This window comes from Borostomias antarcticus (genome assembly GCF_949987555.1).
Source record: "Borostomias antarcticus genome assembly, chromosome: 17".
Taxonomy (NCBI): Eukaryota; Metazoa; Chordata; class Actinopteri; order Stomiiformes; family Stomiidae; genus Borostomias; species Borostomias antarcticus.
In genome coordinates this window covers 15328715-15472110 of record NC_140250.1, presented here as the reverse complement: position 1 = coordinate 15472110, position 143396 = coordinate 15328715, and the positions used below count along the sequence as shown (strand labels likewise).

The 143396-nt window shown below is 45.6% G+C and overlaps 10 protein-coding genes across 11 annotated transcripts; 9 read left to right on the top strand and 1 right to left on the bottom strand.

Moving 5' to 3' along the window:
- Positions 1-17551: 17551 nt before the first annotated feature.
- Positions 17552-19281, bottom strand: LOC311320102 (uncharacterized protein). Of its 2 annotated transcripts, XM_084451764.1 has the most exons (6): positions 19221-19281; positions 18791-19091; positions 18463-18677; positions 18211-18370; positions 18028-18122; positions 17552-17925 (listed from the first exon to the last, which is right to left on the bottom strand). In XM_084451764.1, the coding sequence occupies exons 2-6, from the start codon at positions 18849-18851 to the stop codon at positions 17782-17784; spliced, it is 675 nt and encodes a 224-aa protein (XP_084307890.1). In that variant the 5' UTR covers positions 18852-19091; positions 19221-19281; the 3' UTR covers positions 17552-17781. The 2 variants fall into 2 exon arrangements, with proteins under 2 accessions (XP_084307890.1, XP_084307889.1); XM_084451763.1 differs by having other exon boundaries at positions 18791-19265.
- Positions 19282-23499: 4218 nt separating this feature from the next.
- LOC311320515 (collagen alpha-3(VI) chain-like) lies at positions 23500-123428 on the top strand (the record flags this gene model as incomplete). The annotated part of the gene is made up of 44 exons (XM_084452280.1): positions 23500-23584; positions 24352-25008; positions 26650-27249; positions 27759-28352; positions 28591-29220; positions 30327-30917; positions 99115-99723; positions 99812-100435; positions 100630-101226; positions 101408-102016; positions 102186-102520; positions 102612-102690; positions 102882-103027; positions 103117-103209; positions 103701-103754; positions 103909-103980; positions 104076-104102; positions 104313-104357; positions 104609-104662; positions 104752-104814; positions 105134-105199; positions 105606-105659; positions 105834-105869; positions 106250-106312; positions 106550-106612; positions 107198-107260; positions 108397-108459; positions 109150-109200; positions 109390-109425; positions 109636-109698; positions 110196-110258; positions 110663-110695; positions 110815-110851; positions 111664-111675; positions 111875-112371; positions 112646-112748; positions 113186-113887; positions 114053-114149; positions 114234-114289; positions 115340-115606; positions 115731-115814; positions 118721-118777; positions 121015-121200; positions 122661-123428. The coding sequence occupies 44 exons, from the start codon at positions 23500-23502 to the stop codon at positions 122699-122701; spliced, it is 9357 nt and encodes a 3118-aa protein (XP_084308406.1). The 3' UTR covers positions 122702-123428.
- LOC311319891 (collagen alpha-3(VI) chain-like) lies at positions 34501-45315 on the top strand (the record flags this gene model as incomplete). Its single annotated transcript, XM_084451521.1, has 12 exons — positions 34501-34738; positions 35180-35425; positions 36026-36153; positions 37674-37764; positions 38408-39007; positions 39294-39893; positions 40208-40807; positions 41094-41693; positions 42009-42608; positions 42895-43494; positions 43810-44409; positions 44696-45315. 12 exons carry the CDS (start codon positions 34501-34503, stop codon positions 45313-45315), a joined length of 5523 nt encoding a protein of 1840 aa, XP_084307647.1.
- LOC311319890 (collagen alpha-3(VI) chain-like) lies at positions 45335-47116 on the top strand (the record flags this gene model as incomplete). Its single annotated transcript, XM_084451520.1, has 3 exons — positions 45335-45359; positions 45611-46210; positions 46497-47116. The coding sequence occupies 3 exons, from the start codon at positions 45335-45337 to the stop codon at positions 47114-47116; spliced, it is 1245 nt and encodes a 414-aa protein (XP_084307646.1).
- Positions 47136-51929, top strand: LOC311319889 (collagen alpha-3(VI) chain-like; the record flags this gene model as incomplete). The annotated part of the gene is made up of 7 exons (XM_084451519.1): positions 47136-47160; positions 47412-48011; positions 48298-48897; positions 49213-49812; positions 50099-50698; positions 51014-51585; positions 51900-51929. The coding sequence occupies 7 exons, from the start codon at positions 47136-47138 to the stop codon at positions 51927-51929; spliced, it is 3027 nt and encodes a 1008-aa protein (XP_084307645.1).
- LOC311319888 (collagen alpha-3(VI) chain-like) lies at positions 64257-66743 on the top strand (the record flags this gene model as incomplete). Its single annotated transcript, XM_084451518.1, has 4 exons — positions 64257-64776; positions 64928-65527; positions 65829-66400; positions 66714-66743. 4 exons carry the CDS (start codon positions 64257-64259, stop codon positions 66741-66743), a joined length of 1722 nt encoding a protein of 573 aa, XP_084307644.1.
- LOC311319887 (collagen alpha-3(VI) chain-like) lies at positions 66791-79417 on the top strand (the record flags this gene model as incomplete). Its single annotated transcript, XM_084451517.1, has 16 exons — positions 66791-67310; positions 67464-68063; positions 68367-68966; positions 69252-69848; positions 70000-70599; positions 70901-71500; positions 71786-72382; positions 72534-73133; positions 73435-74034; positions 74320-74916; positions 75068-75667; positions 75969-76568; positions 76854-77450; positions 77602-78201; positions 78503-79074; positions 79388-79417. The coding sequence occupies 16 exons, from the start codon at positions 66791-66793 to the stop codon at positions 79415-79417; spliced, it is 8910 nt and encodes a 2969-aa protein (XP_084307643.1).
- Positions 79465-84485, top strand: LOC311319886 (collagen alpha-3(VI) chain-like; the record flags this gene model as incomplete). Its single annotated transcript, XM_084451516.1, has 7 exons — positions 79465-79984; positions 80136-80735; positions 81037-81636; positions 81922-82518; positions 82670-83269; positions 83571-84142; positions 84456-84485. 7 exons carry the CDS (start codon positions 79465-79467, stop codon positions 84483-84485), a joined length of 3519 nt encoding a protein of 1172 aa, XP_084307642.1.
- LOC311319885 (collagen alpha-3(VI) chain-like) lies at positions 84533-90300 on the top strand (the record flags this gene model as incomplete). The annotated part of the gene is made up of 8 exons (XM_084451515.1): positions 84533-85052; positions 85204-85803; positions 86105-86704; positions 86989-87585; positions 87737-88336; positions 88638-89237; positions 89523-90100; positions 90271-90300. The coding sequence occupies 8 exons, from the start codon at positions 84533-84535 to the stop codon at positions 90298-90300; spliced, it is 4125 nt and encodes a 1374-aa protein (XP_084307641.1).
- On the top strand, positions 93605-98518 carry LOC311319884 (collagen alpha-3(VI) chain-like; the record flags this gene model as incomplete). The annotated part of the gene is made up of 5 exons (XM_084451514.1): positions 93605-93608; positions 93711-94310; positions 94596-95174; positions 97828-98079; positions 98469-98518. The coding sequence occupies 5 exons, from the start codon at positions 93605-93607 to the stop codon at positions 98516-98518; spliced, it is 1485 nt and encodes a 494-aa protein (XP_084307640.1).
- Positions 123429-143396: the final 19968 nt, after the last annotated feature.

The following is a 143396-nucleotide window of genomic DNA, read 5'->3' as shown; positions in this document are numbered from 1 at the left end:
GAGAGCGAGGTAGAGAGAATCCTGCCCCAGGTTTGTGACATCATCCTCACCACTGCTCCACTCCAGACCAAGCAAGGCTGAGCGTCTGGTTCTCATTTAAGACTCTTTTCTTTCTCTTTTTTTTCCCCTTCCCCTCTTCCTATCGTTTTTTTCCCTCTCAGGAGAAAGTGGGAGGAGGAGGAGGAGAAGTGTGGCAGCGCTCCAGGATTCGGGGAGTTGGTCGGTCTCAGCCCTACAGTCTGAGCCACAGCTCTTTTGGTGAGCAACCGGGAGGGTGTCTTGCTTTCTGTGCTTCAGTAGCGTTCCCCCTTCACTCCGACTCTCTCCTTCTCTGTCTTCCTCTGCACCATCTCTCCCAGCCCCTCCATCTCCTCACCCCCAGCCCCGCCGCGCTCCTCTGCCTTCCCTCGGGAGGAGCAGGAGACGCCAGCAGCACTTGAGGGGAAGCACCAGGAGGATAATGACCTAAAGGCCTTCTTTTGCTACATTTTTGCTTTTTCAACCAAACTTTGTGGAATACAACTTTTTCAGCTCAGGGTAAGTGGTGAACCCACTTGGAATGTTTCAAATGGTAGTTTTAGAGTTACTGGTGTGGTTTTGACACGTTTTCATAATTAGATCAAGCTTCAATAACTAATTTAACACAGCAATTGTTTTCTTTGACTTTAACTTTGTATGAGGACATTATGTTCCCCATAGCAAGACTTCCCATTTCAACATGCGAGTCTGTGATTGTGTGCCATAATCATGGTTTTTCTGTTTCATCAGAAACATAGTCTTCTGACATGTTCAGTTTTCACTCATGTATGTGGGACCAGCGTGTGTGTGACAGCAGGGCGAGGTCTATACTTAGAGGGTGAGAGGGGAGGAAGGGTTGGGGGGGTGAGGGTTAGGGGGGTGAGCCGCAGCGGTCAGAGATGCTGCGCGCCAGAGCGAGGGAACTGGAGGGAAATGCAGACTTGTGCGCGCTCTTGCTTTCCACACCAAATAATTGCCTTTTGATCTTTAAGGAAATGCCATCATATCAGATGGCGCCACTCCTGTGTCGTCAGTTTCCTATGTATCTATTTGTATTTTTTGCATCAGGCCGAAGTTGTGAACATAGAAGGCCCTGCACTCCAAAGAGCAGGGCAGACATGCTCTCCTCAGCAGATGTGGATGGAGCGTGACATCCACCAGATGTCTCAATCCCACTGGGATAGACATAAGAGATATTTAGACGATGTTAACTAAACACCTATTTTGCATTCAGTCAAACAAAAACATTAATTAAACAGCTTGCCCTCCAGAAAGCTGCAGAATAAGGTGTACCGGATGTACTTTGAATAGGTTTTTTCAGTCCATCTGTTTGTAATTATACTGTTAAAAAATAAATAAATAATAATTTAAGCAAAGGAACATGCAACATGAATGTTGGCATTGGGAAACCTGCAGAGTCAAGCTGATCCAGCATCCAAAGTTCTGTCCTCACAGCCGAGGACAGAGCACCACAGGCTGAGCAGAGGTGGAGTGGGGAGGTGTTTCCAGCACAGAAACAGCTTTTAACCACACCCTCTGGAGCGAATGCGAGGGTGGAAAGTGTGAAGAGAGAGAGAGAGAGAGAGAGAGAGAGAGAGGGAGAGAAAAGAGCGTTTTCCACACTAGCGTCCAGATGGACCAGGCTGGACCCGGGGGGGAGTTTGGACCTGAGACTGGGAGAAAACCAGGTGTCGGCCATTAATCTTTAGCCTCACCTCCAACCTTGTCCAACTGGAGACGGTGGAATTCCACTCTGCCATCATTTGTCATGTTTTATGGTATGCAGGGCGAAATTATCAGAAACTACAGTGATTGTACTCATCTGTGTCAACACACTATTGAAATTGTTAATTAATAGTGGACATTGATAGTCAGAAAAGGCTTCCTTACATTGTGGGCTACTTTGCCCACAGCGCTTTCATGGTCTTGACATGACCATCCCAATGATGGCAGTGGTGCAAGATGCAAAATATGTAAGCAAGAATTATCTCCTTCAAATTCGATACTTCTGTATCTTTCAAAATAGAAATGATATACTGAAATTACTGTACCCCCCCCCAGCCAAGCTGTTCGGAAGCTCTCAACCGGAGTCACATTGGCAGAGAAACACCAGGAAAATTCTCAAGTGAAGGAGTTGCCAGCGCTTTATTGCTCCTCTGTGTTCTCCAGAAACTCTGTTTTTCCATAGAAGAGCACATGTGACATTTTGTACTGTAAGTTTGGAGTTGTTTTGTAAATGCATTGCAACTTTGGGAGCTGTTGTCAATTGTGAATAAGGCAAGACTCCATCATGTGTCGTCTATCACAGTGCCTCCGAGGCCACAGGCCCGTCTGGCTCCATAGGGAATGTGCCCTGCAGATGAGAGGACGATGGATAGTCCAGTTAAAAGAGGACGGTGAGGCAGGCCAGGTTTACACAGCTGGTCTGTGTCAGCCTGTCTGACACCTAGCAGACGTGTGTCCCAGCACATCAGCCTGGCTGCAGGTGACTGCTATTGGTCAAAATAGTCATATGACTGAGAAGTTGCTACCATTTGACACCTAAGTAAAGTGAAAAGTATAAGTCAATAAGAAAACGCTGAATATAATTGATGGCAGGACTTACCTTTTATGAAAGAGAGGGGGATCTGTTAATTGTCAGTTGGGGGGAGTTCTTAAATGTCACGTTTGGTGACTAAGATTCACTATTATGTAAACTGTAATGATGAATTAGCCTACTGCACAAGTGCTGCTAAGTAGCTCAAATGTATTTATCATTCACCATGTATAATTGAGTAGCTGTGCTGGTTGCCTCATTTGTGTTCAATATTATTCTCTCAGGAACAAGGTACCTAAGGTGGGTAAGTTTGAGGTCGCTGCCATCAATCATATTCAGTGATTGACTTATACTTTTCACTTTACTTTGGTGTAAATACTGTACCTTCTCAGTCATATGACTATTTTTGACCAATAGCAGTGACCAGGGGGAGGGGTCACCTGTGGCCAGCCTGATGCGCTCGGACACAGATCTGCGTGTGTCAGACAGTGTGACACAGACCATCTGTCTAAACCTGGCCTGCCTCAACTCTTTTAATTTGACCATTCATCCTCCTCTCATCTGCCGTGCATACGGTATGTCTCTGGTACCAGATGGGCCTGTAACCTAGGAGGCCCCGTGGTAGACTACACATGATGGAGTCTTACTGATAAGCACAATTGACGGTAACTTTGTCCTTATTTGTTTGGATTCGTATTGAAAAATGGCCTTAATTATTTGATCAGGTTCCATAAGTGTCATTGTCTGCTAAGATTTTGGGACTTAGGACTACAGTACATCTCATGAGAGAGATATAGTTGGATCTGTCAGTTGTCCGTTCGGCTGTTGATTGTACTACTGTAAGTGTGTGGTGTGCATATTAGATTAAAACTTTGATGATTGGTGTGTGTAATGACAACTTGATTTGTGTTCAGAACTTCTGGTTTGTGGTTTAGTGTTGGAGCAAGAGAGTGGGTCTGTATGGCTTGTATTAGTACAGTTACTGTTTGGCTATAGGCAGGGCTTAAATGTTAGTCACTGAGATGAGACTTGGTCTGTATTTCATCTGGCTCATAGTGTGTGTGTGTGTGTGTGTGTGTGTGTGTGTGTGTGTGTGTGTGTGTGTGTGTGTGTGTGCGCGTGCGTGTGCATGTGTGTGTGGGGTCTTTGCCAGAGAGTGACTAGAATGTGAGGTCCACAAGTAATGGAACTCCTTCATAAGCAGTGAGCCACACCTTAGCCACCGTGCAAAGTACTGTAGATTCACTGTCTACGAAACAGGTAACAGTCCATTGTAAATACTTGCCTCACTTTCAAACGAGCACAGCTCTGTATTCACACCACAGTAATGTTGGGAGGGCTCACAGACAGAATAAAGGCTATGTTGAAGCAGTGTTTAGGTGACTGGATGACCAGGAGTTGCAGGTGATTTCAGGCTAGGCACAGTATTGAACAGATGTCGATGCGTTCATGCATTGTCATAGAGCTCGATCATTTCAACTAGCAAAAGGACTAATGACATCAAACCTTTATTGAGCAGGTTCTTTCATAACTGTATAGTGTAGGTACAGTATATGAACTGATCATCTTTCCGGTGTACCATCATCAACCGTCATTCACTTTTGGGGAGTTACTGTGATTGTCAGGTGTGAGAGGGCAGTGTTTTACTGTTTTCAGCGTGTCTCTTGTCTGTAAAACCTGCAGTAATCAGGGCTCATCATAGTTGTCTTTGTCCATTAAAAGGTTCTATTGCGGTATTGGTTGATGGACCAAACACATCCCCCACACAATTTATAGCAACTGGATCAAATCACAAGTTAATTTGAGGAATCTCTTAAACAGGAGTGTATTCACACATTGGTTTGTGTATGAGCTTCAAGACAATGGAGAAAACTTAATGTTGTTTTCACTACACCCACTCTATATTTTTTTTATATTTAACTTGCTGAGATGCCCTCATTCTGGCTTGTGTTGGCACTGTAAGAGCGTAGCCTAGACTGAGCATTTGCCCTGTTTTTCCTCTGTGGCGAAGAGTGAAGTAGTGATGACATGATGACATGTTGGTCAGCCTGGTGGCATCTAGTGAGGATTGGTTTTCGAGTGACCCTTAAATGACATAGGCTACACATGTCTGGATTATCCAGAGATGGCAATTGCATTCAGTGTGTGGACTGGAGGTGTATAGGAGATTAGAGGAGCAGGCCTACATGCTTTGTGATTTTAACTGAATAGGTGGCATAGACAGCACCTGCATGCTGTGCATTGGACTGAAACTGGTTGGGCCCATTTGTAGCATGCAATATATAGTAATCACTGTTAAATCCCTAAGCAGCATGACCACTATGGATGGGTTTGGAGGAAATCAGTATATATTTATCTGCAGCCTATTTGAACATTGATATTGCACTTTTTGTGACACAAATACTGTCAGCTTATATTATCTTATCCAAAGTTGAATAGTCTCCACCACTTCCCTTCACAGCGAGGAGCATTCTTCTTGTCTCTGTTCAGTGCATGTGTCCATTCGGTGTCCAAACACTGAAGATAAATGCACAGTTTTTGATGTGACTACTGTACCACTTGTGACTGCTAGGCTACGTTCTTGTGTGCACAGTGGGGTCTGGATAAACAGAAAGCTAAGCACAGTATACACAAGTCACCCAGGCTTTACTCAACGCTGGCACTGTTGCATTTAATACGACGCCAGGCTGGTGTTTATGCTCCATTATTGCCGGGTATTGTGGGTGGCTTCAATTCAAACGCTGTTGAGCGAGGCTTTTCCATCTCTGTGAAAGAGTCTTTTAGCCTCTTTCTCTCCAGGGCCAGAATTTAACTTCATTTAAATAGGATTTAGCAGGATATTTGGTGGGATCTGATGGAAACTGGATCCAGACCCAGATTGGGAACTGGCTGCATTGGGGTTTCAGTGTCTGTTGTAGGGCCAGATTTACTGCCATTTGTACTTTTTTGACATTTATACTGTAATGACTTAGTGCAACTTGATCCCACTTCATAAAATCACATTGGAAGTCTTTGATTTCCTTCTCTCTCGGGTCAGCTGTGTACATTTTAATTCATCCACTTTCCAGCAATGATTCAGAAATCTTAATTAACTGTTTTAATACCAGTTTGAATAAACAGCCCAGCTTCAGTTCTCCTTGTGAAGAGTACAGAGTTATGACCTTATGTAGACATGAGAGAGCAGGAGCACGTTTACAGCCTATGTCCCTAGTACAGTACAACACTGATGTACCACTGGCCACCACAAGGGGGCACTGAGACTCATGTGTTTGAGTGCAGATCAGTAAAAGGTTAGAATGACCCTCCATCTTTCAACATGGAACTCCTGAAAGTTCCCTGAACATGTTTCAAATGTACTCAAGGACCCTATTGGAAAGTAGCCATCCTCCTTACTTTGTATTAAAATGATTAGGCCTAATATATTTGTCCTTTGTGACTCTTATCCTCTTCACACTCAAATGTTTCTTACCGTTAGTTGTGGAGAGAACTGCCATTCAAACTGTGTCTTGGCTAAAGGGGCAGCCAGCATTCTGTATGAAAGCACTAGCAGCTGGTAAAAATGAGCCCCCCCTGGGACTCAGCCGCTGGGCATTGGCCTTGTTAGCTCACCATCATTAGGTTAATGGGAAACTTTCCCAGCCATTGGCCATGTAAGACTGCCCAAGCGGTTTTAATGTTTTGAATCCCTCTTTTTAGTTAGTTGATAATGTTTATTTGTTGCTGCAAAAATTCCACCTAATTTCAGAAAAACACTGTTGCCAGTATTTCAAAAAAAAAAAGGATTTTTTTTTTTAAGAGAGTTCATTTACAGTCAAAGGGGGGGTGATACTGGGTATTGTAGGACACAAAACCACCAAGTCAGAATACAGGTATGTTAGCCTATGTCCGTAATACGACTATAGAATTATAACTCAATTCTTGAGGTCAGGATAGCTCATGGATGTGCTTTGGAGTGTAGCCCTCATGTAAGTGACTCTGCTGGCCTACTTTTTAAGACAGCATCAATGTGGAGACTAATTGGTCTATAACAAGAGCTCTGTCAGTCTGGTGCTAAACCTGGGACTCTCTGGGGGATCCATTGTCTGGCCAGTAACTCAGCTTTATAGCTTGCTAGTGATACTTCACTTGAATTTTGATGGTGTGTGCATGTGTGTGAGAGAGAGAGTTTGAGTTGCTCATCTATATTCTAAGTGGTGTGTATGACCATTGAAGACAATTTCATACAGGTAGGTAGCCTCTGAGAGTATCAGGATTAAGATCCTGAGATTAGCTATTTTGGCCTCTGCAAGTGATGGACACTGGACACTTTTTCCTAGGTACTTTTTTTTTTATATATATATTTTATTTTTTATTAAATCAACACTAGAGCATGTGACCTTTTTCAATACTTTTCCATGGACATTGCTTAAGGACACAATAAGGGAAAAGCTGACTAAAACAGAAAACCCCACTGTGAAACTGGGTCCAACACCCATCTAAACAATATTTAGAAAATGGAAAATCCACCCTTTGCTAACAGTATATAATTGCTAATGCAGACTGGCTGTTTTAACAGGTGGTTTTCATTCCACCTCTATAAAATGAAGAAGAAAGGCTACTATACCATTCTTTCTCAGCATCGGCCATCATGTTACTGTTGGACAGAAAGAGATTCAAGACTCCTTTATTTGTTTGATCCATTATACCAGTATAAGGGAGTCAAATTCTTATGTTCTAGCTCCTCAGCCTTGCAGTAATAACAAATTAATAATACGATATTAATATAGTAATAAAAATAGTAATAAAAGCAGTACAAAACGAAACAATAGATAAATATGGTGTGTGTAAAGTGTATGGTGTGTGAAAGTGCAAATGTGCATTGTTTGCATGTTGATGTGGTGTGTATGCACAGTCTGAGTGTGCCTGTGTGTGTATGTGAGTGTGCATGTGAGTGTGTGTGTGTGTGTGTGTGTCCCTGGGTCCAGAGTGGGCGGTAGCATGCTACACATGAGGTCTTTAAAGGATTAACATGGTAATTCAATATAACACTTTCCAGATATCTTTAGGCAACAACAAAACAAATGTGTTGAACTATTTCAGAATTCATCCATAAAAATTATTTTAAAATATGTTTTTATAGGTCTGAATCTGCCACTCAAAAAGTTCACTCACTCAAAACTGGGCGTGATTCATCACAACTGATTGACAGTTCTCTGAGCAAATGACCAACTGGAATCATTATGATTGACAGGCGTGTGCCCCGTTACCATAGCTACCACCGCTCCGAGCTAAACAACACAAGAGCTAGATCGCGCAACAGCCAGATCAATAGCCATTTTTCTAGCTGCTAACCAGGGGCATTTACAAAGTCCTTAATATTATATTAACCCCCAAACATTATAAAGATACATGCTACCTAACAGGCCGTATCCTCGAATTTGCATTAGGCCAATTTGGGAAAAGTACGATAAAGGTATAACGACGGCACGTCTCCCCCACGACACAGAGGAAAAGCACCCTGCAGCCGGCCACGCAAGCTTGGAGGCTTGGGCTATAGACCGGCTCACACGCTTGCGTTTGATGCGTCAACTTTGACGGATGCCATTCACTTTCAATGGCCGCAGCCGAATGGCATTCTGGTTCCGTTGTTGTCCCGGTGCGTTGCGTTGCCTGCGTTGCTAGCGTCGAAAGTTAAAACATTTTCAACTTTCAGATGCGTTGCCGGAGCTGCCGACCAATCAGATGTCTTGACGGAGAAAGACGTCATCGCAAGGCGGGATTTCACATTTTTCGATACCAAGATGGAGGACAATCGCTGTTTGAATTGTTTGTTTTCAGGATAGGATGTACCCAATACCTGCGGGCACCACGTTCACGTTGCCTCAACCACAATGCATAAACGATCGCCACACGTTCGACCAGATTAGCATCCATGACGGCACTAAACGAAAAGCCGGGTGGGTTTTCAAAATAGTTCGCGCTAGCAGGTTCGGAGAATATACTCGGCTGTTGCGAGCGCAGTTTTGGACAATGTGATTGGTTGTTGTTGCGTGCGGCAGACACGCCTTCCGCCATCCGTCAAAGTTGACGCATCAAACGCAAGCGTGTGAGTCCCTAGTTCTATTTCGTGGAGCTCCGCCCCACAGGGCTAGCTCCTATTGGCTAGCGAAACCCAGCTAGCTACATTGACTGAAGAAAAAAACATACACGCACCTGTGTCCAACCAGGTCCGGTGCACCACTGTATAAGCGGGCTACGCCCGCACATCTGCTCCTTCGAAATTTTCAGCTCGCATTGCTACTGGAGAAGATAAGAAGATGTCTACTCAGCGGACCCAAGCGGAACTGGCGGCGTCCCTAGATGACCCCCTGCCGGTGCCGATGGATCCGCCGGATCGTTTCTGTGTCTGCGGCTCCCGCTACAGCGACGTGGGACACCACCTCTGCTTCCGCTGTCTGGGGCCGCAGCACGCCAGAGCGGGTCTGGCTCCGTCCCCCGCCTGCGAGATCTGCGCCCTCCTGGACCCCATGGAGAGGATGCTCCGGGCGCATTTCTTCGCTCCGCCGCCGCTGGAGACTGAAGGTCTGGTCCAGCTGGTCGGCGAGGACATCGGCGCGCCCCCGCAACAACCGGCGGCCCCGATTACCTCCCTCGCGCCTACGGATGATGAGGAAGAGCTCTCCGAGGCAGACGAGGTTCTCTCTGCGTCGGAAGCCACTACGGCTAGTGGCGCCTCCTTCCCGGGGCGGGGTTCATTCGATCGCGACCTGCCCCGGCTGCTGGAGAGAGCCGCGCATCACCTCGGTATCTCCGTCCCGGAGGTTGCTGCGACTACGGGGCTCCCACTGTGGAGCTCCGTCTGCTACGGGCGTCCCTCTCAGCCTGCTCCTCGTCTCCTGCCGGCTATGCCTGACCTGGAGGCGTTCGTCGAGGCTGAATGGGAGCGGCCGTTGGCCATCAGAGGTCCGCTTCGCCAGTTCAGCAGAGCTACGAGGGTAACCGGCTGGACTGACGTAGCAGCTATCGGCTCTCCTCCTCTGGAACCCGACATTGCAGCGGTCCTGGTGCCTGGTTCCTCCGCCTGGGGCTCGGCCAGGAAGCCTCTCATGCCGGACGTCAAGGACAAGACAACCCTGTCCTTGGCCGACAAAGGTTTTTCTCTGGCCGCGCAGGCCGTGGCTGCCTCCTCCTCCATTGCTATGCTGGCCATTTACATCGGCCAGCTAGCTACGGAGCAAACCCCCCCCTCTATGGATGAAGACAGGAGAGCGGAGATGTCCGAAGCCGCCGGAGCCGTTGCTCAGCTTGTGAGAATCTCCGCCTCCTGTCTGGGTGGAGTGATGGCCACGTCGGTGGTGCAGCAGCGCCACCTATGGCTCTCCCTGACTCGTCTGCGCGAGGAAAACAAGAGTGTCCTCCTCAACTCACCGGTCAGTAGGGAGGGGTTGTTTGGGGCGGCTGTGTCTAACATCCTGGAGCAGTGTCGCAGCCAGGAGCAGGACCGGCTCCTCCTCGCTCGCCACCTCGCTGCTCCGGGGGAGCGCAGTGTGCCGGCACGTCCGCGTGCTCCGGCTGATGCTGCCGCGACTGGGAGCAAGCGCCGGCGGACACACAAGGCTAAACAACCTGCCACGGGGTCCCGCCCCGCTACGGCCCATGGACCGGTTCGCCCGGGCTCCTGGACTGCGCACGCGGCTCCTCCCCCGCGACCTCCCCCTGCCTACCCCGCCCAGGGTGCCGGGACCGGTCCGGCGTCTTCAAGCGCGCCCACCGCTCCGCCTCCGGCTTGGGGTAGGAAGAGGCGCACCTATTGACGGTGCGTGGAGATGCGTGACTGTGTTGTGCCCACACCACGCTCTGTTAAGAGCGGCGGTGAGCAAGTTTCCCTGCTCAATAAAGCAAACACGATGCAACGTTATCAAGCTGGTTGTAATGTGCAGTCCGCATCTCCTCCCTTTTCAACTACTGTAATGTTCTCGGCTAGAGCCGCTGGGTCTTCTGTGAAAGAGTCAGAATTGACCACGGCAGGTCTCGCCGCAGCTGGTAGACCGGCTCGAGCCGCGGAGTCTTTTCCTGCTAAAGCAGACGTGACTCACGCGGGGCTCGCCGGCTCAGCTGATGTGATGTATTCGGCTAGAGCCACCGGGTCTTCCGTGAAAAAGTCGGAATTGACCATGGCAGGTCTCGCCGCAGCTGGTAAACCGACTCGAGCCGCGGAGTCTTTTCCTGCAAAGAGAGCAGACGTGACGTGCGCAGCTCTCGCCGGTTCAGCGAATGTAATATATTCGGCTAGAGCCGCCGGGTCCTCTGTGAGAAAGTCAGATTTGACCACGGCAGGTCTCGCCGCCCCTGTTCTAAACAGACCGTTTGGGTTTTTAACAGAGGGGAGGTGTGCGCCCAGGCCAAGTGCTATGGCTGTACTGCCCTGTTCGGAGTTTTCTCGGGACCGACCGCTGGCGGGGTTTAGCGGCGAAAAAGATGCGCTAGACCCCCAGACGGCGTTCGTTCATTCGGGCCGAGCTTTCGAGCCTCTCCCTGTGTGTTCGACAGGTAGAGAGTTTTCACGCTCACCGGTCAGTGAGAATACTTCCGTGTTTACTGCCTCGGCTGGCTATTTAACACTGCCCGCCTCTCATGTCCCGTCTAGTCGGTCTGCGAAAGACGGCACCTTGACAGATCATGCAAATGAGAAGGCGGGGCTTCCCGCATTGCAACACTCCGCCGTTTTCTCTCAATGGGATGAGCACCGGCGGCTTGTTAGCAATGCGGACGGTGTCGGCTCACTTCCTCTTTTTGTGAATGAAGTGCTTCTTGACAGGAATGCCATTCATCCTCGCGCTGTTCAGGGACATGGAACTTCCAATGGGGATTTTTCATCTCCCTTTCGAGGGTGGCCCGCCTTGGGCCAGGACAGCAGAGTTTCTCAGCTGTCCGGTGGCGGTCAGGGCCAAATTGAACTATGGCAGGTTCCTCGATCTGTTCCCGCGATCTCCGGCACAACCTCTTTCCAACCGCTTCACAGTCTGGCAGGAGAGATGTCTCCTGGACAGCTGGTTGCAGCGTGTTCTACGGGAAGGGTATCTCATTCAGTTTTGTTGCCCCCCACCGCCCTTCACGGGCGTAGTGGAGACAGTGATACCGCGTCCCGCTCAGGCTGCCGCTCTGTCAGCAGAGATTGCAGAACTGATGGCGAAGGGAGCGGTAACTGTGGTCCCGTTAGGCCAGAGGGACGAGGGATTTTATTCCCGCTACTTCCTCGTGCCAAAGAAGACGGGGGGCGTGAGGCCGATTTTGGACCTCCGCCTTTTCAACAAAACGGTGGCGAATCTGAAGTTCCATATGCTTACGGTGCGACAAATGCTGGAGGCATTCCTTCCCGGCGATTTTTGCACCAGCATAGACCTCAAGGACGCTTACTTCCACATACCGATAGCTCATCGGCATCGGAAGTTTTTGCGTTTCGCCTACCTGGGTGTGGCGTACGAATATACCAGACTCCCGTTTGGATATGCGCTCGCCCCCAGAACCTTCTCCAATTGTGTGGAGGCGGCGTTGAGGCCACTGCGCCGGCAGGGCATCAGGATCCTGGCATACCTGGACGACCTGCTGGTACTGGCTCCGTCGCCTTTGTTGGCTCTGATGCATACCGCCACGGTGGTGCGACATCTCACCGACCTGGGGTTTGCAATCAACTGGGAGAAGAGTGCTCTGTGGCCGGCCCGTCAGATTGTTTACCTAGGTATCAATCTGGACACGAGCGCCATGAGAGCACGGCTATCCGATTCAAGGAGGGAAACACTGGAGAAGAGTCTCAGTGTTTGCCGTCCTTCTCGAAAGATCGCAGTTCTGTCGATCATGCGCCTTCTGGGTCTCATGGCAGCCGCCCATGTGGTAGTGTCACTGGGCCTTCTTCACATGAGGTGCGTGCAGAGATGGTTCGCGCGGCTTCGTCTGGACCCTGTGAGGCACAGACGGCGCCTTGTGCGGATGCCGGGGTCGTTGTCAGCAGACCTCGACTATTGGAGGGACCGGCGCGTAATAGCGCACGGTGTTCCAATAGGCAGGGTGTCGGCTCACGTCGCTGTCTTCACAGACGCGTCTCTAAGCGGCTGGGGTGGTACATGTCTGTCCCAGGCCGTAGGTGGTTTGTGGGCCGTCGGAGAACGGCGCCACATCAACCTCCTGGAGTTGGAGACGGTGCTACTGGCATTGCGCCACTTTGTACACCTGGTACAGGGGCGCGATGTGCTGGTGCGGTCAGACAACCAGACCACAGTAGCTTACATCAACCGACAAGGGGGAGTCCGCTCGCCAGCGCTTCACCGTCTGGCGGTAACGCTGTGGCGATGGGCTCATGTCAATCTCCGGTCACTGACAGCGCGGCACATTGCCGGCCGTCTGAACGTCGGGGCGGACCTGATGTCTCGGGGCGGGCCTCACCCGGACGAGTGGAGCCTACATCCTCAGATAGTGGCTCAGCTCTGGACCCGGTTCGGCAGAGCAGGGGTGGATCTCTTTGCTTCGAGAGAGAACGCGAAGTGTCCCCTCTGGTTCTCTCTGAGACAGCAGGACCAGCCTCCGCTGGGCGTGGATGCGTTCGCGCATGCCCCCTGGCCGGGGGCGCTGCTGTATGCTTTCCCGCCGATGGGGCTGATTTTACCATTGTTGGCCAGGGTGCGGTCAGAGGGTGCATCAGTGATACTGATAGCGCCGGACCGCCACTGGGCGAGATGGTATGCAGAAGTGATGGCCATGACTACTGTAGAACCGTGGCACATCCCTCATTGGCCGAACGCTCTGTCCCAGGCGGAGGGCTCAATTTGCGCACCTCCAGTCTTGGGACGGCCGCTGGTGGCCTGGCTCTTGAACGGCGGAGATTGTCTGATAGGGGACTCTCTCCGGCCGTGATCTGTACAATTCAGAGCGCGCGCGCGGCTTCCACTGCCTTGGTTTACTCTGGCAAATGGGCTGCTTTTGCGCGTTGGTGTGAGGAAAGGGACTTCGCTCCCGAGTCATGCTCGGTCGAGGCGATTTTGGAATTCCTTCAGCACCTGATGGATCATGGTGGCGGTTTGGCAGCATCCACTATCAAGGTGTATGCGTGTGCTATTTCCGCATGCCATGAGGGGTTCGCCAAAACTACGGTTTTCGGGCATCCCCTGGTTAAACGCTTCCTGGCCGGCACGCGCCGTCTTCGCCCTGTGCGTAAGGCTGCGGCGCCGCCTTGGGATTTGCTCTTGGTTCTGGATGCGCTATGTAAAGCGCCGTTCGAACCAATGGAGCGGATATCTCTCAAGTGGCTATCGATTAAGACCGCGCTGCTCCTTGCTCTGACGTCGGGCAAGCGGGTCAGTGATCTGAGGGCGTTGACAGTTTTTCTCATCACGGGTGATGGGAGCAAAGCTGTGTTGCGCACGGATCCATCTTTCGTTCCGAAGGTGGTCCGGGGCGCCTATAGGGCACGGGATTTGGAGCTGGGAGCCTTCTATCCTCCGCCTCATGCGAGCGAGGAAGAGGCCCGCCTGCATTTGTTGTGTCCTGTGCGTGCGTTGACGTGTTACGTCCAGCGCACGGCTGCGGTCCGCACCACCCCCCAGTTGTTGGTTTGCCACGGCCCAGGGAAGGTGGGTTCTCCGTTGTCGAAACAGCGTCTCTCCCATTGGATCTGTGAGGGCATCGCCCAGTCTTACGTGACTGCGGGTCGTCCTCTGCCTGGTGCTGTTCGGGCACACTCCACAAGGGGTGTGGCCACGTCAGTTGCCCTGTTCAATGGTGTGTCAGTGGAGGACATCTGTGCGGCGGCGACTTGGTCGTCCCCGTCTCCTTTTGTCCGTTATTACCTTTTATCCATGTCCTCTGTCTCTGTGGCGTCATCTGTGCTAAACACAGCCGCCGGTGCGAGCCAGCGTTAGACAGGATTTTTCATGTAGGTGTTCGGCTCGAGTCGCCGGGTCTTCTGTGAAAGAGTCAGAATTGACCATGGCAAGTCTCGCCGCTACTGGAGAACCGGTTTGAGCCGCGGGGTCTTTTCCTGCTAGGAAAGCAGACGTGACTCACTCAGGTCTCACCGGTTCAGCTAAGGTAGGAGCAGGCCCGTCTAGTGACGTTCCGTTCCTGTTTATGTGTGAGGCTGGGACGGGCTTGTTACGGAGTAACCGCTTTGGTCCAGCTCTCGCCCCACGTACCTCTCCTTGCCCTCGGCTGTGATAGACTGAGTGTGGCGGGGTGGGGCCAGTGCTTGGGTCGGATCAACTGTTAGTATGGTCTCGCCTTGGAGCCCTGGCTTGTGTCCTGACTGGTTCCCTTACTGGGGCCAGCAAGAGTGTATGGTGCGGTCGTGTAGCTCCGCTTATGCCAATAGGAGCTAGCCCTGTGGGGCGGAGCTCCACGAAATAGAACGATGGTTACGTATTGTAACCCTAGTTCTATGAGTGGAGCGGAGCCCCACAGGGAACAGACTTGCTGACCCCGCAGTCTGCTCGCTGAAAATTTCGGTTAGGAGCAGATGTGCGGGCGTAGCCCGCTTATACAGTGGTGCACCGGACCTGGTTGGACACAGGTGCGTGTATGTTTTTTTCTTCAGTCAATGTAGCTAGCTGGGTTTCGCTAGCCAATAGGAGCTAGCCCTGTGGGGCTCCGCTCCACTCATAGAACTAGGGTTACAATACGTAACCATCGCTTTCAGCCAGCTACGAACAGTAGCTATAGACCTAGTTAGTCAAATAATTGCAACTGTGGGTCTTACCAGAAGACAGATCATTTGCGCTGTGAAACCGACATAAAATCCGCATTGTTCACCAGTCTAACGTTATTTATCTTAGTAGGTGTCCAACAAAGCCAGTTGAACACTGAAACGTGTTCTGGGAACATCTGTCAGTTGTGGTGATATAAAGGAATTGAGTGGAATACCACTGCAATAACTGATTATTAGTCAGATCAATTAAATCATTATAGCTTGTTTCATATACAAAGGCAACACAATGTGCGCTTTACAGAAAGGGGGAGAGGATGTAGCCTACATGTAGCCTACTTATCCTACCCCGAATTATGTGGGAGACTGCATGCGTTTGGAGAGATAGCGGGCCGTGCACCACGACTCCGTGAGCGCAGCGGTCAAGGGGGATAGCCTACTCCGGAGTCTGGAGGTCATGCAGTCAATAGATCTCGTTTTGAATGTTATTGTAATGCCCTCTGGTTCTAATAGAATATATCTACTGGAGCTGTTTAATCCCAAAATGCGCAATGCTTCCTGAAGTTGGGTCGGATCGAGGTGCTGGGATGATCAACATTATGTGGAGCAGATGCCACAGTGATGATAAGGCTTACACAACTTTCAGAATGTTTTGCAGAATTACAATTATTTGGAGTTGTAAATTATGAAAGGAACATAATAACTTGACTTAATATCTTCACCTCCACCCACCCTGAAATGTAGTCATAATTTTAGCACATACAAGACCTTAGGACAAACGATTCAGTACACAGGTGTGTTTGATCAAGTTAAGATCTCAATGTGAGAATAAATAAATGACAAAAACCCGCACGGGTGCTGTAGGACTACGTCTTTATTTTCCGAGGTAATTGTTGCGCATACAACATGACATTAAATTAAGACATAGGCTACTTTCTCATAAAACAGGGCGGTGTTGTAACATTTATAATATCATTAGGTGACATTGGCTGCAACCTGTCCTCCAGGACCTGCACACCTCCAGAGCCCTGAAGCGCGGGACCTTGACCTCCCGAGTCCCAGTATTGGAAATGTAGTGATCGGCTACAAGAAAAGGGGACAAATTATAAAAGCGATTAGTAATAGCATCGATATTTTGCATATGCAAAACAGCATAAATTACAACAATAGGCTATTTATCAGTAAGTCTAAATTATATCGAATTAAGTTTGAGCGAGAGATAATCGGGAGATTCTTGTGGAGACAAACTGACTTATATCCACCTTTGACTTCGTAACTTTGCCTATTGTATTGGCCTATACAACAAAGCACGCTCACAACAGTTATGGTAGGCTATCGCTTCGGAAACCTTACAGCACAGTTTGCACCTGGTGCAAGTAGATTTGATGCCAGGGAAGAGTACAGCATGGTGCGCTGTGTTTCTGCCAGGGAAGAGTACAGTATGGGGCGCTGTGTTTCTGCCAGGGAAGAGTACAGTATGGTGCCAGGGAAGAGTACAGTATGGTGCCAGGGAAGAGTACAGTATGGGGCGCTGTGTTTCTGCCAGGGAAGAGTACAGTATGGTGCCAGGGAAGAGTACAGTATGGTGCACTGTGTTTCTGCCATTGCACTGGAGGGCTAACGTTACCAAAAGCAAATGCATTGAGAGCTAACGTTAGCATGCTAGGATAATTAACACAGCTAGATGACATTCCAAACATTAGGCTAGCTAACATCAACATGCTGGATAAAGACAGATAGCTAGCTGGATCAGACAGCTTTTTAAAAACTGTTGCCAATTACAGCTAACGGTTATGGTTCGTTTATCTACCATTAGCTAGGTTGGCTACCCTACTAACACACGCAGGTTGCGCGAACGTTCGACATACGGCCGCTATAGGTGACGATTCGTGTGCGCCGCGTGCGGAAATTACGCGGCCATTTACGGAAACGCGAGATCTGCCGTTTCGTAGACGCTACGTAAGAACGACACGTCATTCCGAAGTTGCGGCCGCGTGCAAAGAACGCACGTGATCACGTGGGCAGGAACCTCCGTCATAAACTCACCTGGCTGACACTAGATTTACAGGTATTTATATGACTTGGTCTGCACGTCTTTTTCGCACGGTGCAAATATGGTCACTTACTGACCACTGGCTATATTTAGCATTTGCAGTACCACTGGCTATATTTAGCATTTACCAGTACAAAAACGAATTAATGCTATATGGGGATATAGCAGCAAGCATTATGATACAAACCAATATAAGACTGAACAGTTTAGAACATTTTATTACACAAAGTACATTACAAATTAAAAGTATACATATTTACAAGGATGAGGTTTACGGTCTGTCACATTACGCATAGCCAGAAAAGCAAAAAAAAGCATGTACAAGCTCTGGCTAGCAACCCATTATCTGACAATTGCAAAAGTTCTAAAAACAAAAATGAAACAGTGCGCATTCTGTGGCAGGCAGACCGGGAACAGACCGTTGTATCCCACACAAAAAAGGTTAAAATTTACAAAAACTATTTACAAAAAAGGCATCCATCCTGGCAGGCTGGAAAAGCAGGTTTAGGGAGACGGGCTGGGGGTCCCACATCTGAATCGAGGGTCTGGGCAGAAGAGGTCATCCTCATCTGAATACTCCACTGTGGTCAGGGCTGGAGCTGCGGTCAGGGGCTGGGCTGGGGAGGTCAGCTGGGCTGGAGCAGATGCCTAAGGACATAATGAAATGGCTGTAAAAGCAAGTCGCATACGTTCATTGGAAGCGTGCCATGTCACTGGATACGAGAAAATTAACTGCCTGACATCACATACCTTTTTGCATCGAGCAGGGGCATGTTTCAGCATCTCCTGCAGCTGGGCAGACACCTCCGTCACAGTGGTGCTTGGCTTACAGGCCATAACTGCACCTTTTAACCAAAAAGGGAATGGTTTCAATGCACATGGCATGAAGCAAAGACAATGTATTATTTTGCGAAAATATGAACAATCCCTTACGTAATATGACATTGTAGAGGGTCATATTCTTCAGTGGCTTCTTCCCCCTCTTCCCATGGACGCTGTAGACACACCACACTCTGTGTATGGCAATGGCTGACAGCACCCGCCGGACCACATCTGGCAGATCTTTGCCGCCAATGGAACTCAGATATCGTGTCTGCAAAACATAAAGACAATCATTTACTTTTACATTTCCTTAACACTTCTCTGCAAAAATAAGGAACAAAGTTCTGCCCTGAAGTTACTCACCATCTTCCTTTGATGATCCTTGTCCTTCAGCTGCTCCTCCAAGACCAGCAGCTCCTCCTCCGTTTTAGCAGGGTGCAGGTCATCCAGTACTGCTCCCCGATAGCTGTCTGCAGACTCGCCGGACAGTCTCTGCTCCAGCCTCATCATTGTCTGTGCCATCTCCCTCAGACTCTGCATGACGCTGGAGAACTGCTGACACATCATCCTCTGGAAGTCTGGATATTAAACACAGATGTGGCTATAAGTAATTGTACGGTCCCATAATGGATATTCAGCTCAAAGTACATCCCTACATGCAGCATGAAGTAGTTCACAAAATTCAGCATACCAGCATCTGCAGAGCTTGATGGCAACCCTGCTGGAGCTGTTGGTCTCACAGGCGATGGCATCAGAGAACTACCTGAAAACCAGAGGATAAAGGGATGAGCAGGAAACTATGGTGCTGGCGGCGTAGTGATTCTGGCATAAGGGGAAGAATCAACTCGACATGAGACATGTCAGACCCTAACACCCCGGTCTGGCCGGGGTGCTAATCGCTGATGCATGCTGCTCGTGCCTGGACGTCTGAAGGGCTGAAGGGCCTGGGCTCACAGCGCCTTGGCTCAAAGGACCCGGGCGATGAACATCTACTGCCGAGTAGTGAGATGTGAGATGAGCGAATTAGTGAACTGAGTACATGAGTCTTCCGAAAGTCCTGAGTTAACTGTAAGTGTGCAAATATGCATAGACATTTCACCAACACAAACATGCATGGATACCTGCATTGATAACTGGCAGAGCAGGCCTTCCGGCTCTGGCACCTGGCATAGCTGGTCTGGTCTGAGTTCTGCCGACCGGCTGCCTGGGCACTGGAACATATAGTAGAGGTAAATTAGCTCAGATTAGTCAACTCAAGTAGTACTCTTTTGGGACTGTTGAATGCACTTTATTATATTACCTTCGTCACTGGAGTCATAGCGCGTGTTGCGCTGTCTCTTCCTTGTGTCTTGGGAGTTAATCCATTGATGACTGCTGCTCAAACACCTTCGCCAAGGCACTGGCTACTTCATAATGCTCTGTGTGTTCCTCAGCAGAGACAGAGGTTGTCATGGCTCCTCTTGATGTGCTTGTGGAGGTAGATCTGGGAGGTATAGGAGAATGGGCACTCAGAGCAGGAGAACACCCAAGTCTTGCACAACTGTAACATCACAGCTAGGAGAGCGAATGAGAGAGACCATTAAAAAGGATTATCTCACCTGTAGTACAAGTTCAAATATAGAGTGATTATACGTCATTGTAAATGAGAGCTTACTCTCAATTGATTCACGAGGTTAAATAAAGATTGAATGAATATGTAGCTAGTGGGGGGTTACAACCACAAAACTGTGGAGAGAGAATGAGACACTTGGTTCTCTCCTCTACTGGTGTTCATGGCCATGGCCACACACCTGGAATACTCCAACCCTGATTTAAAGGCATAAAAGTGGGGAACACATTCTTGAGACGGTTCCTAAAACTGGAGGGAAAAAAAACGGGAAAATGATCTTCCCTCTCCTCATCACTCACTTCTGCATGGGGCTGAGCTCTACCCTGTCAGCAGTGGAAATACATGGGATAGCGGCTCAGCACACAGGAGAACTGCACAGAGAGGAAGGAGGAGAGAGAAAACCAACAACAAAAAAGGCAAGAAGGGTTAATAACTGAGCGAATCTTGCAAGTTTGCACTACAGGGAAGCAATTGCTCAATTTCCCTGATATTGTGGCGTCACTGGCGTCAGTGATGCGTCTTATGAATCTCACATGTCTACCGCTAACTCAATATCAATATTCCCATTTGTTTATCCCGTCTATGGAAACTTATGTGCATTTGTACTTACGTGTGCCTGCCTATATTGATGATCAGGTGTTTCTCCACCTAAGGGCTGGCCAGACAGAACCATCAGAGACCATTGGGCTGAGCTGAGGAGAGAGCGACATGTTAGACTGTATGTGTGCATATGTATATGGTGCTCTTCTGTTAATACTCATGAGGGCATTCAACTGAACAAGACTCACAGAGCCTGTGGTGCTGTCCCAGGACTGCCCCTGGCCACGCCTGTCCCCGTCTTAGCGCCTCTTCCTGCCCCGCTCACCTGCTTCTTGCTCAGTTCAAACAAGAACTGGGAGGTTGGCAACTGAGAGCATGGGAGGGGAGAGAGAGAGAGAGAAAGTGGGTGGGTGACCCTCTCGTTGGCTGACATGCACACTCCACAGGACCACGTGCCAAAAGCCAAGATGTCTGCTATAACAAATCCTGCTAGCTAGCCTAGCTCCGTTGTTGGGGCTTCTAGTATTCTTTTAACGTTAAAATCTGAAAAAGAATGCCTAAAAACAAACACATACTAACGGTGTCGTGGGTTAATGCGAAATCAATGAGTAAGCTAATTATCACATTTTATTCCAAGCGATGAAACAGTACGAACGTGCAGGAGCTCACGCGAGCCTGCTAACCATTGCCCGTAATTAGGAAACAATGGCCCACGACAACACTTCACAAAAGTTATAGTGTACACAACTGAAATATTCTCAAGTTGCCAAGCCAACATTATAATTTAAGCTACAATTACACAAAAGCTAGTTATAACAATAATTACGAGAGTAATTTTACGTAGGCTACTTAGCTAGCCATGATGTACAGAAAAAGGCTAATCACGTTAGCTGGCTAGCTAGTTAGCTAACATTGGAAAGAGCATCTCCATATAGATAATCATTACAAAAGGGTAGCTTGCACATAACGTTGGTGTTTTATCTGGGACGATACCAAAATACATAGTATGTATGTATACTTACTAATGTATACATTGAAATTGAGATACTTACTGTGTTGTCGCGGGGACAGACAGCGTGTTGGTCTTTCTCCATCGTTTGTTTCAAACGGAGCGGAAGTTTACCGTTCTTCTTCTCCTTCGCTGGGTTTAGTGGCGGATGTGCATACAGCCACCTACTGGCACAGAGTGTGTAACTTGTTTGTCTAGTTATTCAATTGTGTCACCTAGTAGCCCAATGCCTTGCATTCTACGTTCAATGCTCAGCGTTCATTGCTCACATTTAGGTTGCAAAATTAGGACTTTATTCATAGGCATATTTTTTATCATTCTTTTTATTAGGCCTAGACTGCAAATCTTTAGTGTTAATATTAACTGTAAATGAGAAATTACACACAAAACAGACATGCAGGATTTCTCCTCATTATTACAATTCTGTAACTGTATGACTTCAAAATTTATTTTAAAACCTAAGTAATTTACAAATGTTCTGACCCACTGTGACACATTTCCAATAAAGTCAGATTGGGACTGTGATCTAACCACATTGTCACGTTATTTAATTACATCGTAGTTACGGATTTAAGCAGCAGTGGCGGCTACGTTCCCTTACAGTGTCCTTGAGGACGGCTATTTTGGTTATTTTGCGACTGAAAAGGCAAGTGTCAGCTAGGTGTCAGCTAGGTCCGCTGCTGGTGACGTCGCAAAGTTACCACAATTACACCAATGTGTCCCGTCAGTTTTACGTACTGTGTTAGTAGGGTACTAATCAATTATCATGGTAAAAACTTCACAATTTGTATGACAACCACAAATACAATTAGGCCTATAAAATGTACAAATTATATTAAAATAAGAGGTGGTCATCATTGAGACTGCAACTATTCAATTGTTCTCAAGATGAGAAAAGGTTCAGAACTACCGTGTTCGATAGATGGTGAAACGGCGCAGACAGGTTTCTGTTGGAGGCGGTGCAGGGGAGTGAAGGCGGGTTTTTCAAACTTTAGGGTGACGTCAACAAAGGGAAAAACGTCACGAATTCGGAGTATTTTTACCCCGAGTCAAATTGGACTGAAAATGTTACGCTTCCAGTTTCTCAAAAACGACAAAACGGATATATTTAATGTTTTTATTGTGTTTCTTCAATGTCCTATTGTGCAAATAGCACGTTCAAACTCAAAAAAAGTGAAAATGACCATGTTAATCCTTTAACAAGCCTCCCAAAGCATTTGCTCATTATAGGAGTAAGGCAAACGCCAGTCATGTTACCTTGCTTTTCTTCAGCAGGGGGAGAATGATGGATGACTTGAAGCAGGAGAGGACTATTCCAGTGGAAAGGGAGGAGTTGAAAATGTCTGCGAAAACAATAAGCCAGCTGCGCCACGCACGCTCTGATCACCCGGCCTGGGACACCATCTGACCCGGCCGGCTGCTTCCCAGATAGCAAGCGGATCTGGGCCATATATGGGCCGGAACTAAGCCACAAGTGCCAGATCTGACCTGTATACGGCCCTGATCGCATTGCTGTCTGGGTTTGCGGGCGTTAACGTGCGAGTGCCTTGCGAACATCGGCCTCGGCAATGACTAGAGTCGCGTCTATGGTGATAGCAGCTCTCTGCGGGAGGTTGATATAGTTGCTCACCACAAAACGGGCAGTAAAACTGTCTAGCTTGTCCGCGAGGGAGGCAGCGACATTAGCTGTGCAGCTGGGTCTTCCCAAGTGAGTGTGAAGACCTTGCCACATACTATGTACTGTAAGTTGTTTCCACTCCACAGTATGTGATGCATCTGATAGCAGCCTGAAAAACACTTAGTGTCGGGAGTGTTTGTTGTTTTGAACCCTGAGCCAGAGGAATTCACTTGTTAGGACTTGATGTTGATGTGGTCAAGGCAGAAAGGCATAAACCAGTGTTAGACCGCTGTGTAGACTTGGCCAGCCTGACATTCTGGTAGCAGGAGATCACATCTTTCAGCACATGCTCATAGGGATGGCAGTATGACGCTTTTTCTCCTATGGTGAGTTGAAGGTAAATATAACCCCAAACATGCTCTTGGCTTTCGGAAGTATGCCTACTGTACGTAATGTTATGTGTGGTTAAGGCAGGAGAATAAAAACAAAGAGGATATATATATATATATATATATATATATATATATATGTACAGTATAATCTATATTATGACAACCACATTTCAGATGCCCCAATGATGTCTGTTCTGTTGGATTGCAGGTGTCCTTACTGGTGAGGTAGAAGATGGCGAAGCATCGGTTGTTACCGCTGTGCACTCTCCTCGGTGTCCTGTTTGCAGGAATGATGCCTAAACTTGATGCTCAGGAAGGTAAGTTAACCACTCTCTCTGCAGTTCACCTCAGCTGTAAGCCTATATGGTACCGTCCTATTATTCCAGACCTAAATGACAGTACAAAGGGCCATATTCACACATTATTGGTTCAGTTTACTGGAAATCAGCAATGCTCAACATACACTTTTTGGCACTTCAGATATCCGTTGATCTTAATATTACTTGGAAAGCATCATCTGTACCTGTGCCCTTCCAGGTAATGTCAAGTTCATTTGACTCTGTCCTCTGGTTCATCTGAACATGATCTAATGAGTAATAAGTAATTTCTGCCAAACAGTCTGAGATTGAACCCCTAACGTATTTGCAATGATGAGCAATGAAGATCCATATTTGTTTGAGCTTTTCTGTTGAGCTGGATTTTTATTTTATTTTCATGGTTGAAGGTTTGTTCTATTTTTGAAAGAAAAAAAAAGGCTAGTGTAGTGTGAGAGGAGTGCTGTGTTGCAGGAACAGCAATGGGCTTCATATGATATGATTTGAGGGCCTGAGGTACAACCTGGGGATCGTTTCAAGGCTTCACATTATTAATCAAGTGGGATGTTTAGGGTGTGTTATCGGTTGCTTATGGTAGTGAGTAGATGAGCTCACATGTTCTTGGTACTGTTTTAGAAAAAGTTCAGAATATTATTATCCTGCAATGCTAGTGCTGACCTTAACATGGTTGGGACAAGACTCAATCCACTGGGCTTGGCCCCTCTGGCTGCTCTATGAGAGTCCTCAAAACTGGATTTTCTCTTTTAAAGATTGTGCACAAGGGCTGGCTGCTGATATATACTTTCTAGTGGATTCGTCCTGGAGCATGGGACATGAGAACTTTGAGTACGTCAGACAGTTTCTGTACAGCGTTGTAAAAGCTCTGCATCAGGGCGGAGGGACAAGGTTTAAATTCGCCCTGGTGCAGTACAGTGGCTCGCCCAAAACCGAGTTCCAACTCAACACATACCGATCTCACCGGGAGGTCCTGGGGCACATCGAGGCTATGGTTTACCGGGGTGGGGGGACCAAGACGGGCCTGGGCCTGGACTTCGTCATCCGGACCCACCTAAACGCCGCCACAGGCAGCCGTGCCGGTGAAGGTGTGGCCCAGGCGCTGCTCGTCCTGACAGACGGGCGCTCCCAGGACGACGTGGCCGAGCCAGCCCAAGTGCTACATCTGGCGGGCGTGGAGGTGTTTGCGGTGGGGGTGCAGGACGCCGTGGACTGGGAGCTCAGGGAGATGGCTAGCGAGCCGCACAATGCTCACATGTTCAGCGTAGACTCTTTCCCGGCCTTGGGGAACATTATCCAAGACTTAGTGGTGGGACTGTGTGGGGCAGTGACCCAGGCCGGGGTCGGTGCCCCTGTGGCAGTCAAAGCCCCTGTGGCGGCCGAAGCCAGACGATTGGTTGGAGATATGACAGGTAACGCAAGGGGGCCTGTGCCACTACCATACTAATGCCCATGCGTCCTATGGAAGAAACTCTGCTGTGAATGTAGCCACGACTATATCGAGAATGAACATGATTAAGGGTATTTTTAACAAGGCAATAACCCATAATTTACCTTCCACCAGAACCATTAACATCACTTGATTTCTCATCATGTTTAATTTGCCCATAACACTTTTTAATCACCTTCAGGATTGCATGTGATTGACACTCCTAATACTTCTCAGATGAGGGCTTTTGATGAACATGGCGGCTGCTAATGTATGACTAAGTAAAGCCATGTAAAGATGCTTGAGCATGATCTGAGAGCAAGTAATCTCAGTCAAATAATACTGTATTAATACTGGAAGTATATACTGTAAACACGACAAATAAACCAGTATAGTGTTTTAGCAATACAGCAAAGTTGACACAATACTACAGACTAAAGTCACACAGCATTACAGCATAGTCATCACCACAGTAGGTCTTTCTTTGTCTCTGCATTCTCTCTTTCTCTCCTCAGTCGCTGTCTATCTCTCTCCTTCTCTCAACACACAACTTTAACCCCATAAAACCTTGTGTTCATATTGTAAAGATAAGTCCTGAACCCCTACAAGTAGAATATCCTTATGCAATATATACTCTACACTATTATACATTTTCATCCCGAGTTGAAAAGTTAACTAATAGCAATGACACACTCTCTTTCAAAAAAGATCTTCAGACACAAAGTGATCAGCTTTTAACGATGGCTAACCAACCACCCACCACTGCTTGTGTGTCTTGTTTATTGTGTTTGTGTGTTTATCAGTTAATGTCTTCATAAGTGTGTAAAATATGTGCACAATATTCTACAACTGAAACAGTGATGAACCTGCCTGGACTCATCCTTGACCTGCAGCGGAGATAGTTAGCTAACCCTAACCCTAGTTTTTTATTTTTATTATTGACATCACATGAAACTTGGGACACCTAAAGGGGGATTTCACATAAAAAGAACAAAAAGTCAGATGTAGTTGATCCTGATGCGATAGGAAAGAGTTTATGTAAGTAATTGTTGATATCATGATGTCAATATCATGGTAGGTGCTCTCAAGCAACAAGGATGAGCCACAGGGCCATGACTGGTCACATTATCTGAGGTCTGTAACATGAGTCTGCATGGGGTGGCTGAACTCAATGGAACTAGTGACATAGAATCATATAGCCAACAGTAGAACAGAAATGTAACATAACATATATAGCATATCCCATTACATATACACAGACACTCATAGCACCGAATCTGTGCAAGCTAGACTTTTGTTAGTTAAGGTCACACTGCTGTACTACCTCTTCTTGAAAAAAATGCCACATAAACATCACATAGTCTACTATTATACTATTCTACAACACAACAGTAAACACAGACTGATTTACATACATATTTAGAGACTCCTTGGTTCAGCCTACATGCAGTATGATGTGCTTTTGTGATGTTTGATGTTTTATGATGGAGTGTTCACCATGAATGTTACTTTACACATGCAATAATGTGCCAGCACGTTGTCTGTTTTTTCTCTTTCCCTGTTTTAACACTTTCACATTTGGCATTTTGTTCTGTTTTGTCTCTCTCTTTCTCTCCCCTTAAAGCACAAGAAACAGCCGACCTAGTACTCTTAATTGACGGATCAGAGAACGTTGGAGCGGCCAACTTCCCTCATGTGCGTGATTTGGCTGTGAGAATCATTGAGGGCCTTGATGTGGGCAGGGACACTATACGGGTAGCCTTGGCCCTATATAGTGCTGACCCAGAGATTCAGTTCTATCTAAATAGTTACCAAAGCAAAGCTGCGGTCCTGGATGCTGTGAAGGGCCTCACCTTCACAGGCGGTGACGAGGCTAACCTCGGGGCGGCCTTGGAGGACGTGGCGGAAACCCTGTTAAGCGAGTCGGCGGGGGGAAGGGCGGAGGAAGGGGTGCCACAGGCCCTGGTGATTATCAGTGCTGGTCCATCCACCGACGATACTGGCATGGGCGACAGGGCCCTTAAGCAAGCGAGCGTTATCACGTTTGGCGTGGTGGTGGGCGACCGCACGGCCACAGCCGAACTGGAGACGGTCGCCACAGACAAGAGCTTTGTTCTGTCGGCCCCTGATTTCAGAGCGGTAGCAGGCATGGGTGACCAGCTGCTGCCATACATTAACGGGGTGGCCCAGCGCACCATTGTCGTTCAGACTGAGTTCACAGAAGGTATGTAACTTCTAAGGTAGGGAGGGGACTTGGTGGTGGTTTTGGGGCATGGGAAAGTTCATGACAAAACAATTCACTTGCCATGTAAAAGAGACCTTTGTCAAAGTCATTCTTGTGGTGGCTGATACCATGTTCAAGGTAAGAATTTGCCCTCAAAACGATGTACAGTATATAATGCACCTAATGGAGAAATGGCACATGAATCTTAGACCCAACAGAATGGATGCTGCATTTTGAATCAATCTTGCCCATTGTGATTGTTATAGGAACCATCATCACAAAATGGGCCCGGGCTTTGTGGAATTTGAGAGCATATCACTTCAGTATCAGTTTTCACAATCCCCACAATTAAGTTTCCTTCGGGTTACTTTTTTCATGAGTTACATTGGATCAAACAAATATTTAAAGTTGATAAGTTTATATTTCTTTATAGCATCTTTCTTCAAGAGCTTGTCACACATTCCTGCAACTTTAAATATTTTGTCTAACACTACAGTATTCTCTTTCAGCCTTTGCAGTTGGACCAAGGGACATTATTTTCCTTATCGACAGCACCATGGGCCCAACACTTATCAATGCCGTACGTGAGTTCATCAAGAGGTTTGTTGACTCTATGCCAATTGGACCAAATCAAGTTCAAGTGGGCGTGGCCCTGTTCAGCAACGCCCCTAGACTGGAGATCGACCTGAACTCTTTCGGATCGAAGGAGGACTTGACCGGTGCGCTTGGCCGAATCAAACCGAGATCTGGACAGAGTGTGAACATCGGAGCGGCCCTGGACTTTGTGAGGACCAACATGCTGCAACAGAACAAGGGCAGTCGTATTCAGCAGGGCGTGCCCCAGTTGGTGCTGTTGATGACCAGTAAGAAGTCCAGCGACAGTGTGGAGCAGCCTGCCGAGGCCCTGCAGCGCATGGGGGTGCTCACCCTGGCCGCTGGCTCCAAGACTGCAGAGGAGCAGGAGCTGAAGCGCATCGCCTTTGAAGAGAGCTTGGTTTTCATGGTCAAGGACTTCCGCATCCTGTTGCGCCAACCTAAGCAGATTGTCTCACCGCTCTCCACTCTATCGGGGGTGGTTGTGACCGAAGGGCCCACAGAACCAGGTACTGTATTACAATTATCGCTGTCCATCACCTATTAATCCACCACATCTTTTCCAATACATCTTTATCAGTATTTTTAAAGTTCCAGAATTCATAACTTTAAGTGAATTTGAAGTTGTATTGCTTAATCTGATTAAAATATGTACAGAAATATGTATTTAAATCAAACTGAGGTTTATCAAACACCATCATTATCTGTTGTCTTTTTGTTCCCGCTGTGTGTTTTGTTTCTCTTCAGTGATTGAGATCACAACAGTGGAGACCCAACGAGTGGTACGAGACATCGTCTTCCTTGTGGACGGCTCAAGTTACATAGGGAGTCACAACCTCCCATACGTGCAGGATTTCATCACCGCTGTCGTCAGCCGTCTGGATGTTCGGCCTGACAGGGTCCGCATTGGCCTCATGCAGTTCGCGGACACCCCCAAGATTGAGTACTATCTCAACACCTACTCCAACAAACAGGATGTACTGAACAGCATCTCGCAACTCAGCCTAATGGGGGGCTCCGTCCTGAACACGGGAGCTGCCATGGATTACGCCCTAGGCAACATTTTCCAGCCCTCTGCCGGGTCTCGGAAGAATCAAGGTGTCCAGCAGGTGCTGGTCCTGGTTACCGGTGGCCCATCCCAAGACCAGGTTAAGAGGATAGCAGACAAGGTGGCGTTGGCAGGTGTTCTGACCTTCACAGTCAGTGCTGGTCAGGCAGACGAAGGCTTACTGAGAACAGTTGCATTTGTTCCAAACTTGGCTTACCATCAAACAAGCTTCTCTGGCCTGCCAAAGGTTGTGGAGCGGATCATGACCCCTTTGGTTACTGTGGTCGGTGATACCGATGTGACTGAGGGAACACACGAGGAGCCACCTGGTAAGTTGTGATTGTCTCAAATAAAAAGGATTTTGTAGGTGTGACAAATTGATAGAAATGAATGATGAATATATCGACTTGAATACTCACGTCATTCACCATAATATTCAAGAATAGGAAAGATCTAAATTAGGGCTGTCAATCGATAAAAAAATAAAATAATGACATGATCTGTAATTAATTAATCGAATCACAAATAATCACACATATCAATATTTGCTGGGAAAAGCCTCCAAATTAAGATATTTCAATTCAAAGACATTACATTATTGTGGTAGACGAGCAAAGCACTGAATAGACCGTACAAATGGTGGCTTTAGAAGTCAGCATATTGTTTAATTAAATTATTTACAATACTAATTAACAATTATGTCTTCTCTGTGTCCGGGTATCAGTCAATCTGAGCAACAAATTCGGCTTGTGCAGCTTTCATTTTATTTTCGGTGTCATACAGCTGGTGGATTTTTGACGGCTTTTCAGTTTAAGCTTGGTTTGGCGAAGCTCGTCGCTTGTAGCAGCTGGGGCTGGGCTGACTGCTGCAGAAGTTATTCTTTGCATTGAGGTGATACGTTATAGAATTACTCCGATGTTACGCAAATTCTTTCTTGCAGAGAATGCATATAACCATTTTCGTATCAAGTGTTCAATCTGGGCCTTTTTTATGTCAAAATGTTCCATTCTGAGGGTCAAACGAAGTTTGATAAAAGCCTTTTCTCCAAGGTGGCTACTGCAAACCGAGTGACAAAAGTCAATGGTACAATGAATGGTTCCTTGCAGGGTGATATATCGGGGTATAGCCCCGAATAGTATACTGCCCTGGACCAGGTCTAGGCAATGACACATTGTGCAACATATGACATAGCCTATGGGGTCAGCTGGGCAAAATTAATTAATAAATCTTCCTCTCTTTATATATATATCATTTTATTTCCTAATTAATTTGCATTACTTTTTTGCACATTATTTTTGTCCATAATTGATTTAAATACTTAATGCTTTAAATTGACAGCCCTCATCTAAATCAATGTGGATAATGCTGGTGCATGCATTACTCATACTGTACATTGAGACAACTAAAAAGTCTTTCCTGTCATCTTCTATTCCAGTTGTCAAAGGAAACGAGAGAGATGTGGCATTCCTGATTGATGGCTCTGATAATGTCAGAGCAGATTTCCCCTACATCCGGGACTTCATCGTCAAAGTCATTGAGCCTCTTGATATTGGAATTGACCGTGTACGGGTTTCAGTTGTCCAACATAGTGAATCACCATCACCCAACTTCTACCTGAACACTTATCGGACCAAAGATGAGGTAATGAGAGCAGTCAATTCACTCAGTCTGGCCGGTGGTCGGAGTCTCAACACAGGAGTTGCCTTGAAATTTATGAAGGACACCATCTTGTCAGAAAAACATGGCAGCCGTGGAGCTCAACAAGTCCCCCAGTTTCTGATAGTTTTGAGCGCAGGCAAGTCAAGGGATAGTGTGAAGGAGCCAGCCGGTGCCTTAAAGACAGATGGAGTGGTACCTTTTGGTGTTGGTGTCAAGGATGCAGACCCTAAGCAGATCGAGGCCATTTCACATAACCCCTCCTTTGCCTTCAACGTGAAGGAATTCAGTGAGCTCGACTCTGTGCAACAACAACTCAAAAACTATGTGAGCCTCCCCAAGGATCAGCTGCAAGTCATCCTTCAGAAAGGTAAGATAAACATTTTCTCATGTAGTGTGTTGTGTGAAGTGCCTTCCAACTTAAACGCTCTGAATCAATTGCGATGCTGTGCTTTGATGCTTGTTTCTCTAAACATACCTCTTTTGTTGTGTCTCAGTAAATGCTGAACCTGTAAAAAGAGATATTGTATTCCTGCTGGATGGCTCTGATGGCACTAGAAATGGATTTCCAGCAGTGCGAGACTTTGTTATGAGTATAGTGGAGAAACTCAGTGTGGATGAGAACAAAGACAGAGTCTCAGTGGTTCAATATGCTGACAAACCGGCAGCCAATTTCTATCTGAATTCTCACAAAACAAAGGATGCAGTTAAAAATGCCATTAAGAATCTAAGGCACAAGGGTGGAAGGACCCTTAACACTGGGGCAGCACTACAGTTTGTGAGGCACAATGTTTTCACCTCCTCCTCGGGGAGTAGGCGACTTGATGGCGTGCCCCAGATCCTCATTCTTTTGAGTAGCAGGCAATCCAGAGATTATGTAAAAGGCCCTGCTATAGCTCTTAAAGATCATGAAATTATGTCTATGGGGGTCGGAGTAGGAGATGCCAATCTCCGTGAGTTGGAAATGATTTCCTTTAAACCTGGTTTCACCTACCAGGTCACTGAGTTCTCTGAGTTGCCCTCAATCCAGCCACAGCTTGTTGCTTCTCTTAAAAGCCTGACCAATGACACAGAGGAATCTGTGATATCTGAAATCCCTGATTTAGCAGGTAAGTCCTCATCTTGGGTATGAGTATGCTGATATCAAGTAGCATACTATATTCCTGACGTCTGCCACTATCCCAGAATTTAAGCATGATAAAAATGAATAACACCTGCTTTAAGTTGTGTGAAACAGAAAATGCTATAGTAGGTCTATTTTCTTCTCCTCTTTGAAATTGGTAATTTTCTGTCTTTGGCTTCTATGGGCTAGCCATTCGTGTGCTTTCTTTCTAACAAATAATGTCTCTAAAACCTTTCCTTTCATTATTCTTCATCCTTTTTTCAGCAATTTTTTCACTGTCATTTCTTACATCAACCCAGTGTTGGGTTTTAATGCCATACTTGGCAACTTTTCTGATGAAAAGATGATTCTTTTATCATTCTGCTTGTGATGATACCTTGTAGAGCAGTTGACTCTTAAATCAGAATTTTGCATTCCAGCTTATCATGCAGATATATTGCTAAAACAACTATGTATTAGTAATTAGTGATCTGTAGAGAAACTTGTGTCCAGAAACTAAATGGTCCTTTATATTAGTTTATACAAGTACGATTTACATAGAAGTTGGGACAACATATGTCTATCTTCTTCTAGAATCTGCATACCTATTTTGAAGCTTGAATGTTAGACAATATGTTCCATCTCTATCTATATTTACACCCTAGTTGATACAGGGGGCAACAAAAGGGACATAGTGTTTCTCCTTGACGGCTCAGACGACGCCAGAAACGGTTTGCCTGCCATCCGAGAGTTTATACGAAGAATGGCCAGTGACCTGGACATTGATGGGGAACATGTTAGAGTTGCTGTTGTGCAGTACAGTGATGATGCTGAGGACTACTTCAACCTTAAAACTCACAACACCAAGAGGGCCGTCATCTATGCTGTGAGGAGCCTCCGGCATAAAGGAGGAGGTCCCCGAAACACCGGGACTGCACTTGAGTTTGTCAGAGACAACATTTTCACTCCCTCCGCTGGTAGCAGACGCCTGGATGGGGTTCCTCAAGTTCTGTTTTTGTTAACGGCAGGCGAGTCAAATGATGATGTTGCAGCTGCAGCGTCTGATCTGAAAAGTCTTGGAGTACTATCTTTTGCTATTGGGATGAAAAATGCAAGTGAGCTGGAGTTGCAGAAAATAGCCTTCTCCTCAAGAATCCTTTTCAATCTCCCCGTCTTTGGTGAACTTTTGTCCATACAGCCGGAGATCCTTGCTTTTGTCCAATCAAAAATGGGAATTGAACCCCCCACCATTGTTGGTAAGAGCTGTCATGATTCTCACTCAAGAATCAAGTTGTCTACCTGCGATGTCGATGCTTCCCCCCTAACTATTGGCCTCGAATGGTTTGAATTCTTATGAAACTATCATCCTTTGAAGATAATCAGTGGATCAGTTTCATTTTCCTCAAACTGCCTGCTTTGACTAGAGGCCAGGTCTGAATGGTTATGCTGTATGTAGTCATACTTGTAGTTGTGTAAACAAAAATACTTTGCTTCTTACCCATTGCCATACACATACCATTATTCACTTCAGCGTTGGAAGGACATCCGTGAACTATACATTCCTGCCCTTGCAGCTTAAGCTCTTCCTTGAGCCAATGATACCACTATCATTGACTTGATTTTGAATCTTGAAGTTATATATTCTTCATATACTTTCCCTTCCTCCTCCTTTCGTTCATGGAAGTGGAGCTTTTGATTTCACTTTCTTATTGTTCTTTTTCAATGATTGAGAATTTCCTCATCTGCAAGCTTTCTTAAATGTTTTTTTTATATATTGAAGGCAACTTTAACTAATACTAGCCTACACATTCTGTTTCTTTGCATGGAATCGTTGTTTGTGTCCAAGTATAGAAATATAACAAAGTATTGACATTTATTAATTTTCATGTATACTTTCATTGATGTATATCTGGAGCAGCTTATCTATAAACATGTGTTTCAATGTTTTTTTTCTTAGTTGAATTAGATGCTGCACAAAGAGACATAGTATTTCTATTGGATGGCTCTGACGATACCAGGACTGAATTTCAAGCGATGTGTTACTTTGTCCAAAGAGTAGTGGACACATTCAGTGTCAAGGAGGACAAAGATAGGGTCTCTGTGGTCCAGTACAGCAGTGATCCAGAGGCCCATTTCTTTCTGAACACATACTCAGAAAAACAACATGTTCTAAATGCTATTGGAAACCTAAAGCATAAAGGGGGAGGAACCCTCAACACTGGGGCAGCTCTGGATTATGTGAGGAATAATGTCTTTACTGCCTCCTCTGGAAGTAGAGGCCCAGAGGGTGTCCCTCAGATATTGATCCTGCTGAGTGGGCGGAGATCTCAAGATGACATTGGGGGTGCTGCAATAGCTTTGAAACAAAACGGAATTGTAGCATTCACTATTGGGTCAAGATTTGCCGAAATCCTCCAGCTCCAGATGATTGCACTTACTCCCTCTTATGCAATCTCTGTCCCTTCGTTTAAAGACCTTCTAAGCATCCTACAGCAACTTTTGTCACTTGTAAAAAGGGTCCCTCGTCAGCCAAGATTACATCAACCAGCTGTACTAGGTATGTTTTTTCTCATTAAGTCAATTTTCTCTCTCCTATGCTGTATTCCTTTTGATTTTTCTGTATACAGTTTGATGTTGGGAATGATTGCACATGGCTTTGTTGGTCAAATTCTTATTATATGTAACAATAGTGTTGAATTTACTAGTCAAAATGTAGCTTTATAATTTAGCATTATCCATGACAAATCAATTACATTCATACTGTATATCTCCAGATAACACTGGATCATTGCAACGGGATGTTGTGTTTTTACTGGATGGCTCTGATGAAACTCAAAATGGATTTGAGGCAATGCGTGACTTTGTTCAAAGAGTTGTGGAGAAACTCAACGTGGATGAGAACAAAGATCGAGTTTCAGTGGCTCAATATAGTAGAGACCAAGTGGTCAATTTCCATCTGAACACATACACGGCCAAGCAAGATGTTATGGACACTATTAGAGGCCTCAGGCACAAGGGAGGCAGACCCCTCAACACCGGTGCTGCTCTCCAGTACGTCAGGGACAATGTGTTCACCACCTCCGCTGGAAGTAGGCGTGAGGAGGGAGTTTCCCAGATACTGATTCTACTGACTGGGGGCCGGTCCAGTGATGATGTCAGAAATGCAGTCACAAATTTGAAAGGAATTGGTGTGAAGGCATTGGTGGTTGGAATAAGGAATGCAGATACACTTGAACTACAAACGATTTCATTTCAACCCAGCCATGCTTTCTTTGCACCAGATTTTAATGATCTCCCAAACATTCAACAGCAAATGCTCTCTGCCATTGAGAGAGTTGAATTGCCCACTAACTTGCCTAAATTAATGGGTAAGACTGCAATTGCCACCAATATTATGTATCCTTTAAGTATTACACTGTAGAATGTTGATGAGTTTAGCATAATGTTGCAATTTGTTACCCAACTACAGGAAAGGTTTTGTCTTCCTCATGAATGGTTATTAACATATTCATGACTACTTATGATTGCAGCAGATGACAACAAGAACAGAAGGGACATTGTATTTTTACTTGATGGCTCTGATGGTTCCCAAAGAAGATTCCCTGATATTAAAGACTTTGTGCAGAGAGTGGTGGAGAAACTCAATGTAGATGTGAACAAAGACCGTGTTTCTGTGGTTCAATACAGCGATGCAGCAGAAACCAATTTCAATTTCAACATGTACTCAACAAACGACAGTGTTTTACATGCAATAAGAGCCCTGAGGCACAAAGGAGGTTATCCCCTTAACATTGGAGCAGCTCTCCAGTTTGTGATTGACATCATCTTTACTCAAACCTCTGGAAGCAGACTCCAGGAAGGAGTTCCACAGATGCTGATAATGCTGAGTGGTGGAAGATCTAGAGATGACATAAGAACTCCAGTCTCAAAACTGAAAAAAATTGGAGTTATTTCAATTGGTATTGGCACAGAAAAGGCTGACACACTTGAACTTCAAACATTATCAAGTGAACCAAATTATGCCTTGACAATCACTGATTTTGAGGACCTTCCAACAATTCAGCAGAAACTATTGTCCTTGTTAAATGAGGCACCCGGTCAACCAGAGTCAACTGCAATGAGTTTTGGTAAGATATTGCCTGTTCTATTTTTTCTTGAGGTACGATCAAACCTTTCAGGTCACTTATTTGATTTGCATGTGCTTTTAGATCGGCCTAACCATTGACTTGGTAATATGCAGCCTCTGAGTTACTTTGGTCACAAGGAATAATGTTCTTTTGTTATACATTTCCTGTTGGCACTGCAAATGCTTTTCTGTAATTCTCAGAAAAGTGTATTTCTTGTACATCTGCAAATTCTCTTTGCCTTCCTTTCAGATTCTGACAAAAAGGATGTAGTGTTCCTTATTGATGGATCTTATGATTCTAGAATTGGCTTTGAAGGGATCCGGAGTTTCACAGAGAAACTAGTGGAGAGTTTGAATGTGGAGGAAAAAGGAGATCGAGTAGCCCTTGTTCAGTACAGCCGAGATGCCACAGCCAATTTCTATTTTAACTCGTATTCTTCTAAGAACGATGTTCTGAATTCCATAAGATCTGTGAGGCACAAACAAGGAAGACCCCTCAACACTGGAACAGCACTGCAGTTTGTAAGAGAAAATATCTTCACTGCTTCAGCTGGAGGGAGACATTCAGAGGGGGTGCCTCAATATTTATTTATCTTCAGTGGTGGGAGATCTAGTGATGATGTAAGGGGAGAAGCACAGTCATTGAGAGCAAATGGCATAAGAACCTTAAGCATAGGAACAAGTAAGGCCGATACCCTGGAATTGCAGACAATATCTTTTACACCAGCTCATTCTTTTTCTGTTGCCAACTTTAACAACCTGGACAGCATACACTCTTTGGTGACAGCTGTCATGAGTGGTGTTCAGGAAACACCTGAGTTTCCATCTATTATTGGTAAGATTATTGAATATTTTATTTTACTATGACTTAGTTATGATGTCACATACATTTGGTATTGAATTGAACAGCTTAAAAGGATAGTTTTGCATTTGCAGCAGAATGTTGTTGATTTAGTTGAGTTCCTGTAAAAATGTGCATTGTTTATGTGCACATTTACATAATTATTGACTATTTCTAATTTCAAGTTCCAGGCCCCAGTGTGAAAAGAGACATTGTTTTTCTCCTTGATGGTTCTGATGACGTGAGGAGTATATTCACAGAAATACGTGGATTTGTTGCAAGAGTGGTGGAAAAGTTTGATTTGAATGGAGGAAAAGATCGAGTTGCTGTTGTGCAGTATAGCAACAATGCTGCACTTAACTTTAACCTGAATACATATTTCAACAAAGATGATGTGCTTAAAGCTATCACAAACCTAAGACCTAAGGGTGGAAGGCCTCACTATACTGGCAAAGCCCTTCAGTTTGTGAAGGAAAATGTATTCACTTTCAGTGCTGGGAGCCGACGTCTTGAGGGTGCTCATCAGATTCTTGTTCTTCTGACTGGTGGCAGGTCAAGAGATTCACCCCGTGGTCCCTCGAGTGCTCTTAAGGCTTTGGGGGTCATAACATTTGCTATAGGGTCAAGAATGACTGATTTGGTGGAGATAACAGCAGTTTCCTCACATGCAGATAATGCTTACTCAGTCCCTGATTTTGCAAACCTTTCTAATATTCTACAAAGGCTAGAGACACAACTGGAACAAGTGAGAACACAGGAGGAAACTACAGTTGGTAAGACACACAAGTGCTGTTTTTGTAACAATACCAGTTGTTAGTGAATTGAATTTCAATCTTCTTTGTTCAGTGATTAAAGTGATTGAAATTATTACAGTATCTAAATTATCTTCACTTTTATATCAACAGTGGAAGGAGATGATAATAGGAGAGACATAGTGTTTCTTCTAGATGGAACTGATAACACAAGAGCTGGGTTTGCTGCAATTCGGGATTTCCTATACAAAATAATAATGAAACTCACTGTTGGACAAAATGGTGACAGGGTGGCTGTGGTTCAGTTTAGTAATTCGGCAGTGGCAAATTTCTATTTGAATTCATTTTTGAGGAAGGAAGACATGCTGAATTCTGTGAGGGGGCTCTCTCACAAAGGTGGAAGACCCCTTAACACCGGAACAGCTTTAACATTTGTGAAAGACAATATATTTCAAACCGCCTCCGGTAGTCGACACTTGGAGGGCGTTCGACAAATTCTGATTCTCCTCAGTAGTGGGACATCCAAAGACAATGTTGATGAACCAGCATCTTCTCTAAAGGACAATGGTATCAACATATTTAGCATTGGAACAAGGGGCTATGATAGCAGAGAATTGCAAAGGATATCCAAAGATGCAAGTTATATCCTCACTGTTCCTGAATTCACTGACCTCCCCAACATCGAAGAGAGGCTCCTCTCCTCCATAACTAGAAATCTTGTGCAAGTTACACCAATGACACCAACATTGATAGGTAAGAATGTGATCCTGTTAAGAAAGAAAGGTTTGGAATAATGCATCTGCTCATTAGAATCCCACGAAGCCTCTTGTTTTGAATTAAATTTAAGCATGCAACTGTCTAGTAATGTTCCCTATAGATACAGTATGTCTTACTGGTAGCTCAATTACATTGCTTTACTTTGTGAAAACACATGCACATGCATAAGAAAAGTCATGGTTTCCTTTTAACCAGAGAATCTCTTTCCTGTCTTGCTAAAGTAATGTCAAGTAATTCATTTAATGATTTTGATGTTCCGTAGTTGAGCGTCAGGCTCCCAGGAGGGACCTGGTGTTCTTGCTGGATGGATCTGATGGCACTAGTAACGGATTCCCAGCAATGCGTGACTTTGTCCAAAGAATAGTTGAGAAACTGAGCATGGATGACAACAAAGATCGCGTTTCAGTGGTTCAGTACAGCAGAGACACAGCTGTCCAATTCTATCTGAACACGTACACAACAAAGGGAGAGATTGTTGACACTGTGAAAGGTCTGAGGCACAAAGGCGGAAGACCGCTCAACACTGGAGCAGCGCTCCAGCATGTGAGGGACAATGTGTTCACAGCTTCCGCTGGAAGTAGGCGTCTGGAAGGTGTTCCCCAGATACTGATACTGCTGAGTGGTGGAAGGTCATTTGACAATGTTGACACACCAGCCTCTGCTCTGAAGGAGCTTGGGGTCTTGATCTTTGGAATTGGAACCAGGAGCTCTGACAGCAATGAGCTGCAGAAGATCTCTCAAGATCCCAGTTATGCCCTGTCAGTGTCTGACTTCGCTGACCTTCCCAGTGTCCAACAGCAGCTTCTGTCCTCGGTCGAGACAGTGGTCGTTGATGTAACTCCAGAATCACCAACAGTATTAGGTATGTTTCGTCAATTTTCCCCACAGTCGTGCCCACAATCAGGTCTGACAGGATAGAAGATGAAGCTCAATTTAGTCCTTGGCATACTGGAAAAAGAGGTTCATGTTTAGCCATGCATCAACACTTGAAAAGTTTGTTCTGCCCCTGAAAAGTAGGGATAGTCAACCAGTGTTAGATAGCATGTTTTGTCTAAGGGTCTGCAGAGGTTTAGAGAAGACTTAATGACTGGGACAGAGACGCCACATTTGGCAGGTTTCACTAACAGAATCCTTTTCTGTTTTCTCAGTTGATCATGACACTGCCAGAAAGGATGTAGTATTCCTTCTGGATGGTTCTGATGGCACAAGGAATGGATTCCCAGCAATGCGTGACTTTGTTCAAAGAGTGGTGGAGAAACTCAATGTGGGTGCAAACAATGATCGCGTTTCTGTGGTTCAGTACGGCAGAGACCAAGAGGTTCATTTCTCTCTGAACACATACACCACAAAAGAAGACATTTTTGCCACTGTCAGAGGGCTGAGGCACAGAGGAGGTAGACCCCTCAACACCGGGGCAGCTCTCCTGTACGTGAGGGACAATGTCTTTACCGCTCCTTCTGGAAGTAGGCGCCAAGAGGGCGTTCCCCAGATTCTGATATTGCTGAATGGTGGACGGTCCTTTGACAATGTGGATACACCAGCCTCTGCCCTCAAAGAGCTTGGGGTCTTGGTGTTTGGCATTGGAACGAGGAGCTCTGATAGCAGAGAATTGCAGAGCATATCCAATGACCCAAGTTATGTCCTCTCTGTGTCTGAATTTACCGACCTCCCCAACATCCAAGAGCAGCTCCTCTCCTCCTTGAGTACAGTCCAAGTGAAAGTCACACCCATGACACCGACCGTGATAGGTAAGAATGTGATACTCTAGTCAAGGTCCATTGGGGATCATGCCTGAGATTGGGAGTAGTGGAGGTCTTCATGCAACTGTTGATCAGATATCCAGGAAGTCGTTTGTTTTGACTTCAATTTAAACATGAATTTCTTTAGCAATTTTCCCTGTGATAGCTACAGTATAGCTCAGTTCATTACACATTGTGTCACTTAAACATTTCCACATGTGCAGCGAAATGGATGCTTTCCAGAGAAGCGCTTGTCTTTGTTTTGTACATTGTTCAACTGTTCAGCATGTCATGTAACTAAATATGATGTTGATGTTCCGTAGTTGAGCGTCAGGCTCCCAGGAGGGACCTGGTGTTCTTGCTGGATGGATCTGATGGCACTAGGAACGGATTCCCAGCAATGCGTGACTTTGTCCAAAGAATAGTGGAGAACCTGAGCGTGGATGACAACAAAGATCGCGTTTCAGTGGTTCAGTACAGCAGAGACCCAGCTGTCCAATTCTATCTGAACACCTACACAACAAAGGGAGAGATTGTTGACACTGTGAAAGGTCTGAGGCACAAAGGCGGAAGACCGCTCAACACTGGAGCAGCGCTCCAGTATGTGAGGGACAATGTGTTCACAGCTTCCGCTGGAAGTAGGCGTCTGGAAGGTGTTCCCCAGATACTGATACTGCTGAGTGGTGGAAGGTCATTTGACAATGTTGACACACCAGCCTCTGCTCTGAAGGAGCTTGGGGTCTTGATCTTCGGAATTGGAACCAGGAGCTCTGACAGCAATGAGCTGCAGAAGATCTCTCATGATCCCAGTTATGCCCTGTCAGTGTCTGACTTCGCTGACCTTCCCAGTGTCCAACAGCAGCTTCTGTCCTCAGTGGAGACAGTGGTCGTTGATGTAACTCCAGAATCACCAACAGTATTAGGTATGTTTTGTCAAATTTTCCCACAGTCGTGCCCACAATCAGGTCTGACAGGATAGAAGATGAAGCTCAATTTAGTCCTTGGCATACTGGAAAAAGAGGTTCATGTTTAGCCATGCATCAAAACTTGAAAAGTTTGTTCTGCACCTGAAAAGTAGGGATAGTCAACCAGTGTTAGATAGCATGTTTTGTCTAAGGGTCTGCAGAGGTTTAGAGAAGACTTAATGACTGGGACAGAGACGCCACATTTGGCAGGTTTCACTAACAGAATCCTTTTCTGTTTTCTCAGTTGATCATGACACTGCCAGAAAGGATGTAGTATTCCTTCTGGATGGTTCTGATGGCACAAGGAATGGATTCCCAGCAATGCGTGACTTTGTTCAAAGAGTGGTGGAGAAACTCAATGTGGGTGCAAACAATGATCGCGTTTCTGTGGTTCAGTACGGCAGAGACCAAGAGGTTCATTTCTATCTGAACACATACACCACAAAAGAAGACATTTTTGCCACTGTCAGAGGGCTGAGGCACAGAGGAGGCAGACCCCTCAACACCGGGGCAGCTCTCCAGTACGTCAGGGACAATGTCTTTACCGCCCCTTCTGGAAGTAGGCGCCAAGAGGGTGTTCCCCAGATTCTGATATTGCTAAATGGTGGACGGTCCTTTGACAATGTGGATACACCAGCCTCTGCCCTCAAAGAGCTTGGGGTCTTGGTGTTTGGCATTGGAACAAGGAGCTCTGATAGCAGAGAATTGCAGAGCATATCCAATGACCCAAGTTATGTCCTCTCTGTGTCTGAATTTACCGACCTCCCCAACATCCAAGAGCAGCTCCTCTCCTCCTTGAGTACAGTCCAAGTGAAAGTCACACCCATGACACCGACCGTGATAGGTAAGAACGTGATACTCTAGTCAAGGTCCAATGGGTATCATGCCTGAGATTGGGAGTAGTCGAGGTCTTCATGCAACTGTTGATCAGATACCAAGGAAGTCGTTTGTTTGGACTTCAATTTAAACATTAATTTCTTTAGCAATTTTCCCTGTGATAGCTACAGTATAGCTCAGTTCAGTACACATTGTGTCACTTAAAACATTTCCACATGTGTAGCGAAATGGATGCTTTCCAGAGAAGCGCTTGTCTTTGTTTTGTACATTGTTCACCTGTTCAGCATGTCATGTAACTAAATATGATGTTGATGTTCCGTAGTTGAGCGTCAGGCTCCCAGGAGGGACCTGGTGTTCTTGCTGGATGGATCTGATGGCACTAGGAACGGATTCCCAGCAATGCGTGACTTTGTCCAAAGAATAGTGGAGAACCTGAACGTGGATGACAACAAAGATCGCGTTTCTGTGGTTCAGTACAGCAGAGACACAGCTGTCCAATTCTATCTGAACACGTACACAACAAAGGGAGAGATTGTTGACACTGTGAAAGGTCTGAGGCACAAAGGCGGAAGACCGCTCAACACTGGAGCAGCGCTCCAGCATGTGAAAGACAATGTGTTCACAGCTTCCGCTGGAAGTAGGCGTCTGGAAGGTGTTCCCCAGATACTGATACTGCTGAGTAGTGGAAAGTCGTTTGACAATGTTGACACACCAGCCTCTGCTCTGAAGGAGCTCGGGGTCTTGATCTTTGGAATTGGAACCAGGAGCTCTGACAGCAGAGAGCTGCAGAAGATCTCTCATGATCCCAGTTATGCCCTGTCTGTGTCTGACTTCGCTGACCTTCCCAGTGTCCAACAGCAACTTCTGTCCTCGGTGGAGACAGTGGTCGTTGATGTAACTCCAGAATCACCAACAGTATTAGGTATGTTTTGTCAAATTTCCCCACAGTCGTGCCCACAATCAGGTCTGACAGGATAGAAGATGAAGCTCAATTTAGTCCTTGCCATACTGGAAAAAGAGGTTTATGTTTAGCCATTTTAAAAAACTTGAAAAGGTTGTTCTGCACCTGAAAAGTAGGGATAGTCAACCAGTGTTAGATAGCATGTTTTGTCTAAGGGTCTGCAGAGGTTTAGAGAAGACTTAATGACTGGGACAGAGACGCCACATTTGGCAGGTTTCACTAACAGAATCCTTTTCTGTTTTCTCAGTTGATCATGACACTGCCAGAAAGGATGTAGTATTCCTTCTGGATGGTTCTGATGGCACAAGGAATGGATTCCCAGCAATGCGTGACTTTGTTCAAAGAGTGGTGGAGAAACTCAATGTGGGTGCAAACAATGATCGCGTTTCTGTGGTTCAGTACGGCAGAGACCAAGAGGTTCATTTCTATCTGAACACATACACCACAAAAGAAGACATTTTTGCCACTGTCAGAGGGCTGAGGCACAGAGGAGGCAGACCCCTCAACACCGGGGCAGCTCTCCAGTACGTCAGGGACAATGTCTTTACCGCCCCTTCTGGAAGTAGGCGCCAAGAGGGCGTTCCCCAGATTCTGATATTGCTAAATGGTGGACGGTCCTTTGACAATGTGGATACACCAGCCTCTGCCCTCAAAGAGCTTGGGGTCTTGGTGTTTGGCATTGGAACGAGGAGCTCTGATAGCAGAGAATTGCAGAGCATATCCAATGACCCAAGTTATGTCCTCTCTGTGTCTGAATTTACCGACCTCCCCAACATCCAAGAGCAGCTCCTCTCCTCCTTGAGTACAGTCCAAGTGAAAGTCACACCCATGACACCGATCGTGATAGGTAAGAACGTGATACTCTAGTCAAGGTCCAATGGGTATCATGCCTGAGATTGGGAGTAGTCGAGGTCTTCATGCAACTGTTGATCAGATACCAAGGAAGTCGTTTGTTTTGACTTCAATTTAAACATTAATTTCTTTAGCAATTTTCCCTGTGATAGCTACAGTATAGCTCAGTTCATTGCACATTGTGTCACTTAAAACATTTCCACATGTGTAGCGAAATGGATGCTTTCCAGAGAAGCGCTTGTCTTTGTTTTGTACATTGTTCACCTGTTCAGCATGTCATGTAACTAAATATGATGTTGATGTTCCGTAGTTGAGCGTCAGGCTCCCAGGAGGGACCTGGTGTTCTTGCTGGATGGATCTGATGGCACTAGGAACGGATTCCCAGCAATGCGTGACTTTGTCCAAAGAATAGTGGAGAACCTGAACGTGGATGACAACAAAGATCGCGTTTCTGTGGTTCAGTACAGCAGAGACACAGCTGTCCAATTCTATCTGAACACGTACACAACAAAGGGAGAGATTGTTGACACTGTGAAAGGTCTGAGGCACAAAGGCGGAAGACCGCTCAACACTGGAGCAGCGCTCCAGCATGTGAAAGACAATGTGTTCACAGCTTCCGCTGGAAGTAGGCGTCTGGAAGGTGTTCCCCAGATACTGATACTGCTGAGTAGTGGAAAGTCGTTTGACAATGTTGACACACCAGCCTCTGCTCTGAAGGAGCTCGGGGTCTTGATCTTTGGAATTGGAACCAGGAGCTCTGACAGCAGAGAGCTGCAGAAGATCTCTCATGATCCCAGTTATGCCCTGTCTGTGTCTGACTTCGCTGACCTTCCCAGTGTCCAACAGCAACTTCTGTCCTCGGTGGAGACAGTGGTCGTTGATGTAACTCCAGAATCACCAACAGTATTAGGTATGTTTTGTCAAATTTCCCCACAGTCGTGCCCACATTCAGGTCTGACAGGATAGAAGATGAAGCTCAATTTAGTCCTTGCCATACTGGAAAAAGAGGTTTATGTTTAGCCATTTTAAAAAACTTGAAAAGGTTGTTCTGCACCTGAAAAGTAGGGATAGTCAACCAGTGTTAGATAGCATGTTTTGTCTAAGGGTCTGCAGAGGTTTAGAGAAGACTTAATGACTGGGACAGAGACGCCACATTTGGCAGGTTTCACTAACAGAATCCTTTTCTGTTTTCTCAGTTGATCATGACACTGCCAGAAAGGATGTAGTATTCCTTCTGGATGGTTCTGATGGCACAAGGAATGGATTCCCAGCAATGCGTGACTTTGTTCAAAGAGTGGTGGAGAAACTCAATGTGGGTGCAAACAATGATCGCGTTTCTGTGGTTCAGTACGGCAGAGACCAAGAGGTTCATTTCTATCTGAACACATACACCACAAAAGAAGACATTTTTGCCACTGTCAGAGGGCTGAGGCACAGAGGAGGCAGACCCCTCAACACCGGGGCAGCTCTCCAGTACGTCAGGGACAATGTCTTTACCGCCCCTTCTGGAAGTAGGCGCCAAGAGGGCGTTCCCCAGATTCTGATATTGCTAAATGGTGGACGGTCCTTTGACAATGTGGATACACCAGCCTCTGCCCTCAAAGAGCTTGGGGTCTTGGTGTTTGGCATTGGAACGAGGAGCTCTGATAGCAGAGAATTGCAGAGCATATCCAATGACCCAAGTTATGTCCTCTCTGTGTCTGAATTTACCGACCTCCCCAACATCCAAGAGCAGCTCCTCTCCTCCTTGAGTACAGTCCAAGTGAAAGTCACACCCATGACACCGATCGTGATAGGTAAGAACGTGATACTCTAGTCAAGGTCAAATGGGTATCATGCCTGAGATTGGGAGTAGTCGAGGTCTTCATGCAACTGTTGATCAGATACCAAGGAAGTCGTTTGTTTTGACTTCAATTTAAACATTAATTTCTTTAGCAATTTTCCCTGTGATAGCTACAGTATAGCTCAGTTCATTGCACATTGTGTCACTTAAAACATTTCCACATGTGTAGCGAAATGGATGCTTTCCAGAGAAGCGCTTGTCTTTGTTTTGTACATTGTTCACCTGTTCAGCATGTCATGTAACTAAATATGATGTTGATGTTCCGTAGTTGAGCGTCAGGCTCCCAGGAGGGACCTGGTGTTCTTGCTGGATGGATCTGATGGCACTAGGAACGGATTCCCAGCAATGCGTGACTTTGTCCAAAGAATAGTGGAGAACCTGAACGTGGATGACAACAAAGATCGCGTTTCTGTGGTTCAGTACAGCAGAGACACAGCTGTCCAATTCTATCTGAACACGTACACAACAAAGGGAGAGATTGTTGACACTGTGAAAGGTCTGAGGCACAAAGGCGGAAGACCGCTCAACACTGGAGCAGCGCTCCAGCATGTGAAAGACAATGTGTTCACAGCTTCCGCTGGAAGTAGGCGTCTGGAAGGTGTTCCCCAGATACTGATACTGCTGAGTAGTGGAAAGTCGTTTGACAATGTTGACACACCAGCCTCTGCTCTGAAGGAGCTCGGGGTCTTGATCTTTGGAATTGGAACCAGGAGCTCTGACAGCAGAGAGCTGCAGAAGATCTCTCATGATCCCAGTTATGCCCTGTCTGTGTCTGACTTCGCTGACCTTCCCAGTGTCCAACAGCAACTTCTGTCCTCGGTGGAGACAGTGGTCGTTGATGTAACTCCAGAATCACCAACAGTATTAGGTATGTTTTGTCAAATTTCCCCACAGTCGTGCCCACAATCAGGTCTGACAGGATAGAAGATGAAGCTCAATTTAGTCCTTGCCATACTGGAAAAAGAGGTTTATGTTTAGCCATTTTAAAAAACTTGAAAAGGTTGTTCTGCACCTGAAAAGTAGGGATAGTCAACCAGTGTTAGATAGCATGTTTTGTCTAAGGGTCTGCAGAGGTTTAGAGAAGACTTAATGACTGGGACAGAGACGCCACATTTGGCAGGTTTCACTAACAGAATCCTTTTCTGTTTTCTCAGTTGATCATGACACTGCCAGAAAGGATGTAGTATTCCTTCTGGATGGTTCTGATGGCACAAGGAATGGATTCCCAGCAATGCGTGACTTTGTTCAAAGAGTGGTGGAGAAACTCAATGTGGGTGCAAACAATGATCGCGTTTCTGTGGTTCAGTACGGAAGAGACCAAGAGGTTCATTTCTATCTGAACACATACACCACAAAAGAAGACATTTTTGCCACTGTCAGAGGGCTGAGGCACAGAGGAGGCAGACCCCTCAACACCGGGGCAGCTCTCCAGTACGTCAGGGACAATGTCTTTACCGCCCCTTCTGGAAGTAGGCGCCAAGAGGGCGTTCCCCAGATTCTGATATTGCTAAATGGTGGACGGTCCTTTGACAATGTGGATACACCAGCCTCTGCCCTCAAAGAGCTTGGGGTCTTGGTGTTTGGCATTGGAACGAGGAGCTCTGATAGCAGAGAATTGCAGAGCATATCCAATGACCCAAGTTATGTCCTCTCTGTGTCTGAATTTACCGACCTCCGAAACATCCAAGAGCAGCTCCTCTCCTCCTTGAGTACAGTCCAAGTGAAAGTCACACCCATGACACCGACCGTGATAGGTAAGAACGTGATACTCTAGTCAAGGTCCAATGGGTATCATGCCTGAGATTGGGAGTAGTCGAGGTCTTCATGCAACTGTTGATCAGATACCAAGGAAGTCGTTTGTTTGGACTTCAATTTAAACATTAATTTCTTTAGCAATTTTCCCTGTGATAGCTACAGTATAGCTCAGTTCATTGCACATTGTGTCACTTAAAACATTTCCACATGTGTAGCGAAATGGATGCTTTCCAGAGAAGCGCTTGTCTTTGTTTTGTACATTGTTCACCTGTTCAGCATGTCATGTAACTAAATATGATGTTGATGTTCCGTAGTTGAGCGTCAGGCTCCCAGGAGGGACCTGGTGTTCTTGCTGGATGGATCTGATGGCACTAGGAACGGATTCCCAGTAATGCGTGACTTTGTCCAAAGAATAGTGGAGAACCTGAACGTGGATGACAACAAAGATCGCGTTTCTGTGGTTCAGTACAGCAGAGACACAGCTGTCCAATTCTATCTGAACACGTACACAACAAAGGGAGAGATTGTTGACACTGTGAAAGGTCTGAGGCACAAAGGCGGAAGACCGCTCAACACTGGAGCAGCGCTCCAGCATGTGAAAGACAATGTGTTCACAGCTTCCGCTGGAAGTAGGCGTCTGGAAGGTGTTCCCCAGATACTGATACTGCTGAGTAGTGGAAAGTCGTTTGACAATGTTGACACACCAGCCTCTGCTCTGAAGGAGCTCGGGGTCTTGATCTTTGGAATTGGAACCAGGAGCTCTGACAGCAGAGAGCTGCAGAAGATCTCTCATGATCCCAGTTATGCCCTGTCTGTGTCTGACTTCGCTGACCTTCCCAGTGTCCAACAGCAACTTCTGTCCTCGGTGGAGACAGTGGTCGTTGATGTAACTCCAGAATCACCAACAGTATTAGGTATGTTTTGTCAAATTTCCCCACAGTCGTGCCCACAATCAGGTCTGACAGGATAGAAGATGAAGCTCAATTTAGTCCTTGCCATACTGGAAAAAGAGGTTTATGTTTAGCCATTTTAAAAAACTTGAAAAGGTTGTTCTGCACCTGAAAAGTAGGGATAGTCAACCAGTGTTAGATAGCATGTTTTGTCTAAGGGTCTGCAGAGGTTTAGAGAAGACTTAATGACTGGGACAGAGACGCCACATTTGGCAGGTTTCACTAACAGAATCCTTTTCTGTTTTCTCAGTTGATCATGACACTGCCAGAAAGGATGTAGTATTCCTTCTGGATGGTTCTGATGGCACAAGGAATGGATTCCCAGCAATGCGTGACTTTGTTCAAAGAGTGGTGGAGAAACTCAATGTGGGTGCAAACAATGATCGCGTTTCTGTGGTTCAGTACGGAAGAGACCAAGAGGTTCATTTCTATCTGAACACATACACCACAAAAGAAGACATTTTTGCCACTGTCAGAGGGCTGAGGCACAGAGGAGGCAGACCCCTCAACACCGGGGCAGCTCTCCAGTACGTCAGGGACAATGTCTTTACCGCCCCTTCTGGAAGTAGGCGCCAAGAGGGCGTTCCCCAGATTCTGATATTGCTAAATGGTGGACGGTCCTTTGACAATGTGGATACACCAGCCTCTGCCCTCAAAGAGCTTGGGGTCTTGGTGTTTGGCATTGGAACGAGGAGCTCTGATAGCAGAGAATTGCAGAGCATATCCAATGACCCAAGTTATGTCCTCTCTGTGTCTGAATTTACCGACCTCCCCAACATCCAAGAGCAGCTCCTCTCCTCCTTGAGTACAGTCCAAGTGAAAGTCACACCCATGACACCGACCGTGATAGGTAAGAACGTGATACTCTAGTCAAGGTCCAATGGGTATCATGCCTGAGATTGGGAGTAGTCGAGGTCTTCATGCAACTGTTGATCAGATACCAAGGAAGTCGTTTGTTTTGACTTCAATTTAAACATTAATTTCTTTAGCAATTTTCCCTGTGATAGCTACAGTATAGCTCAGTTCATTGCACATTGTGTCACTTAAAACATTTCCACATGTGTAGCGAAATGGATGCTTTCCAGAGAAGCGCTTGTCTTTGTTTTGTACATTGTTCACCTGTTCAGCATGTCATGTAACTAAATATGATGTTGATGTTCCGTAGTTGAGCGTCAGGCTCCCAGGAGGGACCTGGTGTTCTTGCTGGATGGATCTGATGGCACTAGGAACGGATTCCCAGCAATGCGTGACTTTGTCCAAAGAATAGTGGAGAACCTGAACGTGGATGACAACAAAGATCGCGTTTCTGTGGTTCAGTACAGCAGAGACACAGCTGTCCAATTCTATCTGAACACGTACACAACAAAGGGAGAGATTGTTGACACTGTGAAAGGTCTGAGGCACAAAGGCGGAAGACCGCTCAACACTGGAGCAGCGCTCCAGCATGTGAAAGACAATGTGTTCACAGCTTCCGCTGGAAGTAGGCGTCTGGAAGGTGTTCCCCAGATACTGATACTGCTGAGTAGTGGAAAGTCGTTTGACAATGTTGACACACCAGCCTCTGCTCTGAAGGAGCTCGGGGTCTTGATCTTTGGAATTGGAACCAGGAGCTCTGACAGCAGAGAGCTGCAGAAGATCTCTCATGATCCCAGTTATGCCCTGTCTGTGTCTGACTTCGCTGACCTTCCCAGTGTCCAACAGCAACTTCTGTCCTCGGTGGAGACAGTGGTCGTTGATGTAACTCCAGAATCACCAACAGTATTAGGTATGTTTTGTCAAATTTCCCCACAGTCGTGCCCACAATCAGGTCTGACAGGATAGAAGATGAAGCTCAATTTAGTCCTTGCCATACTGGAAAAAGAGGTTTATGTTTAGCCATTTTAAAAAACTTGAAAAGGTTGTTCTGCACCTGAAAAGTAGGGATAGTCAACCAGTGTTAGATAGCATGTTTTGTCTAAGGGTCTGCAGAGGTTTAGAGAAGACTTAATGACTGGGACAGAGACGCCACATTTGGCAGGTTTCACTAACAGAATCCTTTTCTGTTTTCTCAGTTGATCATGACACTGCCAGAAAGGATGTAGTATTCCTTCTGGATGGTTCTGATGGCACAAGGAATGGATTCCCAGCAATGCGTGACTTTGTTCAAAGAGTGGTGGAGAAACTCAATGTGGGTGCAAACAATGATCGCGTTTCTGTGGTTCAGTACGGAAGAGACCAAGAGGTTCATTTCTATCTGAACACATACACCACAAAAGAAGACATTTTTGCCACTGTCAGAGGGCTGAGGCACAGAGGAGGCAGACCCCTCAACACCGGGGCAGCTCTCCAGTACGTCAGGGACAATGTCTTTACCGCCCCTTCTGGAAGTAGGCGCCAAGAGGGCGTTCCCCAGATTCTGATATTGCTAAATGGTGGACGGTCCTTTGACAATGTGGATACACCAGCCTCTGCCCTCAAAGAGCTTGGGGTCTTGGTGTTTGGCATTGGAACGAGGAGCTCTGATAGCAGAGAATTGCAGAGCATATCCAATGACCCAAGTTATGTCCTCTCTGTGTCTGAATTTACCGACCTCCCCAACATCCAAGAGCAGCTCCTCTCCTCCTTGAGTACAGTCCAAGTGAAAGTCACACCCATGACACCGACCGTGATAGGTAAGAACGTGATACTCTAGTCAAGGTCCAATGGGTATCATGCCTGAGATTGGGAGTAGTCGAGGTCTTCATGCAACTGTTGATCAGATACCAAGGAAGTCGTTTGTTTGGACTTCAATTTAAACATTAATTTCTTTAGCAATTTTCCCTGTGATAGCTACAGTATAGCTCAGTTCATTGCACATTGTGTCACTTAAAACATTTCCACATGTGTAGCGAAATGGATGCTTTCCAGAGAAGCGCTTGTCTTTGTTTTGTACATTGTTCACCTGTTCAGCATGTCATGTAACTAAATATGATGTTGATGTTCCGTAGTTGAGCGTCAGGCTCCCAGGAGGGACCTGGTGTTCTTGCTGGATGGATCTGATGGCACTAGGAACGGATTCCCAGTAATGCGTGACTTTGTCCAAAGAATAGTGGAGAACCTGAACGTGGATGACAACAAAGATCGCGTTTCTGTGGTTCAGTACAGCAGAGACACAGCTGTCCAATTCTATCTGAACACGTACACAACAAAGGGAGAGATTGTTGACACTGTGAAAGGTCTGAGGCACAAAGGCGGAAGACCGCTCAACACTGGAGCAGCGCTCCAGCATGTGAAAGACAATGTGTTCACAGCTTCCGCTGGAAGTAGGCGTCTGGAAGGTGTTCCCCAGATACTGATACTGCTGAGTAGTGGAAAGTCGTTTGACAATGTTGACACACCAGCCTCTGCTCTGAAGGAGCTCGGGGTCTTGATCTTTGGAATTGGAACCAGGAGCTCTGACAGCAGAGAGCTGCAGAAGATCTCTCATGATCCCAGTTATGCCCTGTCTGTGTCTGACTTCGCTGACCTTCCCAGTGTCCAACAGCAACTTCTGTCCTCGGTGGAGACAGTGGTCGTTGATGTAACTCCAGAATCACCAACAGTATTAGGTATGTTTTGTCAAATTTCCCCACAGTCGTGCCCACAATCAGGTCTGACAGGATAGAAGATGAAGCTCAATTTAGTCCTTGCCATACTGGAAAAAGAGGTTTATGTTTAGCCATTTTAAAAAACTTGAAAAGGTTGTTCTGCACCTGAAAAGTAGGGATAGTCAACCAGTGTTAGATAGCATGTTTTGTCTAAGGGTCTGCAGAGGTTTAGAGAAGACTTAATGACTGGGACAGAGACGCCACATTTGGCAGGTTTCACTAACAGAATCCTTTTCTGTTTTCTCAGTTGATCATGACACTGCCAGAAAGGATGTAGTATTCCTTCTGGATGGTTCTGATGGCACAAGGAATGGATTCCCAGCAATGCGTGACTTTGTTCAAAGAGTGGTGGAGAAACTCAATGTGGGTGCAAACAATGATCGCGTTTCTGTGGTTCAGTACGGAAGAGACCAAGAGGTTCATTTCTATCTGAACACATACACCACAAAAGAAGACATTTTTGCCACTGTCAGAGGGCTGAGGCACAGAGGAGGCAGACCCCTCAACACCGGGGCAGCTCTCCAGTACGTCAGGGACAATGTCTTTACCGCCCCTTCTGGAAGTAGGCGCCAAGAGGGCGTTCCCCAGATTCTGATATTGCTAAATGGTGGACGGTCCTTTGACAATGTGGATACACCAGCCTCTGCCCTCAAAGAGCTTGGGGTCTTGGTGTTTGGCATTGGAACGAGGAGCTCTGATAGCAGAGAATTGCAGAGCATATCCAATGACCCAAGTTATGTCCTCTCTGTGTCTGAATTTACCGACCTCCCCAACATCCAAGAGCAGCTCCTCTCCTCCTTGAGTACAGTCCAAGTGAAAGTCACACCCATGACACCGACCGTGATAGGTAAGAACGTGATACTCTAGTCAAGGTCCAATGGGTATCATGCCTGAGATTGGGAGTAGTCGAGGTCTTCATGCAACTGTTGATCAGATACCAAGGAAGTCGTTTGTTTGGACTTCAATTTAAACATTAATTTCTTTAGCAATTTTCCCTGTGATAGCTACAGTATAGCTCAGTTCATTGCACATTGTGTCACTTAAAACATTTCCACATGTGTAGCGAAATGGATGCTTTCCAGAGAAGCGCTTGTCTTTGTTTTGTACATTGTTCACCTGTTCAGCATGTCATGTAACTAAATATGATGTTGATGTTCCGTAGTTGAGCGTCAGGCTCCCAGGAGGGACCTGGTGTTCTTGCTGGATGGATCTGATGGCACTAGGAACGGATTCCCAGCAATGCGTGACTTTGTCCAAAGAATAGTGGAGAACCTGAACGTGGATGACAACAAAGATCGCGTTTCTGTGGTTCAGTACAGCAGAGACACAGCTGTCCAATTCTATCTGAACACGTACACAACAAAGGGAGAGATTGTTGACACTGTGAAAGGTCTGAGGCACAAAGGCGGAAGACCGCTCAACACTGGAGCAGCGCTCCAGCATGTGAAAGACAATGTGTTCACAGCTTCCGCTGGAAGTAGGCGTCTGGAAGGTGTTCCCCAGATACTGATACTGCTGAGTAGTGGAAAGTCGTTTGACAATGTTGACACACCAGCCTCTGCTCTGAAGGAGCTCGGGGTCTTGATCTTTGGAATTGGAACCAGGAGCTCTGACAGCAGAGAGCTGCAGAAGATCTCTCATGATCCCAGTTATGCCCTGTCTGTGTCTGACTTCGCTGACCTTCCCAGTGTCCAACAGCAACTTCTGTCCTCGGTGGAGACAGTGGTCGTTGATGTAACTCCAGAATCACCAACAGTATTAGGTATGTTTTGTCAAATTTCCCCACAGTCGTGCCCACAATCAGGTCTGACAGGATAGAAGATGAAGCTCAATTTAGTCCTTGCCATACTGGAAAAAGAGGTTTATGTTTAGCCATTTTAAAAAACTTGAAAAGGTTGTTCTGCACCTGAAAAGTAGGGATAGTCAACCAGTGTTAGATAGCATGTTTTGTCTAAGGGTCTGCAGAGGTTTAGAGAAGACTTAATGACTGGGACAGAGACGCCACATTTGGCAGGTTTCACTAACAGAATCCTTTTCTGTTTTCTCAGTTGATCATGACACTGCCAGAAAGGATGTAGTATTCCTTCTGGATGGTTCTGATGGCACAAGGAATGGATTCCCAGCAATGCGTGACTTTGTTCAAAGAGTGGTGGAGAAACTCAATGTGGGTGCAAACAATGATCGCGTTTCTGTGGTTCAGTACGGCAGAGACCAAGAGGTTCATTTCTATCTGAACACATACACCACAAAAGAAGACATTTTTGCCACTGTCAGAGGGCTGAGGCACAGAGGAGGCAGACCCCTCAACACCGGGGCAGCTCTCCAGTACGTCAGGGACAATGTCTTTACCGCCCCTTCTGGAAGTAGGCGCCAAGAGGGCGTTCCCCAGATTCTGATATTGCTAAATGGTGGACGGTCCTTTGACAATGTGGATACACCAGCCTCTGCCCTCAAAGAGCTTGGGGTCTTGGTGTTTGGCATTGGAACGAGGAGCTCTGATAGCAGAGAATTGCAGAGCATATCCAATGACCCAAGTTATGTCCTCTCTGTGTCTGAATTTACCGACCTCCCCAACATCCAAGAGCAGCTCCTCTCCTCCTTGAGTACAGTCCAAGTGAAAGTCACACCCATGACACCGATCGTGATAGGTAAGAACGTGATACTCTAGTCAAGGTCCAATGGGTATCATGCCTGAGATTGGGAGTAGTCGAGGTCTTCATGCAACTGTTGATCAGATACCAAGGAAGTCGTTTGTTTTGACTTCAATTTAAACATTAATTTCTTTAGCAATTTTCCCTGTGATAGCTACAGTATAGCTCAGTTCATTGCACATTGTGTCACTTAAAACATTTCCACATGTGTAGCGAAATGGATGCTTTCCAGAGAAGCGCTTGTCTTTGTTTTGTACATTGTTCACCTGTTCAGCATGTCATGTAACTAAATATGATGTTGATGTTCCGTAGTTGAGCGTCAGGCTCCCAGGAGGGACCTGGTGTTCTTGCTGGATGGATCTGATGGCACTAGGAACGGATTCCCAGCAATGCGTGACTTTGTCCAAAGAATAGTGGAGAACCTGAACGTGGATGACAACAAAGATCGCGTTTCTGTGGTTCAGTACAGCAGAGACACAGCTGTCCAATTCTATCTGAACACGTACACAACAAAGGGAGAGATTGTTGACACTGTGAAAGGTCTGAGGCACAAAGGCGGAAGACCGCTCAACACTGGAGCAGCGCTCCAGCATGTGAAAGACAATGTGTTCACAGCTTCCGCTGGAAGTAGGCGTCTGGAAGGTGTTCCCCAGATACTGATACTGCTGAGTAGTGGAAAGTCGTTTGACAATGTTGACACACCAGCCTCTGCTCTGAAGGAGCTTGGGGTCTTGATCTTTGGAATTGGAACCAGGAGCTCTGACAGCAGAGAGCTGCAGAAGATCTCTCATGATCCCAGTTATGCCCTGTCTGTGTCTGACTTCGCTGACCTTCCCAGTGTCCAACAGCAACTTCTGTCCTCGGTGGAGACAGTGGTCGTTGATGTAACTCCAGAATCACCAACAGTATTAGGTATGTTTTGTCAAATTTCCCCACAGTCGTGCCCACAATCAGGTCTGACAGGATAGAAGATGAAGCTCAATTTAGTCCTTGCCATACTGGAAAAAGAGGTTTATGTTTAGCCATTTTAAAAAACTTGAAAAGGTTGTTCTGCACCTGAAAAGTAGGGATAGTCAACCAGTGTTAGATAGCATGTTTTGTCTAAGGGTCTGCAGAGGTTTAGAGAAGACTTAATGACTGGGACAGAGACGCCACATTTGGCAGGTTTCACTAACAGAATCCTTTTCTGTTTTCTCAGTTGATCATGACACTGCCAGAAAGGATGTAGTATTCCTTCTGGATGGTTCTGATGGCACAAGGAATGGATTCCCAGCAATGCGTGACTTTGTTCAAAGAGTGGTGGAGAAACTCAATGTGGGTGCAAACAATGATCGCGTTTCTGTGGTTCAGTACGGCAGAGACCAAGAGGTTCATTTCTATCTGAACACATACACCACAAAAGAAGACATTTTTGCCACTGTCAGAGGGCTGAGGCACAGAGGAGGCAGACCCCTCAACACCGGGGCAGCTCTCCAGTACGTCAGGGACAATGTCTTTACCGCCCCTTCTGGAAGTAGGCGCCAAGAGGGCGTTCCCCAGATTCTGATATTGCTAAATGGTGGACGGTCCTTTGACAATGTGGATACACCAGCCTCTGCCCTCAAAGAGCTTGGGGTCTTGGTGTTTGGCATTGGAACGAGGAGCTCTGATAGCAGAGAATTGCAGAGCATATCCAATGACCCAAGTTATGTCCTCTCTGTGTCTGAATTTACCGACCTCCCCAACATCCAAGAGCAGCTCCTCTCCTCCTTGAGTACAGTCCAAGTGAAAGTCACACCCATGACACCGACCGTGATAGGTAAGAACGTTATACTCTAGTCAAGGTCCAATGGGTATCATGCCTGAGATTGGGAGTAGTCGAGGTCTTCATGCAACTGTTGATCAGATACCAAGGAAGTCGTTTGTTTTGACTTCAATTTAAACATTAATTTCTTTAGCAATTTTCCCTGTGATAGCTACAGTATAGCTCAGTTCATTGCACATTGTGTCACTTAAAACATTTCCACATGTGTAGCGAAATGGATGCTTTCCAGAGAAGCGCTTGTCTTTGTTTTGTACATTGTTCACCTGTTCAGCATGTCATGTAACTAAATATGATGTTGATGTTCCGTAGTTGAGCGTCAGGCTCCCAGGAGGGACCTGGTGTTCTTGCTGGATGGATCTGATGGCACTAGGAACGGATTCCCAGCAATGCGTGACTTTGTCCAAAGAATAGTGGAGAACCTGAACGTGGATGACAACAAAGATCGCGTTTCTGTGGTTCAGTACAGCAGAGACACAGCTGTCCAATTCTATCTGAACACGTACACAACAAAGGGAGAGATTGTTGACACTGTGAAAGGTCTGAGGCACAAAGGCGGAAGACCGCTCAACACTGGAGCAGCGCTCCAGCATGTGAAAGACAATGTGTTCACAGCTTCCGCTGGAAGTAGGCGTCTGGAAGGTGTTCCCCAGATACTGATACTGCTGAGTAGTGGAAAGTCGTTTGACAATGTTGACACACCAGCCTCTGCTCTGAAGGAGCTCGGGGTCTTGATCTTTGGAATTGGAACCAGGAGCTCTGACAGCAGAGAGCTGCAGAAGATCTCTCATGATCCCAGTTATGCCCTGTCTGTGTCTGACTTCGCTGACCTTCCCAGTGTCCAACAGCAACTTCTGTCCTCGGTGGAGACAGTGGTCGTTGATGTAACTCCAGAATCACCAACAGTATTAGGTATGTTTTGTCAAATTTCCCCACAGTCGTGCCCACAATCAGGTCTGACAGGATAGAAGATGAAGCTCAATTTAGTCCTTGCCATACTGGAAAAAGAGGTTTATGTTTAGCCATTTTAAAAAACTTGAAAAGGTTGTTCTGCACCTGAAAAGTAGGGATAGTCAACCAGTGTTAGATAGCATGTTTTGTCTAAGGGTCTGCAGAGGTTTAGAGAAGACTTAATGACTGGGACAGAGACGCCACATTTGGCAGGTTTCACTAACAGAATCCTTTTCTGTTTTCTCAGTTGATCATGACACTGCCAGAAAGGATGTAGTATTCCTTCTGGATGGTTCTGATGGCACAAGGAATGGATTCCCAGCAATGCGTGACTTTGTTCAAAGAGTGGTGGAGAAACTCAATGTGGGTGCAAACAATGATCGCGTTTCTGTGGTTCAGTACGGCAGAGACCAAGAGGTTCATTTCTATCTGAACACATACACCACAAAAGAAGACATTTTTGCCACTGTCAGAGGGCTGAGGCACAGAGGAGGCAGACCCCTCAACACCGGGGCAGCTCTCCAGTACGTCAGGGACAATGTCTTTACCGCCCCTTCTGGAAGTAGGCGCCAAGAGGGCGTTCCCCAGATTCTGATATTGCTAAATGGTGGACGGTCCTTTGACAATGTGGATACACCAGCCTCTGCCCTCAAAGAGCTTGGGGTCTTGGTGTTTGGCATTGGAATGAGGAGCTCTGATAGCAGAGAATTGCAGAGCATATCCAATGACCCAAGTTATGTCCTCTCTGTGTCTGAATTTACCGACCTCCCCAACATCCAAGAGCAGCTCCTCTCCTCCTTGAGTACAGTCCAAGTGAAAGTCACACCCATGACACCGACCGTGATAGGTAAGAACGTGATACTCTAGTCAAGGTCCAATGGGTATCATGCCTGAGATTGGGAGTAGTGGAGGTCTTCATGCAACTGTTGATCAGATACCCAGGAAGTCGTTTGTTTTGACTTCAATTTAAACATGAATTTCTTTAGCAATTTTCCCTGTGATAGCTACAGTATAGCTCTGTTCATTACACATTGTGTCACTTAAAACATTTCCACATGTGTAGCGAAATGGATGCTCTCCAGAGAAGCGCTTGTCTTTGTTTTGTACATTGTTCACATGTTCAGCATGTCATGTAACTAAATATGATGTTGATGTTCCGTAGTTGAGCATCAGGCTCCCAGGAGGGACCTGGTGTTCTTGCTGGATGGATCTGATGGCACTAGGAACGGATTCACAGCAATGCGTGACTTTGTCCAAAGAATAGTGGAGAACCTGAACGTGGATGACAACAAAGATCGCGTTTCTGTGGTTCAGTACAGCAGAGACACAGCTGTCCAATTCTATCTGAACACGTACACAACAAAGGGAGAGATTGTTGACACTGTGAAAGGTCTGAGGCACAAAGGCGGAAGACCACTCAACACTGGAGCAGCGCTCCATCATGTGAGGGACAATGTGTTCACAGCTTCCGCTGGAAGTAGGCGTCTGGAAGGTGTTCCCCAGATACTGATACTGCTGAGTGGTGGAAGGTCGTTTGACAATGTTGACACACCAGCCTCTGCTCTGAAGGAGCTTGGGGTCTTGATCTTTGGAATTGGAACCAGGAGCTCTGACAGCAGAGAGCTGCAGAAGATCTCTCATGATCCCAGTTATGCCCTGTCTGTGTCTGACTTCGCTGACCTTCCCAGTGTCAAACAGCAACTTCTGTCCTCGGTGGAGACAGTGGTCGTTGATGTAACTCCAGAATCACCAACAGTATTAGGTATGTTTTGTCAATTTTCCCCACAGCCGTGCCCACAATCAGGTCTGACAGGATAGAAGATGAAGCTCAATTTAGTCCTTGCCATAATGCAACAAGAGGTTTATGTTTAGCCATGCCTAAAACTTGAAAAGGTTGTCCCGCCCCTGAAAAGTAGGGATAGTCAACCAGTGTTAGATAGCATGTTTTGTCTAAGTGTCTGCAGAGGTTTAGAGAAGACTTAATGACTGGGACAGAGACGCCACATTTGGCAGGTTTCACTAACGGGATCCTTTTCTGTTTTCTCAGTTGATCATGACACTGCCAGAAAGGATGTAGTATTCCTTCTGGATGGTTCTGATGGCACAAGGAATGGATTCCCAGCAATGCGCGAGTTTGTTCAAAGAGTGGTGGAGAAACTCAACGTGGGTGCAAACAATGATCGAGTTTCTGTGGTTCAGTACGGCAGAGACCAAGAAGTCCATTTCTATCTGAACACATACACCACAAAAGAAGACATTCTTGCCACTGTCAGAGGGCTGAGGCACAGAGGAGGTAGACCCCTCAACACCGGGGCAGCTCTCCAGTACGTCAGGGACAATGTCTTTACCGCTTCTTCTGGAAGTAGACGCCAAGAGGGCGTTCCCCAGATACTGATTCTTTTGAGCGGGGGGCGGTCCAGTGATAATGTTGATACCTCAGCCACTGGCCTGAAAGAAAGTGGGGTGGTGATCTTTGGCATTGGAACCAGAAATGCCAGCAGAGAGGTTCAAAAGATTGCCACTGATCCAACGTATGCCCAGTCTGTTCCTGAATTCTCTGACCTCCCCAGTGTCCAGCAGCAATTTTTCTCCTCACTTGATTCTGCACTTGTTGAGGTGACACACGTAACTCCAACAGTGATAGGTAAGACACAAGCTTGGTTAGAATGTCCCTTAGAGATATTCAGACATGTCTTCTTCAATATCTAGGAGGACTACAGCAACACATGTTGTTGGTCTCAGGTTCAGTGAAACAATATTGACCTACTTGTCCTCTTTTTATTTCTGACGCTCCTAGTGGACCAAAAAACTACTGGAAAGGATGTAGTATTCCTTCTGGATGGATCAGATGGCACAAGAAATGGATTCCCAGCAATTCGCGACTTTGTTCAGAGAGTGGTGGAGAAACTTGACGTGGGAGGAGACAATGACCGCGTTTCTGTGGTTCAGTACGGCAGAGACCAAGAGGTCCATTTCTATCTGAACACATACACCAGAAAAGAGGACGTTCTTGACACTGTTAGAGGGCTTAGGCACAGAGGAGGTAGACCCCTCAACACTGGGGCAGCTCTCCAGTACGTCAGGGACAATGTGTTTACTGCATCATCTGGTAGTAGGCGCTTGGAAGGTGTTCCACAGATACTGATACTGGTGAATGGTGGACGGTCCTTTGACAATGTGGATACACCAGCCTCTTCTCTCAAAGAGCTTGGCGTCTTGGTGTTTGGCATTGGAACAAGGAGCTCTGATAGCAGGGAATTGCAGAGGATATCCAATGACCCAAGTTATGCCCTCTTTGTGTCTGAATTCACCGACCTCCCCAACATCCAAGAGCAGCTCCTCTCCTCCATGAGAACAGTCCGAGTGAAAGTCACACCCACGACACCGACAGTCATAGGTAAGAACGTGATACTCTAGTCAAGGTCCATTGGCGATCACGCCTGAGATTGGGAGTAGTGAAGAGTTTCCTGCAACTGTTGATTAGATGTCCAAGAACCCTTTTGTTTTGATTTCAATTTAAGCATGTATTTCCCCTGTGATAGCTTGAGTATATCTCAGCTCATTACACATTGTATCACTTTGTTGAAACATTTACACATGCGTAGGGAAATGGATGCTTCCAGCGAGGCGTTTGCCTGTGTTTTGAACATTGCTCACGCACTCAGTATGTCATGTAACTAATTGTGATGTTGATGTTCCGTAGTTGAGCGTCAGGCTCCCAGGAGGGACCTGGTGTTCTTGCTGGATGGATCTGATGGCACTAGGAACGGATTCCCAGCAATGCGTGACTTTGTCCAAAGAATAGTGAAAAACCTGAGCTTGGATGACAACAAAGATCGCGTGTCAGTGGTTCAGTACAGCAGAGACACAGCTGTCCAATTCTATCTGAACACGTACACAACAAAGGGAGAGATTGTTGACACTGTGAAAGGTCTGAGGCACAAAGGCGGAAGACCGCTCAACACTGGAGCAGCGCTCCAGCATGTGAAAGACAATGTGTTCACAGCTTCTGCTGGAAGTAGGCGTCTGGAAGGTGTTCCCCAGATACTGATACTGCTGAGTGGTGGAAGGTCGTTTGACAATGTTGACACACCAGCCTCTGCTCTGAAGGAGCTCGGGGTCTTGATCTTTGGAATTGGAACCAGGAGCTCTGACAGCAGAGAACTGCAGAAGATCTCTCATGATCCCAGTTATGCCCTGTCTGTGTCTGACTTCGCTGACCTTCCCAGTGTCCAACAGCAACTTCTGTCCTCGGTGGAGACAGTGGTCGTTGATGTAACTCCAGAATCACCAACAGTATTAGGTATGTTTTGTCAATTTTCCCCACAGTCGTGCCCACAATCAGGTCTGACAGGATAGAAGATGAAGCTCAATTTAGTCCTTGCCATACTGGAAAAAGAGGTATATGTTTAGCCATGCCTAAAACTTGAAAAGGTTGCCCCGCCCATGAAAAGTAGCCAGTAACCAGTGTTAGATAGCATGTTTTGTCTAAGTGTCTGCAGAGGTTTAGAGAAGACTTAATGACTGGGACAGAGACGCCACATTTGGCAGGTTTCACTAACGGGATCCTTTTCTGTTTTCTCAGTTGATCATGACACTGCCAGAAAGGATGTAGTATTCCTTCTGGATGGTTCTGATGGCACAAGGAATGGATTCCCAGCAATGCGCGAGTTTGTTCAAAGAGTGGTGGAGAAACTCAACGTGGGTGCAAACAATGATCGCGTTTCTGTGGTTCAGTACGGCAGAGACCAAGAGGTCCATTTCTATCTGAACACATACACCACAAAAGAAGACATTCTTGCCACTGTCAGAGGGCTGAGGCACAGAGGAGGTAGACCCCTCAACACCGGGGCAGCTCTCCAGTACGTCAGGGACAATGTCTTTACCGCTTCTTCTGGAAGTAGACGCCAAGAGGGCGTTCCCCAGATACTGATTCTTTTGAGCGGGGGGCGGTCCAGTGATAATGTTGATACCCCAGCCACTGGCCTGAAAGAAAGTGGGGTGGTGATCTTTGGCATTGGAACCAGAAATTCCAGCAGAGAGGTTCAAAAGATTGCCACTGATCCAACATATGCCCAGTCTGTGCCTGAATTCTCTGACCTCCCCAGTGTCCAGCAGCAATTTTTCTCCTCACTTGATTCTGCACTTGTTGAGGTGACACACGTAACTCCAACAGTGATAGGTAAGACACAAGCTTGGTTAGAATGTCCCTTAGAGATATTCAGACATGTCTTCTTCAATATCTAGGAGGACTACAACAACACGTTGTTGGTCTCAGGTTCAGTGAAACAATATTGACCTACTTGTCCTCTTTTTATTTCTGACGCTCCTAGTGGACCAAAAAACTACTGGAAAGGATGTAGTATTCCTTCTGGATGGTTCAGATGGCACAAGAAATGGATTCCCAGCAATGCGCGACTTTGTTCAGAGAGTGGTGGAGAAACTTGACGTGGGAGGAGACAATGACCGTGTTTCTGTGGTTCAGTACGGCAGAGACCAAGAGGTCCATTTCTATCTGAACACATACACCAGAAAAGAGGACGTTCTTGACACTGTTAGAGGGTTTAGGCACAGAGGAGGTAGACCCCTCAACACTGGGGCAGCTCTCCAGTACGTCAGGGACAATGTGTTTACTGCATCATCTGGTAGTAGGCGCTTGGAAGGTGTTCCACAGATACTGATACTGATGAATGGTGGACGGTCCTTTGACAATGTGGATACACCAGCCTCTTCTCTCAAAGAGCTTGGCATCTTGGTGTTTGGCATTGGAACAAGGAGCTCTGATAGCAGGGAATTGCAGAGGATATCCAATGAACCAAGTTATGCCCTCTCTGTGTCTGAATTCACCGACCTCCCCAACATCCAAGAGCAGCTCCTCTCCTCCATGAGAACAGTCCGAGTGAAAGTCACACCCACGACACCGACAGTCATAGGTAAGAACGTGATACTCTAGTTAAGGTCTATTGGCGATCACGCCTGAGATTGGGAGTAGTGAAGAGTTTCCTGCAACTGTTGATTAGATGTCCAAGAACCCTTTTGTTTTGATTTCAATTTAAGCATGTATTTCCCCTGTGATAGCTTGAGTATATCTCAGCTCATTACACATTGTATCACTTTGTGGAAACATTTACACATGCGTAGGGAAATGGATGCTTCCAGCGAGGCGTTTGCCTGTGTTTTGTACATTGCTCACGCACTCAGTATGTCATGTAACTAATTGTGATGTTGATGTTCCGTAGTTGAGCGTCAGGCTCCCAGGAGGGACCTGGTGTTCTTGCTGGATGGATCTGATGGCACTAGGAACGGATTCCCAGCAATGCGTGACTTTGTCCAAAGAATAGTGGAAAACCTGAGCTTGGATGACAACAAAGATCGCGTGTCAGTGGTTCAGTACAGCAGAGACACAGCTGTCCAATTCTATCTGAACACGTACACAACAAAGGGAGAGATTGTTGACACTGTGAAAGGTCTGAGGCACAAAGGCGGAAAACCGCTCAACACTGGAGCAGCGCTCCAGTATGTGAGGGACAATGTGTTCACAGCTTCCGCTGGAAGTAGGCATCTGGAAGGTGTTCCCCAGATACTGATACTGCTGAGTGGTGGAAGGTCGTTTGACAATGTTGACACACCAGCCTCTGCTCTGAAGGAGCTCGGGGTCTTGATCTTTGGAATTGGAACCAGGAGCTCTGACAGCAGAGAGCTGCAGAAGATCTCTCATGATCCCAGTTATGCCCTGTCTGTGTCTGACTTCGCTGACCTTCCCAGTGTCCAACAGCAACTTCTGTCCTCGGTGGAGACAGTGGTCGTTGATGTAACTCCAGAATCACCAACAGTATTAGGTATGTTTTGTCAATTTTCCCCACAGTCGTGCCCACAATCAGGTCTGACAGGATAGAAGATGAAGCTCAATTTAGTCCTTGCCATACTGGATAAAGAGGTTTATGTTTAGCCATGCCTAAAACTTGAAAAGGTTGTCCCGCCCCTGAAAAGTAGGGATAGTCAACCAGTGTTAGATAGCATGTTTTGTCTAAGTGTCTGCAGAGGTTTAGAGAAGACTTAATGACTGGGACAGAGACGCCACATTTGGCAGGTTTCACTAACGGGATCCTTTTCTGTTTTCTCAGTTGATCATGACACTGCCAGAAAGGATGTAGTATTCCTTCTGGATGGTTCTGATGGCACAAGGAATGGATTCCCAGCAATGCGCGAGTTTGTTCAAAGAGTGGTGGAGAAACTCAACGTGGGTGCAAACAATGATCGCGTTTCTGTGGTTCAGTACGGCAGAGACCAAGAGGTCCATTTCTATCTGAACACATACACCACAAAAGAAGACATTCTTGCCACTGTCAGAGGGCTGAGGCACAGAGGAGGTAGACCCCTCAACACCGGGGCAGCTCTCCAGTACGTCAGGGACAATGTCTTTACCGCTTCTTCTGGAAGTAGACGCCAAGAGGGCGTTCCCCAGATACTGATTCTTTTGAGCGGGGGGCGGTCCAGTGATAATGTTGATACCCCAGCCACTGGCCTGAAAGAAAGTGGGGTGGTGATCTTTGGCATTGGAACCAGAAATTCCAGCAGAGAGGTTCAAAAGATTGCCACTGATCCAACATATGCCCAGTCTGTGCCTGAATTCTCTGACCTCCCCAGTGTCCAGCAGCAATTTTTCTCCTCACTTGACTCTGCACTTGTTGAGGTGACACACGTAACTCCAACAGTGATAGGTAAGACACAAGCTTGGTTAGAATGTCCCTTAGAGATATTCAGACATGTCTTCTTCAATATCTAGGAGGACTACAACAACACGTTGTTGGTCTCAGGTTCAGTGAAACAATATTGACCTACTTGTACTCTTTTTATTTCTGACGCTCCTAGTGGACCAAAAAACTACTGGAAAGGATGTAGTATTCCTTCTGGATGGTTCAGATGGCACAATAAATGGATTCCCAGCAATGCGTGACTTTGTTCAGAGAGTGGTGGAGAAACTTGACGTGGGAGGAGACAATGACCGTGTTTCTGTGGTTCAGTACGGCAGAGACCAAGAGGTCCATTTCTATCTGAACACATACACCAGAAAAGAGGACGTTCTTGACACTGTTAGAGGGCTTAGGCACAGAGGAGGTAGACCCCTCAACACTGGGGCAGCTCTCCAGTACGTCAGGGACAATGTGTTTACTGCATCATCTGGTAGTAGGCGCTTGGAAGGTGTTCCACAGATACTGATACTGATGAATGGTGGACGGTCCTTTGACAATGTGGATACACCAGCCTCTTCTCTCAAAGAGCTTGGCGTCTTGGTGTTTGGCATTGGAACAAGGAGCTCTGATAGCAGGGAATTGCAGAGGATATCCAATGAACCAAGTTATGCCCTCTCTGTGTCTGAATTCACCGACCTCCCCAACATCCAAGAGCAGCTCCTCTCCTCCATGAGAACAGTCCGAGTGAAAGTCACACCCACGACACCGACAGTCATAGGTAAGAACGTGATACTCTAGTTAAGGTCTATTGGCGATCACGCCTGAGATTGGGAGTAGTGAAGAGTTTCCTGCAACTGTTGATTAGATGTCCAAGAACCCTTTTGTTTTGATTTCAATTTAAGCATGTATTTCCCCTGTGATAGCTTGAGTATATCTCAGCTCATTACACATTGTATCACTTTGTGGAAACATTTACACATGCGTAGGGAAATGGATGCTTCCAGCGAGGCATTTGCCTGTGTTCATTGCTCACCCACTCAGTATGTCATGTAACTAATTGTGATGTTGATGTTCCGTAGTTGAGCGTCAGGCTCCCAGGAGGGACCTGGTGTTCTTGCTGGATGGATCTGATGGCACTAGGAATGGATTCCCAGCAATGCGTGACTTTGTCCAAAGAATAGTGGAAAACCTGAGCTTGGATGACAACAAAGATCGCGTGTCAGTGGTTCAGTACAGCAGAGACACAGCTGTCCAATTCTATCTGAACACGTACATAACAAAGGGAGAGATTGTTGACACTGTGAAAGGTCTGAGGCACAAAGGCGGAAGACCGCTCAACACTGGAGCAGCGCTCCAGTATGTGAGGGACAATGTGTTCACAGCTTCTGCTGGAAGTAGGCGTCTGGAAGGTGTTCCCCAGATACTGATACTGCTGAGTGGTGGAAGGTCGTTTGACAATGTTGACACACCAGCCTCTGCAATGAAGGAGCTCGGGGTCTTGATCTTTGGAATTGGAACCAGGAGCTCTGACAGCAGAGAGCTGCAGAAGATCTCTCATGATCCCAGTTATGCCCTGTCTGTGTCTGACTTCGCTGACCTTCCCAGTGTCCAACAGCAACTTCTGTCCTCGGTGGAGACAGTGGTCGTTGATGTAACTCCAGAATCACCAAAAGTATTAGGTATGTTTTGTCAATTTTCCCCACAGTCGTGCCCACAATCAGGTCTGACAGGATAGAAGATGAAGCTCAATTTAGTCCTTGCCATACTGGAAAAAGAGGTTTATGTTTAGCCATGCCTAAAACTTGAAAAGGTTGTCCCGCCCCTGAAAAGTAGGGATAGTCAACCAGTGTTAGATAGCATGTTTTGTCTAAGTGTCTGCAGAGGTTTAGAGAAGACTTAATGACTGGGACAGAGACGCCACATTTGGCAGGTTTCACTAACGGGATCCTTTTCTGTTTTCTCAGTTGATCATGACACTGCCAGAAAGGATGTAGTATTCCTTCTGGATGGTTCTGATGGCACAAGGAATGGATTCCCAGCAATGCGCGAGTTTGTTCAAAGAGTGGTGGAGAAACTCAACGTGGGTGCAAACAATGATCGCGTTTCTGTGGTTCAGTACGGCAGAGACCAAGAGGTCCATTTCTATCTGAACACATACACCACAAAAGAAGACATTCTTGCCACTGTCAGAGGGCTGAGGCACAGAGGAGGTAGACCCCTCAACACCGGGGCAGCTCTCCAGTACGTCAGGGACAATGTCTTTACCGCTTCTTCTGGAAGTAGACGCCAAGAGGGCGTTCCCCAGATACTGATTCTTTTGAGCGGGGGGCGGTCCAATGATAATGTTGATACCCCAGCCACTGGCCTGAAAGAAAGTGGGGTGGTGATCTTTGGCATTGGAACCAGAAATTCCAGCAGAGAGGTTCAAAAGATTGCCACTGATCCAACGTATGCCCAGTCTGTGCCTGAATTCTCTGACCTCCCCAGTGTCCAGCAGCAATTTTTCTCCTCACTTGATTCTGCACTCGTTGAGGTGACACACGTAACTCCAACAGTGATAGGTAAGACACAAGCTTGGTTAGAATGTCCCTTAGAGATATTCAGACATGTCTTCTTCAATATCTAGGAGGACTACAACAACACATGTTTTTGGTCTCAGGTTCAGTGAAACAATATTGACCTACTTGTCCTCTTTTTATTTCTGACGCTCCTAGTGGACCAAAAAACTACTGGAAAGGATGTAGTATTCCTTCTGGATGGTTCAGTTGGCACAAGAAATGGATTCCCAGCAATGCGCGACTTTGTTCAGAGAGTGGTGGAGAAACTTGACGTGGGAGGAGACAATGACCGTGTTTCTGTGGTTCAGTACGGCAGAGACCAAGAGGTCCATTTCTATCTGAACACATACACCAGAAAAGAGGACGTTCTTGACACTGTTAGAGGGCTTAGGCACAGAGGAGGTAGACCCCTCAACACTGGGGCAGCTCTCCAGTACGTCAGGGACAATGTGTTTACTGCATCATCTGGTAGTAGGCGCTTGGAAGGTGTTCCACAGATACTGATACTGATGAATGGTGGACAGTCCTTTGACAATGTGGATACACCAGCCTCTTCTCTCAAAGAGCTTGGCGTCTTGGTGTTTGGCATTGGAACAAGGAGCTCTGATAGCAGGGAATTGCAGAGGATATCCAATGAACCAAGTTATGCCCTCTCTGTGTCTGAATTCACCGACCTCCCCAACATCCAAGAGCAGCTCCTCTCCTCCATGAGAACAGTCCGAGTGAAAGTCACACCCACGACACCGACAGTCATAGGTAAGAACGTGATACTCTAGTTAAGGTCTATTGGCAATCACGCCTGAGATTGGGAGTAGTGAAGAGTTTCCTGCAACTGTTGATTAGATGTCCAAGAACCCTTTTGTTTTGATTTCAATTTAAGCATGTATTTCCCCTGTGAGAGCTTGAGTATATATCTCAGCTCATTACACATTGTATCACTTTGTTGAAACATTTACACATGCGTAGGGAAATGGATGCTTCCAGCGAGGCGTTTGCCTGTGTTCATTGCTCACCCACTCAGTATGTCATGTAACTAATTGTGATGTTGATGTTCCGTAGTTGAGCGTCAGGCTCCCAGGAGGGACCTGGTGTTCTTGCTGGATGGATCTGATGGCACTAGAAACGGATTCCCAGCAATGCGTGACTTTGTCCAAAGAATAGTGGAAAACCTGAGCTTGGATGACAACAAAGATCGCATGTCAGTGGTTCAGTACAGCAGAGACACAGCTGTCCAATTCTATCTGAACACGTACACAACAAAGGGAGAGATTGTTGACACTGTGAAAGGTCTGAGGCACAAAGGCGGAAAACCGCTCAACACTGGAGCAGCGCTCCAGTATGTGAGGGACAATGTGTTCACAGCTTCCGCTGGAAGTAGGCATCTGGAAGGTGTTCCCCAGATACTGATACTGCTGAGTGGTGGAAGGTCGTTTGACAATGTTGACACACCAGCCTCTGCTCTGAAGGAGCTTGGGGTCTTGATCTTTGGAATTGGAACCAGGAGCTCTGACAGCAGAGAGCTGCAGAAGATCTCTCATGATCCCAGTTATGCCCTGTCTGTGTCTGACTTCGCTGACCTTCCCAGTGTCCAACAGCAACTTCTGTCCTCGGTGGAGACAGTGGTCGTTGATGTAACTCCAGAATCACCAACAGTATTAGGTATGTTTTGTCAATTTTCCCCACAGTCGTGCCCACAATCAGGTCTGACAGGATAGAAGATGAAGCTCAATTTAGTCCTTGCCATACTGGATAAAGAGGTTTATGTTTAGCCATGCCTAAAACTTGAAAAGGTTGTCCCGCCCCTGAAAAGTAGGGATAGTCAACCAGTGTTAGATAGCATGTTTTGTCTAAGTGTCTGCAGAGGTTTAGAGAAGACTTAATGACTGGGACAGAGATGCCACATTTGGCAGGTTTCACTAACGGGATCCTTTTCTGTTTTCTCAGTTGATCATGACACTGCCAGAAAGGATGTAGTATTCCTTCTGGATGGTTCTGATGGCACAAGGAATGGATTCCCAGCAATGCGCGAGTTTGTTCAAAGAGTGGTGGAGAAACTCAACGTGGGTGCAAACAATGATCGCGTTTCTGTGGTTCAGTACGGCAGAGACCAAGAGGTCCATTTCTATCTGAACACATACACCACAAAAGAAGACATTCTTGCCACTGTCAGAGGGCTGAGGCACAGAGGAGGTAGACCCCTCAACACCGGGGCAGCTCTCCAGTACGTCAGGGACAATGTCTTTACCGCTTCTTCTGGAAGTAGACGCCAAGAGGGCGTTCCCCAGATACTGATTCTTTTGAGCGGGGGGCGGTCCAGTGATAATGTTGATACCCCAGCCACTGGCCTGAAAGAAAGTGGGGTGGTGATCTTTGGCATTGGAACCAGAAATTCCAGCAGAGAGGTTCAAAAGATTGCCACTGATCCAACATATGCCCAGTCTGTGCCTGAATTCTCTGACCTCCCCAGTGTCCAGCAGCAATTTTTCTCCTCACTTGATTCTGCACTTGTTGAGGTGACACACGTAACTCCAACAGTGATAGGTAAGACACAAGCTTGGTTAGAATGTCCCTTAGAGATATTCAGACATGTCTTCTTCAATATCTAGGAGGACTACAACAACACGTTGTTGGTCTCAGGTTCAGTGAAACAATATTGACCTACTTGTACTCTTTTTATTTCTGACGCTCCTAGTGGACCAAAAAACTACTGGAAAGGATGTAGTATTCCTTCTGGATGGTTCAGATGGCACAAGAAATGGATTCCCAGCAATGCGCGACTTTGTTCAGAGAGTGGTGGAGAAACTTGACGTGGGAGGAGACAATGACCGTGTTTCTGTGGTTCAGTACGGCAGAGACCAAGAGGTCCATTTCTATCTGAACACATACACCAGAAAAGAGGACGTTCTTGACACTGTTAGAGGGCTTAGGCACAGAGGAGGTAGACCCCTCAACACTGGGGCAGCTCTCCAGTACGTCAGGGACAATGTGTTTACTGCATCATCTGGTAGTAGGCGCTTGGAAGGTGTTCCACAGATACTGATACTGATGAATGGTGGACGGTCCTTTGACAATGTGGATACACCAGCCTCTTCTCTCAAAGAGCTTGGCGTCTTGGTGTTTGGCATTGGAACAAGGAGCTCTGATAGCAGGGAATTGCAGAGGATATCCAATGAACCAAGTTATGCCCTCTCTGTGTCTGAATTCACCGACCTCCCCAACATCCAAGAGCAGCTCCTTTCCTCCATGAGAACAGTCCGAGTGAAAGTCACACCCACGACACCGACAGTCATAGGTAAGAACGTGATACTCTAGTTAAGGTCTATTGGCGATCACGCCTGAGATTGGGAGTAGTGAAGAGTTTCCTGCAACTGTTGATTAGATGTCCAAGAACCCTTTTGTTTTGATTTCAATTTAAGCATGTATTTCCCCTGTGATAGCTTGAGTATATCTCAGCTCATTACACATTGTATCACTTTGTGGAAACATTTACACATGCGTAGGGAAATGGATGCTTCCAGCGAGGCATTTGCCTGTGTTCATTGCTCACCCACTCAGTATGTCATGTAACTAATTGTGATGTTGATGTTCCGTAGTTGAGCGTCAGGCTCCCAGGAGGGACCTGGTGTTCTTGCTGGATGGATCTGATGGCACTAGGAACGGTTTCCCAGCAATGCGTGACTTTGTCCAAAGAATAGTGGAAAACCTGAGCTTGGATGACAACAAAGATCGCGTGTCAGTGGTTCAGTACAGCAGAGACACAGCTGTCCAATTCTATCTGAACACGTACACAACAAAGGGAGAGATTGTTGACACTGTGAAAGGTCTGAGGCACAAAGGCGGAAAACCGCTCAACACTGGAGCAGCGCTCCAGTATGTGAGGGACAATGTGTTCACAGCTTCCGCTGGAAGTAGGCATCTGGAAGGTGTTCCCCAGATACTGATACTGCTGAGTGGTGGAAGGTCGTTTGACAATGTTGACACACCAGCCTCTGCTCTGAAGGAGCTCGGGGTCTTGATCTTTGGAATTGGAACCAGGAGCTCTGACAGCAGAGAGCTGCAGAAGATCTCTCATGATCCCAGTTATGCCCTGTCTGTGTCTGACTTCGCTGACCTTCCCAGTGTCCAACAGCAACTTCTGTCCTCGGTGGAGACAGTGGTCGTTGATGTAACTCCAGAATCACCAACAGTATTAGGTATGTTTTGTCAATTTTCCCCACAGTCGTGCCCACAATCAGGTCTGACAGGATAGAAGATGAAGCTCAATTTAGTCCTTGCCATACTGGATAAAGAGGTTTATGTTTAGCCATGCCTAAAACTTGAAAAGGTTGTCCCGCCCCTGAAAAGTAGGGATAGTCAACCAGTGTTAGATAGCATGTTTTGTCTAAGTGTCTGCAGAGGTTTAGAGAAGACTTAATGACTGGGACAGAGACGCCACATTTGGCAGGTTTCACTAACGGGATCCTTTTCTGTTTTCTCAGTTGATCATGACACTGCCAGAAAGGATGTAGTATTCCTTCTGGATGGTTCTGATGGCACAAGGAATGGATTCCCAGCAATGCGCGAGTTTGTTCAAAGAGTGGTGGAGAAACTCAACGTGGGTGCAAACAATGATCGCGTTTCTGTGGTTCAGTACGGCAGAGACCAAGAGGTCCATTTCTATCTGAACACATACACCACAAAAGAAGACATTCTTGCCACTGTCAGAGGGCTGAGGCACAGAGGAGGTAGACCCCTCAACACCGGGGCAGCTCTCCAGTACGTCAGGGACAATGTCTTTACCGCTTCTTCTGGAAGTAGACGCCAAGAGGGCGTTCCCCAGATACTGATTCTTTTGAGCGGGGGGCGGTCCAGTGATAATGTTGATACCCCAGCCACTGGCCTGAAAGAAAGTGGGGTGGTGATCTTTGGCATTGGAACCAGAAATTCCAGCAGAGAGGTTCAAAAGATTGCCACTGATCCAACATATGCCCAGTCTGTGCCTGAATTCTCTGACCTCCCCAGTGTCCAGCAGCAATTTTTCTCCTCACTTGACTCTGCACTTGTTGAGGTGACACACGTAACTCCAACAGTGATAGGTAAGACACAAGCTTGGTTAGAATGTCCCTTAGAGATATTCAGACATGTCTTCTTCAATATCTAGGAGGACTACAACAACACGTTGTTGGTCTCAGGTTCAGTGAAACAATATTGACCTACTTGTACTCTTTTTATTTCTGACGCTCCTAGTGGACCAAAAAACTACTGGAAAGGATGTAGTATTCCTTCTGGATGGTTCAGATGGCACAAGAAATGGATTCCCAGCAATGCGCGACTTTGTTCAGAGAGTGGTGGAGAAACTTGACGTGGGAGGAGACAATGACCGTGTTTCTGTGGTTCAGTACGGCAGAGACCAAGAGGTCCATTTCTATCTGAACACATACACCAGAAAAGAGGACGTTCTTGACACTGTTAGAGGGCTTAGGCACAGAGGAGGTAGACCCCTCAACACTGGGGCAGCTCTCCAGTACGTCAGGGACAATGTGTTTACTGCATCATCTGGTAGTAGGCGCTTGGAAGGTGTTCCACAGATACTGATACTGATGAATGGTGGACGGTCCTTTGACAATGTGGATACACCAGCCTCTTCTCTCAAAGAGCTTGGCGTCTTGGTGTTTGGCATTGGAACAAGGAGCTCTGATAGCAGGGAATTGCAGAGGATATCCAATGAACCAAGTTATGCCCTCTCTGTGTCTGAATTCACCGACCTCCCCAACATCCAAGAGCAGCTCCTCTCCTCCATGAGAACAGTCCGAGTGAAAGTCACACCCACGACACCGACAGTCATAGGTAAGAACGTGATACTCTAGTTAAGGTCTATTGGCGATCACGCCTGAGATTGGGAGTAGTGAAGAGTTTCCTGCAACTGTTGATTAGATGTCCAAGAACCCTTTTGTTTTGATTTCAATTTAAGCATGTATTTCCCCTGTGATAGCTTGAGTATATCTCAGCTCATTACACATTGTATCACTTTGTGGAAACATTTACACATGCGTAGGGAAATGGATGCTTCCAGCGAGGCATTTGCCTGTGTTCATTGCTCACCCACTCAGTATGTCATGTAACTAATTGTGATGTTGATGTTCCGTAGTTGAGCGTCAGGCTCCCAGGAGGGACCTGGTGTTCTTGCTGGATGGATCTGATGGCACTAGGAACGGTTTCCCAGCAATGCGTGACTTTGTCCAAAGAATAGTGGAAAACCTGAGCTTGGATGACAACAAAGATCGCGTGTCAGTGGTTCAGTACAGCAGAGACACAGCTGTCCAATTCTATCTGAACACGTACACAACAAAGGGAGAGATTGTTGACACTGTGAAAGGTCTGAGGCACAAAGGCGGAAAACCGCTCAACACTGGAGCAGCGCTCCAGTATGTGAGGGACAATGTGTTCACAGCTTCCGCTGGAAGTAGGCATCTGGAAGGTGTTCCCCAGATACTGATACTGCTGAGTGGTGGAAGGTCGTTTGACAATGTTGACACACCAGCCTCTGCTCTGAAGGAGCTCGGGGTCTTGATCTTTGGAATTGGAACCAGGAGCTCTGACAGCAGAGAGCTGCAGAAGATCTCTCATGATCCCAGTTATGCCCTGTCTGTGTCTGACTTCGCTGACCTTCCCAGTGTCCAACAGCAACTTCTGTCCTCGGTGGAGACAGTGGTCGTTGATGTAACTCCAGAATCACCAACAGTATTAGGTATGTTTTGTCAATTTTCCCCACAGTCGTGCCCACAATCAGGTCTGACAGGATAGAAGATGAAGCTCAATTTAGTCCTTGCCATACTGGATAAAGAGGTTTATGTTTAGCCATGCCTAAAACTTGAAAAGGTTGTCCCGCCCCTGAAAAGTAGGGATAGTCAACCAGTGTTAGATAGCATGTTTTGTCTAAGTGTCTGCAGAGGTTTAGAGAAGACTTAATGACTGGGACAGAGACGCCACATTTGGCAGGTTTCACTAACGGGATCCTTTTCTGTTTTCTCAGTTGATCATGACACTGCCAGAAAGGATGTAGTATTCCTTCTGGATGGTTCTGATGGCACAAGGAATGGATTCCCAGCAATGCGCGAGTTTGTTCAAAGAGTGGTGGAGAAACTCAACGTGGGTGCAAACAATGATCGCGTTTCTGTGGTTCAGTACGGCAGAGACCAAGAGGTCCATTTCTATCTGAACACATACACCACAAAAGAAGACATTCTTGCCACTGTCAGAGGGCTGAGGCACAGAGGAGGTAGACCCCTCAACACCGGGGCAGCTCTCCAGTACGTCAGGGACAATGTCTTTACCGCTTCTTCTGGAAGTAGACGCCAAGAGGGCGTTCCCCAGATACTGATTCTTTTGAGCGGGGGGCGGTCCAGTGATAATGTTGATACCCCAGCCACTGGCCTGAAAGAAAGTGGGGTGGTGATCTTTGGCATTGGAACCAGAAATTCCAGCAGAGAGGTTCAAAAGATTGCCACTGATCCAACATATGCCCAGTCTGTGCCTGAATTCTCTGACCTCCCCAGTGTCCAGCAGCAATTTTTCTCCTCACTTGATTCTGCACTTGTTGAGGTGACACACGTAACTCCAACAGTGATAGGTAAGACACAAGCTTGGTTAGAATGTCCCTTAGAGATATTCAGACATGTCTTCTTCAATATCTAGGAGGACTACAACAACACGTTGTTGGTCTCAGGTTCAGTGAAACAATATTGACCTACTTGTACTCTTTTTATTTCTGACGCTCCTAGTGGACCAAAAAACTACTGGAAAGGATGTAGTATTCCTTCTGGATGGTTCAGATGGCACAAGAAATGGATTCCCAGCAATGCGCGACTTTGTTCAGAGAGTGGTGGAGAAACTTGACGTGGGAGGAGACAATGACCGTGTTTCTGTGGTTCAGTACGGCAGAGACCAAGAGGTCCATTTCTATCTGAACACATACACCAGAAAAGAGGACGTTCTTGACACTGTTAGAGGGCTTAGGCACAGAGGAGGTAGACCCCTCAACACTGGGGCAGCTCTCCAGTACGTCAGGGACAATGTGTTTACTGCATCATCTGGTAGTAGGCGCTTGGAAGGTGTTCCACAGATACTGATACTGATGAATGGTGGACGGTCCTTTGACAATGTGGATACACCAGCCTCTTCTCTCAAAGAGCTTGGCGTCTTGGTGTTTGGCATTGGAACAAGGAGCTCTGATAGCAGGGAATTGCAGAGGATATCCAATGAACCAAGTTATGCCCTCTCTGTGTCTGAATTCACCGACCTCCCCAACATCCAAGAGCAGCTCCTTTCCTCCATGAGAACAGTCCGAGTGAAAGTCACACCCACGACACCGACAGTCATAGGTAAGAACGTGATACTCTAGTTAAGGTCTATTGGCGATCACGCCTGAGATTGGGAGTAGTGAAGAGTTTCCTGCAACTGTTGATTAGATGTCCAAGAACCCTTTTGTTTTGATTTCAATTTAAGCATGTATTTCCCCTGTGATAGCTTGAGTATATCTCAGCTCATTACACATTGTATCACTTTGTGGAAACATTTACACATGCGTAGGGAAATGGATGCTTCCAGCGAGGCATTTGCCTGTGTTCATTGCTCACCCACTCAGTATGTCATGTAACTAATTGTGATGTTGATGTTCCGTAGTTGAGCGTCAGGCTCCCAGGAGGGACCTGGTGTTCTTGCTGGATGGATCTGATGGCACTAGGAACGGTTTCCCAGCAATGCGTGACTTTGTCCAAAGAATAGTGGAAAACCTGAGCTTGGATGACAACAAAGATCGCGTGTCAGTGGTTCAGTACAGCAGAGACACAGCTGTCCAATTCTATCTGAACACGTACACAACAAAGGGAGAGATTGTTGACACTGTGAAAGGTCTGAGGCACAAAGGCGGAAAACCGCTCAACACTGGAGCAGCGCTCCAGTATGTGAGGGACAATGTGTTCACAGCTTCCGCTGGAAGTAGGCATCTGGAAGGTGTTCCCCAGATACTGATACTGCTGAGTGGTGGAAGGTCGTTTGACAATGTTGACACACCAGCCTCTGCTCTGAAGGAGCTCGGGGTCTTGATCTTTGGAATTGGAACCAGGAGCTCTGACAGCAGAGAGCTGCAGAAGATCTCTCATGATCCCAGTTATGCCCTGTCTGTGTCTGACTTCGCTGACCTTCCCAGTGTCCAACAGCAACTTCTGTCCTCGGTGGAGACAGTGGTCGTTGATGTAACTCCAGAATCACCAACAGTATTAGGTATGTTTTGTCAATTTTCCCCACAGTCGTGCCCACAATCAGGTCTGACAGGATAGAAGATGAAGCTCAATTTAGTCCTTGCCATACTGGATAAAGAGGTTTATGTTTAGCCATGCCTAAAACTTGAAAAGGTTGTCCCGCCCCTGAAAAGTAGGGATAGTCAACCAGTGTTAGATAGCATGTTTTGTCTAAGTGTCTGCAGAGGTTTAGAGAAGACTTAATGACTGGGACAGAGACGCCACATTTGGCAGGTTTCACTAACGGGATCCTTTTCTGTTTTCTCAGTTGATCATGACACTGCCAGAAAGGATGTAGTATTCCTTCTGGATGGTTCTGATGGCACAAGGAATGGATTCCCAGCAATGCGCGAGTTTGTTCAAAGAGTGGTGGAGAAACTCAACGTGGGTGCAAACAATGATCGCGTTTCTGTGGTTCAGTACGGCAGAGACCAAGAGGTCCATTTCTATCTGAACACATACACCACAAAAGAAGACATTCTTGCCACTGTCAGAGGGCTGAGGCACAGAGGAGGTAGACCCCTCAACACCGGGGCAGCTCTCCAGTACGTCAGGGACAATGTCTTTACCGCTTCTTCTGGAAGTAGACGCCAAGAGGGCGTTCCCCAGATACTGATTCTTTTGAGCGGGGGGCGGTCCAGTGATAATGTTGATACCCCAGCCACTGGCCTGAAAGAAAGTGGGGTGGTGATCTTTGGCATTGGAACCAGAAATTCCAGCAGAGAGGTTCAAAAGATTGCCACTGATCCAACATATGCCCAGTCTGTGCCTGAATTCTCTGACCTCCCCAGTGTCCAGCAGCAATTTTTCTCCTCACTTGACTCTGCACTTGTTGAGGTGACACACGTAACTCCAACAGTGATAGGTAAGACACAAGCTTGGTTAGAATGTCCCTTAGAGATATTCAGACATGTCTTCTTCAATATCTAGGAGGACTACAACAACACGTTGTTGGTCTCAGGTTCAGTGAAACAATATTGACCTACTTGTACTCTTTTTATTTCTGACGCTCCTAGTGGACCAAAAAACTACTGGAAAGGATGTAGTATTCCTTCTGGATGGTTCAGATGGCACAAGAAATGGATTCCCAGCAATGCGCGACTTTGTTCAGAGAGTGGTGGAGAAACTTGACGTGGGAGGAGACAATGACCGTGTTTCTGTGGTTCAGTACGGCAGAGACCAAGAGGTCCATTTCTATCTGAACACATACACCAGAAAAGAGGACGTTCTTGACACTGTTAGAGGGCTTAGGCACAGAGGAGGTAGACCCCTCAACACTGGGGCAGCTCTCCAGTACGTCAGGGACAATGTGTTTACTGCATCATCTGGTAGTAGGCGCTTGGAAGGTGTTCCACAGATACTGATACTGATGAATGGTGGACGGTCCTTTGACAATGTGGATACACCAGCCTCTTCTCTCAAAGAGCTTGGCGTCTTGGTGTTTGGCATTGGAACAAGGAGCTCTGATAGCAGGGAATTGCAGAGGATATCCAATGAACCAAGTTATGCCCTCTCTGTGTCTGAATTCACCGACCTCCCCAACATCCAAGAGCAGCTCCTCTCCTCCATGAGAACAGTCCGAGTGAAAGTCACACCCACGACACCGACAGTCATAGGTAAGAACGTGATACTCTAGTTAAGGTCTATTGGCGATCACGCCTGAGATTGGGAGTAGTGAAGAGTTTCCTGCAACTGTTGATTAGATGTCCAAGAACCCTTTTGTTTTGATTTCAATTTAAGCATGTATTTCCCCTGTGATAGCTTGAGTATATCTCAGCTCATTACACATTGTATCACTTTGTGGAAACATTTACACATGCGTAGGGAAATGGATGCTTCCAGCGAGGCATTTGCCTGTGTTCATTGCTCACCCACTCAGTATGTCATGTAACTAATTGTGATGTTGATGTTCCGTAGTTGAGCGTCAGGCTCCCAGGAGGGACCTGGTGTTCTTGCTGGATGGATCTGATGGCACTAGGAACGGTTTCCCAGCAATGCGTGACTTTGTCCAAAGAATAGTGGAAAACCTGAGCTTGGATGACAACAAAGATCGCGTGTCAGTGGTTCAGTACAGCAGAGACACAGCTGTCCAATTCTATCTGAACACGTACACAACAAAGGGAGAGATTGTTGACACTGTGAAAGGTCTGAGGCACAAAGGCGGAAAACCGCTCAACACTGGAGCAGCGCTCCAGTATGTGAGGGACAATGTGTTCACAGCTTCCGCTGGAAGTAGGCATCTGGAAGGTGTTCCCCAGATACTGATACTGCTGAGTGGTGGAAGGTCGTTTGACAATGTTGACACACCAGCCTCTGCTCTGAAGGAGCTCGGGGTCTTGATCTTTGGAATTGGAACCAGGAGCTCTGACAGCAGAGAGCTGCAGAAGATCTCTCATGATCCCAGTTATGCCCTGTCTGTGTCTGACTTCGCTGACCTTCCCAGTGTCCAACAGCAACTTCTGTCCTCGGTGGAGACAGTGGTCGTTGATGTAACTCCAGAATCACCAACAGTATTAGGTATGTTTTGTCAATTTTCCCCACAGTCGTGCCCACAATCAGGTCTGACAGGATAGAAGATGAAGCTCAATTTAGTCCTTGCCATACTGGATAAAGAGGTTTATGTTTAGCCATGCCTAAAACTTGAAAAGGTTGTCCCGCCCCTGAAAAGTAGGGATAGTCAACCAGTGTTAGATAGCATGTTTTGTCTAAGTGTCTGCAGAGGTTTAGAGAAGACTTAATGACTGGGACAGAGACGCCACATTTGGCAGGTTTCACTAACGGGATCCTTTTCTGTTTTCTCAGTTGATCATGACACTGCCAGAAAGGATGTAGTATTCCTTCTGGATGGTTCTGATGGCACAAGGAATGGAGTCCCAGCAATGCGCGAGTTTGTTCAAAGAGTGGTGGAGAAACTCAACGTGGGTGCAAACAATGATCGCGTTTCTGTGGTTCAGTACGGCAGAGACCAAGAGGTCCATTTCTATCTGAACACATACACCACAAAAGAAGACATTCTTGCCACTGTCAGAGGGCTGAGGCACAGAGGAGGTAGACCCCTCAACACCGGGGCAGCTCTCCAGTACGTCAGGGACAATGTCTTTACCGCTTCTTCTGGAAGTAGACGCCAAGAGGGCGTTCCCCAGATACTGATTCTTTTGAGCGGGGGGCGGTCCAGTGATAATGTTGATACCCCAGCCACTGGCCTGAAAGAAAGTGGGGTGGTGATCTTTGGCATTGGAACCAGAAATTCCAGCAGAGAGGTTCAAAAGATTGCCACTGATCCAACATATGCCCAGTCTGTGCCTGAATTCTCTGACCTCCCCAGTGTCCAGCAGCAATTTTTCTCCTCACTTGATTCTGCACTTGTTGAGGTGACACACGTAACTCCAACAGTGATAGGTAAGACACAAGCTTGGTTAGAATGTCCCTTAGAGATATTCAGACATGTCTTCTTCAATATCTAGGAGGACTACAACAACACGTTGTTGGTCTCAGGTTCAGTGAAACAATATTGACCTACTTGTACTCTTTTTATTTCTGACGCTCCTAGTGGACCAAAAAACTACTGGAAAGGATGTAGTATTCCTTCTGGATGGTTCAGATGGCACAAGAAATGGATTCCCAGCAATGCGCGACTTTGTTCAGAGAGTGGTGGAGAAACTTGACGTGGGAGGAGACAATGACCGTGTTTCTGTGGTTCAGTACGGCAGAGACCAAGAGGTCCATTTCTATCTGAACACATACACCAGAAAAGAGGACGTTCTTGACACTGTTAGAGGGCTTAGGCACAGAGGAGGTAGACCCCTCAACACTGGGGCAGCTCTCCAGTACGTCAGGGACAATGTGTTTACTGCATCATCTGGTAGTAGGCGCTTGGAAGGTGTTCCACAGATACTGATACTGATGAATGGTGGACGGTCCTTTGACAATGTGGATACACCAGCCTCTTCTCTCAAAGAGCTTGGCGTCTTGGTGTTTGGCATTGGAACAAGGAGCTCTGATAGCAGGGAATTGCAGAGGATATCCAATGAACCAAGTTATGCCCTCTCTGTGTCTGAATTCACCGACCTCCCCAACATCCAAGAGCAGCTCCTTTCCTCCATGAGAACAGTCCGAGTGAAAGTCACACCCACGACACCGACAGTCATAGGTAAGAACGTGATACTCTAGTTAAGGTCTATTGGCGATCACGCCTGAGATTGGGAGTAGTGAAGAGTTTCCTGCAACTGTTGATTAGATGTCCAAGAACCCTTTTGTTTTGATTTCAATTTAAGCATGTATTTCCCCTGTGATAGCTTGAGTATATCTCAGCTCATTACACATTGTATCACTTTGTGGAAACATTTACACATGCGTAGGGAAATGGATGCTTCCAGCGAGGCATTTGCCTGTGTTCATTGCTCACCCACTCAGTATGTCATGTAACTAATTGTGATGTTGATGTTCCGTAGTTGAGCGTCAGGCTCCCAGGAGGGACCTGGTGTTCTTGCTGGATGGATCTGATGGCACTAGGAACGGTTTCCCAGCAATGCGTGACTTTGTCCAAAGAATAGTGGAAAACCTGAGCTTGGATGACAACAAAGATCGCGTGTCAGTGGTTCAGTACAGCAGAGACACAGCTGTCCAATTCTATCTGAACACGTACACAACAAAGGGAGAGATTGTTGACACTGTGAAAGGTCTGAGGCACAAAGGCGGAAAACCGCTCAACACTGGAGCAGCGCTCCAGTATGTGAGGGACAATGTGTTCACAGCTTCCGCTGGAAGTAGGCATCTGGAAGGTGTTCCCCAGATACTGATACTGCTGAGTGGTGGAAGGTCGTTTGACAATGTTGACACACCAGCCTCTGCTCTGAAGGAGCTCGGGGTCTTGATCTTTGGAATTGGAACCAGGAGCTCTGACAGCAGAGAGCTGCAGAAGATCTCTCATGATCCCAGTTATGCCCTGTCTGTGTCTGACTTCGCTGACCTTCCCAGTGTCCAACAGCAACTTCTGTCCTCGGTGGAGACAGTGGTCGTTGATGTAACTCCAGAATCACCAACAGTATTAGGTATGTTTTGTCAATTTTCCCCACAGTCGTGCCCACAATCAGGTCTGACAGGATAGAAGATGAAGCTCAATTTAGTCCTTGCCATACTGGATAAAGAGGTTTATGTTTAGCCATGCCTAAAACTTGAAAAGGTTGTCCCGCCCCTGAAAAGTAGGGATAGTCAACCAGTGTTAGATAGCATGTTTTGTCTAAGTGTCTGCAGAGGTTTAGAGAAGACTTAATGACTGGGACAGAGACGCCACATTTGGCAGGTTTCACTAACGGGATCCTTTTCTGTTTTCTCAGTTGATCATGACACTGCCAGAAAGGATGTAGTATTCCTTCTGGATGGTTCTGATGGCACAAGGAATGGATTCCCAGCAATGCGCGAGTTTGTTCAAAGAGTGGTGGAGAAACTCAACGTGGGTGCAAACAATGATCGCGTTTCTGTGGTTCAGTACGGCAGAGACCAAGAGGTCCATTTCTATCTGAACACATACACCACAAAAGAAGACATTCTTGCCACTGTCAGAGGGCTGAGGCACAGAGGAGGTAGACCCCTCAACACCGGGGCAGCTCTCCAGTACGTCAGGGACAATGTCTTTACCGCTTCTTCTGGAAGTAGACGCCAAGAGGGCGTTCCCCAGATACTGATTCTTTTGAGCGGGGGGCGGTCCAGTGATAATGTTGATACCCCAGCCACTGGCCTGAAAGAAAGTGGGGTGGTGATCTTTGGCATTGGAACCAGAAATTCCAGCAGAGAGGTTCAAAAGATTGCCACTGATCCAACATATGCCCAGTCTGTGCCTGAATTCTCTGACCTCCCCAGTGTCCAGCAGCAATTTTTCTCCTCACTTGATTCTGCACTTGTTGAGGTGACACACGTAACTCCAACAGTGATAGGTAAGACACAAGCTTGGTTAGAATGTCCCTTAGAGATATTCAGACATGTCTTCTTCAATATCTAGGAGGACTACAACAACACGTTGTTGGTCTCAGGTTCAGTGAAACAATATTGACCTACTTGTACTCTTTTTATTTCTGACGCTCCTAGTGGACCAAAAAACTACTGGAAAGGATGTAGTATTCCTTCTGGATGGTTCAGATGGCACAAGAAATGGATTCCCAGCAATGCGCGACTTTGTTCAGAGAGTGGTGGAGAAACTTGACGTGGGAGGAGACAATGACCGTGTTTCTGTGGTTCAGTACGGCAGAGACCAAGAGGTCCATTTCTATCTGAACACATACACCAGAAAAGAGGACGTTCTTGACACTGTTAGAGGGCTTAGGCACCGAGGAGGTAGACCCCTCAACACTGGGGCAGCTCTCCAGTACGTCAGGGACAATGTGTTTACTGCATCATCTGGTAGTAGGCGCTTGGAAGGTGTTCCACAGATACTGATACTGATGAATGGTGGACGGTCATTTGACAATGTGGATACACCAGCCTCTTCTCTCAAAGAGCTTGGCGTCTTGGTGTTTGGCATTGGAACAAGGAGCTCTGATAGCAGGGAATTGCAGAGGATATCCAATGAACCAAGTTATGCCCTCTCTGTGTCTGAATTCACCGACCTCCCCAACATCCAAGAGCAGCTCCTCTCCTCCATGAGAACAGTCCGAGTGAAAGTCACACCCACGACACCGACAGTCATAGGTAAGAACGTGATACTCTAGTTAAGGTCTATTGGCGATCACGCCTGAGATTGGGAGTAGTGAAGAGTTTCCTGCAACTGTTGATTAGATGTCCAAGAACCCTTTTGTTTTGATTTCAATTTAAGCATGTATTTCCCCTGTGATAGCTTGAGTATATCTCAGCTCATTACACATTGTATCACTTTGTGGAAACATTTACACATGCGTAGGGAAATGGATGCTTCCAGCGAGGCATTTGCCTGTGTTCATTGCTCACCCACTCAGTATGTCATGTAACTAATTGTGATGTTGATGTTCCGTAGTTGAGCGTCAGGCTCCCAGGAGGGACCTGGTGTTCTTGCTGGATGGATCTGATGGCACTAGGAACGGTTTCCCAGCAATGCGTGACTTTGTCCAAAGAATAGTGGAAAACCTGAGCTTGGATGACAACAAAGATCGCGTGTCAGTGGTTCAGTACAGCAGAGACACAGCTGTCCAATTCTATCTGAACACGTACACAACAAAGGGAGAGATTGTTGACACTGTGAAAGGTCTGAGGCATAAAGGCGGAAGACCGCTCAACACTGGAGCAGCGCTCCAGTATGTGAGGGACAATGTGTTCACAGCTTCCGCTGGAAGTAGGCGTCTGGAAGGTGTTCCCCAGATACTGATACTGCTGAGTGGTGGGAGGTCGTTTGACAATGTTGACACACCAGCCTCTGCTCTGAAGGAGCTCGGGGTCTTGATCTTTGGAATTGGAACCAGGAGCTCTGACAGCAGAGAGCTGCAGAAGATCTCTCATGATCCCAGTTATGCCCTGTCTGTGTCTGACTTCGCTGACCTTCCCAGTGTCCAACAGCAACTTCTGTCCTCGGTGGAGACAGTGGTCGTTGATGTAACTCCAGAATCACCAACAGTATTAGGTATGTTTTGTCAATTTTCCCCACAGTCGTGCCCACAATCAGGTCTGACAGGATAGAAGATGAAGCTCAATTTAGTCCTTGCCATACTGGATAAAGAGGTTTATGTTTAGCCATGCCTAAAACTTGAAAAGGTTGTCCCGCCCCTGAAAAGTAGGGATAGTCAACCAGTGTTAGATAGCATGTTTTGTCTAAGTGTCTGCAGAGGTTTAGAGAAGACTTAATGACTGGGACAGAGACGCCACATTTGGCAGGTTTCACTAACGGGATCCTTTTCTGTTTTCTCAGTTGATCATGACACTGCCAGAAAGGATGTAGTATTCCTTCTGGATGGTTCTGATGGCACAAGGAATGGATTCCCAGCAATGCGCGAGTTTGTTCAAAGAGTGGTGGAGAAACTCAACGTGGGTGCAAACAATGATCGCGTTTCTGTGGTTCAGTACGGCAGAGACCAAGAGGTCCATTTCTATCTGAACACATACACCACAAAAGAAGACATTCTTGCCACTGTCAGAGGGCTGAGGCACAGAGGAGGTAGACCCCTCAACACCGGGGCAGCTCTCCAGTACGTCAGGGACAATGTCTTTACCGCTTCTTCTGGAAGTAGACGCCAAGAGGGCGTTCCCCAGATACTGATTCTTTTGAGCGGGGGGCGGTCCAGTGATAATGTTGATACCCCAGCCACTGGCCTGAAAGAAAGTGGGGTGGTGATCTTTGGCATTGGAACCAGAAATTCCAGCAGAGAGGTTCAAAAGATTGCCACTGATCCAACATATGCCCAGTCTGTGCCTGAATTCTCTGACCTCCCCAGTGTCCAGCAGCAATTTTTCTCCTCACTTGATTCTGCACTTGTTGAGGTGACACACGTAACTCCAACAGTGATAGGTAAGACACAAGCTTGGTTAGAATGTCCCTTAGAGATATTCAGACATGTCTTCTTCAATATCTAGGAGGACTACAACAACACGTTGTTGGTCTCAGGTTCAGTGAAACAATATTGACCTACTTGTACTCTTTTTATTTCTGACGCTCCTAGTGGACCAAAAAACTACTGGAAAGGATGTAGTATTCCTTCTGGATGGTTCAGATGGCACAAGAAATGGATTCCCAGCAATGCGCGACTTTGTTCAGAGAGTGGTGGAGAAACTTGACGTGGGAGGAGACAATGACCGTGTTTCTGTGGTTCAGTACGGCAGAGACCAAGAGGTCCATTTCTATCTGAACACATACACCAGAAAAGAGGACGTTCTTGACACTGTTAGAGGGCTTAGGCACAGAGGAGGTAGACCCCTCAACACTGGGGCAGCTCTCCAGTACGTCAGGGACAATGTGTTTACTGCATCATCTGGTAGTAGGCGCTTGGAAGGTGTTCCACAGATACTGATACTGATGAATGGTGGACGGTCCTTTGACAATGTGGATACACCAGCCTCTTCTCTCAAAGAGCTTGGCGTCTTGGTGTTTGGCATTGGAACAAGGAGCTCTGATAGCAGGGAATTGCAGAGGATATCCAATGAACCAAGTTATGCCCTCTCTGTGTCTGAATTCACCGACCTCCCCAACATCCAAGAGCAGCTCCTCTCCTCCATGAGAACAGTCCGAGTGAAAGTCACACCCACGACACCGACAGTCATAGGTAAGAACGTGATACTCTAGTTAAGGTCTATTGGCGATCACGCCTGAGATTGGGAGTAGTGAAGAGTTTCCTGCAACTGTTGATTAGATGTCCAAGAACCCTTTTGTTTTGATTTCAATTTAAGCATGTATTTCCCCTGTGATAGCTTGAGTATATCTCAGCTCATTACACATTGTATCACTTTGTGGAAACATTTACACATGCGTAGGGAAATGGATGCTTCCAGCGAGGCGTTTGCCTGTGTTCATTGCTCACCCACTCAGTATGTCATGTAACTAATTGTGATGTTGATGTTCCGTAGTTGAGCGTCAGGCTCCCAGGAGGGACCTGGTGTTCTTGCTGGATGGATCTGATGGCACTAGGAACGGTTTCCCAGCAATGCGTGACTTTGTCCAAAGAATAGTGGAAAACCTGAGCTTGGATGACAACAAAGATCGCGTGTCAGTGGTTCAGTACAGCAGAGACACAGCTGTCCAATTCTATCTGAACACGTACACAACAAAGGGAGAGATTGTTGACACTGTGAAAGGTCTGAGGCATAAAGGCGGAAGACCGCTCAACACTGGAGCAGCGCTCCAGTATGTGAGGGACAATGTGTTCACAGCTTCCGCTGGAAGTAGGCGTCTGGAAGGTGTTCCCCAGATACTGATACTGCTGAGTGGTGGGAGGTCGTTTGACAATGTTGACACACCAGCCTCTGCTCTGAAGGAGCTCGGGGTCTTGATCTTTGGAATTGGAACCAGGAGCTCTGACAGCAGAGAGCTGCAGAAGATCTCTCATGATCCCAGTTATGCCCTGTCTGTGTCTGACTTCGCTGACCTTCCCAGTGTCCAACAGCAACTTCTGTCCTCGGTGGAGACAGTGGTCGTTGATGTAACTCCAGAAGCACCAACAGTATTAGGTATGTTTTGTCAATTTTCCCCACAGTCGTGCCCACAATCAGGTCTGACAGGATAGAAGATGAAGCTCAATTTAGTCCTTGCCATACTGGATAAAGAGGTTTATGTTTAGCCATGCCTAAAACTTGAAAAGGTTGTCCCGCCCCTGAAAAGTAGGGATAGTCAACCAGTGTTAGATAGCATGTTTTGTCTAAGTGTCTGCAGAGGTTTAGAGAAGACTTAATGACTGGGACAGAGACGCCACATTTGGCAGGTTCACTAATGGGATCCTTTTCTGTTTTCTCAGTTGATCATGACACTGCCAGAAAGGATGTAGTATTCCTTCTGGATGGTTCTGATGGCACAAGGAATGGATTCCCAGCAATGCGCGAGTTTGTTCAAAGAGTGGTGGAGAAACTCAACGTGGGTGCAAACAATGATCGCGTTTCTGTGGTTCAGTACGGCAGAGACCAAGAGGTCCATTTCTATCTGAACACATACACCACAAAAGAAGACATTCTTGCCACTGTCAGAGGGCTGAGGCACAGAGGAGGTAGACCCCTCAACACCGGGGCAGCTCTCCAGTACGTCAGGGACAATGTCTTTACCGCTTCTTCTGGAAGTAGACGCCAAGAGGGCGTTCCCCAGATACTGATTCTTTTGAGCGGGGGGCGGTCCAGTGATAATGTTGATACCCCAGCCACTGGCCTGAAAGAAAGTGGGGTGGTGATCTTTGGCATTGGAACCAGAAATTCCAGCAGAGAGGTTCAAAAGATTGCCACTGATCCAACATATGCCCAGTCTGTGCCTGAATTCTCTGACCTCCCCAGTGTCCAGCAGCAATTTTTCTCCTCACTTGATTCTGCACTTGTTGAGGTGACACACGTAACTCCAACAGTGATAGGTAAGACACAAGCTTGGTTAGAATGTCCCTTAGAGATATTCAGACATGTCTTCTTCAATATCTAGGAGGACTACAACAACACGTTGTTGGTCTCAGGTTCAGTGAAACAATATTGACCTACTTGTCCTCTTTTTATTCCTGACGCTCCTAGTGGACCAAAGAACTACTGGAAAGGATGTAGTATTCCTTCTGGATGGTTCAGATGGCACAATAAATGGATTCCCAGCAATGCGCGACTTTGTTCAGAGAGTGGTGGAGAAACTTGACGTGGGAGGAGACAATGACCGTGTTTCTGTGGTTCAGTACGGCAGAGACCAAGAGGTCCATTTCTATCTGAACACATACACCAGAAAAGAGGACGTTCTTGACACTGTTAGAGGGCTTAGGCACAGAGGAGGTAGACCCCTCAACACTGGGGCAGCTCTCCAGTACGTCAGGGACAATGTGTTTACTGCATCATCTGGTAGTAGGCGCTTGGAAGGTGTTCCACAGATACTGATACTGATGAATGGTGGACGGTCCTTTGACAATGTGGATACACCAGCCTCTTCTCTCAAAGAGCTTGGCGTCTTGGTGTTTGGCATTGGAACAAGGAGCTCTGATAGCAGGGAATTGCAGAGGATATCCAATGACCCAAGTTATGCCCTCTCTGTGTCTGAATTCACCGACCTCCCCAACATCCAAGAGCAGCTCCTCTCCTCCATGAGAACAGTCCGAGTGAAAGTCACACCCACGACACCGACAGTCATAGGTAAGAACGTGATACTCTAGTTAAGGTCTATTGGCGATCACGCCTGAGATTGGGAGTAGTGAAGAGTTTCCTGCAACTGTTGATTAGATGTCCAAGAACCCTTTTGTTTTGATTTCAGTTTAAGCATGTATTTCCCCTGTGATAGCTTGAGTATATCTCAGCTCATTACACATTGTATCACTTTGTTGAAACATTTACACATGCGTAGGGAAATGGATGCTTCCAGCGAGGCGTTTGCCTGTGTTCATTGCTCACCCACTCAGTATGTCATGTAACTAATTGTGATGTTGATGTTCCGTAGTTGAGCGTCAGGCTCCCAGGAGGGACCTGGTGTTCTTGCTGGATGGATCTGATGGCACTAGGAACGGTTTCCCAGCAATGCGTGACTTTGTCCAAAGAATAGTGGAAAACCTGAGCTTGGATGACAACAAAGATCGCGTGTCAGTGGTTCAGTACAGCAGAGACACAGCTGTCCAATTCTATCTGAACACGTACACAACAAAGGGAGAGATTGTTGACACTGTGAAAGGTCTGAGGCACAAAGGCGGAAGACCGCTCAACACTGGAGCAGCGCTCCAGTATGTGAGGGACAATGTGTTCACAGCTTCCGCTGGAAGTAGGCGTCTGGAAGGTGTTCCCCAGATACTGATACTGCTGAGTGGTGGGAGGTCGTTTGACAATGTTGACACACCAGCCTCTGCTCTGAAGGAGCTCGGGGTCTTGATCTTTGGAATTGGAACCAGGAGCTCTGACAGCAGAGAGCTGCAGAAGATCTCTCATGATCCCAGTTATGCCCTGTCTGTGTCTGACTTCGCTGACCTTCCCAGTGTCCAACAGCAACTTCTGTCCTCGGTGGAGACAGTGGTCGTTGATGTAACTCCAGAAGCACCAACAGTATTAGGTATGTTTTGTCAATTTTCCCCACAGTCGTGCCCACAATCAGGTCTGACAGGATAGAAGATGAAGCTCAATTTAGTCCTTGCCGTAATGCAAAAAGAGGTTTATGTTTAGCCATGCCTAAAACTTGAAAAGGTTGTCCCGCCCCTGAAAAGTAGGGATAGTCAACCAGTGTTAGATAGCATGTTTTGTCTAAGTGTCTGCAGAGGTTTAGAGAAGACTTAATGACTGGGACAGAGACGCCACATTTGGCAGGTTTCACTAACGGGATCCTTTTCTGTTTTCTCAGTTGATCATGACACTGCCAGAAAGGATGTAGTATTCCTTCTGGATGGTTCTGATGGCTCAAGGAATGGATTCCCAGCAATGCGCGAGTTTGTTCAAAGAGTGGTGGAGAATCTCAACGTGGGTGCAAACAATGATCGCGTTTCTGTGGTTCAGTACGGCAGAGACCAAGAGGTCCATTTCTATCTGAACACATACACCACAAAAGAAGACATTCTTGCCACTGTCAGAGGGCTGAGGCACAGAGGAGGTAGACCCCTCAACACCGGGGCAGCTCTCCAGTACGTCAGGGACAATGTCTTTACCGCTTCTTCTGGAAGTAGACGCAAAGAGGGCGTTCCCCAGATACTGATTCTTTTGAGCGGGGGGCGGTCCAGTGATAATGTTGATACCCCAGCCACTGGCCTGAAAGAAAGTGGGGTGGTGATCTTTGGCATTGGAACCAGAAATTCCAGCAGAGAGGTTCAAAAGATTGCCACTGATCCAACATATGCCCAGTCTGTGCCTGAATTCTCTGACCTCCCCAGTGTCCAGCAGCAATTTTTCTCCTCACTTGATTCTGCACTTGTTGAGGTGACACACGTAACTCCAACAGTGATAGGTAAGACACAAGCTTGGTTAGAATGTCCCTTAGAGATATTCAGACATGTCTTCTTCAATATCTAGGAGGACTACAACAACACGTTGTTGGTCTCAGGTTCAGTGAAACAATATTGACCTACTTGTCCTCTTTTTATTCCTGACGCTCCTAGTGGACCAAAGAACTACTGGAAAGGATGTAGTATTCCTTCTGGATGGTTCAGATGGCACAATAAATGGATTCCCAGCAATGCGCGACTTTGTTCAGAGAGTGGTGGAGAAACTTGACGTGGGAGGAGACAATGACCGTGTTTCTGTGGTTCAGTACGGCAGAGACCAAGAGGTCCATTTCTATCTGAACACATACACCAGAAAAGAGGACGTTCTTGACACTGTTAGAGGGCTTAGGCACAGAGGAGGTAGACCCCTCAACACTGGGGCAGCTCTCCAGTACGTCAGGGACAATGTGTTTACTGCATCATCTGGTAGTAGGCGCTTGGAAGGTGTTCCACAGATACTGATACTGATGAATGGTGGACGGTCCTTTGACAATGTGGATACACCAGCCTCTTCTCTCAAAGAGCTTGGCGTCTTGGTGTTTGGCATTGGAACAAGGAGCTCTGATAGCAGGGAATTGCAGAGGATATCCAATGACCCAAGTTATGCCCTCTCTGTGTCTGAATTCACCGACCTCCCCAACATCCAAGAGCAGCTCCTCTCCTCCATGAGAACAGTCCGAGTGAAAGTCACACCCACGACACCGACAGTCATAGGTAAGAACGTGATACTCTAGTTAAGGTCTATTGGCGATCACGCCTGAGATTGGGAGTAGTGAAGAGTTTCCTGCAACTGTTGATTAGATGTCCAAGAACCCTTTTGTTTTGATTTCAATTTAAGCATGTATTTCCCCTGTGATAGCTTGAGTATATCTCAGCTCATTACACATTGTATCACTTTGTTGAAACATTTACACATGCGTAGGGAAATGGATGCTTCCAGCGAGGCGTTTGCCTGTGTTCATTGCTCACCCACTCAGTATGTCATGTAACTAATTGTGATGTTGATGTTCCGTAGTTGAGCGTCAGGCTCCCAGGAGGGACCTGGTGTTCTTGCTGGATGGATCTGATGGCACTAGGAACGGTTTCCCAGCAATGCGTGACTTTGTCCAAAGAATAGTGGAAAACCTGAGCTTGGATGACAACAAAGATTGCGTGTCAGTGGTTCAGTACAGCAGAGACACAGCTGTCCAATTCTATCTGAACACGTACACAACAAAGGGAGAGATTGTTGACACTGTGAAAGGTCTGAGGCACAAAGGCGGAAGACCGCTCAACACTGGAGCAGCGCTCCAGTATGTGAGGGACAATGTGTTCACAGCTTCCGCTGGAAGTAGGCGTCTGGAAGGTGTTCCCCAGATACTGATACTGCTGAGTGGTGGGAGGTCGTTTGACAATGTTGACACACCAGCCTCTGCTCTGAAGGAGCTCGGGGTCTTGATCTTTGGAATTGGAACCAGGAGCTCTGACAGCAGAGAGCTGCAGAAGATCTCTCATGATCCCAGTTATGCCCTGTCTGTGTCTGACTTCGCTGACCTTCCCAGTGTCCAACAGCAACTTCTGTCCTCGGTGGAGACAGTGGTCGTTGATGTAACTCCAGAAGCACCAACAGTATTAGGTATGTTTTGTCAATTTTCCCCACAGTCGTGCCCACAATCAGGTCTGACAGGATAGAAGATGAAGCTCAATTTAGTCCTTGCCGTAATGCAAAAAGAGGTTTATGTTTAGCCATGCCTAAAACTTGAAAAGGTTGTCCCGCCCCTGAAAAGTAGGGATAGTCAACCAGTGTTAGATAGCATGTTTTGTCTAAGTGTCTGCAGAGGTTTAGAGAAGACTTAATGACTGGGACAGAGACGCCACATTTGGCAGGTTTCACTAACGGGATCCTTTTCTGTTTTCTCAGTTGATCATGACACTGCCAGAAAGGATGTAGTATTCCTTCTGGATGGTTCTGATGGCTCAAGGAATGGATTCCCAGCAATGCGCGAGTTTGTTCAAAGAGTGGTGGAGAATCTCAACGTGGGTGCAAACAATGATCGCGTTTCTGTGGTTCAGTACGGCAGAGACCAAGAGGTCCATTTCTATCTGAACACATACACCACAAAAGAAGACATTCTTGCCACTGTCAGAGGGCTGAGGCACAGAGGAGGTAGACCCCTCAACACCGGGGCAGCTCTCCAGTACGTCAGGGACAATGTCTTTACCGCTTCTTCTGGAAGTAGACGCCAAGAGGGCGTTCCCCAGATACTGATTCTTTTGAGCGGGGGGCGGTCCAGTGATAATGTTGATACCCCAGCCACTGGCCTGAAAGAAAGTGGGGTGGTGATCTTTGGCATTGGAACCAGAAATTCCAGCAGAGAGGTTCAAAAGATTGCCACTGATCCAACGTATGCCCAGTCTGTGCCTGAATTCTCTGACCTCCCCAGTGTCCAGCAGCAATTTTTCTCCTCACTTGATTCTGCACTTGTTGAGGTGACACACGTAACTCCAACAGTGATAGGTAAGACACAAGCTTGGTTAGAATGTCCCTTAGAGATATTCAGACATGTCTTCTTCAATATCTAGGAGGACTACAACAACACGTTGTTGGTCTCAGGTTCAGTGAGACAATATTGACCTACTTGTCCTCTTTTTATTTCTGATGCTCCTAGTGGACCAAAAAACTACTGGAAAGGATGTAGTATTCCTTCTGGATGGTTCAAATGGCACAAGAAATGGATTCCCAGCAATGCGCGACTTTGTTCAGAGAGTGGTGGAGAAACTTGACGTCGGAGGAGACAATGACCGCGTTTCTGTGGTTCAGTACGGCAGAGACCAAGAGGTCCATTTCTATCTGAACACATACACCAGAAAAGAGGACGTTCTTGACACTGTTAGAGGGCTTAGGCACAGAGGAGGTAGACCCATCAACACTGGGGCAGCTCTCCAGTACGTCAGGGACAATGTGTTTATTGCATCATCTGGTAGTAGGCGCTTGGAAGGTGTTCCACAGATACTGATACTGGTGAATGGTGGACGGTCCTTTGACAATGTGGATACACCAGCCTCTTCTCTCAAAGAGCTTGGCGTCTTGGTGTTTGGCATTGGAACAAGGAGCTCTGATAGCAGGGAATTGCAGAGGATATCCAATGACCCAAGTTATGCCCTCTCTGTGTCTGAATTCACCGACCTCCCCAACATCCAAGAGCAGCTCCTCTCCTCCATGAGAACAGTCCGAGTGAAAGTCACACCCACGACACCGACAGTCATAGGTAAGAACGTGATACTCTAGTCAAGGTCCATTGGCGATCACACCTGAGATTGGGAGTAGTGAAGAGTTTCCTGCAACTGTTGATTAGATGTCCAAGAACCCTTTTGTTTTGATTTCAATTTAAGCATGTATTTCCCCTTTGATAGCTTGAGTGTATCTCAGCTCATTACACATTGTATCACTTTGTTGAAACATTTACACATGCGTAGGGAAATGGATGCTTCCAGCGAGGCGTTTGCCTGTGTTTTGTACATTGCTCACCCACTCAGTATGTCATGTAACTAATTGTGATGTTGATGTTCTGTAGTTGAGCGTCAGGCTCCCAGGAGGGACCTGGTGTTCTTGCTGGATGGATCTGATGGCACTAGGAACGGATTCCCAGCAATGCGTGACTTTGTCCAAAGAATAGTGGAAAACCTGAGCTTGGATGACAACAAAGATCGCGTATCAGTGGTTCAGTACAGCAGAGACACAGCTGTCCAATTCTATCTGAACACGTACACAACAAAGGGAGAGATTGTTGACACTGTGAAAGGTCTGAGGCACAAAGGCGGAAGACCGCTCAACACTGGAGCAGCGCTCCAGTATGTGAGGGACAATGTGTTCACAGCTTCCGCTGGAAGTAGACATCTGGAAGGTGTTCCCCAGATACTGATACTGCTGAGTGGTGGAAGGTCGTTTGACAATGTTGACACACCAGCCTCTGCTCTGAAGGAGCTCGGGGTCTTGATCTTTGGAATTGGAACCAGGAGCTCTGACAGCAGAGAGCTGCAGAAGATCTCTCATGATCCCAGTTATGCCCTGTCTGTGTCTGACTTTGCTGACCTTCCCAGTGTCCAACAGCAACTTCTGTCCTCGGTGGAGACAGTGGTCGTTGATGTAACTCCAGAATCACCAACAGTATTAGGTATGTTTTGTCAATTTCCCCCACAGTCGTGCCCACAATCAGGTCTGACAGGATAGAAGAAGAAGCTCAATTTAGTCCTTGCCATACTGGAAAAAGAGGTTTATGTTTAGCCATGCCTTAAACTTGAAAAGGTTGTCCCACCCCTCAAAAGTAGGGATAGTCAACCAGTGTTAGATAGCATGTTTTGTCTAAGTGTCTGCAGAGGTTTAGAGAAGACTTAATGACTGGGACAGACACGCCACATTTGGCAGGTTTCACTAACAGGATCCTTTTCTGTTTTCTCAGTTGATCATGACACTGCCAGAAAGGATGTAGTATTCCTTCTGGATGGTTCTGATGGCACAAGGAATGGATTTCCAGAAATGCGCGAGTTTGTTCAAAGAGTGGTGGAGAAACTCAACGTGGGTGCAAACAATGATCGCGTTTCTGTGGTTCAGTACGGCAGAGACCAAGAGGTCCATTTCTATCTGAACACATACACCACAAAAGAAGACATTCTTACCACTGTCAGAGGGCTGAGGCACAGAGGAGGTAGACCCCTCAATACCGGGGCAGCTCTCCAGTACGTCAGGGACAATGTCTTCACCGCTTCTTCTGGAAGTAGGCGCCAAAAGGGCGTTCCCCAGATACTGATTCTTTTGAGCGGGGGGCGCTCCAGTGATAAAACTGATACCCCAGCCTTTGCACTGAAACAACTTGGAGTTAAGATCTTCGGTCTTGGTTTACGAGGATCAGACAAAATAGAGCTGCAACGTATTTCTTTTAGTCCAAGTTATGCTCTTTCAGTGTCTGAGTTCAGTGATCTTTCAAACATCCAAGAGGAACTCCTCTCCAAAGTTGACACTTTTGATTTAAGCTCAATGGGTAAGATTCCCTGTTAAGAAAAGTGTTGCCAAAGTCATATCTTGTACATTTTTATTTTCATTATAATACCTCTTAACAATTAGCATTTTGCTTAAAATCCTTCTTTCCTTAGTTATCATACCCTTTTAGCTTGAAAGAATGTCTGTGTTATGTGTTTCAATACTTCAATTAGCAGAATGTTTACATTTAAATCTTTCTATTAATATTTATTCATAAATCCAAGTGAGTGTGTACACTCTTGAATTCAACGGTTAGAATTGCTTTCTTTTTCTTTTAATAGGTGAAACCTTGTTGGGACCTAAAGACATTGTTTTTCTATTGGATGGTTCTGACGGCACAAGGCATGGCTTCCGAGAAATGCGTGAATTTGTTCACCGAGTGGTGGAGTCACTCAATGTGGGAGTGAACAATGTCAGAATATCTGTTGTCCAGTACAGCAGAGGTCAAGAAGTCAGTTTCTATCTCAACACATATGCCACAAAAAAGGATATTCTTGATGCTATAAGCGGTTTGAGGCACAGAGGAGGTAGACCCCTCAACACCGGTGCAGCTCTCCAGTATGTCAAGGACAATGTCTTTACTGTTTCTTCTGGAAGTAGGCGCCAAGAGGCTGTCCCTCAGATACTGATTCTGTTGAGTGGGGACCGGTCCAATGATGCAGTTGGCCAAGCTGCCATTAATTTGAAAGATCTTGGAGTTCAGAGTATTGGCATTACCATGAAGTCGGCTGATTCCAGAGAAATGCAAACAATCACATCAGATCCTCAGCTCATCCTTCAAGCAAGAGACTTTTCAGATTTGCAAGGCCTGCAGCTCGATCTTTTATCTTCCATTACTCAAGTCTCCAGTCCTAATTTATTAGGTAAATTATATATCATTACAATTGTTATTCTCCTCATGAATAGTGTCAGACAAGTTTACTGTTTTGGTATTCTTATAACAGTCTCCTAAAATATATTTCCCTGAAGAGGAAATAGTCTGTGTAAACATTGCAAAACCACTGACTTATTTAATCACTGATATTTCAGACTTGTTTGGGGTTCTTCCCCATCTATTCTAGGTTTTAAGGGTATTTTTGAGTCTGCACATTGCTCCACACCAGCTTAAGAGGGCCCTCTATTCACTTTTGTTGTGGTATGTTTCCTTTTTAGGCCAATACTTGTTTTCAGTTCCTATAAAAAAAACATACAAAAAGATAAGCCTGCTCTCAATACCTAGCATTTGAATGATCAAATGTTAGCTCCCTTCAATGTTTAATTTCTGTCTAACATGTTCTTCAAGATTTGCATAAAATCTTGATTATGCTTTTATTTCATATTTTCATTTTACCCCAACATTTACTTACATGAATCTGCAGCTGTCTTCTGTATTTCTTTAAAGCATCCAGAGTAGGCTACTTTGTCCAAACTTTTCCTTCATCAACTTAATTATGTCCTTTATTTAAGCCTCAGCTTGTTGTCTATTCCTAAAATAGCCAATGATCTAAAATAGGCATTTTTTCCCAATACAATACCTTGATTTAATTGAGCTGCAATTTCTCTTAAGAGACAATCATTGTCATGACATGAAATTTTAATTTAGTTGATATTTCACTTCTAAAAGGAAGGCTACTTAATGTACTCATACTTTGTTACAAAAGTAGTAGAGAACCTCAATGTAGAAGAACGACACGTGGTCCACTATACTGTAGTGGAACTCCAGAAGTTAATTTCGTTCTGAACACATACTCAACAAAGAGGAAACTTCTTGACTTTGTTGGGAAGCTTAGGCACAATGGAGGCACACCTTTCAACTCCGGGGCAACTCTCAAGTATGTGAGGGACAATGACAGTTCTGCTGGAAGTAGACGCCTTATTGGAGTTTCACAGCTTTTAGTTATATTAGTTGAGATCCATCCAAAGTCCCAGTCCGCAGTCCTGCTTATGCTCTCTGAAGTAACAAGGAATCATGGTCATTGTCATTGGATCAGAAGATGCTGACGAGGAGCTCCAAAGTCTTTCTTTCAAACCCTCTTTAGTACTTAAGTTTTTAGAATACTTTAAACTTTATAGATTATTAAAATATGCTTGTTGTCAATGAGACTAACTGCAGCGGAAAATGCTGGCATTTTGGTGAAAGAAGGTACAGTATGTCAAGAATACTTGAGTAAGGCTCATGAATCCTTTGTGAATCATGAAATTGTCCCTCAACTTAGTTGCTTGGCATTGTTCTTAAATTTAAGAACAATGAATCATGTTTCTGGAGCTTGCCCTTGCTGAAAGCCAGACTTGTTGTCCTGAATTTTCTGGCTCAGATGCTTTCACTTTGACAAATATTATTTTGTAGAATCTTGGTGATTAAAAAAAATAAATCTTAATGTGCCATTGTCCTCATATAAGGACAGTGTGCTAAGTGCTCCAGCAATTTATGGCATGAGATGATGCCTTATCCAGCTCTAAACTTGCTTTCTTAACCAGCATTTTAAGTAAATGTGGAATTAATATACAGTACACACATACTGCATTGATTTTGCTGGAATTGTGTGTGCAGGAATTATTTAAACGATTCACTTGTGCAATGCTCAATCGCTAACGCACGATAAACTCTCACCCTTGAGATGTCTGAGAGGTCTGGCAAAAAGTTGAATCTCTGTGTGAAATATTCTCCCCAGCAGAATCCTATACGGGACAGCGTGATTTAGTTTTCCTCATTGATGGCTCCGATGACAGCCATCGTGGGTTTCCTGCTATGCGCGACTTTGTGCGAAGAGTCGTGGAAAATCTTGATGTGGCCGAAAATAGGGACAGAGTTGCTGTTGTCCAGTTCAGCAAAGAAACTGAAGTGTACTTCTACTTGAGTTCATATGCAACAAAGGAGATTGTCATCAGCAAGATTCGCACTTTAAGACACAAAGGTGGAAGACAACGTAACACTGGAACAGCTCTGCAGTATATCCAAGACAATGTATTTTCTACATTGTCTGGCAGCCGTCATCTTGAGGGAATTCCACAAGTACTGATTCTGCTCTCAGGAGGACCTTCCAGTGATAGCATTTTGCAACAGGCTGCATCACTCAAAGATCTTAATATTTTGAGCTTCAACATTGGGACAGACTCCTCTGGTCTTCCCACCACTGCTACTAAAACCAGCTTTGTTTATCCAATTACTGACTTTGGTGAGCTCCCAGACACCTTACCAGATGTACTTTTCAATTTACAACATGCCACACGCGTAGGTAAGTTTTCATGCAAGATCTTCCCCGTTGTTACTACATTTAAAAAAAGTGTAAATAGTGTTTCCCTTTTATGGATCCAGTGGTTAGAAATGAGTTTCCCACCATGAAAGACTTCATATACATAGAGTAGATTAAGCTAGTAAAGCTTAATCTGAAAGAGACCAAAGACAGAGTTTCCATTTTCCAGTAAGACATTGAATGCCATGCCAGGCATTACACAAAAGGCGACAGACCCATCAACACTGGTGCTGCCCTTTGGTACATCAGAGATAATGTCTTTAGCCTTGTCTGGAAGTAGGTACCAAGAGGGTGCTCCCCCGATACTTATTTTGCTTAGTGGTGGAAGATCTAATGATCGTTTTACACCCTGTGTGATGGAGCTCAAGCACATCGGCCTTATAAATACTAACTCTAGTGAAATTGAGGTCATTCCAAATTCCATAATGAAACCTTTTCTGTCCATGATGAGCGAAACCTACAAAATATCCAGACAGAGCTGTTCTCTGCCATATTAAGAACTGTCAAAGCCAGGTATCCTGACGCAACTACCTTAATTGATCCAGGAGGTAAGACTTTTGAAAGGATTGATTGTGGTATTCAATCATCTTTCAAAAAGGATATTCAAGACTGATCTGAAAACACTCTTTTCAGTCCATTTTTTGATCTAATGCATAATGGGGATGAATAGCAGTGATTCATTGTTTCTCATCTCCCTTCTCTTTTCAGAGTCCCAGGGTCCAAGGAAGGATGTGGTCTTCCTCGTGGATGGCTCAGATGGCGTTGGAAGGGAGTTCCCCATCATCCAGGAGTTCATCCGCAGAATTGTAGAGAACCTCAACGTGGGTGAGAAGAAGATCCGGATTGGTGTGGTGCAGTACGGCGACTCTCCATCAGCAGATATCTATCTGAACTCCCATACTACCAAAGAGGGGGTATTGAATGCCATCAAGGAACTGAAACAGCGAGGAGGGAGGCACCGTAACCTGGGCCAGGCTGTGGAGTTTGTCAGTCGAGATGTGTTAACAGCTGCACGTGGAGGCAGAAAGCAAGAGGGTGTCCAACAATTTGTGATTGTCGTGTCTGGGGGAAGGTCCTCTGATGACGTCCGTCAGGCTGCAACATCAATGAAGCAGTCTGGGGTTTTGCCCTTCAGCATTGGGACCAGAGATGCTGACCAACAAGAGCTCCAGGTGGTCTCCTATGTTCCTAACTTTGCCTACACCGTGGATGACTTCCCTGGCCTATACACAGTCCAGGACACACTGATCTCCACACTAACAGAGTTGTCGGATGACGACATCGCCAAGCTGCGTCCTGTATTCCCAAGTTTCACAGGTAAGGCTTGTTACTGGTGTCCTTTTTGGGATTGACTTTTTGCAGTGATTAGGCTAACCTAAAGAACTAACCTAATGTTCTCTCACAGTTCCAACCACAGAAGTAACTAGAGGAGACAAGAGGGATGTGGTGTTCCTCATTGATGGCACAACAGCAGTTCGCAATGAGTTCCCCGCTATCCGTGATATGATCAAGAGGGTAGTCGACAAGCTGGATGTGGGGCTGGACTGGGTCCGGGTGTCAGTGGTGCAGTACAGCGATGATGCCAAGGTGGAATTCCTTCTGAATGAATTCTCAACTAAAGATGAAGTCCGCCAGGCTGTATCAAGGCTCAGGAGCAGAGGTGGGAACCAGCTCAACACAGGCCGCGCTCTCAACTGGGTCTCCAAGAACATCTACCAGAGGTCAGCCGGTAGTCGTATTGAGGATGCAGTACCACAGTTCCTCATCCTAGTCACTGGGGGCAAGTCCACGGATGATGTCTCTGGTCCAGCTAACCAGCTGAAGTCCAACCTGGTTGCCCCTCTAGCCATTGGGGCGAAGAATGCCGACCCCAACGAACTGAGGCAGATTGCATTGAAGCCAGAGTTGACCTACACAGTCAGTAACTTTGGGCAACTTCCAAGTGTGGAGCAGCAACTCATTGCTTCAGTCAACACCATGACCACTTCAGACATCTCCAGCAGTTTTGTTCCACCCTCTGTGGATATTCGTAAGTGATTCTAAAGCTTTGCATATTGTTAGGTGATGATATCCTGTAAATTATTATTGTAGTTAAGTTTATGTGACAAAAAACAAGGTGAAGACTGAAAAGTCAATATTTAGTTATTAGTGTTATACATTGTCTTCAAATCTTTTTATTGACAAAATAAGCAACTCAACTTGCTTGTTTTTCTTGTTAAAAAGGTAATCTCCACATGGGGCGAAAGGACATCATTTTCCTCATTGATGGCTCAGAGACTACAGGCTCTTCTGGTATTGCTCACATCCGTGACTTCATTCTGAACATAGTCCAGCAACTCGATGTCCAGCCTGACCAGGTGCGAGTGGCTGTTGTCCAATATGCAGACAATGTCAAGACTGAGTTCTCTCTCAACTCCCACAACAACAAGCCAGCTGTACTCTCAGCCATCAAGAGACTTCGCCAGATGGGCGGTCGGTCTTCACACTTGGCAGAAGCCATCGAGTATGTAGTCCGGAATGAGCTTAAAGCTTCAGCAGGTGTCCGGCTGGCTGAAGCCTCCCAGCATCTTGTGGTTCTCACTGCTGGACAGTCCCCATCAGACGTGTCTGTGTACGGGCCTCTGCTCAAGGGATCCCGAGTCAACTGCATTGGTATTGGGGCTGGCGCTGCGGATACAAGGCAGCTGACCCAAATAGCTACCAGCCCAGAAGATGTTCTCCGAGTGCCATCCTTCCCCAACCTGCCTGTCATCAAGGACAGGTTCATCTCCAGGCTCAATGGGACCATCCCAGAGGAGCCCCCAACAATTTATGAGGACAGTAAGTACATTTATAGTCAACAACAACAGTAACAATTAATTCACATAGTAATGCTGAAATAAATAATTACCTGAAAGCTATTATGTTGTGATTGACATGTTGTCATTTAATTTGTCCTCTTCACTTTTCTACTTCTCTTCTATTTAACCCAAACCTACTCTACTCTATCTCTTAGATACAGGTCTCCCAAAGGCAAAGGTAGCTGACATTGTGTTTTTGGTCGATGGCTCCATCAACCTGGGCAAAGACAATTTCAAGGAGGTCATGGAATTCATCGTGACCCTCATCGACCTCTTCTTCACTGACAGGGACAACCTGCAGATCGGCCTTGCACAGTACTCCACTGATGTGACTGACTCCTTCTACCTCAACAGCTACAAAAACAAGGACGACATTATCAGTGCCATCTCTGGCACTGAGTACAAGGGTGGGAGGAGGATCAACACTGGTGCTGCCATTCGCCATGTTCAGCAGAACCAATTTGTCACAGAGAAGGGAAGCAGAAAGGACAAGGGCATTCCTCAGATCTTGATGATTGTCACTGGAGGACGGTCATCTGATGACGGCAAGGCGGCAGCTCTGGGACTGAAAAATACTGGCGTGCGAATTTATGCAGTCGGGGTGGGCAACATTGAGGATGAGTTGATTGATCTGGGGAGCGAACCCACTACAGTGGCACGGGCAAGCACCTTCCTGGAGCTGTCAGAGCTCAACGAGCAGATCTTGGAAACGCTGGACGATGAGGTGAAAGGTGTAAAGCTATGCACTGGTGTGCAAGAGCCCATCAGAGGTGAGAGTCACAAAGGTTTAACCTTGAACTCATTGTACTGGTGTAACAACATTTTCAGTGAGAAAGGTTGATGGTTTTCATGCATGACACATTTTTTAGAACGGTACCTTCAGTAAAACCAGCCTGCAGTAGCATGTTTTCTCACACAATGCTCTTTTTTTTCTCGCAGCGTGCAATGTGGAAGTGTTGGTGGGCTTTGACGTGTCCTCCCAGAACATTTTTGCTGCCCAGATCAACCTTCAAAACAGAATGGGCGCCATCCTCCAGAGGATATCCAAAATGGCATCTATAAGCTGCTCCTCAGGCCAGACGCCCTCTGTGCAGGTGGGCATGCTGGTCATGGATGCTGCCTCTGAGCCTGTCCATCTGGAATTCACTGACAACGCCAATGAGCTGATTGAGGCCTTCCGAGCCCTGCGAAGCCGTGGCCCCTACATCCTCAACAGCAAGACCATCGATGCTTATAAGGCCAGGTTCAAGAGCCGACCTTCCGACACGGTTAAGGTGGGTTCATCAGCCATTTTTTATATATCATCGTGATTATGAATCATGGAAATGTGAAAATTATATATAATTTTCTTCCTGATATATGAAGGTTGTGATCCATCTGACTGATGGTCTGGATGGCCAATACTCTGAGATGAAAAGAAAAGTTGAGGACCTCCGACTTTCAGGTGAAAAGCTCGAACAATTGTGAATGTAATGTCATGCTTTCTGAAGATCACTGTTCTAACAGTAATGTCAAATCCTGGGTGTTACCTTTATTCCTCTCTGTTGTTTAAAACAAATAAAGTTTTCATCTGTAAACAAAAGAGAAATGTATAAACTAACATGTATAACCAGAGTCTTGTGCATCCCATGACAGGAGTGAGTAGCTTCATCCTGGTGGGTCTGGAGCGTGTGCCCAGATTTGAGGAGGCCGTACTTCTTGAGTTTGGCCGGGGCTTCCGGTATACCAGACCCCTACGTATCAACATCATGGACCTGGACTATGAGCTGATGGAGGAACTGGTAAGTGGTGATGGGACACGCCGCAGGAACTACTCATCTGTTTATTTTATCATCTTCAACTCTCACATCCTTGTCTATATCTTGTTCAGGACAATATTGCTGAGAGGGAGTGTTGCGCAGTGCCATGCAAGTGCTCTGGAACTAGAGGGGATCGAGGAGGAGTCGGCATACCAGGGCTTAAGGTTATCAGTTTACTTGCACTCAAATATGTTTATGTTTATTAGTATGCAGTGTGGTTCTCTGCCATTTCTATCTATGGAACAAAGAAACAGTCTGAAAAAAGATGTAGGTGTCGGAATCAAGGAGGTACAGTATTATCAATGGAGGGATATACATGGCAATGCCCAAAATTTGCTCGCATGCAGGAAAAAACACCTTGCTGGTGTGTTGACATCCTGAAGGTGGGCATCGGCTAGAAAAAGGGAGGAGGTGGATCATTGGTTGACTGTGCTAGTGGTTGACCTGTGTGCACAGTACTGTTCTGAGCATCAGGCAACAAACACATTGGTTCCTGGAGCCATACTCTGTGTAATATGTTAGATTTTTTTTCTAAGAACAATCACAATGATTGGAGAGTCCTTGGCCAGATTTGCCCCAAAATGTATTACTTGGCTTCAAAGATTAGAGTATGTGAAGGATTGGAAACCAATGCTTGTGTCTTGTTGTTTTGCAGGGTGGTCCAGGTGGAGTGGGATACCCAGGACATCCTGGAGATGAGGGTGGACCTGTGAGTCAGATTTTCCCCCCATAAAATATATATCCTTCTTCAACCCCTATGAATCTCAATGGATCCAACATTTATAGATGTGTCATCAGTAATCCCTGGCTCTATATCAAACTTAGTTTAGACCCATTTTATATACTCTTGCTTTCTCTGACAGGGAGAGAGAGGTCACCCTGGTGTGAATGGAACCCAAGGTTTCCAGGGTTGTCCCGGACCGCGGGGTGTCAAGGTACGTTTCTATGTACTATGAAGTATACTGTACATAATTTGTCATTTATATTATGAGTCATGTTATCATGTTTTGACTTTCTCTTCTTTTTTTAGGGTTCGCGTGGGTACTCTGGCGATAAGGTGAGTTTTATATTCTGAAAATTGTATTATTACTGTATTATTATTATTATTATTATTGATAATAATAACAATAGTAATAATAATGATAATAATTATGATGATAATAATAATAATAATAATAATAATGATAATAATTTAATGTTGTATCTATTATTATCTGAAATTGTCATGGTGTATTTTTAACCCCAAACATCTAATGTCTTGTAACAGGGGGAACATGGAGATATTGGCCTGGATGGTATAAATGGGCAGGAGGTAAGTGTATCATGTTAGCAGATATCAGTTTGTACCATGAAAATACAACTTGGCTGGATGTCCATAGACAGCTTCATGGGAGAGATTACAGCTTCCGACAGTGTAGACTTTTGAAGTCCACGACTTTATAAAGCTTCTTGCAGTCTTTGCTCATTTTAAGATACTCTAGCAAGACAGATCCAGATCCAATCAGAGAGTGATTTTGTATGTGTGATATGATTTTATGGATAATGTTCTTTGCTTTCAATCAGGGCAAAAGTGGAGTTGCTGGACCCCCCGGAGACAGAGGGAACCCTGGGGCAAGGGTGAGCACTCGCGTAGCCCCTTGCAATCCCATAAGCATCCATACTATTACTATTCACTGATGTAACGCTTGTGTATTTTTGTGTTTCAGGGACCCAAAGGTCATAAAGGACAGGAAGGAGACATAGGAGATACTGGCATCAGGGGAGATCCCGTAAGTATATTAGAACTTGTGAGATGCCAGCTGATAGCAGTGCAGTTTCTATTTTCTTTATCATGTGATCTCATTTAGGGCTGTGGGTAGAGATCCTGGATCAGTGCACGGAGCCGGCAGCAACATTTCTCTGTGATTGTACACTGTGCGTTTACATGTGACAAATAAAGATCTCAATCTGCAATGCTTGTGAAAGTACATTGGTTGTTGAAGGACAATGAATAATGAGTGGCCCAATAGACAAATATTTTTTTTACCACAGTGTTAGCAACTGATCCTGCACTGCCAATGTTTGAACAACACGTTTTCTATTTTTCAGGGCATTACAGGGCTGGATAACAGTGAAGCTGGACCTAAAGGAGATCCAGGCGATGTTGGACCCGTGGTAATGTCTTGCTGCTCACCTCTTCCTGCTAAGCTATATTACCAGATTCCTATGAGTTACTGGTTGCAATATCTCTACACAGTACATTTCTTTACAGTGCGTTGTCTATGTGCTCTTGTGATCTTGTTCACCCTTGCATGGACAGTATATGAGGACTTTTGGATTTACAGTTGACAGTCACATTTAAGTCCTTTTAGTTTTTATTGTAAGCAACTTACAAGAAGTTAATTTGTTTAGAGTAAGTGAGCCGACTGTACTGTACATCCCAGTCATCGTCAGTAAAGCCTTCAGTAAGAACAGGGGCCACCAGCAGTCATAGAGGAAGGTGAAGGACATGTCCATCGGACGAGGACAAGCGTGCTGCGTCTCTACCAGTCAAACTGATTTTCTCTGGTGTGTATCACAGGGAGAGGCTGGAGATGACGGGACAAAGGGAGACCCTGGTGAACCCGGAAGGAGGGTAAGACTGATACATCTATAAAATAATTATGTTCATGTTACGGCTTTACTTGTCTTGAAACCTAATTAACCTGATACTTACTGTGCTCATCCAGAACTACTGAGTAATAACTATATAATAAATAACGGTGTGAGTAATAACTGTGGATCATCGCTTTCTTTTCCCCATCATTAGGGTTCTGATGGTAGAAGAGGCCCAGCTGGACAAGCTGTAAGTTAACCCTGCTGCGAACAGTACTTTGTAGTGCAGTACTGGTCCATAGTGCAACTCCTAAAGATGAGTAGAAAAGAGGGGGCTGATGTCAGGCATAATCCCATGGGTTATTCATTGAAGCTGCTGTGATAACAAACACATTTTTTTCCGTACCGGAATATCTAGTAGTTCTTTACATACATTGGCAGAATTATCTGAATCAGATATGTTGACTCTAGACATCATATTTTAACTAGCATTGCTCTCAACACTGAACAGTATCAATGCTTCATGATTCAATATAGCCTATACCTCCTGTATTGTTTTGTCTTATGAGCACTGTGCATGGTACCTGTGTATAGTATGACTTAACATCCTTGACTGCTTGAATCCTTAAGGGGAATGTTGGCAGGCCTGGGGCCGATGGTGTTCAGGGTGAGCCTGGTATTGGAGGATCCAGAGTGAGTACATCATTCGATTTAGCCCCTTATTGTAATCATCATTGTTTGCCGAATGTTTGTCAGGGTTTGTGTCTTCCTATGCCAAAATATTCATTATTATAATTACTCAAAGGCTTGCTGTAAATTCAAAGTCCAATATCCAATAATGTGTGGTGCAAATGACCCCCCACCCCCAACACAGAGGTTCAAATGCGGAACATGCCCTTTAATGTAATGTATTTTTGATGTTTTTTCCAGGGCCCAGCCGGTCCAATCGGTGCTCCTGGAATTCGAGGCGAGGAGGGGAACCCGGGACCGAGGGTGGGTGCACAGTCAGGGCTACAATATATGTGACACACTATTTCCCCATGACCACCCCACAGCATGGGAGCACTATTATACACTACTATACACCATTATTTTTCAAGGCATGCGAGTGAAGACTGCGATTTTAACATGGAACAAAAATCAACCTATTGATTTTTGGCTCTTTTCTAATAGAAATAAACTCAATTGAAGAGATTTATTTAGTCTTCTTTGTTTAAAAAAAAGAGAATGGTTAGTTATTTTGACATGTGGGTTTTGAGTACCGCCTGATTCATTATAATGACTCATATGCCTGGATGAAAAGACTTGTAATTGACAATAACAGTAAGCATAAACACATGCGGTCAGAAACCAAACAACATAGTTACTGTACATAGGAAACAGAGTGAATGCCTAGCGTTTGTGTGTGTGTGTGTGCGTGCGTGCATGCGTGCTAATGGTGTACAGATGGTGTCCAGGCACTACATGTGTATTCCACAAACTCTATGCAATCAGCTTTATTTAAGTGCATTGCAAATATTTCTTATTACAACACTGATGTTGCATCTTGTATCTCTTTCTTGTTTCAATGTTACATAGGGCCTAGGAGGAGCCCAAGGACCAGCTGGAGATAAGGGCAGAAGGGGAGCTCTCGGTCGAAAGGTAATGAGTGAAAAATCGTGATTGGAAGACAGAGTCTGCACACTACTGTACATATGCGTGATTAACATGACTAAAATATTGAATCTGTTGTGTAATCTTTCTATAGTTTCTCTGTATCTATAAAGTGTATCGAGGCTTTATTAAAATTATGCATCAAGCAAACCCTGACTCAGCAGACTACCTGAAGTTTAGCTGTCACAGTGCTTCGGGCTGAGCTTCACTTACAAACACAACGACCCAGGGCCTTCCACACTCACATTACTGGACACACATGCACAGGCTATTAGAGCGCACACAAAATGCTCCCTAAGAAAACATCCAGGCCACCATGTCCCCTACTTCGAAAAAAGCGAAGGAATGCAATTAAATCTGTGGACATCTGTGTGTGAGGCCGTCAGAAAGTCTGTTTTCACTGGCTGCTCTCTCTTTCTCTCTGTTTTCTCTGTTTCTGGTGCTTTAGCCCTCCCTGTCTCTCTCTCCTTCCTCCTCTCCTGCTGTAGCCCTCCCTGTCTCTCTCTCTTCTTCCTCCTCTCCTGCTGTAGCCCTCCCTGTCTCTCTCTCCTTCATCCTCTCCCTGCTTTAACCCTCCCTGTCTCTCTCTCCTTCCTCCTCTCCCTGCTGTAGCCCTCCGTGTCTCTCTCTCCTTCCTCCTCTCCCTGCTGTAGCCCTCTCTGTCTGTCTCTCCTTCCTCCTCTCCCTGCTGTAGCCCTCTCTGTCTCTCTCCTTCCTCCTCTCCCTGCTATAACCCTCTCTGTCTCTTTCCTTCCTCCTCTCCCTGCTGTAACCCTCTCTGTCTCTTTCCTTCCTCCTCTGCCTGCTGTAACCCTATCTGTCTCTCTCTCCTTCCTCCTCTCCCTGCTTTAACCCTACCTGTCTCTCTCTCCTTCCTCCTCTCCCTGCTGTAACCCTCTCTCTTTCTCTCCTTCCTCCTCTCCCTGCTGTAACCCTCTCTGTCTCTCTCCTTCCTCCTCTCCCTGCTGTAACCCTACCTGTCTCTCTCCTTCCTCCTCTCCCTGCTGTAACCCTACCTGTCTCTCTCCTTCCTCCTCTCCCTGCTGTGTCTCTGTGTGTCTGCTGGTTCCTCCATGTTGGGATTATTTCTTTCTCTGTTAATGTTCCATATCGTTTTCTCCCAGGGCGAGCCAGGGGAGCTGGGACCCAAAGGCATCGTGGGACCTCTGGGCCCTCGCGGCGAGCCTGTAAGAGCGACAGCGCCTGCTTTCTACTCCCCAGAATATCAGGAAAAATTAACACTCTAACCATGACCCTAGTAAATCAAAGCCAAGGCTGCTAGACAGACACAATAAAACAGACAGACAATAAATAATGTATTCATCCGTTTTTGCTCTGCATCCTATTAAAACGCGCCTATTTATGAGATCATCGATTGTATTGCAGCCTGTGTGATACAGTGTGTTCTTGCTGTAGGGCTAGACTACAATGGGCCAGTGTTAAGACTTCAGATTTGCTTCAGATTGGCCCCTCTGATACTCAGGATGTCACAGTCAAATTCAATTCAAAGAGCTGTGGGATTGATGTCCTCGCTTGGGATTCTGACAATCTCCAGCGTGTGGTTTTAATATCTGGAATGGTTTCCTCACTGAGGGGTTGCTGACTGTATGCCAAACATTCAGTCTTTATTTACTGGCTTCATATTCACACTACACTTAAGTCTATTTTGGTAGCGTTTGTATATCAATTTGGAGCGAGTTTTCCAAATGCTTAGTCACACAAAGATCTTCGTTACTTAGAATGACTTCAGATACTATGAAATGTAATGACACTCCTCAATCATGTCAATGCATGCAGTTCATATACTGTGCATCCAGGGATCGATTATGATGTGCTGTTGTTCAGTACACTGAAATCTTGCTGTCCTTTTTTTACAGGGTGAGGACGGTAGGGATGGATTTGGAATCCCTGGGACTAAAGGAAGAAGGGTAAGTGATACTACAACTTTTACTGTTTACATCGACAACTTTTATCGTGTACATCAATACGATGTGTATTTGTTATTCATAGTAATCTGAACAGGCCCACATAATTGCTAGGTATTGCTTATAAGATGGCATGCGATATGTTCCAGTTGCCATTATACACCCGTTGCTAAAAACATTTTTTTCTTACAGGGTGATGAGGGCTTCCCAGGATTCCCCGGGCCCAAGGTAATGGCTGCCACATTTTAAATTCCATTGGGATTGTGGTTAGAATTGAAGATCTATGTGGGCAGAATTGTGGTTAATTGTGGTTCACAAGCATTCTACTATTTTTGATGAGGTAAATTCAGCTGACAACCATCCAATATTTGAACACAAGCTCCGTTTCTCATCCTTCGCCCTGCATGGAACCACGCTCATGTTTCTGTCACCCTACAGGGAGCAGCAGGGGATGCAGGGACCCAGGGCGGACCAGGTCCCAGAGGAAACCTCGGCCAGAGGGTGAGTGCTTGGGCTGGGGTCCGTGGTAGAGCACTTAACCTCTGTCCAAGCTTGGGGCACCAAGGTTAGAACAGAGTCGACTTGATACTCAACGCACTATGCCTTGGAAGCATATTGATTCCCTAAAACATCAGTTCATGGTTTCCTTGGAGAGGTTTTATAATCACTGATGTTTACAATGCAAAAATGTCACAGTATCATTTCCTATAGATTTATTAATTAGTTATCACTTTCAAACTTAATTTGAAGTGCTTTTCGCTCTATTCTGAGTATTTTACTCTGGGTATTTTTTCAGGCTCTCGTGTGTTTCCTATATATGTCAAGGTTAATCTAGTCAGACAGATATATCATGGGGGATTAGTTATGAGTGCATGTTCAGCTCAGCGTCTTTAAGCTCTTAACCTCTTACAGTAGTTGAACATACGTTTTGAAGGAAGCCAAGTGCAGTCATGCCCTATTCTTCCTCATTCAGTCTGCTGTGTCTCTCCTTCCTCTAGGGGGTTTCAGGGAATGTTGGTGCACCAGGTCAGAAAGGAGATGTTGGATACGCTGGGCCTTACGTAAGAACACACTTGCTTTCCTGTTGTTTATAGTACAGTTATAAGACATTCTGTAACATTCCCTGTGTCCTGCAGAGGAATCCGTAACAGCATGATACTGCACATTCATATTTATGAATGTTTAATATATGTTGATACAGCTTAACAGTATAGTAGGACATTATGACATTATTTTGATTTGTACATACATACCCTTTTGGCATTGCATGACATCACAATATCTCACCATATGACATTTGCTTTTTTTCATTGTACATACAGGTAACTGCATGTGTGTTATTTCAATTTTAGATATTCACGCAGTGTAAATTGCAGAATCGCAAAGTCTGAGAATACTTAGTCAGCTGAGCATCTCTGTCCAGCTGTGTCCAGCTGTTAATACTTCTTTGTGTCTCTCCCCCCAGGGTCAGAAAGGACCAAAAGGACCGGGTGTTGTGGTATGACATGACTACTGTAAACATTTGTATTGGAGAAGAAACAAAAGATTACTGAGAAGAGTCAGATACTGTATGTTTAACATGTTTTAACATCTGTTTACATCTGTTTCCATCCCCAGCAATGTGACCTGGTCAAGAAGATTAGAGATAACTGTCGTAAGTATGAAATGATGCCACTAGTGCAATTTGATGTTACTACTGAAAAAGATCATTCTGGACCTCAAGATGTCCCTCTAGTTTTGTTGGGCCAGAGTCTAGTCTGTGACAAAAAATATCCCGGAGACCAAGAGTGATTTTAAACGTATCTGTGTTACTCCGCTCCCACCTCAAACATTGTTTTCTGCTCGCCACATGTTCCATAAACCTATTCTATTTCTTGATCCTTTTGTATATTATTTGACCTTTCACTGCTTGCATTTGCACATACACCTGCACCCCTCACATACACATAAGCAGTTTTTTATTATGTATACAAGCCTTGATATACAGCAGATATACGTACATCTGTCAGTAGGATTATGCAAAAACTCGGTCATGAAACTCGGTGTAGGGGTGTAGCATGGGTCAACTAACAACCCATTAAATTCTGGAGTGGATCCAAATCATGGGGCGAGTCCACGAGCCTCCCAAACACACCCTGGCTGGCTCTTCACCGTCATTCATGTTTTGGACTAGGATTACGCAAAAATTACCAGACCGCTTTTCATGAAACTCGGTGGAGTGGTATAGCATGGGCCAATTTAGAACGCATTCAATTTTGTTGTGCACAGAGACATGAATGCATTCAGGGGCAGAGGCCTGTGCTCTCTGAGCACCATTTCTAGTTACAGATACATTTGTAGCCCCTTCACTACATAGGACTGAGTAGATTAAGACAAATTACAAACACAATTTGAAAATGGTTGAAGGATTCAGTAGTGAGAAGTTAGAGCGACTTGTAATGTATTTGATTTCCCTTTCTTCCCCAGCTTGCTGCTATGGTAAGTAAACTCTAAACTGCTCGTGGTCCGTAGAACATACAAATGATCATAAAATGTGTTTGATATAAACCAGTTGAACAGCAGCCATTAAGGCTGTGCAGTATTTATCCTTTATAATCATGTTAACAAGATCAATGTACTGAGGTTAAGATAATAAAAAAAAATAAACATCGAACATTTGATTTCCTCCTCCTCTTAGGCCAGCAGGAGTGCCCTCTCTATCCGACTGAGATGGCTTTCGCCCTGGACGCTTCCGACGGCGTCCAGGCCGCGGACTTCCAGAACATGCGTGACACCGTCCTCCACCTGGTCAGAAACATCACCATCGCCGAGAGCAACTGCCCGCGTGGCGCCCGCGTGGCGCTGACCCTCTACAACAACGAGGTGACCACCGAGATCCGATTCGCCGATGCGTTGAAGCGCACTGCCCTGGTGCAGCGCATCGAAGGCCTCCAGACCCTTCAGACGCGCAAGCAGCGCAGCCTGGAGACGGCCATGAACTTCCTGGCCCAGAACACCTTCAAGAGAGTACGCAGCGGCTTCCTCATGAGGAAGGTGGCCATCTTCTTCATCAACGGGCTGGCGTCGGGCGAGCCGCATGCTATCAGCGCCGCAGCTCTGAGGCTGTACGACGCCGGCATCACCTCCGTCTTCCTGCTCAAACAGGAGGATCGTCAGTTCGCCAGAGCACTGAGGGTACTGTCATCTGTGATTTAATGCAAGACAGAAATATCCTTCATCCTTGTGAGGGAAAGTGTGCTTTATGTTCCCAAATTAAAGACAGGAATCTGTATCGTTCTACATCCAAAGGGTGGTACTGTCCTGCGTTTTACATGTGTATGCGTGTGTGTTATCGAGGACGGTGTTCTACTGTGTTTTCAACTGCCTTCAGGAGATGTCATTATTTATTTCTGGGCAACAGATCTACAAAAGCTGTTCTCATATTGCTGCTTCCTCTCTCTGTCTGTAGAGTAACAACACAGCTCTGGCTCAGGTCATTGTCCTGCCCAGGCCTGGAAGCACGGCGTACAGATCTGTCATTGAGAAGATCATGAAGTGCCATGTGTGCTTTGGTAAGAGCTCCTTCTGTATCATTTCCACACAGACAAAACACATGCCAGCATTTTGTCATTTCATATTAACCAAGACTGTAGACTGTATTGCTGTACCCACTAATACAGTAGTACCTGACTGTGCCTTTTTTATTTACTGATTGTGCCTTTGTTACTGCTGCCCTTTGTGCACTTTGTGTCTATTGTGCCTTTTTGTTGTGTGGTTTGTTGTTGTGTGAATGCTACAACACAGGAATTGCCCCTTAGGGATCAATAAAGTTGCATCCATCAATCTATCATAGTACCTCTATTGTTGCCTAACTGAAAACACATTTCCTATGGCACTGACAGCATGCAAACCGAAAATAGCTTTCCGATAGAATCCAGTGAGACATACTGTAATAGAAACCATCACAAGCCTCAAGCCTCTGAGCCAATGTGTTTTCCTCCCTCTCCAGACTTCTGCTCGCCAGACCCGATGTGCGACTACATCCCTCCATCGTCCAACCGCGACCGCAGGTCCTTCACCACCGACGCAGACATCGACATGGCCTTTGTCGTGGACAGTTCCGAGACCACCTACCCCGCCGTTTTCACCGAGATGAAGCACTACATGGCGCACATGGTGGACCAGTTAGTGGTCTCCCCTGACCCGGCCACATCCACGCACCACGCCAGAGTCGCCGTGGTCCAGCAGGCCCCCTATGAGTTCCTTCGCAACAGCAGCGGTTTACCCATCCAGATCGATGTGGGCCTAACAGACCACCACTCGGCCCCAGACATCAGGAACTTCCTGCTGGAGAAGACGCCACAGCTGGAGGGCGGAAGGATGTTGGCGGCGGCCATCGAGAGCACCGTAGAGCAGGTGTTTGAGCGCGCTCCGCACCCGCGCGACCTCAAGGTTATGATTCTGATGCTGACAGGTTCCGTGGAGGAGGACGAGGAGAGGCTGGTGCGCGTGGCGACCGAGGTGAAGTGCAAGGGCTACTTCCTGGTCATCCTGGGCGTGGGCGAGAAGCTGAGCGCCGGGGACGCCCGCGTCATGTCTCGCATGGCCAGTGAGCCGTCCGACGTCTTCTTCAAGAGGCTGGACAGCTCCTCACACTTTTATGACAGACATATTGAGAACTTTGGCCACCTGCTGCCCAAGTATCTCAGCAGTGAGTAATATGACCTACAGCCTGTTGTTTTACATTATTTTCTTTACGTTTCACTGTGTTTTACCAACTTGTACCCAAAATTGATGTTCTTTTAGCTTGGCCATGTATCAGAGGGCTGAAAGGTTTTCAGACAGATGTGCTGAACTATCTGTCTTGTGTTTGCAGTTGAGAATGCTTTCTACATGTCCCCCGAAGTCTCGAAGAACTGTCAGTGGTTCCAGAGTGACCAGCCTTTGAAAAACCCATTCAAAGCATCTCAGGAGTAGGTGTACCGACCATGAGTTCTCAAATGCATCGGTAGGGTCAGGAATAATCTGGGGCAATAATCCTCTGTATTTACTTGTAGGAAACAGCAAAAACACCATGAAAATCATCAGGCAGTCCATCCAAGAAAACACAAACGTAAGTAATGAGTAGAACACAATTGATGACAATAAATGACAATTGATATTGTAGGTTTTCCATCAGTTCTAAAAGATATTTAAAAAAAACAAAAACAAAAAAAAAACAAATTGACAGGTGGAGTCCGGTCTTTAGATTTTCATTTGGGCATGGCGCGTTGACAGCTGTGTATTGCATAGCCTATATTTCTGTAGACTGTAAGCTTTTGTATTGTAATAAAACGTGGGTCACCCAGATAGGGTTGTTGTTCAGCGTCAGAAAACAGGGAGCACAGCAGATATTAAGAAAATACAAAAACTCTTCATTAGATGGTCAGTTCATAAAAAGATATAAGCGGGAGCGCGAATAAGCCTCAGGTGCAGGACGACCACAGCACGAGTAACCCCACACCACCCTGATCACCACACACAACCACACTACTGTATCACCCTGAACACCACACACAACCACACTATCACCCTGAACACCACACACAACCACACTATCACCCTGAACACCACACACAACCACACTATCACCCTGATCACCACACACAACCACACTATCACCCTGATCACCACACATAACCCACCTAAAGCAGAATGCCATTAAAAGTTGGCGAGTCGAGGGCGTGGATGACCAATATTCATTCAGAGAAGTGATATATGCGCATGACCCTGTAGTTGCATGTTTAGTTTACCTATAGTTTACCTATGCTAATTCGGGTGAGTGGCCATGCGCATTTAACTTGCTAAACCATGGGATTCACCATTATGAGAAGGCAGGTGCGAACACATCCAGCGGTTTACGAACACGTCACAAATCAGACAGGAGATTTCTTTAGAAACGACCCCAGTAAATTTAAGAAATTTAAGTCCAGAACTTAGGACGATATTGGTGAATGAGGCCCATTGTCCAGTGGTAGCTTTGAGATGAGTTTGTGTTTTGATGTTTTGATGTTTCTGTGTGTAGCCTATTTGTGCTTGCATTTGGTATGTTTTTTCTACAGGTATGTGTGAATTGGTTTGGTCTGGACTTATTTGTTTGGTCTGTCCCTATCTGAACCCCCAGAATCTGACCCAGACGAGCTCCACGCTGCCAACGTCACCTCCAGCAGCCTGAGGCTGTACTGGGCGAGCGGGGACCCCAAACTCGTGGCCTACTTTGAGGTGGTGGTGACACGCCTCCGCGACCACACCTTGGTGCTGAGGAAAAACGTGACGTCCTCGGAGCTCATAGTCGACCATCTGGACAGCGCCCAGACCTACCACGCTGTGGTCACCGCCCACACTGCCCAGGGACACACTGCCTCCACCCACAAAGGCGTCATCACCACCAGTAAGTATCCACACAGAGGACGGGCCAAGCTAAAGTACAGATATTAAATTAGGTAGCATTGCATTGGTTTCATTGTTCAAGTTCAAGTTTCCCCTCTGAGTATTTTGTCCATGTGATTCAACAGAAGCAGCTGAACATAAGCTTCCTGCCCAGGTTGAGGTGACTGACATCGCTTCAGCCACCCCCCCCCTGGACAAGCCCGAGATGGGTGAGTGACTGTGTGTGGGTGCGAATGCGGGGGGGGGGGGTGTCTGTGTGTGTGTTTTTCGGTGTTTTGCGTTTTGTTTGCTGGCAAGGCTTCAGCACAGGTAGGCGTGTGTTGGTGAGATTCACACTTTTTTTCATGCATTTTCCCACAAAGGTTTTATGGTGTCCTAAATATATAAGTGTATACGTAACACTATTACACTATTTCAGTCCTTATGTTTTCTTTTTATGAGTACAAGTAGATTTATTAGGTATTGATGCTAATTGATTTGGCACATGGGACTATTTTCTTCAAACACAAAACAACCAGATTCAGAGTTCAGAGATCTTGTTTGTTGCTAATAGTTTCAGTAGAGACATTTTGTTTGTTTTTCACTGGCAGCCCCCTCCTTCCTCCAGTGCGCTCTACAGTCCGGTTCAGCATCACTCTTCAAAGCAGAGAGATCTAATTCACACTTAACGCCTCACGATTTTCAACGGCAGTATCCCATAATGTGCTCTCCATTAACTCGTGGAGTGCTACCAAGAATAATGGGCATGAATGTATCAAACCACTGAATATCCACTGACAGGAAATGTCTTATCAATAATACAACAGTTCATTCTATGGACAGAAAGTCTCAAACAAGTAATGTTCAATGCAGTCTGAACCTCTAGCCTTGCAATTTGTGTAAGCTATTTTTTGGCACAAAAAAACCCACAATCCTTTCTTGGAAAATAAATCCAGTGAGGGAGATTTATGGCTCACGTGTTGGGTTTTGGGGGGAGGCCTGGCCTTGCCTTATGGTCGAAACATAAGGTGGGGAATAGCTACAGCATGAGATCATCTCCCAAACCGGCCAATCACAGAGCTCTAGAGGGGGCTGCTCCTTGGCCTGCTTGCAAACAAAACCATACAGTAGTCGTCATAGTGACTGTTGATGTCTTGTTTTTAATACAATATATTTTGATACTCTTGATTTTAGATCATAGTTCTAGTGCATAGACATTACTAGGTGAACAACACTATGCTAAACCAGTACTTTGAAATGGACACTTCAGAATGTTGAAGGAGGAAATTCACAAGGTTTTGCGGTTGAACGGTTTTGAGGGCTGCTGTGCATGAGTCCAGGACTGTGGTGGGTTTCATCTACTTTTTCTCAGTATTACCGGGGTGGTACTTGTGGGTTTGGGCTTGTTGGGATTAGGTATAGCCTAGATGGTGGTTTTGCAGCATAAGCCCAGAGACCCCACAGCCAGAGAGCTAAGGTACTCACACACTAACAAGTTGATTAACTCTTGTAACAACATGTTATAGTGTATGTAGAAACTAATTGCCTTATATTCTCTTGACTCAAAAACTCACTTCATTTCTTCCCCTCATTTTAGAGCAATTCACCAATGAGCATCCACACTTTACCCTCTTCCTTCTGAACTGTCTACTTCAAGTGTTCAAAATGACTCACAATGCAAAAAATATTAAAAGGCTAACTATGTATGGTTCGTAATGCACCTATGTATCAAATTCATATTTTTATTTATCACTCATCTGTATTCTTTTGAACTGAGCAACATTTCATTTTTCCCAATTGATCGTTTTAACTTTTTGGCTGGCCTGCAACAGTGGCAGCGTCTTGCCGGCCCTATAAATGTGAAAGTCTGTGATTGGCTGAGTGATGAAGTTATAAAATTCAATGGTTGGCCAGATGAACCCTAGAAGAGATACTACTGGGTACTGGGTTTTGAACTAGTCTGGTTTGTATTGTTTCCTTTTGAACACTTGCAACTAGGGCTGGGTATCGATTCGAATTTCAAGAATCGATTTGATTCCGATTCACAAGGTTCAGAATCGATTATCACGATTCAATTCGATTCGATACAATATCGATTCGGTTAGTGTTATTAAAACCGTTTATTTTTTAGCTGTAACCTTAATTACATGACTGCCAAGTTATGCAACACATCAATACTAGGGCTGGGTATCGATACTGATTTCCAAAAATGAATGAATGAATGAATCATTGAATGAATTAATGAACTATTCATTCCTTCATTTATTCATTCATTCATTAAATAAAAGATCGATTTTGGGATTCATGAATCGATTCTGAATCGATGAATCGATTTTTTAAACCCAGCCCTACTTGCAACCCAGCCAAGTAACATAGGCGTATTCATTGTAATCATCTAGCTCACAACTCACTGTACCTTTAATCATGCTTTCAGTGTGGTGTAGTTCATATCGTCTTAACTAAAACTCCTAACTCTCTCTCTTTCTCCCTTCTGTTAATGGTCTTGTTTTTGCATGCTCAAGATAATAAGCTGTCAGACCCATGCTCACTTGACTCTGACCCTGGAGTGGCGTGCAAAGGCTATCAGGCTAAGTGGTCCTTTGACAGAAAGAACAGGATCTGTACCCAGTTCTGGTATGGGGGTTGTGGAGGCAATGGCAATAGGTTCGAGACCGAGGCCCTGTGCTTGAGAAACTGCATGTGGTCAGGTGAGTGGTTGTTGTCCCCAGGTTCTCTGAGGTGAGGCTCTGTGCACCTGGCTGTTGTGATTAAATCAACTGAAGAATAGCTCTATGTAGTGTTTTTGGAATGTAGGGTAGTGTTGAAGTTATGGACTTGAACCTCCTGACATACAGATATCTCTACACTATCATAAGTGTCACATAGTAGGCCTCGATCTCGAAAGCAGTCGTGATGACTAAGGTTACGACTGACTGGACAATGTCATGGTTGACATCTCGACAAACTAGAAATTAGTTAGTTTACTTATGGAATTGTTCTTATGACAGCGTAAAGATAGGTCTGTGATAGATTATGCAAGAAGTACCACTTGTGTGGCACAGAAAAGTGTGGCTTAGTCTCTAGAAAGTGATTTTCTAGAAGTTTCTTGACATGTGTTTCCTGGTCGTCTCCCCAGCGCCAGAGTCCCAGCCTGAAGAGGAGCCGGTTCTGACAGAGATTCTTCCAGCTCCTGGTAAGTTCAGTTGCTTTTTGAATTAGATGGGAAAAAATGTGTCTCATTTATTTGCAGTCTCCCAGCGTATTACATTACAGGGCAGTTTATGCCAACTACCCCTGTGTAGCATATGACCGACTTTGATGTTGGAGTGTATGTAATGCATAATATTTCATGGACAGCTGACACTAGACTTCCTCACACTTCCTCCTCAAGCAACATGTCAAAAGTTTTTAAACAAGCAACCCTGCCTCTTCAAACATGATTTGGAGAAGAGCCTCTTGCTCAGATCCATGGGAAACGCTGACTAGTAGTCTCACATGTACTGTATGTAGCAGGTTACTGCTAGTTACTGTAGTTGCATAATGAGTTTTTTTCTCTGCCTGTTTTCACTTTGCAAACAATGAGCCCCTTTGTGTTCAACCACAAAACCCCTAAAATCTTCCGAATTAATGTTGGACTGAGTGAAAAGCCAAGCATGGAAAAAGGGGAAGTTAAACTGTGTCGGTCCCTGGATGGGACTTTGTGTTTCGTAAGCGTGGAATGAATGAATAAAAAAGGCTTTTCAGTGGGTCATTGTTCATTGTTTTTTTTTCTTTCTGGCAGTTAGTCTATAGTATAGTCTATACTTGCCGCAACTACAGAAGAACGTGTCATTTTACTGTCCATCAGTACATCATTAAACATAGTCATGTAAACAAGGAAGTAATGTAGGAGGGACACATTAATTACATCCGCCCCAGGGGCAAAGCCCCGCAGGGCGGAAGGTAATGTTTTCGCCCCTGTCTGTCTCTGTGTGTGTGTGTGTGTGTCTGCATGCGGACAGGATTAAACAAAAACAACCGGCCCGATATGCATGAAACTCGGTGGAGGGGTGCAGCATGGGCCAAGGAATTCACCATTAAATTCTGACCATGATTCATTCATAGGTGGCTCTACGGTACCCATATTACTGTAACTTCAGTGTAGTGGGGGATTTAGGTTTCAGGTTCTTGACACCACTTGCAATACTGAGCTTAGCCACTACGCCAAAAACTGGTTGTTCCTGGCCATGGGGGCTTGCTTCATGCGCCACTGAGCAACTTTAATTGGATTGAATGGGCCGCCGTCTTTGCATGCCTTATCCACTTCTTATAATACATCCATGATCCAGCCATGATCAGTTATGCTCGTGTCAACAGGCTGGTGTCTATTTACTTTTTCAGCTCGATCTGGAAGGTAGAACACTACAGCCCGCCTACCATCATTTTTCCATCCGACGGATGGAAGATGATGCTGCAGCAGTGTTATTATTTAAATCAGAAATATTTAAATTTCACCTTGCACCTGACGAGACTACTGGCTGCAGTGTAGAGAGCGACAAACAAGCTGCTAAAGCTATTGCTGATTATGGTGTTTTGTGCGCACAATACCACTTAGTGCGTTGTTATCAACTTGTTTGCTAACAAAGGCTAGAGCTACTAGTTAGCTGTTGATAACGAGATCAGCTGTTGCAACTGGAACGCTTACCTCGGGAGTGACCATTGCCAGTTCCCACTCGCACCTCCCGAGACAAATGGAATGCACCATAACATTAAATTTCTCATTCGTGTGGATAATTGAAGTGATGCATTCTGTAGGCTACCTCTACCTCAATAGAGTCCGCTAAATTACCATGTTTAATGCTTTATGTATACTATCTGTTAGTGTGAAGTGTGATGATTTCTGTACAGCCAAGATCGAACCCAGCATGGGCAAGTGAGCGGAGTGTGTGTGTGTGTTAAGCACAGTTCCTCCTCGCAGTCCACCGAAAGCGGCATGAAAACCAAGCCTGCTCTGAACTGTGTTTGAGGACTTGTTAGGTCGGGAGGGAGGAGTTTGTGGTTAGGGTTACTTTCTCTCCAGCTCTCCATTACATCCACAGTACCCACATGTACATGATGCAATTAATTTCCAAATTAAGCACCTGAGCCTCACCTTTGTGTCTGTATTTCTCCAGGTGTGTTCATTGGCACACTTTATCTTTGGGGCGGCTGTAGCTCAGGAGGTAGAGCGGGTCGTCCAATGATCGTAGGGTCGGCGGTTCGAATCCCGGCTCCTCCTGATGACATGTCGAAGTGTCCTTGGGCAAGACACTGAACCCCAAATTTCTCCCATGGCAGCTGCCGCCATTGGTGTGTGTGTGAATGGGTGAATGAGAGGCCTTCATTGTAAAGAGCTTTGGATAAAAGCGTTATATAAGTGCCGTCCATTCACCATTCTACCTTGTCTTCCAGCGGCCCTCACAGGGAGGGAGGTCTGCCAGATGCCCAAAGATGAGGGCCCCTGCGCTAAGTTTGTCCTCAAGTGGCACTATGACGTCATCAGGAAGAGCTGCGCGCGCTTCTGGTACGGAGGATGTGGCGGGAACCAGAATCGCTTCAACACTCACGACGAGTGCAGGAAGGCCTGTGGAAAAGCAGGTGGGCCTTGCTAATTATTCACATGATTTCTTTATTAACGTTATATCTGTCGGTCTGGCTGTCCATCTCTATGTTGTTGTTTTTTTATTAAAAATGTATGTTTTCTGTATATGTCCAATGTTCCAGTGTCTTCCTCAGCATGCCTTTTAGAATGCAAACCACTACTACTATTTGCAATCATTTGATTTTTAATTTATTTTAATTTATTTTAATTAATTAAACCTTTATTGAACCAGGTAAAGAACTAATTGAGACAAGTCATTTCTTGATCCCGTTTGAATTGTGCCATGACCATACATATGACGTTTGTCAATTTAGAACATAATTTTGCTGAAGTCAAGAACACCGCAGTTTGTCATAAGACTGTAAAGCAGTTATTCCAGAAATAGTTTACAAGCATTAAAAGTGGTGAAATCACTATTAGTCTGGCCATGTTGAGAGCTGCAGGAATGAGTAAGGAGAGTTAGTCAGTTCTGTAAGAGTTGTCATGCGAGATCGGCTTTACAAGGTTTTGGTGAGTGTTAAACGAGTGTAATGTCAGTTACCTAATAGTATTAGCTAACTTGCGAGTTATCAAATTAATAAAATGTTTGTTTTAAATTGACAAACATCATATGTGATGGTCATGCCACAATTCAAACGGGATCAAGAAATGATTTCTCTGGCCGTTCTCTAGCGTTCATATTTTTTCATATTTACTGTAAGGTCCCGTGGGGGTTTCACTTCCTGCTTCCGCTTATTCACTCTGTTGTTATAGTTTATGAGCCAATGGGCTTAACCCGAGATTGTAAGTCCCACCCACCGGACACCGCCATACTTTAGCAAACGCTAGAGTATTTCAACCCAAGCCTGATGCAAAGAAAGACAGACTATTAGATGAGTACATACCTGTAGGCCTACAAAAAGAAAAAGGCAGACAAGGGGGATGATCTATTTCTTAGTCTGCTTAGCTAGCTGTTGGGTTTGTCTACTCTTCTAATTGCTGTAATGATAATGATAGGGTTATTTATAAACATGATGAGTTCCCAAGTGGTAAACAATCAGCAAACTATTTATCCCCTCGGTGGGGAGGGTCAGTAAACAGAGGATCATGCACGCCAGAGAAGAGAAGGTGCCACATTATCCCATATCGACACATCCTGGTTCTTCCTGCATGTGAAAAAAGCATAAGATGACTGTTATAGACAAATGAAGTGCCCGCCAGGTTGCCGTACGTTAAGGTTGCACCTCCTTACTCCTGTGGTGAATAAGCCCAAAGCAGACAGAGCTTAATCTTGCATGTGCCATCCTTATCTCTCCTCCTCTCTCTCCTTCTCTCCTCCTCTCTCTCCTTATCTCACCTCCTCTCCCTGTGACCCTCTAGGCGTGCCTGTCTGATAGAAGTGAATTCTTACAGAACACATAACATCATTATTATTTCTGCACAGACTGATGATGTTATTTTTCTCCTCATCCTATAGCACCTGCCAGCCAAGCGGTCATGGGCGCTGTAAGAACATAGGACACTGATGAATCGTCAACTTATACCTCGGTTGAGGAGATTCTGAGGGAAACCAACTACAAAAGTGATGCTATGCCAAACCAAAAGGTGGCTGCACTGGATTCCACAAGCAGGATTTGATGCCCAAAAATCAGTCTACAAAATAGTCTGTCACAAACAGAAAGAAAGCAACACAATTTGCTGCATGAATTTTCTTCATACTGGTGCTACAGTACATAGTGTGTTTTGTATTTTGTTGTTTTTGCTGATTGAGTCGCTGAATACAACCACATTTCTGGAACATTTACAACTGTTAAGTACAGTTTTGTAATAATAAAACAAATGTATGAATATCATGGACAGAGATGATCAATAAATCGGTATTTTGCAGGAATGGCATTATTCAGCACAGTAACTTTTTTTTTTACATTCATCACACGCAGGGCCACAATGAAATATTAGGTATAGATTTATATATTGATTAAAATCACTTTATCTTCCATATGTCCCCACAGTCTTTCCCTCACAATGCTAAGACTTTCACAGTTGCAGAATCCACGCTGATGTTTACACAAGTCTCACCTGGCAGTGTGTATATAATGACGGTGACCAATTTTTCTCAGCGTCGAATGGAATTCATCATGTAATGTTAATGCACTTCTGGAACCACTGCCTCAAACACACACGTTCCAGTATTTTAAAAATAGAATGTACTTTTAGTTTTTATTTGTTCTTGTTTTACTTAACTTTTGTCTCATCTGGGAATGGGGAAATAAAAATGAATTAGACTTTCTAATAAACTTGAGTATTGGATTTATTCTTGAATGCCATCTGAACGTGTTGGTTGCAGTCTTTTTGCTGTGTCCTGGGCTTAAGACTCTCTTGAATAACTAACTGTGCCACACGCTGTGTATTTGATATGACTTCAAAGACAGAATCAAAGGAAGTGCCCTGATAGACAGCAGATGACCAAATTATATTTCCTTCCTATGACCATCCCTGATCTTTTGAGCCCAGGAAATAAATGGACAATATTTTGCTTGGAATGGTAAATGCAACATTTGGGCTTCATGAAATCTGGGCCATGACTCACTTTGAGAGCAAGGTCATTTTATGGTCCTGACTAGTCCCTTAGGACTGGGAAATGTCAGGCGGACCTGCATGGGAAGACGGAGAGAACGGCTTCAGAGAGAGACACTGAGGGAGAGAGACAAGCTGCAGTCTGCAAGGATTTAGATAACTTGAGAGGATTCGGACTGAGCAGAGGGACTTTCATCTCATGCTGTCTTGCCATCTGTCTTTATAGATTAGGTAAATGGCCGTCACTTAGTGCTTTTATCCAAAGTGCTTTACAATGAAGGCCTCTCATTCACCCATTCACACCTCATTCACCCATTCACACACACACATTCACACACCAATGGTGGCAGCTGTCAGGCAAGACGCTAGCCTGCTCATTGCGAGCAATTTTGGCTTTCCCAAGTGTGGGATGGATTTGGGCTTTCCCAAGGACACTTCAACATGTGGACAGGAGCAGCAAGTTTTTAGATTTGGCTACTGTATATGGCAGACATCTAAAAAAGAACTGAAAGATATTGAAACGTCAGTGGATGATACATCAAGACACCCCTCCCCCCTAACTGTCTTATCTCAAACTGTATGGAAGAGGAACTGGCCCTAGTTGTGTACTGGTCAGGTCCAAATATTTTATAAGGAGAAACAGTTTTGCAAAATGTCTACGCACAGTATGATGTTCTTTTCATGCAGCTAAAAAATTACTATCAGTGGAAACATTCAAGTCCAAGCATTCCATGCTGTTCATGAGCCATTAGTGTAGGAGGAGAGTAGATTTATGGGCTTGTGTTTCATAAAAGGGGAGGTCATTGGCCTTCTTCCACTTAGCAGTAAGTCCAGATGTCCTCTGAAGTTGTTATAATGGCAGAACTATACCCCTCACAAAACATTTCTAACTGTGCTAAAATAAAGCCATATTTTTGGAGTGAATTCTCACTGAAACCCTTTGGAAGATTTTTTCCTACAGTATAAGAAATGAAAACCTGATGAAAAAAAAACACTTTTTGCCTGTGAAACGGAAACAGTGGTCTAAGTTTGATCGTGTTTTCATTTAGTCCTTTGGCCAATTGTAACTTGCATTCAAACTGCAGAATTATCGTAACTAAGCTTTAAAGTAATCTTAATCTTTGAGGAAATGTCCTCATAATTGTGATCTACCTGCTGATAAGGAGTGTTCAGAGACTGCATGTCACAAAGCACTTAGACAAAAGGACTCAGGGGGCTAACCATTTACTTAGCATGCTGTGCTAGTAGTCAAAGTCTCTCAGAGGACAGAACTTTTAACATTGGAACCGCCTGAATACAGATAGCCATGTATTTTTCATTTTCCAGATGTGCGTGAAGGTTTCTGAACAGCTGTCAGAATGCACTGGTTTGGTGATTGTAATCAGAGCATGAGGCTAATAGCATGCAATGTATCATACACACACAGTCAGACACCTACAGTAGGCCTATTTATGCACAGCAGAATGTATGCATGCTCGCACAGACCCACCCCCCCCCCTCCCCCCTCTCTCTCTCTCCCCCACCAGGTAGATTTGGGTAGCGTTCTTTGACCGCGAAGGATAACTGGGAGTCGAGATTAGCGTTCTTTCAAGTAATTTCAAAATAAAGTTTCCATTAAAAATTAACTGCTAGTATTTAAGGGTTGGTCATTTCTCCATGAGAAGTGTGAAGTGTGAGCGTGAGAATGGGCTGAAATACAGCCCTGATGTTGTAAGCCTTGCTTATCATCTGTCCTCCAAAGAGGCCTGCAGCTTAAAAACACATGCACAGCCTCCGCATGCTGTACCATCAACTGAGCAGTTTAACAAGTGATCAATGTGTTGTAACATATTGGGTCTGTCCCAATTCAAGGGTTGCATCCTACCTAAGCCGGATTTGAAGGCTGCTACATCACAGCGGGGCGACAAGTGCTGTCCCAATTCATTCAGCCTACGAAGAGTCCTTCGAATGCAGCCCACAAATGCGGCCTACTTCTGACGAATTTGAAGGATACAACTGATGGATCCTTCGCGGCCTACCTCCCAGAATGCGTTTCGGTCCGGATGAATTCCTGTACAAGCCACCATTGCTAGGATTTTAAAACGTTTTTAAACCGCTTTGATGTTAATATTATTATGTTTTAATAAAATGTCATGCCTGATAGTACCACCATAGAATCCCAATATGTGGAAACTTTATCCAAATTACACCTGTATCTACGAGTTTAGATAGACGATTTAGATAGGCATTTTCTGTGGTGTTTCCATAACAACAGGACAGGTCGCGCTAAGTTACCTCAGGACAGGTCGCGCTACCGGCACGCGGCGCGCTTGGCACGCGCTGCCTAGGCAACAAAATGACGAGTTGGGAATCCTCCGTAGGCTAGACCGTCCCATTTCACGAAACGTTTACATCCGGCCTACCTGGCCTGAAGGACGCAACCTACTGTACATAGACCGCGTAGGCTGCAACCTAGGTAGGATGCAACCCTTGAATTGGGACAGACCCTACATCTCGCTTAAAATTCTCTTCTGCGTCACCACAGCTGAGATTGTCAATGCCTCAGTCTAGAATCAACCCCAAGCCTCAAATTGCATAGAGTTGTGAAGGGTTTATAGTGTTAAATGGGTCTAAACAAGATGGTTTATTTCACACAAGTGTGTACTTACATATGACAACTTCAAAGAATGACTTCTAAGGCATTCAGTGGTGTTTCTACTACAAGCCACGGTAAACTATTGCTATTGTAAGTATCTACAACTGTTATTATGTTCATTCCTGTCCTTTACCTTCTGGTCTACTGATGTGTGTGGGCCAAAGAGGACTTGGGGTTCCTGGACAAGGCTTAATAGCTGCTCCTCGCTCTCCAACACGTGGTTCTAACCAAGAGTCAAATAAACAGATCACAGTCATCCACGAACAGACACCCAAGGCCACAGCAGAGTCACGGTCAGGCCAAGTAATGTCCGGGCTGCCAAAATGTGTCCGGGGTAAGAAGTCCGATTATCTAGCTAATGACATTTTGTGACTATTTTTTGTTGCTAGCTCACTAGCTAATTTGTCTGATGTCAGTAAACATGGACAGGATTTTTCTATTCTATAGACTAAATTAATTTATTCAAATGAATTAGAAACAGTGATATTACTGTATATGTTTGCTGACACCAGACAAGCGAGCTAGCGAGCTAGCAACCAAAAAATTGTAACAAAATGTTATTAGAATTTCAGACTTCTTACCCTGGACACATTTTGGCAGCCCAGACACTATTTGGCCTGACAGCGCTACACTTTCCACTGGGCGCTTAGCGTAGTGACTAAGTACAGCAGCTGCTGAGTATTCAGTGCTCGCCAAAGAAAAGCTCTTCACAGCCACCATTCTGCCACCTTCCTTTAAAATGAATTATGTCCTTTTAAAACCGCCAACAAAAGCTCCATTAAGCCCCAAAAATATTATTTTGGTTTCCATTTGACAATGAACGTGAAAGTTTATGAAGAACTGTATCTAGAATTTGGTAGAGGGGGAGAAATCTCATCAAACCACTTTTACCTAACTGAGTCCAATTAGCCTTACTGTATCTTGGCTGTAGTGGCTTTGCCAAACCAGTGGTCTGTTTCCCTCTTACTCAGCTGGATGAGTCATAGAGATTTATCAGCCCACCAATGGAGATATGGTGAGCGGAAGGCTCATCTCATTGGCTGCCAAGGACGTACAGTGCTACAACAGAACTGGAAGAGGGCATAGGCCTACTGTATGTTCTTGCTAAACTGATTATTCAGATTAAATTCAGGGAAAGTGTTTGATTGGACAAGGTGAGGTATTACCAAACATTAGAGATGGAACTGTGCTGTTTGTATGAATAGAGAACCTAACAAATGGTTCTCTCGAGTTCAAAAGCAGAAATGTTTTTTTGTCCTGCAGACATGTAGGACTGTTTAGTTATACTGCGTACATACATCCTGTTAATAAGTGAGATCCTGTTCATTCTCATTTACTCATGGTGTGTCCGACCACCACACTCCAGCTCTTACATGTACATTTGACAAGGTTAAACTAGGACCGTGGGATCGCTGCTGTCTTCAGGAGTCCTGTTTGTGGTCAGGAGTGGGAGAGAAGGAGAGACTGGAAAGAAAGAAATATGAAGACACTCAATCACTGGACTCAGCAGCACCACACACGCCAGAGACCGGGAGTGACTCATCACGCTGGCACTCCTGTCTTTCCACAGGAGCCATAAAAGCCAGAGGCCGTAATGGCTTTCACATTGAGGAGCCCACGCTGTAAATGCTTACTTAACTCATCTGCAGGCCCTGACTCACTGGTATGTGGAAACCGTCTCCAGATTTGGTCTCAGCTTTGGTCTTTCCCTTGATCCCCCTTGAGCTTGGCTGGGCATTCCATGCCACAACGAAACACATTTGCCCAACGCCATTGTCTGACTTCCCTCTGGACCACCCTACAGTATAATGCTTAGTGTGCAATCCCCCAACACCCAAAGGGGTTTACTGAGCATCCCAGATGTTTCACACTGTATGTTTGTTCTAATTCCAGTAGGAGAACAGCTAGGCAGTGTTCTCCAAGGGCTGCTCGTTGCTGTAGTCTGCCAAGTTGAACAGTAGAAATTGAAGGAGTGTTACTGTGTAACCGTCCAGCACAGTGAGCAGTAATCTTGATGGATGTGATGACAGTAGGATTGTAGTTTTTCTCTCATGAGGACCGTCAAGAACACATGGAGAAAATTGACCTGTCTAGTTGAAATAGTATTTCAGTAGTATTTCAGTATTTCAATAAGGTTGAATCTACTCAACGTGCCAGATAAGGATTCCCTTTTGTAAAAATCCCAGTGGTTCCATATAGGAACAGGCAATCTCAATCAAACATGAAACATACTATTTGACCGGGTCTGGAGGCAAGTGACTCCGTTTTTACATGTATGTACAGTATGTCATTCTCACTTGAACTACAGTCAATAAGTGAGGACGGGAAAATTATGGGGGAGATTTTACGTGGAGTGGAGTTTGAAGGAAAAGCTAATGTCACTATTTATGTTGATGTCGGTGCTGTCAAAGCTGGCGTGGAAAGATGCGAGATATTTTTTGTGACTAATTTGGCATTTGCCATACATACCCTGGCTAAAGTGATGGTTACTCTGAGCCAACTAAATAAAATGATTTAATCTCCATTAAAGGGTTAAACTGAACCTAGACTATGCCTCATTCTTTGCCCAATATGCCACATTTTTGGCGACGAGGAGGGGATTCAAACCCACGCGTGCAAAGCACAACGGACATGGTGGCTCCAAACATACAGTACATTCACACGGTATCTGTCAAGAACAGCGTATGTACTTTCGAGGCAGGGGTCGGGCACAAATGCAGGACAACTGAGGCAGGTGAAGGCAGCTCAGAGAATTTAATGAAGAAATAAAGGACAAAAGTGGCCACAGACCAGGCCAGCAGACAAGTAAAAGTCTGCAGAAAGACCAAGCAAAGTCCAACACACAAAAAGGAAATCAGAAACCCGGGACACAAGAAAAAACTGGAACACGCACAGGACAAACAAGACTCTGACAATGAACAAAGGGAAGGAGGCTACACACACAGGGAGGCCTAACGAGGGAACGAGGTGCAGGTGGGGACTAATTAATCACAACGAGAAACAGGTGAAACTAATAAACACACAGACACAAGGGCAGGGAGTGAAGGGTTAACTGAGACTCAAACAAAACAGGAAACACAAACACAGAGACACCAACAGGGAACACAAACACAGAGACACCAACAGGGGGAGCAAACGCAGAGGGAACACATCAACACCATGGCAGGACAGGGAAGCCTCAGCAAGCACAGGGGAACTAGAGGGTAACTAACGGGACCAGGGACTAGAGGAGGACCAGAGAGGGACTAGAGGGGAACTAGAGACTAGTGGGGGACTACTGGGGGACCAGAGAGGGACTAGGGACTAGAGGGGAACTAGGGACTAGTGGGGGACTACAGGAGGACCAGAGAGGGACTAAAGGGGAACTAGGGACTAGTGGGGGACTACTGGAGGACCAGAAATGGACTAGGGACTAGAGGGGGACTACAGGAGGACCAGGGAGGGACTAGGGACTAGAGGAGAACTAGGGACTAGTGGGGGACTACTGGGGGACCAGAGAGGGATAGGGACTAGAGGGGAACTAGGGACTAGTGGGGGACTACAGGAGGACCAGAGAGGGACTAGGGACTAAAGGGGAACTAGGGACTAGTGGGGGACTACAGGAGGACCAGAGAGGGACTAGGGACTAGAGTGGAACTAGGAACTAGTGGGGGACTACAGGAGGACCAGAGAGGGACTAGGGGCAAGAGGGGAACTAGGGACTAGAGGGGGACTACTGGGGGACCAGAGAGGGACTAGGGACTAGAAGGGATCCAGAGAGGGACCAGAAAGGGGGACACAAACAAGAAAGGACAAGAAAAGACGACAATTCCAACATGGTCCAGGGTCAGGGTGAGAGGCAGGGTGTGACAGTATCCCTACTGCACATACTGGGCTGCTGAGTTTTACTTCATGCTTACAGTTGTGAAATATTCAAATACTTTCTCGTTTGACTATGCTTGACTCCTGCTGTGGTGAAATGTTAATGTTCTAGTTGCGTTTGAGGCAAAAAGTTACAAATGAAGTGAAACATCCGTCAATACAGAACCAACAGAACAGCTGGGATACATCTCTAAGAGGCTATGAAGTATATATATCTAAGAGGCTATGAAGTATATATATCTAAGAGGCTATGGAGTATATATATCTAAGAGGCTATGAAGTATATATCTCTAAGAGGCTATGAAGTATATATCTCTAAGAGGCTATGAAGTATATATCTCTAAGAGGCTATGGAGTATATATATCTAAGAGGCTATGAAGTATATATCTCTAAGAGGCTATGAAGTATATATATCTAAGAGGTTATGAAGTATATATCTCTAAGAGGCTATGGAGTATATATATCTAAGAGGTTATGAAGTATATATCTCTAAGAGGCTATGAAGTATATATCTCTAAGAGGCTATGAGGTATATATCTCTAAGAGGCTATGGAGTATATATCTCTAGGAGGCTGGTATATATATCTAAGAGGCTGGTATATACTGTATCTCTATGAGGCAATGCAGTATACATCTCTAAGAGGCTGGTATATATCTCTAAAAGGCTGGTATCTCTAAGAGGCTATGAAGTATATATCTCTAAGAGGCTGTGAAGTATATATATCTAAGGGGCTGTGAAGTATATATCTCTAAGAGGCTGTGAAGTGTATATCTCTAAGAGGATATGAAGTATATATCTCTTAGAGGATATGAAGTATATATCTCTAGGAGGCTGTGAAGTATATATCTCTAAGAGGCTGTGAAGTATATATCTCTAAGAGGCTGTGAAGTAATTATCTCTAAGAGGATATGAAGTATATATCTCTAAGAGGATAGTATATACTGTATCTCTAAGAGGCTATGAAGTACTGTAGATTTCCATGAGTCCAAATTAGGAGTTGTTTTTAGTGACTCTCACTCCCTCAGGGCCACTGAGCTCCAGTTAAGGTGAACATGTCTGAGATAAATTCTGCTGAATCTTTACCCAGGGACAGCTATTAAAACACATTCTGAAAAGAGGAAATCGTTGCTCGTTACATTCTTCACAGTATCTCCAAGGAGAAGAAGCTCAACTGTTTCTAATTCTTTCTTTCGTTCTTCTACTCAAACCACCTGAAAAAAATAAAACCATGAACATTTTTTGAACTTTGGGGCCAGTGTAAAGATTACTATCACAATAACTGTGAGTGGACAATGACAAGATCATCTTACAGTTTTGTCTCAGGCTTTCAAATTGTTTATTATGTATCATTATGCATTTCCATGTCAAGACTGTAGATATTGGACTACTGATGTTGAGCAGTTTATTTTATGCTCTTCTATTTCATTTACATGTTCTGGCCTTAATCATCAAACCCCCAGCACCCAACCCAAAGACTCGGTCTCTGGGAGGGAAAGACATGCGCCATTGCATTGTTTCCATACTGAGTCATCGTGGCTTTTACAAGTGTTTTCAGTGCTGATATCAATTAGATTGACGACTTTAACAGACACAGGTCTTGTTTAAGGTCTCTTTTAATTTGAGGTAACAGATTGTTTGAAATTGTGATTGTGATAACGATACTCAGCAACAAGTCATAAAGAAGTCCCAGCCATTAGCTCATACTGTAGGGCAGGGGTCTCAAACTCAAATTGGCTTGGGGCCACTGCTGGTATCGTCAACTCATAGGAGGGCCACTTCAATGTCAACTTCAACTACTACTAACTATAAGAAAGTGCAATATTTCTGAAAATGTCATTTTTCATTTCCATAACTAGACTCACAACTCAGTCTCTAAATGTTGCAAGACTATTCCATAACTAACATTTTCATCATACAAATTCAAACCGGTTTCCATTCATTTTAATATATTTTAACATATAAGTTAGTGCTGCAAATCATTTTTCCTGACTTTTATTTTATCTTGAATAGCCTACATTTGTACTTTATTCTGTTTTAGCTGCAAGATGCATCACTACTGTAAGCCTGCCCTGGACCTGTACTTGCATTTATTAAAGTTCAAGTTTGTTTCCATTTCTTACCAGACACTTGAATACATTTGTAGGCTACTGCTCTATTTCTTGCCAGACACTTATCTTGAAAGACTGCTGAGACATTAGCCCTCTCAGCTGTGTGGCTCGTTTTTTCCTCTGGTCTCCTTATGACACTCCATGTTTAGTAATGGATAGCTCTTGACATTATATTCCTTTAGAACGGCGACTTTGTTCTTGCATATCAAGCAGGTAGCATTTCCATTGGACACCACAAAAAATACTGCAATGTCCATATTTCTTGAAACTGTCTGTGTTCTTAACGTTAGTTAACCATGAAAACAGCCTCTCGGTGGCGAGCTGCATTCCGTTCATAGTTCATAGTCGTGTGTGGATTGATTGCACCTGTGACTATGCAGCGTTCACCTCACGCGCTGCGCACAATAACAGCATTCCGCCCCACGTTTGAGCGACTTGAATTTACATTGTAGGCCTGCCTGCCGGCGCCGTTTACAATAAATTATTTTGCGGGCCAGATTATATTATATTTCTGACATCATGTCGCGGGCCGGTTGGAGTGTTGTGGCGGGCCGCAAATGGCCCGCGGGCCGCGAGTTTGAGACCCCTGCGCAGGGGTCTCAAACTCGGCCATTTGGTCCAAGCTCCTGGAAAATGTTTGTCTATTGGCTAAAAACATACAGGTATACAGAGCAGTAAACATGGGCTAGTAAGTATTTTCAGACTGCAAAGCATTGTTAGGCTTGAGAGGTTCATACAGCTTTTACAGTGGTTCTTGATAGTGGTGGGATACATTACAACAGGGACAAGGCCAGTATATATAGCAGAGGAATAAATAAATGTTTAGAACTGGAGAAAGAAATGGAAAGCGATAAGGAATGGAACCACCGGGACTTGTCAAAAAAGATGACTGATTGTAAAACTGTGCTCTTCTTTAATCCCTGAATATCAAATCTAATCAGTATTTCCGCTCCATTGCAATACGAGCAAGGACATATGCCCTTGTAGGTTTAGTTCATCACTGACATCTTTTTATTTATGATGTGGGTAACAGTGGGGGCATGAGGGGGGCACCTAGCTCGGAGGTACAGTAGAGCGGCTGGGGATCAGAAGGTCGCCGGTTCCCTTCTGCCCTTCTGGCAGTGTGCCGAAGTGCCCTTGAGCAAGACACTGAACCCCACATTGCTCACGGGCGGCATGGTGGCAGTACTTTGGCGCAGTACTTAGTACTGTCGCCTCACAGAAAGAAGGTCCTGGGCATTTCTGTGCAGAGTTTTCATGTTCTCCCCGTGTTCGCAAGGGTTTCCTCCGTAGAATCCAATACAAAAAAACAAACATGCAGAAGAACAGATGCTCTTCAGTCCTGTCCCTGACTGAGCACTTGCATTTGGTCCCTGGGTGCCACTGACGAGGCTGCCCACTGCTCCTGCTGGCCCTGGAGGAGGACAGCTTGGATGGGGAAAAAAGCAGAGAGCAATTTCCACCAACAAACTGAAGCTGCTGTGTCACTGTGTGTTTACTTGATGTGTGGCTGAATAAAGACCCCCTAGAGGTCCAAATTACAGCATGCTCCTCAACAGAGGGCAACACTGGCAGATAAATAAAGGAACACTTTTCCCTGTGGCGGCCAATTACATCATTTTTACATTGTGAGACTCAGCGACTGACATTTCTCATGCAAAAATATAATCATGCCTCTAAGCCTTAACCCATGGGAGCGTTTTGTGGTCATTTGTCTGAGGCTATTTAGCTGCAACCCAGCCTGTTTGTCTACGAAGATTTCATTAACCCACTACCAGCAGGTCAGCTGGCTTCGCCAGACCCAACTCGCAAAAATGAGAAGGGTCTGGAAGTCCTGTGTTTATTTTCGATTCCAAAAGGGCGTTCTCAATGGTCAGACCAAAATGCCTCTGGACGCAATTGGAGAGACCTACAACCAATCAGAGCAGCGAAGCGTGAGTTACTCATCCAATCAGAGCAGAGAAGTGTGGGTTACTCAACCAATCAGAGCAGCGAAGCGTGGGTTACTCAACCAATCAGAGCAGCGAAGCGTGGGTCATCGCATCATCTTATCAGGTGGGTTCAGTCAGGGCCGTGCTGGCCATCTGTAGGTTCTGGAGAATCACAGAACGGCCGCCAGCGATAACAGCCGCCAGGTGGGCCGCTAGGATAATCGCTCAGCACCTCCCCCCCACCGTAATGGAGTGAGGTACCCTGGGTGTGGTGGAGCAGTGGATGCAACTATTCCCAGTTAACCCAGTCCCACCACTGCTGAATACAGGACTTAGCATTATTGCACCGATGTTGAGATCGTTCACACAGGCAGTGTGTCATAGACTGTATTACAGTAACAGCTCGTTTCAGATACAGGCAAAGCTTTGTGCTGATTTTGGCTCAAATCATTTTTTTCTCCCTGCAATACTTTGTGTTCTGAGTCAATGAGCATCAACACTTTTTCCGCAGCAGAAGGTTCCAGAGGGACTCTGGCCCCTGAACCCTCCTTCTCACTGAGATAGATGCTGTTTCCAGAGCATTCATGTGGGGGTTTCAGGTCAATGAACAACATATTTAATATATTTGACATATACTGATTCACATACTGTAGCCTACTGTACAGTTTACTCCACCAAATGCAGGGTTAGATTCAGATGCTAAGTGCCTGTTGTCTGTCAGCGAACAGATTCAGATGCTGTTGTCTGTCAGCGAAAAGATTCTAGCTGCTAGTCTCCACTGACTTGAGGGCTTCAATCCTTTCCAGTAGATGTTGACCCTGGCACGCCTCTATAAATGCATTAAAGGGCTTTAGGCTATTTCCTTTTTGTTTGTGTGCAAAATCAGCCCTTGCTTTTTATGTCTTTATTGAATGCACGTCCATTTCAGAGGCTTCATTTTTACTTTATATTAAGGAATGTCAATTTTCAGAACTGTATGTACGTGCAATTTTGAGCCACTTGTCTCACCCAGGTGGTTTTAATGTTCATATGAATCATGTTTGGGCTCATGTTAACAATACATACAATTAGGCTGATAATATTTGACATTGTTGCCTGCACTTTTAGATTTTTGCCACCCACTTCCTTGGTACAACACCCAAATGAGCCTCTTTCTCTCCTTCAATATCCTACTCACGCTCTTCTTCCATCACTAATTTCCCTGCCCTCATTCCAGCACTCGCATTTCAGTATAAGTATACGCCAACTAAATTAGTCCAAAACGAAGGTTAGGCTAACAGCACTAGAGTTTTGTTCATTTCCTGTCAAACACTCTGCACACTGCTTGGCGTGCGTTTCCCTGCACGGTGGCCCCTGTAGCTGAGGTCACTGTTTAACCCCTCTCTCCCCTGCAGCTTTTAATAGTGGAACGTCCATAAACCATTAACTCTGCCCTCCTTGTTAACCTTACTGAGCTGTGAGCCAGGGTAGGCCTCCATGTCATCATCGCCATGAGGGCCAGCGTGCCTGCCAGCGAGCCTGGGCCCTGAGTCGACTGGGGGAGGAACCAGGAAGTCAAAGAAACGGGGTGGCTGTAGCTCAGTTGGTAGAGTGGGTCGTTCAATGATCGAAGGGTCAGTGGTTTGAATCCCAGCTCCGACTGTCCACATGTCGAAGTGTCCTTGAGCAAGACACCTAACCCCAAATTGCTTCCAATGAGCAGGTTAGCACCTTGCATGGCAGCTACCGCCATTGGTGTGTGAATGTGTGTGTGAATGGGTGAATGATAGGCCATTGTAAAGCGCTTTGAGTGCCGCTAAGGTGGAAAAGCGCTATATAAGTGCAGTCCATTTACCATTTACCATTCACAAATGTAACTTGGGATGAATGGTGCACCATGGTGTTTGATACTAGATTTGTATGTTTTAGCCAAAACATCAGCCCAACAATTCATAACTGTACATAATGAGAAACTGCAATTGTACAGTTGCCTATGTAAATCTTGAAGGTGGTTTTACAAGCCATAAGTGGACCCCTAACCCTGTGTAATGATCTGAGGTCTGCCCTCATATAACAGATCAGGTGACCTGCTTTTGATCCTAAATAAGAAGCAGCAGTCTATCCAGTCTGTGGGACAGAAGGACTAAGGCAATGTCTATTTGATTGAAAAATGTTAGTTTCTGCAGGCAAATTCCTGTCAACATAATTTTGGACCTACACAATCTTTGTTACAATGTTCAGACCTTTAAAGGTGCCATACAATACTTCCTCTGTAGATACAGGTATATCCCTGTGGTCAATATATGAACTGTACCTCCAGGCCACAGTCAAACCCTACAGCCCCTCTAAATCACTACGCTCTGCTACCTTGGGGCGACTGGTTGCCCCGTCACTCCGAGGCCCCTGTGGTCGAACAACACGGTCACGGCTCTTCTCTGTCCTGGCCCCGCAGTGGTGGAACGAACTACTCACAGATGTCAGGACAGCAGAGCTCACATTTCCCCATAGGCTCAAAAGTCACCTCTTCAAGAAGTTCTACCAGGATCCTCCCTCTTAAGCACCTATTGTATTTTAGATTGCTATTCTTGCACTTTGCCTGCAGCACTATGTTCTTAGTCACCTGTTTTAGAAAGGAGATGCACTTGTACTCACTACTGGTGAGTAGCAGTACACTGATGTTTCCTATGTTAAATGCAATTATTGTGAGTTGCCTATGATAAAAGCATCAGATAAATGACTGTGATGTGATGTTAATGTAATTTCCGGACCCTCTGTCTGGATGTGGTTTTACATGCTGTTTCTGCTGAGCAGCTGATTATGAAGGATGGAGGAATGGGAGGAGTCAAGGATGGAGGAATGGAAGGAGTCAAAGATGGAGGAATGGGAGGAGTGGAGGATGGAGGAATGGGAGGATTCAAGGATGGAGGAATGGGAGGAGTCAAGGATGGAGGAATGGGAGGAGTGGAGGATGGAGGAATGGGAGGAGAGAAGGATGGAGGAATGGGAGGAGTGGAGGATGGAGGAATGGGAGGAGTGGAGGATGGAGGAATGGGAGGAGTGGAGGATGGAGGAATGGGAGGAGTGGAGGAAGGAAGAACATGGAGGGGCAGGACAGCAGGGAAGTGTCACGCTGCAGGCAGGATGTTTTCCCAACACATTCCCAGAGAGACAACAATGACATATGTTTCATAAATGAAAACACAAAGACGTACAGTATCTAAACACATTCAACGACCATGCAAAACATAGGCCTAGACTTCAAAGACTTCAAAGAGATTCTGAATGGAAAACATCTGAATGTCTGACTGTGTCTACAATGTGTTGGCCATTTATTTTTTAACTATGAGAAACACGATTCAGTTACATAATGGAGTAAAGAGTGCACTTATTAACCACTCTCTCAGGCCCAAAAGAAGTGGAAATTCCAGTTTAGTATTGGTTTAAGGTCCCCTATTATGACTTGTCAGAAGGGGACAAGAATTCTAGGCTACTGCCCCCATCTAAAAAAAACAGTGGGTTGGGCTGGCCATTCACCTCCATTCATTTTTTGGACTTTTTTGGGGGGGGAAATCCCCCCATCATTGTCAATGGGGAGAATTGAAACGGCCATATCTCAACATGGGAAAATCACAGAGACATGGTTTGGACTGGGATAAAGCTCTCAACCTACCAAATGCAGCAATAGCAAACATGTCCTGCTCGCTTGCATGTGCCCGTGCACAAAGCAAGGAAATGCATTCATGGGTGGAGGTCTTTGCTCTCCAAGCACCATTTCTAGTTTTATTTACAAATCACTTTTCGGTACCACTTTACATTACAGTAATAACAGGGTAATACCATACCAGGGTAATACCGCAATAATACCACGGTAATTAACATTAGTAATTGCCATTTCCTTACATCTCGTCTCTGTTGGACTGGAGCCTTGGCACCTACCAGACCTGATCAAATCATTGGTTTGTTCTCAGGGTTCCTCAAGTGCATTCTGAACTTGGAAGGGTTGCTTGTTTCCATGATGTTCCTTTTACTTGGAATACCTTACCACAGACTCTAAAGCTTGAGGTCCTCCCTTCAGTCACAGAGTGTAAGTCCATGGCTCTAGACCTATGTACTTCCACCTGAAACTTTTAAATTATTATTATTATTATTATTATTGTACATTGCATTTTTGTTGATTTGTGTCTCTGTGTAAACTCATCATCACTGTAAATGAGGGAAACCTTGTTGCTTGACGGGTATACATATAGATTTGAAATTAAATTAAATTAGTTGCTAGTAGTAGTTACCTGTGTAGTTACAAGGGTAATACCATGTTAATATCTACATCATTACTAGGATATAACCAGCAAATACCAGTACTTACTAGTAGTAGTTACCTGTGTAGTTACCCCCCAATCCCATGATTTGTTACATGGAAACAGAGATGGTAGTTTGTGTAATAATGGGGAATCATAGCTGGAAAATTCAACACTGTTAGTTTCTAGTTAATTCCATGGTTATATCCTTCCTAAAATCCGAAACTAAGCTCATGATTTGCTAGCTGGAAACAGATATGGTACAGTAGTTTCTATGTAATAACATGGAATCTGAGCTGGAAAATGCAACATTACGGTTTCTATTTAATTCCATGGTTTTATCCTTCCTATTCTGAGTACCCAGAAGCTCTCACTACGGCAAGAACTTCTGGGAACAAACTGATATTTGTGAACTCCCATGAGAATCCAGTCAGACTTTCAACCAGATGCTGATTGGCCCGCGCAGATGATTTGGCCCCTGATTGAATATCATCCACATTGTTCCCAGACGTTTGCAGTAGCGAGATCTTAACTCAAAATAGGAAGGATAAGAATAAGAATAGAAATGTATATATATATATATATATATATATATATATATATATATATAAATTAAACTTCTGGTAGGATGAGAAGGATTATGATCTGGCAATCTGCCATACCACTTGCACAGTTTGGGAATTAATAGGATGCGATAGTCACTTCCATATATAAAAAAGTAAATGTAGCCACTAAAAATCCCAAACAAAAGGGGCAAAATTACAAAAGAAGGCAGAAAAATTTGTCCACAAGACAAGACAAAGACATTGTTGTTTTCTTTCCATCTTCTTTTTCTTATTGACCATTTGGATCTCGGAATACTTTTGATCAGATGGCTGTGGCCTGGTCTGCACTCCTCAGGGGTAGAAACACTGTGTTCTAACCAATTATACCCCCTTTGTTTTCTTCCTCAGTTCCTTCAGCAACTACACTGCCTCAAGGTGAAAACTAGTCCATCAGGACTAGATAATAGATGGCTAAAATGGTGGAGCTATTAAAAGTCCTATTTAGGCTCTTGGCTATGAGCGCTACCACTTTAGCCAACTCCTGAGGACCTCTAAGCTTTCACAGGGGCTTAGGAAATCTCCTGGCCTGGAGATGTGAGGGCTAAAAGCCCAGACAAAGCTGGCTGTATCTTGGAACTAATAAAGCCGTCACACGACAGAGAAAAACAGCTGCATCTGAAAGTGCATTGAATTCATCTTTTGTTGAGAACTGATTTGTTTCATTCAGTTTTCAGATGCTTTTTTTAGGGTTCAGCAGGAACGTATAGCTGACACAGTTGTCCAAAGCTGTTTCTCATGCAACTCGACACATATTTTGTTTAATAAACAGCTGGTACCTCCCGGAGGGCTGCACGCTACAGTATACATGACTCAACTGCTGAGCCAAGCTGCTACATTTATCTTATTAATCCAGTTGTCAGGGAATGAAGTAAACTGCTGATACATAGTGTTTTACAAGCTATTAAGATGTGCCACATACCTGTAATGACAACGGAAATGTTTCAAAATTGTTACGAGCCAAATAAGGTATTTTTAGCCCATTTGCACCCTCCCCATAGGCTACACAGCAGGCCTGGAAACTGATTGGTCCTGGCACCATGGAACCAATGGAATAGCCTTCCAATAGGTTCAACCTCTGGCTCCCCAGGAAGACACGAGGGAAAATATCTCACCCATCAGGGTGCTCAGTTACTCAGTAAACGATTACTAAAATGGCTAATTAAGAGTGCATGAAGCAAGATAAACAGTGTCTGTCATTTTTGGTAAAAAAATAAATAAATGTTTTTTTGTTTTGGGGCAACATCTATGAAGAGTGGGAGAAAGATCTTTCAAAGATCCTGTTACAATGCATGCAAACAGCCAAATCTGATTCTGAGCAAAATGTCCAACTACCCCATCTCCCTCTACACCTTTAAATTCTGTCCTTCATCTCAATCGATTACTTTCTCCATCACTCTTCCCTGTCCTCCATTTTTACCCCTCTTCCTGTTCTCTCTCTCTCTCTCTCTCTCTCTTTCTCGATCCATCTTTCCTCCTCTTCCTCCCACTACTTGCTCCCTCTCCCTCTGGCCTTTCTTCTTCCTGCCTCTTTCTCTTTTCCCATCATCCCTCTGTTTCCAGTCTCCCGCTTCCTCTTGGACCGTCTCAGTCCCCGTCTGACCAGATGCAGATGACTCACCGTCCACATGGAAACGTTTCCACATGTGCGGGGGCTGTTTTTGGTTAATGAAAAATTAAACAAAACCTTCCACTCAGACAATATGAGAAAACACAAATGAGTGCTTGATTATTGGTTTATCTTTTATATCAAAATATTAGACTTAGCAGCTCTTTAGATCAGAGTAGTCCACCATATTGTCTCTACAGTAGCTATGATGCCAGGGGAAGTAATTGCCTCTTTATTCAAGTTGTGCATAGTGACAAAAAAAAAAAAGTTGGGGTCCGATTTAATCAAAGGGAGGAAAAGAGTGCCGCCTACTGGCCCTCTAGCATCACCTTCTATCAAATTGACTACTCCCATATCCAGGCCCTGCCCGGGCCCTGGCCCCCAGCTGGACCTACAGAACTGCCTGGGCCCTGGGCCCCTGCTGGACCTACAGAACTACCTGGGCCCTGGCCCTGGCCCTGGCCCCCTGCTGGGCCTACAGAACTGCCTGGGCCCTGGCCCCCTGCTGGGCCTACAGAACTGCCTGGGCCCTGGCCCTGGCCCCCTGCTGGGCCTACAGAACTGCCTGGGTCCTGGCCCTGGCCCCCTGCTGGGCCTACAGAACAAGGCACTGCAGAGGAGAATAACGATATGCCTGCTGACCACAGGCCATGTCCACCTGGGTGAACAGGCGTCAGATAGATCAAGTAGATCGTAGTTATTGCAAATTCACTCGTTTAACCCCGAGGGGATATTGTTGTCACAGCAGTAAGGACAACAAAAAAATTTGCAAAAAGGCGCAATCAGGAACTAATTACAGTAGGTACACAGAATATGCAGCATATACAACAATGCACAACATTTATAAACTTAAGCTGATCAAGAGTGCAATACCTACAGTGACAGTAAAATCAAATAAGGAGCTGTTGGTAAAAAATTAATTGTACAGTAACCTGTCCTGTCCAAGAAAGATCTGGGCACCAAAACCGTCCTAGCTCCCTCCAAGGTGGCTCAGGTCCAGAGTGTCCAGCCAGGCAGAGGAAGCACTGTGAAGGTATGTCAACTCTGATACACCCCCAAATATGAAAAAGGACATTACACGTTTACCCAATGACTTCTCAGAAACATATACCATGTGGCACTATTCATAGAAATGATTGTGAATTATTGTGAATACCTGTTGAACATTGTTGTACTGAACAGGGGCACAAACTGACGTCATGGCTTATGGTAGCGTTTAGTCTCTCATAAACCCAACATATTTCCTAGAGAGGAATGTTTATTGGAGGATATTAAAGTGAGTGTTTGCGTTTTAGAATATCCTTCGTCACACCAGCGGTGTGTCCTGCAATGAGGTATGATCCAAGGCAGATTATGACCTTTAACCCCCCTTGAAAAAACTGACCTCATTGAAAATCCCCCCGGGCTCCTAGGAGAACATCTGTGTAAAAGATATGAGGACTTCCTACATTATGCTCTCCTTTGTTTACACAAACATAACAGCAACAGTTGCCTCCTGTATAGTACGGCCTCTCTAACACACAAACAGCTGTTCTCCCATGATCAGACCTGAACCAATAGCTAACGCCAGACATGTCAAAGCCACTTTCACTGACAATGAAATCCCTATAGGTCCCGTTGAGAACAATATGAACTTCTTGTCTGTTTTTTACACCTATCAATGTATCCAAATGTTTAGTATTGTTGTAAAGGTAATACTTATCGTTATCGTATCAGTGGTATCAGACATCACATGGGGGGCGGCTGTAGCTCAGTTGGTAGAGCGGGTCGTTCAATAATCGAAGGGTCAGCGGTTCGAATCCCAGCTCCGACTGTCCACATGTCGAAGTGTCCTTGAGCAAGACACCTAACCCCAAATTGCTCCCAATGAGCAGGTTAGCACCTTGCATGGCAGCTACCGCCATGAGTGTGTGTGTGAATGGGTGAATGAGAGGCCATTGTAAAGCGCTTTGAGTGCCGCTAAGGTGGAAAAGCACTATATAAGTGCAGTCCATTTACATACTGCTAGCCTCATACAGTATGACCCTCCACAGATGTGACCGATATGCAACTAGTGTTATAGATTTATTCTAATAATTAAGAAAAGAGTAGTTGAGAATGCCAAGGTTCATCTTTGCAAGTCCAAGCTGGTTACTTTTATTCCAAATAGTTTACGAGTTTGCAAAGTCGGGCTCAAAGAGAAAAGAACATCCACTAAGAGCTGTGATTAAAACAGAGCATTATAAACAGTGTGGGTGTGACCATACCTGCATATGCAAATACTTCACTAGCCAATCATCAGTGAGTGGGCTAGTTCTGAGGGTCAACAGCTGAAGTGAACATTACAGACAGCAGAGATAGAAGGGAAAGGAGGGGACCCGGTGAGGTCTCCTGCCATGAAGCATGGTTTAGGCCTGGGGATAGAGGGGTCAGGGCAATAAACAGAGGAAACCCGCTCTCTTTATAAGACAGGCCTATGACAATGTCTTCAGCAGAGAACAGACTCATTTGAATTGATCTATTACACTAGCACCATCTGAAGCATCTGGACCTGCATCTCAGCCAGTATAACCCCCCCCCCCCCAGACGCATCTCAGCCAGTATAACCCCCCCCAGACGCATCTCAGCCAGTATA

What these genes read in the sequence shown, in the direction of transcription:
- LOC311320102 (XM_084451764.1), bottom strand. Translation starts at nt 18,851, where the DNA reads ATGCCATCGCCTGTGAGACCAACAGCTCCAGCAGGGTTGCCATCAAGC. An exon ending in ATCAAGCTCTGCAGATGCTG is followed by an intron (nt 18,678 to 18,790) that starts GTATGCTGAATT and finishes TTTAATATCCAG; the next exon opens with ACTTCCAGAGGATGATGTGT. An exon ending in CCTCTACAATGTCATATTAC is followed by an intron (nt 18,123 to 18,210) that starts GTAAGGGATTGT and finishes TTTGGTTAAAAG; the next exon opens with GTGCAGTTATGGCCTGTAAG.